Source organism: Trichoplusia ni, chromosome 2 (genome assembly GCF_003590095.1).
Source record: "Trichoplusia ni isolate ovarian cell line Hi5 chromosome 2, tn1, whole genome shotgun sequence".
NCBI lineage: Eukaryota > Metazoa > Arthropoda > Insecta > Lepidoptera > Noctuidae > Trichoplusia > Trichoplusia ni.
Genome location: NC_039479.1, coordinates 4,064,018 through 4,208,196, shown reverse-complemented (window position 1 = coordinate 4,208,196; position 144,179 = coordinate 4,064,018). Strand labels below are relative to the sequence as shown.

Sequence of the window (144,179 nt, the reverse complement as noted above, 5' to 3'; positions counted from 1 at the left end):
ATGCATATTTTAATTAAATCGCTCCAGAACACAAACATTAGCAACATTTTTTGTAGAAGTAATGCTGTTTTACAAATACCGATCAAATGCGAATCGTTTGGGATAAAAAACCTTATTTTTTCTCGAAACCTAAGTAAACTCATTTCATTGGCCATATAACTGGTGTGAATAAAGGAGAGAATCACTTGCCTCCATCAACAAATATGATAGGGTTGCCAGCATTGGGGTTGGATGATATCTTCACGAGGTTCATCTTCCGGCCCTCGTAGCTCTTGCCGAGGTTCTGCAGGGTAACCAGGTCGGGGAATCTTCGGGCTACCGTCTCCATGAACTCAAGCATCTAGGATGTCATATTTCATACTTTAGATTACGCTTGAGAACTGTTAGTTTTCGAAAGTAAGCGGAAAAGAAAAATAACATAAAGTTCCTATTTGGTACTTAATAATTTAGAAATATGTATGTTTGCCAAAATTAAAAAAAAAACAGTTGTATGTTAAAAGCGCATAACTTACTATGCCATGTCAAAGTATTCTTGTCGTTGAAATTGAATAAAACGCTAAATAGCTGTCTCTTCCTTACACAATAAAGTGACTTTTAATAGCCTTTTTCAACTACTTTTTTACCTTGCGTTCGCTACTAATGTATAATATAACTTACATTGGCGTAAGAATTGTATTCGTAGATATTGAAGCTCTTAAGCAGTCGTCTTCTTGGCGTACGTTCAGCCACATCTTCTAAAGTTCTAAAGGAAAAACAGCGATATAATTACATTGTAACGTGCTAAAACATTACGTAGTTGGAATGATTATATTATTCAAAAACTGATAATTCGTGTAATTATGAGTTTAACTAACTTATTGTTGCGTATAATTAAAAATGCTTATAGTTTCCCTGAACGAGGTGACGCCTGATCAGTAATTTTTTTAGGTACTTTCATTTAAACCCATTGAACTATGTATTTCTGCGGTGTTGACAAATATATTAAAATGTGTTTTTTTTTTCGTCGAGAAACGACTCCCGTTGTAAGGAATTAAAACTTCTTGTAGCAGGGTGTTTCACAATCATTCAAGTCACATATAGACACCCAGACTCAGAACAAGCAATCGTTTAATACACAAATGGTTATCCTGCGAGAGGATCGAATTCGCGATACGATGCCCAGAGTGGGTTTAGCATGTTGACCTTTACCACTCGCCTATACGTGCAGACAGTATGACTTTTCAGTTTCAAAAAGATTTAGAATCTTGGTAAAGTAAGGCAAAACTGAAGTGGGGAGCAACATGAATACTTAAATCAATAAGATTACAACTTGAAGAGCCATTTATGAATGTGCAAAAATAAAACCTCTAAAGACTTTCCTTTAAAGAAGAAAAGCACTTTAAGTTTCTGATTTAAAAATCAGTCAGAGCTGTTTACAACAGACTTAAACGTTGACGAACGTTGAAAAACGTTGATCATTTTATATTTATTTTTCACACTTAAATGACATGATCTACATGCGTATTAATCTTGAGTCCTTTATTATGAGCTGACGCGGTGGCGAAGTCACGATTCCGAATACGTTGTATCATTTAAGATCAGCAAGAAAGTAGTGCGAAAATTAATCCGGGTCAGCTAGTACGTACTAAAAAGCAAATAATTCGTAAGTCGTCACTTCTGGACTCCTTTCTCTGTGGCTGTGACTATTACCATGATTGTTAACTAATTGGGGCCTTATTAATCACTACCTGTTTGGTTTATAGGTTTTGAACTATAATAAAATATATCTGATGTGCTTTTGTATTAATTTAAGGCTGATAAGGAATAATTATTAGCAAGTAAAAATAAGATAGCTATCTTGATAAAGTATTAAAAAGGTTGATATCAGTCAATAAATCCTCCCGCAGGACGATATTATTTAAATAATTCTCTACTTCTAATTCAATTATTTTTCTCACCTTCCATAATTCGGTTGTTTCACCTCTAGTTTTAAATTCTTGATTTTCGCATAATCCTCAACAAATTGTAGTTTTTGTGGCGGTACTAAGAGGTCTAGAGTGTCATTAAGACCTCTGCTTTCCTTCAGGACCTCTACTTCACCAGACGGATCCTCAAAATGCGATGCTGCTTGCAAATTGTCATCTGACGTCGGGTACAAACGTATGAGAGTGTGGCTGAAAATAAAACATGTATTAACGCCTAGTAGAAACCTAATAGCAAGAAGTTTATAACAATATTCGATTTTCGAATCTCAATTTTAACCTTTGTATTTAAAATGGAATTCTTTAAATATGCATTTACGATATAATTACACCTAAATAATAATTTCTTTGCTATATTTCTTCCCAGCAAAAACACTTAGGAAGTGGTCAGGGGTGGGCAAAACTGGGTGCTGTCCAATGTAATCTGACCTTCAAAAAGTGCTACTTAGTAGCCTAATTTGAATAAATGTATTTTGATTTTGATTTAGAATCACGAGGCTGGACTGAATACTCGTTATATAGGTTTTTTTTCAGCTGCTATAATTGTTGATTAATTATACTTACTTGTCATACGTGTCGTTACCGCTAGCCCTAGCTTGGCAAATTAGGCAGAACAAACCTGATGAAAAAAAAATATTATTACGTACTTGCACTCAAGCTTTATTCTTACGGTATTTTTTTATTCTTAATTAAACTATCCAATAACACTTTTAAAATAGTAAATAATTTGTCATAGTTAATTGTGTTGACAACGTGTCACAAACGTCACGTGCAGTCACGCTTTGCAACGAAAGTTATAATAGTTCTAAATGCAAATTAAAATTTAACCAATAAGTAATGTTTTTTTTTTTTTCGGTGTAATATAAGGTTATGAACGGATTATGTGATAGATAGGAGTGAACTTGATGATGACCTTTCCCACTCTTCAGGGCCAGATCTAGGGTGAAAAAATTATCGAGCTTTTTTTACGATGCTTAGTTTGGTGATGGGCCCCTGGTCATAGTGGGCCCCTAGGCACTGGCCTAAAGTGCCTTATGGATAATACGGCACTGCCACTCTTATAACAATGCAGTGCATTCTGTATCAAAGTTGATGAATTTGAAAATGACACTAGGTAAAAGGGCAGTTGTCTAGGTGTCTCTTTACGCCATGTATCTGCGAATATATTCCACAACCGAAGTGAACCTGTGATATCACGACTCAAAAAAAATCCGAACTTTCGTTTTGACTTTTAGGGCCGATTTTTCAATCGCCAGATAACTTTTATTCGACGAATATGTTTGACGTTTTGACAGCTTTTGTGTAGAAAATACGGCAAACGGCCATATTAATTGCTCAGATAAAAGTTATCTGACGATTGAAAAATCGGGCCTTAGTCAAGTAATAAACCACTTTCTAGTGAATCTAATATCGATATAAGAGGTTTGTACCAATTCATATTTATTTAAACGATCGATGCTCTATTAAATAAGCATAATATACTTTCTCTTTGCCGGGCAATGGCGCTAGAGTACTTCTTTGAAAAGTATTTTCTTAGGGTGAAAACACATTTATTAATTTATATCTATCGATTTAGTTTGCAAAGACATATGATTTCAAATTCAATTGTTTCAAATATTCTAGAACCTATTTTATTACTAGAAGTTAGATTTTGGTCATAAATCTAATTACCAGAATAATTTAATAAGAACACTGAAATTTAAGAATACAATAAAGCCACTTATTAAACGTTGACTTGTTATAAAAACGTTTCATATATGTGAAATCCATCACTATGCATTAATTATGAAAACATAAAAAAATCTAATCTCATCATATTGCAATATCAGTCTCACAAAAACAGACAAAGGAGTCCAATGTTCAAATTATTATATCTCTATTGTACATAGCTAATGATAGGTAATTACAAACTTCATCATTTAATTATAAGCTAAGTGTGAGTGAGCCCTAAACGCCGCCGTATTTGTGCCACGACTCTGAGGGCAGATTATTTGCGTCAAACGATTCTTTAATTTGTGGCGACATTTTATCGTGTTTCTTTGGCTTCAAGTAATTGAATCTCTTTCCATAGATGTGATCCGGCTTCAGTTCTTAGACCAATTTCGTAGCAATTGACATCATTACGGGCCCTTTGATCGCTCTGAATCCCCGATGATTTTAATTTAATAAAATCGCTATATTTTCCTATTGAAATTAGCTGCATTGGTCGGAACCAAATTAAAGTTGAATTGATAGGGAGCTCTTTGATCTGTTATTAGTGTGGGACGATAATTTGATAGAGACAGCCACAAAAATTCATAGAAATATTTGTGACGTTTTGATAGTTGCATGGCTTCTGTATGTAGGCTGGTTTGTAATTAGATTTCACTTCAAACGAATTTATTCAATTTTTTTCTTATTTATTTTAGTCTACTGACAATCGGATCGTCTTCATATTATAATAAATCACAATCGATTGATTCATGTTCGAATTATCAGCGTATTCTTTTTTCAAAATGTATAATTTAAAAAGAATGTGTAATTTGAATTACACAATACAAAAATTACGACTGAATTTAAAATGGACAACCACTTAAATAGTATCGTAAATTTAATGGAGGCTTTTAATGTTACAGGAATAAAAGCCTTCTGACCACAGCCTTCCTGTACGTATGTATCGTCACGGCCGGATTAAATGGACTGGCCATTACACTGATGCTGTATTCTACCAAGTTATATTTATTGCCAGTGTAAAAAAATATCCAAAATTAATCTAGATAATGGGCAAAATTAATATAAGATAATTGATAGATAGTTTCCCTGAAGTAAAGATGTATAGTTTTTATTCTATTTCTTATATATTGTAAAATTTATGTGGATATCTAAAAACTATTACAAAACAACTAAAAAGTTTTCATAAATATTAAAGTAATCCGTTACATTTTTTTTTCTTATAATTGAATAATTGGAAAATAATGTTTTTTTTTAATAAATTATTTTTAGGTTACGTGACACAGCGAATCCAAATTAGTAATGCGTAAAATTATTCTTTTTTTCCCCCATACCTAATCCTAAATATATGTATACCTAATCGCAAGTATTAATCATACAAAATAAAACAATAAATATTGAATATTAATTGTTAAAATACGAAAATAACTCTCATAATTCGTTAATTCGCATGAAAGAAATGCAATTAATGACTCAGTAGGTATCTTTGACTGAGAGGCCTTTGGCCTCGAAAGAATGCAAATAAATTTTAATAATTATGCAGTCGTCGTTATGACGGGTTTATATCCTAAAGGGTGGACAGATATTTAGGAAGTTTATACCTGTTTTATAACAGGACAAATGCATGGTAATGTGAGGGAGAAAATTTTTGGTTATAAAACCTAGTGGGCTGCAATATAATTTTCTCATTACAAGAAAAAGATTATCATGTATCAAGGAAACAGAGTTTTATATTTACATGATGTTAGGACTCGTAGGATCTGTATTAACTAAAAACTGTGTCATACATCGAATAATACCTAGCATCATAATAGAAATAAATACTATTTAGAAACATAATCGATAAGGGAGGTCGCAGTTTCAAAAAAAACGCAAATGCCTATTATTATTTATATACATATATTTCTGTTTCTAGCTACCCATTATTTTGCATAGCATTTTCGTATCGCTCGCTTCGAACATTCAATTTTGATTTTATTAGATTTGTCACACGTTTTTGACGGTTCCACTTGTGTGCAGCGAAATTAGATTGTCAATAATTTGATTAACGACTACCGACTGTATTTCCTTTATTATTATAGTACAGAGAACCATAATCGGTTATAATGTATATGTAACATAGTTTCACAAATGTGCTTTGGGCCCCGGTAAATCTGCTGTTTACCATGGCCGATGAATGAATAGAATTTAGATTAAATTGGCACTATTCGTATTATTTTAGGCATTTTCCATCACAATAATTGGAAATTCTGAATTAATTTTCAATTATAGTGTAAAAAAAATGCTTAAGTGAACAGGAATATTTTTAAATTTAATCCAATTGCCATTCATTAATTGGCCATTGTAGGTAAATAGCAGAATCGGGGCCTTGGATGTTAAATTTGTGATGATTGGTGTTTCTAAGATTGTAATAATAATAACAGCCGTTTATTAACAAGGCCTCTGCAGTTTCCATTAAGCCTTAAATTTTGGACATGTTTCCACTGTTATGGGTTTTTTTCCCATAAAGTTATCCATGAAAATGTACGCCGATAAATGCTCCACAATTGGGTAAAAACCTTTGTCTGTACAAGAAAAGATGGGCACTGACCACCACACTTATTAGGAACTTGCTGGTTGGTGATTGCATATTCAAATAATTGGAACCCATTTCTCCTTCCGATGTTTTCGCTCACCATTTATCTATGGTTATTGTTCAGAAAATAAAATTACCTACATTCTACTGAATAATAGTCAAACGAAACTGCTTACAAGGCAATACAAAAACAAAATTAAAACTGTGAAATCAAAGAAATGAGCGAATGTGAATGGGTACGATAAGAAAACAACGGAATTCACTATTCAATATATTTTTCCTCAAATTACTTGGAAACGGCAGTTTTCTATGTAAATAATACCTATCACTGCTCGACTAAAAACTGTTATTTTCAATGAAAATAGTCCACTGTCATTACTGAAACTCCTTTAAAAACGTGACGTATCTGTGAATATAACTTAGGCTCACAGGTAGTTTTTTCTAAAACTTATTAACTTACATGTATTGATAAGAATAATTAATCTTGTAACCAGATATCAAGAATAGCTGTCTGCATTTGTTTTTTTAATAATCAAAACTGACAAGTAAAGAAATGAAAAAGAAAATTAATGTCAACAATAATTTTCCGCAATACAAATACTTTACTTTGTACGCAGTTAATACTTCAGATTTTAATATGAATTATGTTATATATGTTATGTAAAATAAATTTATTTTCTCACTATAGGTACCCATTATAAATAACATAAACCTACACGAGAAAACATAAAAAATAACACCGTTTAAATTGAATAGGTATGTTCCATCGTTCTCAATTCAAAACATTTTATTTTTCAAACAGATCGATGTTTCTTTGTCATTTCAATTCGCCTACATTCCTTTTAGAAAGGTGTCATATTAAGAGCAGACTTCAAACGGTTCAAGCTGTATGAATGTTTCCTTAGCCTCCAAATCAAAGCATTGTAAAAACGTGTAGGTTGGTACACTCACGAGCAAAACGTTTTTAAATAATCGTCGTCGATTTATTTAGTGAAGTTATACTTCAATTATAGAAATAGAATCGTCTATTTATTTAAGTATACGTACGTCACCTAGATATTATATGTAAAACTAATTTTAAAGAAAAAAAATCTATAACTTGAGAAATAAATTCCTAATGGAAAAGACTTCAACTATTTTATTGAGTTTACGTATTTTCACATCGATTGTACATTTCAATAATGACGACTTTTCTAGTAAGAAGATTCGCAGTAATGAGGCAAAGCAAAGGCAACGATTTCTGTTATAAGCTCTCAATTTATACGGCAAAATGTATCAAATAGATATTTTTCTCGCAATAAAAATTACAAGCTTCTCTAACAAGCGACTTGTTGTTTGCTCCCGTGCTGGGCTGATTGCATGTAATATACGAATAAATGAATAACAAATATTATTTGAAACTAGTTACTCGAATAATGTACTTAATGAAAATTGCTGTAATTTGATCTGATAGTTTCAGGGACGTCATTTTTTTTAAAGATGATAGATTTGAAATGAAATCATTTATTCTGTAACTAGGATATAATAATATCATCACTTTTACATGTCTTTTTTTTTCGAACGCTGGAGTCGACATTTCCTATCTGACTACCCTGAGAAGAAATGTCGAAACAAACTCAGGGCCCAGGGGTCACAGTCTCTTTTGAAGTCCAGACAATTTATCTTTGAGCTTAATTTGGCTTACAAGGACTCAATTATTTTACTTGGATTACTTTATCCGTATTTGTATTAGTTACCTAATTGAAGGCTTGCATAAAAATTTCAAAACTTTTATAGAACCGATAATAGGTATATTATTTAAGGCTAGGCAGGCTAGTTGAAATTAATAATCAATTAGTATTTTATCTGTCTTCGATATGACATACATTTGGTTAATTACAATCGGGAGAGATGAATACATTGTTTCGTTCATCTTATTTGTAACAATTAAAAAACCATTGCAATCCGATACTCGATATTCAAATGTCGAAAACAGATGAGTAAATGACATGGATGCGGGCTGCCCAGGACCGGGATGGTTGGCGCTCTTTGGGGGAGGCCTACGTTCAGTGGACGGTGATAGGCTGAGATGATGATGAGATGAGTAAAGATTGTCTTTTGATAATGCAATAGTATAATCATATGTTTTTGTTTATTTTCATATTAGATTTCCTTAATCTCTACTGATCTTCATAGGAACAATTGAAAGTGAATTTCAAGAATTGTGTTTCGCTAAGTATTCTTCTCGAAATGAAAAAATCTTGACGAACATGATATCGTATACCTATACTGTTTAAATAAGGTGAAAGAACTATAATTTGCTAAAGTAATTAACAAATATCTGTAATTTTATACGGAAAACAAAGCCTTGATGGGTTTTATTTCACTCGTGTTTATTTCAAAGAAACGATTATTAAAACACAAATCGAATCATGATAAACCGTGAAGATACGTAACAGAATCGAATCTACAACTTAACACTCGAGTAGTCACTCAAAAAGTCATAGCAAATAGTTTGTATATCCACTAAATATCTTAATACATAATCAGTTACAAAAAAAAACTACTTAAGAAAATCAGAAATCAATAGACGAAAAAAAAAGAAATTAAAAAAGTATATTTAAAATAAGATGGTTCTATTTGTATTCAAATTGCACTTAAAACTTTTTTAACAATAACACTCACCCATCACAAAAATAAAGCGAGCCATAACTGTACACTTGATTACCGATGCCACAAAACCTAACAATCAATTAAAAAGAAAAATTATCGTTATAATATACGACGGCAGGTATACGCGCGTGCGCGCGTCGCCGAATGGTCTTACGGACTGCGTCTGCGCACAATCTTGGATCCAGGCCACGGGACTTCGTATGACCGTAACGGTACGTAGCAACCCTAATTACGCATTTACGAAGGACGACTGAACCTGTCGTAAAATTACCATAAAATATGATTGCCATAAAATTTCTTTCATTAGTGAATATTTTCTTTGATTTTTGAAGCACGAGCTGAGTTTTAAGTGCCTATTATGGCATGTTTTCTTGTATTTTCATTATTTTAACTGCTAATCTTTAATGCGCTAGTTGGTAGTTTTCCTAATGTATTCTGAAACCAAAAAGTCTAAATGCGAAGTGTGATGAAAGTAAATTAAGGCGAAGCGTACTAAAAATATTTTCTTTTTACACCGCAATGAGACGAAAAAAAAATCATTTTATGGAATATACTATTTTTTTGTACGCATATTGTTACAATAGGTTTTATAAAAAATGAAGTACAAAAAATACTGTGCTGTTCAACGACCAAATAAGTTACTGAGCTAAAACTGAAGATATTGCAAATATTCTTTAAAAGACATGTCAACAATGCTTGAGCAGAAAAAATAATAATAATTATACTGATGCATTGCAACTAAAGCTCTGTTTGCAATATAAAATATAATAATTTCCTATTTTCGTTCTAGACTATAAAATCTTCGTAAGCAGAATATTATAGAAATTTTTATGTAACACCTATCCTACAGCATACTTTATTAATAATATTTGTTCATATTTCCCAAAAAAAAACGTCCATTAAAGAAAAAAACTCAGTATTTGTTTTGAAGGCCATAACTGCAGAGCGGAGTGTCCGGACTGCAGTTTTTAGTTTGTGTCTAGCCCTATGATGGATTATTCCATTATCTATACAAGCTTTTGTACTGACGCAAACCAATCCGTCACTTTATCTAACCAGTGACATATAAAAGCCTTGTTTAAATAATTTCGCAACGGAGTTATGGATGTATGACTATTAGATATTAGCCCTTAATTAAAGATTGCACAAGCATGTCACGTCTTTCAGAAGGAAGGTCTTGTTTTATTAAGAACAAACATTTGTGATGGTGAAGTGGAGTCAATCTGCCTGTGATTTTCCACTTCAGGACTTATCAATTTTTTGTAAAATATTTCCATGGAATCTTCAGCGTGAATATTAAATATTTTAAACATCCAGATTAAATGAGTCTTTGTCTAATTATAGAACAGCATGGAAGGATAGAATAATAATATACTTAATAATAATATATTGTTTAGTGATAAGTTAAAATATGTAACTGTTTTGTGTCCCAAACAAATAAATATCAAATTGCGACACCATAGTTAACTGCTCAAGAGTGTAAAGAGTAGAATCACTATAGGAAATACTGTATTGCCTCATACCAGGCTTGCTCTGGAATTATACTATACCCTCATACTACCATTTTTTTCTCCCTAAAAAACCTTGGGAGCTTCTTACATCCTGGTAATATGAAGCATTGTACCGGGCTTTAACTCATACCAGCTAAGACCAAGGACCCCAGTATTTCCTCTCCTTTTGCAGAATTCACAAAGTACTACAAAAAATCTTACTCCTCTATAACCCTTCGATACCATGCGATATTAAAATCGCAAACGAGGATCAACAAAGCATGTCGGGTGTATTGAACTGCACATACCGGTTAGGACCCGCCCACACGGTAACGGACACTTTGTCATGAACTACCACGATTACTCGTCATTGCTACTTACTACCGTATAATGTATACACAACAGCTGACTCAGTAATGTCTGGAGTTTTTCTTTTCTTTTTTCTTTTTTAAGAGCCTTTTAATTACAAAATCATGCCAGCCTATGCCAGCGTAGCCTAAGAGAGGAGAAGTTCCATTACCATCAAATTCTTCATAAAGTATCTATAAATTCATGTATTTTAAATGAAGTTATTCTTGATTTCAATCTTCATGGTATCATTCGTTATTAGAAATTACCAATATTTTTTTTATTAACTTTACCTGCCTCTGCCTTATATTATAAGTCCTGAATAGGAGTATAAAATTAACTTTTTTTGTAATATTGATAACTGATCGTTAACGCTATTTCGGTTATTCAGCTTCGAATACGTTTACAAAAAGAAAAAACACACAAAACTATTAATAAGAAACAAAATTTTACAAGTACAAATTAAATTAAGTGTTGGACTCCAAAATGATCCCTTAGCAAGATTCGACTTCTCATTCGAGATTAAAAAAAAACTGTATAACAAAAAAAAAGATGTTTGAAGTAAATTCTAGATGAAGTATAGTTTTAGCAAAAGCTTTCTATCGCTGTATTATTTCAGGTAAGATATACAGACTCAGGTCCTTTTGAAAGTCAAAGGACAGAATTAGTATAATTTATCTTTCTCGCTTGCATTGTTAAGAGTGCATTGAGCTTAAAGCGTGTTAAACTTTGTAAGATATATCATCAGGATATGTAGGTATATAGATCTCGATGGTGTGCAGTTGGGGAGATGTCCAAAAGATGACGGATATAGGCTGATGATGATGAGCCTTCTATCCTTTAATCTACATTTAGTTTTGGATAGACATCGCCATAGTACTTAAAAAATATGTATACTACGCAGAACCACATATTATTATGTTAGATATCTTTTAGCATTTTACACAAAATATAATGAGTGTTGAATTCATTTTCATTAATATCAGAATTTAATTAATCTTTCCTGATAGGTTAATCTTTTTTTACAATTTTGTTAAAGACTCATTCAATCTTATGCGAATAAGCTGAATAAAGAAATCGCTGCCTAAAAAGCGCTGTTTAAAAACAAACAAATACGTTTATCAAACTTGATTTTCGAACGAGTTCAATCACGTGCGTCACGCGGCACGAATAACGGCGGATGGCATTAAACAAAAGCAACAACGCACATTACGCCTATAACACCAACACGATACATTCACTTTCTTTCTTCTCTCTCACATCAAGCTCTTTGTATGCACAACCAGTCGCGCCACAACGTGCCTGACACACTTCCTAAATACCCAAGGAACTCACGACTAAGACCTTATACATTACCGGCTTTGTACGTTCCGAATACTAGAGTTTAGTATAAAACCAGTAATGTAAAGCGAACGTTGATTTCAATCAAGACTTTGAACTGAATATTTGGACACGGTAATCGGTGACGCATAATTATATGCGAGAGAAAGTGTCACTCATCATATTTGTCGAATAGTTATCGTTCTTTTAAGGCTTTAATAGTAATTGCTGCCAAGAAAGTCATTGATTTAATACATTAAAATGCCTTTAGAAATGTTTAGTGTAAATATTGATTTTTAACTGTAAAATCTTGTTTTTTGGTCAATTAAACATGATTAAAAACTCGCGCGCCTGCTATGGTTCCGTACATAGAATATTATATTTTTAAAGGGTTTTAAAAGGGTCTAGACAGACATATAGACGGAATCCAAATGATCAGTCTTCCTTTTTTTTCTTAGGCTTGGACTCTAAAAACAGCGCGCATACCATCACATGTAACACCTTCCAGGAAACGGATTACATGAAGATATATTCCGTCTTTGTGTCAAAATCACACAAAACTTATAAACGAATAATATGAACAATTCGTACATGTTAATGAGTCAGTTCCATCGATCTAATTCATTTTGTTTCAGACTTTCCTCATCGAAGTCGTATTTATTACTCCAGCTTCGTGTCACCCCGCTGTGTTCTGTAATTATTCTCGATTAACCCTAAACTCCAACGACATCTTGTTACATCGATTACGACATTCAATTAACTGAATCGAATAATCGAATAATATCAATTTAATTAGCCACTGTCGATAAGCCCGGCCGATTGTGGATGGTCATCGAATAATCCTAAAAGGCAATCCGCAAATGTTTGTGTTCTATTTGGTCTGATCTGGCGGATCATCGAGTTAATGAGACATTATTTCCAAAAGCGGATGTGTAGCGGATTAATATGGCTGCTGAAACTAGTACATGCTTTATTTTGATGGTTTTGAATTTAGTTATCAATCATTATATTACTAGAAGTCCGGCAAACGTTTTTTTGTCATATTATTGGAATAGGAATGGAATGGGATATGAAAGGTTGCATGAAAAATAAATGTTGCCCGATATCTCAGACCTACAAAACTTCATGAGAATTGGTGAAGCCGTTTTGGATTTCAATTACGTACACCGTGACACGAGAATTTTATATATCAGATTATGAATATTGTGAGGAAAGTTGTGGATAGTCTATGTAGTGATTACTTGCATTTTGTAGAGGTAACAGAAATACTTCGTCTAAAAAGTGATACTTCAGATCATGAGAAATACCGTCATTACTCTTTGGGTAGAGTATCGTAAAAAAACACACTTGAATATGGTATTATTTAATCATTTCTTCTTTTGAACTTCATTAGCTCGTAGGCTCCTGTACATGTTTCTGAAGCATGTGGAAATGATTCTCGACCAGACCTCGTTTAACGCGAGCTGCATGTGCCCCTCAGGTTCCACGTCGCCTAGGTACAGTTGCATCACAAATTCTAGGGCGTATGGGATACCATATACCTGCAACGTATTTTTTTTTTAACTTTTGAGTCAAACTTGCATATACGTTTGATGTGGCTTTCCTTGGTTATTACTGTTGTACTGGTTTACAGGAGATACCATGGCGGGACAGGACCAGAGCAACTGTCCCATTAAAAAAATGTGGAAAAAAACGGTCAATATGCGTATAAATTATAAGGCCCTACTCAGCATCTGTGTTTAAAACTATACTGACACCTGCAGGCAAAAACAAATTACAATATGTACTTTCTAAACTAAAACTTACAGTGGCTGCATAGTCAACGCTGGAGCCCGAGATTTTCCCGTACCAGTTGTTGAGAGTATCTACCGTCACGGACAGGACTTGGAAAGACGCGTTCTTCATGGCCTCATCGATTTCTCCCTTCAAATCGATATATTTGTCGTCATCAGATTGCACTTCGGTGTAGCCTTTAGGGTACAGTACGGCATCCCCCTAAAAAATATTAGAAACCGTAAGCCGTAAACCGTTAGTGGTATTTTTTTTCTTAGAAAAAACAACTCCTGTAGTTAGGAGTTAAATCCCTGTGTCATCCCTGAGCATTTAAGTCACTCGTGTGGAGTCATGTCCACACACAAACCTATTTTTAAAAAATCTCTGAAAACTGTCACAGAAATAGGCTTTTTTACTAACGACCTCTGAAATCATTATTTTCCTAAAATATCTCAAAAAGGCTTCACAATAAATTAATACAAAAAGATGTTACAATAATAGAAGTAAAATCAACGAATCTTGTCAAAAGGCTGATGACCAAGATTTACCTTAAAAACGCTAACATCATAGGTGCCAGCGTGCACGTGGATGTATGCAATGATCTTGTGTCCATGGAAGTGGAAAACGTCCCTGATTGCTCTTGCTTCCGTTTCCGAGAAAGCCGTCTTTCCCGGGAACAATTGACTGCAGGAACTGACTTTTTTAGAGTTGTTCCAGGCGACGTCGAAGTTTCGATCTAACGCAACACCTGGGCAAGCGTCTTGAGGCGACATATTCTTATTCCAAATTTGATTCTGAAAATAAACCTTTTATTCTTGCTTTGCCTTCACTTAGCATACATTCTAATTAGCGTGATTTTGCCTCTGAAAATTTTGAAGATAGTTTTTTTGTTATATCCTACAACTACCAAATCTCGTTCCTGCAATCGACAGTTTAAATAGTTTTGTGGTGCATTTATGCTTTATTTATGTCATATAACATTAATAAAGAATAAAGACTTTTGAACTGAAAAAAATAGTTATAATAATAATAACTTTGGCGGTCACATTCCATGAAAGATGTAATTAAATAGTAATATACACATGATACCGTATAATCGAATAAATTAAATTTAGATCAGATTCTAGCGACTCTGGCTAGAAGATGAGGGCTTACCTTAACGGCCAGTAGTGCCTATTAATTAATTATATATTTGTACAATAACTACATGAAAAGGTATATTTACGGCATGAATAGCAGCGTATCCATCGGGATTAGCCATCGGCATCAAGAATATGTCGAATAACTTCAAATGTTTAACATAGTACGATATAAGTTTCTTTAATGATGCCGTGTGTCCCATGCACGGTAGATTTTTGATCCCCATCACACTTAGTCCATGAACTATAAAAATGATCTTTTTCTCAGGAACTTCATCCATATACTTGCTTTCCGCGGCTCGGAAAAACTTGTTTCCGTCACTCTTACTCTCAGTCATCTTTACGATGACTAAATCATTGTATTCTACAGTACGGTCTAATACGTCAATTGTTGCGTTTGCTTCAGGAAAATCTTCCATTAGTCTTCTCATTTGAGCTGCTACCTGGAAATTTAAGGAATTGAACCTAATAAAACACACTAATGCCACAAGATTTGGGACTGATAAAATATTTGATAATTGAAAAATATATTTACTTCAAGCTAAAACTTAAATAGTTAATTTAAATTACAATATAGCACATAATTTTTAACAAAAGGTTCTAGTTTTCATCTTCTTTTGCAACTTACTGAAAACGGACTGAGAAACTGTGGGGCATCCTCGTCGTCTTCCTTTTTCTTGTCATCTCTGCAAAAATATCAATCAGTGCTCTATGTAAATTAGAAAACTCGGATAAAATGAATTTTGCTTTTTTATATTAGTATATAGGTATTAATTTTGATAAAACGGTCGTATGTGCAATATACAGTTTCTCTATGGCCTCTCTTTACTCTAATGTTAATACTAATGTCTGTATCCTTAAAATAAGTTAAATTAATTATGTTTCTTAAATGATAAGTCCTCTCCACTCACATTTATAATTTTTATCTTTGCTGTGCCCGACAGAGTCAAAAAATGTTTACAACCAAAGCCTACATTGTGGAATGCAATAAAGAATTGAATTGAATATACTCCAAAAGAGGTTCATCGAAACTTCTTGATTAGTGAACCACATGTGGTCGAATGAATTTTTAGTTTTCTTAAAACGATACTTACTCATCTGCTGGCTGCTGCATAAGATACATAGGAGTCATTCTGGTCGATCTAAAATAATTTTACAAATATAGTTAGACTGCATAATGAAATTATTTCGTGTGAAGAAAGACGCGTCAGTACTTGGTATTAAAACTAGATCAAGAAAACTACGAAAAGCCGAGTGGTATGATCACCACACCAAACTCACCGTGTCGCGGGTTCGAACCCCGAGCAGGACATGCATTTGTGTGATCAAGATTCCCATTTTTGCTTGCTATTTGTGTGTTACAATGATTACATTACAAAAAATGTTGTGTGTAATCGTTAATACTAAGTTATTAATGAATCGAAAAAATCTTTCTCCAACCTTAGAATCAACGACAGGCGCAAGTTATAAATTTGTTTAAGGATAAGATAGTCACCAAGAAGGTAATGGGAATAGTAATATAACCAAGTAGACAAAACAAATACGATGCACTGGTTAGATTTTTTTGAGCTTTACTTCATCGTCAATTTAACCGTATCAGCTAAGTACTAATGTTTTACAATGAGCGACGCATATTTGCCCTCCTCAACCAAGACACCTCGTCAACACGTTATAATTATTAAGACTAATTGTTACACTTTCTAGCTTCTGAATAACAGCCGGAGCAGACAATTTAACATGCCTTTGGAAACACGGAGGAACTCGTTATAACTGGCCACCCATCCACGGATCGACCGTGTGAAGTTTAGCTAAATTTGTGATCGACCAAATTATGCAGTTACAGCTTAGCCACGAGCCCCATATTTTTCAGTTCTAAATATGATGTGATTTTATTTTTTTACGATCATTTTCTACTTTCTGAATTCGACAATGACTAATTTACCTCAGTTCATGTTGTTCGTCGTGTGTTCTAAGTTTGGACCGATGATGGTGCATTGGCCATATAGATTCATTTACAACTGGCTTTGCGCTAGTGGTTTTCACCGACAAATCAGGTTTCTTATTCTGCCCTTTCTCTCTAAGGTTAGTGATCTTATCTTTGGAGAATTTGTTTTTGTTTTGTTTATCATTATTATTCTGGTTCTTACTATTGTGAACGTTGACGATACTCAGCCCCTGATCATTATGCAGTTTGTTGCGACTGAAATTTTTATCAACAGTTACATTTTTGTCAATAATTTGTTGTTGCTTATCATTAAGTCTATTTTTATAATTTTTCTGACGTTTCGCATTATTTTGATTTTTAATTTTTCTAAAGCCATTCTGTTCCTCGTCACTTGAAGATTTGTCGTCATTCAAATGATTTTCCTTGCTCATACGTTTATCATTAATTTGATGTTTTTTACTATGACTATAATTGTTGTTGGCATCCTTATCTCTGTTATTACCCCATTGTCTACCTAAATTTGAATTTTTTATCAGTATTTTATTTTTTTCCCGCTTTTTTTCATTATCGGAATATTCATTTCCAGTTCCTCTACGGTCATTATGTCGTTTGCTTTTGCTTGCACTGTGTTTTTTTTTGGCATTGCTTTTGTCAATTGTTTTTTCTTTTTTATCTGTTTCACCATGTTCAGAACCATATTTATTTCGAGAATCCTCGTTCTCTAAGTGTGGTCTACCGTTTCTAGGAAAGTGTTTCACTTCACGGCTAATTTCGGCTTGGAACCCCTTGGTGTACCTGGTTTAAAAAAATCATCATCATCATCTCATCACCGGCCTGTGAACCCTCCACTGTAGTATAGACCTACCCCCACAAGAGCTTTTTTGGTACCACAAATTTTCTCCACCAGGTTCCGAACATTTATCATTACTTTTCCAGCTATGCCAATCTTCAGGATTCTTCTATAATTTTTTTTACCTAAAATGGACTGCTTAGACAAATTTATCTTGATAAATTTGATAGTAATATTTTATCTAAAATGCTAAATGACACAAAAACATTAGATGTAAAAGGTACTCCTCACAAAAGAAAATATTGCTGAAATACTATTTGGCTGAATATAATGACGGTTTCGGCGGTCATTTGACAGCATGAGATATCCAATGTAAGAGTTACCATATTTTTTGACAGTAAGGGCCAATTCACACCAAAACATCAGCGGCCGGCAGAGTCTTCAAAGACTCTTACAAATAATTTTAAAAGTTATTGACGTGAGTCAAAATTCACAGTCACTTGAAAACAAAAGAGCTAGAGAGCACGAGAAAGCGACTCGCAGCTTCTTCTCTTTCAATGGAGATTGACCCTAAGACATTGAAACAGTAATATTTTTTTTATTATCCCGCAAAATTTTGTATTCTGTATAGACAGAGCGTTATACTAAAAATAAGTTATATTTAGCTCATGTTACACTAAAATGACAAATTATAATTGGCCAAGCCTTAGATAAATGAATTTCAAAATCAAAGTATTTTACTTATCCACTTCGTGTCCCTTTATCTTAATTGAGGCTTTTCCGGTTTTCTGAGTTACTTGTTTCGTAGTTTTCGCATTTTTCATATTTTTCGTAGTTGCAGCTCTTCTGAAGTCGAATTCCGGGTTCGATTGCCTGTTAAGTATTTTTAAGGGGTGTTTAGATTGAAGAATTCATCAAGAAGTTCGCCGGGAGAATCATCATGGACACTTACTTCCTCAGGGGAGGAAGCGGATAATTTAAGACTCTTATTGGCTAAACCAAAACCACCATGCTACGCCATCCGCGTTCCCATGCACTCGCAAAGAGGCTCGCAGACGTTTGAATCTGATATCAAGGTGGACCTAAATCAACCATACGAAAAGAAGGAGACTTGTTGTTACATGCCAGAGCTTAGATAATGTTACATTTGGAATAGAAAGCTAGTAGAATACCTCACAACTTCCTATGTAATGACATTTTTGACTCTTGGCTTTGACTTGTCAGTTCATATTGGAATCAAGTAATCAGCCTTAGTACTCGGAGAACTTGTTTGCAAGCAAAGAACTTTAATTTCCTTTATCTAATAGTGTTACTTACCAGACCTCCAATTCAGGAGCCCTTCTCATCTTTGCTCCACCTGAAATATTGCATTAAGGATTATCATCACAAAAAACTGCACATGCAAAATAGGCAAACACTGATCGAATTGTATGGTTTCTACCGTGTATTTGGTAGACATAAGGAGCAGATACTGTCAGGATTGTCACTTCACGACTGTTAAGAAGTAGAAGAAAGCGTGTGTGAAAATAGAAGCGAGATAGAGCAATACAAGGTGTATAGTGGTATCTCGCTTGCACAACTGCATCACGCTTACTTTAAATTGTGTTGGTATGCAGAACTTTGAATTGCCATTTAATATTCAATAGAAATTCAAACCATGTGCTTATTACACATTCTACTTACCGCTAGGAATAAAATTCCTGTTTAAAAAAGTGTTGGACAGAAAAAATAATACTCCGTCAGATAGTTTTCAACGTGACGTCGCTTGTCAGTACGTAAACGACAAGTGACCTTTTAAAGCCCACTTCCATAAGCTAACCATCTTTAATGCTTTATATTCGATTGATTTAATAAAATAAAAGATACTTAGATTAGGGTTTTTTTTTTCCTCAAAAAAGTTGACATTTATGTATTGCGATATACGAAAGCATTTAAATAAATGCCAAGAGGTTAAATCTAAATACTCATAATATTCGATATATAAATCAAATCGAAAAATAAATTAGTGTTTTTTCAATACTAATTTATTTATTTGCGATAAAAGTGTGGTCTGATACAGATGCACGTGTGTAGGGATATTGTCAAAACATTCAAGAAAAAATAGAAAAACGGAACACTCAACTTTTTTGAACATGGCTTAAACAACGCAGCGAAAAAAACTTAATAATAATGTCTGGATACATTAATTACCTGCCTCGGAGTCCAAGTAGTGCAAATACAGTATAGTAATGATAATTTTACAATTGATGCCTAGTAATTTAACCATTTCTGAACAATAGGTGGGTGTTACATTGGCTTCTTATAACGCAGACATGCGTGTAATCAATAATCCATGCACAGCTAGTTATAAATCCAAGCCGAATGCAATATACATTACATTTCACGTGTTTATTCTCGCGATATAAAATAACTATTAAAAATAATGTAAAATACTTGCTTCCTCATTGTTATTGTTTTGGTTTTTTAAGATTTGACTGTCGAAATTGTTTTAAGTTCGTCAGATTGAAACCTTTTTGCAGTATACCCATTTTTGCAGTATAGATAAGTTTAATTTTTTAAATAATGGATCCCTAAAAAGCTAGGAAAATGGGTGTGTGCACTAAGAATTTGACTGCAGGAACGAAATTGTAATCAATGATAACATGAAACTAGTTTTTTGTTTCATTCATACACGCAATGATATCCTTTCTCCCGTCCCTTAATATTAAACATCGGAAGTGTTTCACGAAAAATGATCGTTACTCTATGTGGGGTCTTAAATCTTGACCGCGAGGACATTAAAAATTTCACTACCCTCTAAAAGTGTTGTTTTACTGTTCCTAGATGTTATAGCAAAGGTCTGTGGGGCCGCGGCACAAGAACAATATAGAAAATGTTAACTGTCAACGTACACTGTTGCGTCTTTACGTAGAAACTACATTAAATTAACAGAAATGTATTAATTTTATACTTTAACCCATCGCCATACCATGGCCACTAACGCTTTTAACTGCAGATTTAATGAAACAACGCAGGCCAATGATTATTTTAAACTGGACTCTTTTTGCCCTCAAGAACTCTAAAATGGCTTAAAACAATGAAAAATTGAAAATGTGATAAAACATCCAGAGTGACTGAACAGTTGTGGCTAAACAACAAAATTTACATTGAATCGACAAATCTTCTTAAAATTATAAAATGATGGTCAGACTAATCTAACAAAAGGCAACCAATCTGTCATGTTTGGCCCACCCTACATAAGAAACTATACAAAATGGAATAAATCAATCGCCAGTTTGGCAGTATCAATAATCCGTATGCAGAGACGCTTGCTCCTATAGCCTACACCGGTTCAGAAGCCATCGTAAACGCGCTTTAAGATTTACACCTACACAAAAAAACTGTTAGCAGTACCGACTCAATCTTCATCCGGAGTCGTTGCCGTAAATCGGAAAGCTGACCCTAAATGGATCCTTCCAGTTATAACAGGCTCTTTATATCCCTATAAAGGACAAACATTTGCGTAATTATGAGGTATATTACGTAGTAGGGTTAAGTTCCTGGGTATTTTACTTTTCAGGTCTTTGCTCCAAATAACTTTTCTTCTTCCTATTTTTTCCTAATGATGAATTAGGAAAAAATTCAAAATTCAAAAGTCAAAAATTTTAGCTATTTTGTCCCTTTCTTCGTCTTTTCACCTTTTTACTCTTCTATATCCTCATGACATGCCCATAGCCCTTTTTCCTTTACCTCCTCTTCAATTAGTTTTTTTTTAATTACTGATCTTTAGTATGCTTTATCACCTATTTCCTTCAACAATTTCTTAGCCCCACTTTTTCAATTTCCTCCCAAGCTGCTCTGTCCGGGCTTTCTTATGCAGAGGTAAGATCTAATACTTTACTTTAGCATCCTTTTTAACAAAAAGCCTTTTATAAAACATGGCATCTTCATAAGGTAGTTAATTAACTAGGTCCCATCTCCTTGCTATCATCGCCACAAGGTTGTCTTATTTGAGGCAGTGTATCAGCCTTTATAATAGACTTCTTTGCTTTAGCACAATGTCAAGATCCTTTCAGATCGTTGGGAGTATAAAATTGTATCTGATAGTCTTGTTTACTTGATATCCATGAAAAAAGAATCAAAGTTGTAATAATCAGGTGTATCATTATGTACGACTAAATATTTTTTTAAATTAAATTACTTAGCAATCGGCAAAACGAAACCAAACTAGCATCAAGTTAAATTGTATTTCCCGAATCGCTTTTCATTTCAATCGGCGGTCAAGCCACACAACACAATAAAACAAAAGGGGTAATGAACCTTATTTGTTCGTTCATTTAAATCAAAAGCAAGAATGTAAGGGCTCCAAAACAATAGGCACAAACAACAAAGTATGTTTTACGTCGAGATTTACAAGGTGCTAAACCCTACGGACCGGACACGGTCACGGAAAACAAGCACACGCGCATACTGTAAAAAATAACACCGATTTCAACCATTATAAAAGTTTTTCTAGCGGGAAAACATCACGTACAGAGAATCCAGAGATTAATACGCACTCAAACGCAGTACTTTGTTTTAAAGTGCATGGAATACTGAAATATGGGTTAAACTGTATGCAAACGAACCAATCCCTAATGGAACTACACTGGTTTATAGTTTTGTTCCTCTCGATGAGTGGAACCTACATGTCTTAGATATTTTTATTTTGCAATTCGATGTGCCGTTACGGCGATATTGGTAGAAACCAAAATTTACACAAAAAATAACAAAGAAGGTAGACCTATAATTAAAGAAAAATGAATTGCTCAGCAGCTGGATAGGCAGGTACTATCCTATAAATGTGTCCCAATGTAATAAAAACAAGTAGACGCTCACTTAGGGTTCCGATCAAATGGCTAAAGAAGAACAGAAAGTCTTGACAGCCAATAAATTTCCAAACCCAATAAATTTCACTATAACGATGGTTGCTTAAAATCGTATAAAATTTTTAGACTCCGCCGTTATAAATGTCGCAACAGCATCAGAATCTGAAAGTTTCAACTGTGTATCTAACACGATTTTTGAGATATAGCCTGCTAACTGTCGAACAGACAACGGTGCCTCAGTAATAGAGCTCCATATTTAACCTAAAATAACGAAACCTCTAAAAACATGTGACTCTACGTTATATAGTTAAGCCCTCCCTTCTCCATTCATTCCTTCAAAGTGAATTTGACATATTACAAAACATTTTTACATAATTCTCTTCCTAGTAGTCATCTCACCCCACAATGAACTGCCCCTAATGGCTGTCTATGAAGTACGAAGTACATTAACATCAAATTTCGTCGACAGTAAAACAAACCGTTAATCTCGATGATTTTCCGACTAACAGCCGCCATGAAATACCGAAACAGTCAACTAGGAATGACGCAAACACTGCCCATTTTCTGCTATTCTCGTAATTAATAGGGAATATTTTTAATTGTAAAATTAAAATTTAAAAACATCGCGACAGGTCGACAGTCTCTCAATAGATCGCACCTTCATTTTGAAGAGTTCCATAATCAATGGTTAAAACGGATCCCTATAACTAAGGACCCACTGTCCATGCCTATTTGACCCTGTGATGTAAAATAAAATTCGAGGAAAAGCAAGAGTTGGTACGGTCATAAAGATAGGTGACCATTTTATTTATGTGATGCATATATTTGCTGCAACCTCATAATTGCGATTGAAGTCTGACTGTTTATTTTCGTAGCCTAAACATGCTAAAAGCAAATGATACTCAACCAACACTTAAATTGATCTAACAATAGTCACGAGAATTCTAATTAAATTAAAGCGTAACAAAATAAAAGGACACTAGCAAATAATAACATCAGTCAACGCTTTAAAAAATTTGCGTGTCTCCATGATCACAATAAAACAGCACTAAGGGCTGCAAAGGATCCCTAACTCCAAATATATTACACAATTAAGCCTTAAACACGTTTACTTCGCGACCGGCTGGGTTTAATTCATTTTTTCCCTTTATTTCATCGCGAGGAATTTATTTTCATAACTGATAATAAATGTCAAGTCATTGTAGTAATAAAGTAAGTGAACACAGCTTCACCCTTTGCGAGTCGACGCCACCCCTCGACTATTTCTCAAATTACAGCGTTAATGTGAACAATTAACATTTTTATGCTTTATCGTGTAAACAAAATCAATTTGATAGTTTGACTACTGAATATCTGATCTGTTATTACCATAAAAATATAGTTGTTCTCTTTTTATTTCTAGTCGTTTTTGTGTTTTCCATTAGCACTTGTCAAATTACTCACGAGTACTTATGGAAAACACAAATATAATGGAACAAAACTATTTTTGACAAGTGTCTACTCAGAGTTTATTTTTTCTAAACCATTAATTTCATAGTTTAATTTATATGTAACAGTAAAATAGTGGTACGTAATTGTATAAAATTTGAAATGTCACTTCTCAAAATCGAATGAAATATGGACTTTATATTTATCTATAAGTACTGCAGATAATATCAGTTAAAAAATTAAGCAATTGTATTCAACACATTTTTTTATTGGACTTAATGGCGTATCACTAAAATTTGGCTGGTGATTGAAAATTAGCCTTTTTTCTGAAATTATTCTTAGTCAGTTAACAAAACATAATTTTGAAGAACCTTTCTGATTGCTGAAAAGCATGGATGAAAATCAGAATATCATCTGCTTGTATCGATAATTATAATAAGTTGTTACTTTACCTTTAATTAAACGTCTATATCACCCAAATAATATTAAAACTATAATCTAGACACCTAAAATCATAATTTACCCTTGTGAAGTTTATATCCATAATTGCTGAAACCATTTTCATCTCACTGATCACACTTTGCTCCTCAGACGAATCTGCCAATGTCAGTTAGACAACGTCGAAGTAAACAAGATTTAAATAAAACAAAAAGTATTGTTCAATGATGTGTTGGGTTTCTGGGACGTGGTTTTTATAGAAGGCGATCCAATCTGCTAATACGATGGGATAGAGCTAAATCTCGGCGGACAACCGTCCTTCCACTCGGAGCATCTTCAAATGAAATCGTTGCACGAGTGTTACGAAATATGGACGTCTAGTGCACTCGGGGATCCAATTAGAATCCCTATTGCATGTAGTTTAACACCGATTTATTCGTAACTTTGAGGTTTTTAGAAGATGACATCACTATACCAAAATTTACACTCTAAATAACAGCTGTCGGTTGCTGCCGGTTATTGCGCGGTATTTTTGGAAGATCGCATGCATTTACTTACATTAATATGCTTAAACACATTTATTTTATTAAGTGCTTGAGAATCTTAGTATTATTATGATAATTTCTTTTTTTTTCTCGGGGTACGTCCAAATCATTATCAAAAAACTGTTTCTATTCAGTCAGTTAACGTTTAATTCACGTTTAACCGTGCCTAAAACTACATAACAGTTTTTAAATAAGGGAACTACTTAGGTATTCCTACATGTAAAGTTCATTTTTACAATGCACAGCTTTGTTCATTGTCGATACTTAATGACTAAAAGAAACCAATTATAAATACAATAAAAATCAAGCTACCGACATACTCCAATCAACAGCGAAGCAACCCTACGAGTGCAGCATTTAAATAGAACGAGCCCTTCGTTAAAGTGATCGGGTTGAGTCCGGACTCCAAAACAATCTTTTCTGTCAATTACATTAGAAATCTTACTCCGTTGGGGCGGTATTTACATACGATACGAACGTGTAGGTGCACTCCGCCTGATTGCCACGGGTCAAGCTTATCATCTACACCGAGTCTTGCATGTTTTGATGCCATTTTTGTTTTAGAGAAGTGAGGTAAGAAATTTCAGCATCTGTTTTAGAAAGTATGAATTTCTTGGATAGTATGAGAGTGGGTTTGGTGGGTGTATTCGGCCATATTAGTATTCACTAAAATTATTCGAGATGTGGTGTTAAATAAATACTTAAAATTCTTAATATCTTTTCGATATTATTTTATTGTGATAGGTTTTATGTGGAAATTACTCGGGAAAGAGGTTTTTATTTGAGTATAAGTTATTTTTGTAGTGGTTTACTCACGCTTATTGATATCGGGATAGCCCGACTAGTTTTATACCCAACAATTAACACCTATAGACAAAAAAATAATTTCCTACAAAACCATTGGTTTCGGGGTAGGAGTTAAACTCACATAATTACTTCAATGGGTTCTCTACTATATATTATCAGAGAAATTGAGAACAATTTATGTAAGTACATAATGTCGTATAATTTTAGGATCATAGCAACAGTAACTTTCGTTATATAAACTCTGGTCATACCCCAAAGGCATCGTATAATACAAGTAAGCAAATACTAATATTGTGTTATTATAATCAATGTTTGTTATTTCGTGCGCACATAATATTGGTTACTTAACCGGTATCGAGTCCCGGCCTGTGTGGAGCACGGGAGAACAATATCCTGAACAGTATCATTTGCATCCCTGTGCTCATTGCCAACGGTAGTGATGAGCGTTCCGAAGTCTTACAGACTTACACTACCATACATACAAACAATCACCACTTCTAAGACTCAAACAGTAAGGTGCAAATTCCCAGAGCAAGCAGCCAGCACTTCCCCCATTTTAGACTTCCATTAAAATAATAGCCATGTCAAAAGCACTGCTCGAGTGACGCGAATACTTTCCGACTGCTTGCCTTTATTTTATTGCGCATGTTTTAATATTAATTGTAAGTTTTCTGCCTCGATGAGCGGCCGACGACTTAATGCTAATGTATACGCTTGTCAAAACGTTTAAGGCGGATAGTGAAATTCATGGCAGTTTATTTGCGCGCACAATTTCATTCTCGTTATAAATAAAAGGGAGTCCATATAAAGTAGATTGTTTTACCTCAACTTAACGTGTACTTCAGGAGTTTTGCGTAGACAATAGCGGGAAGTTTTTAAAGGGAAAATTATGACAAAAGCTGGATTTATAAGGGCCCTCCCGGTGGGGTGGCGGGCCCCGGGCCCCGGGCCCCGGGCCGTGTGCGGCCACCGGTCACGTGCGGCGCTCACGCGGCAGGTTTCGACACCCTCAGTGCAGGCTCCTCAGCAACCAACTCGCTCAAGATGACGACATTTTTAGCGAAAGACTTTTACTCGGATTTTGTAAGGCTTTGCTTTGAAAACAACTTTTGGTTGTTGAAAACTGTTGCAATAATCAAAGGGTTGGTTGGAAATGTAAACATTTTTTGTTTTCATTTTCCTTTTTGTAGTTATTTTTAATTTGATTTTGAGAGGTTTCATCGTTATGCTTGACTTTTTTCTAACAGTTTCTTGTTTATTATTTCCAGTAACTAACTAAAAGGCTGTTTAGATCTCAGCAGACACATAACCCTAAGTAAAGGAGACGTAGATATATTCAACAGCAACCCACGCAACTAGAAATAATTTTATGCAAACTTGACATCAGACTACATTTTCTTAGACATTATTTTGTCATCAAACGGACAGCTAAGATTAAAATCTCGAAACAAAAATAACGGGAGGGCGAAGCGACGGGCGGACAGATCCCGTTGAAATAGATAAAGCCCTGAGATATTGTCAACGTCACCAACTGTCACAAATATGTGACAGCTCGTTAGGGCCGCGGGAACGCACCCGGCTTTGGGAATATCAGCATATGGACGCAATACCCACAATGTTGGACTGAACCCGTTAATGGGAATGTAAATGTCTAAATAAAAGTTTATTTGAGTTTAGGTAATTGTATTATTGTCGTACGTATGCGAATCGTAATTTCCTTTGTGATATTGTAGTGTAGGTGCGTATTTTTAAATATCTTTTAAAACACGCGTAGAAATATAAATTTTCGTTGAAGTTAAAGTTTTCGTGACTTATCGGAAAAAAATACAGTCTGTACATATTGATATAAAATACGTTTTTGAAATAATATTTTGCTTTATTAGTAGTTAGCTATTTATATTTACTTAGATATTAATACATTTCAATACTCTACTTACAATAAACATTTTTCTATCAAACGACACTTATGGCGCCATCTAGCAGAAAATTAAAAAAATAATATTGAAAACGACATCTAGTGTCGCTAACCAATAAAATTTTTCTTTAGTTAACCTATTCGTCGGTAGATGCTGCTGAACAAACTTTTTACTATTCGACAATAGATGTCACTAAAAACTTAGTACCAAACTTGTTCCCAGATGGCGCCATCACCTTATCAGTGTTGCCACATTCAGTAAAACTTTTTAAACGCAAAATAAAAGTATTTTTCAATTACAATAACTTTCTTGATAACAAAAATAATGACGTATCATTAATAGCAGAAACCCTTGTTTTGAGTTATTTTGATTAAATTGCAAGGACTTTTAAACATTGATTTAATAGCTGGCAAGTGTGGAGAAATTGTTTTTTGGCAACAACCAGCAAGGATCACAGTTTTCGGGATGGGTCAAGTTTGAGCCGCGGCCGGAGTTGACTGGACTGTGGTTAGGTGTGTGACTGTCGATTTATGTAGTGTTTTGTTTATGAATTAAAATATTGTTTATTTTATTTTTATAACGTCGATGCAACTAAAACGTAAGGTAAGTGAACTCTTATAACGTTCATAAAGTCAATAAACTCAAAGATTTACCTGTGTCTTAACTTAGAAGATGGATGTTTAATTCGGGTTTAGATGTGTTAATCTTTGTCGGTGGTTGTTATTTATTCTTTACACTACGCCCAACTCTTACCCAGAGATGTTTATTGTGAACAAATTTCAAAATACCGCATCTTAAAGATCATTCAAGGTTTCTTAGTAAAGAACAACAGTTACTTAAAGTTATTACAAGTCGAAAGCTTGATGCTCAATTATCTTCACTGACTGTATTTTGGGTAAAGAATATAGAAAGGGTCCACTGAAATAATTATTCACAGAAACACGCGTATTTACAGTTAGATAAACTTATTTATAACCTGTCTTGCAACTTATTGCACCTACACACTGCCCTAAATCTTGATAAATTCATTCAATAGCTATTTATCAATGGAACTCGACTGATTTATCGTTCTGATAAATCTTAGTTTATTATACCACAGCTAGTAGGTCTACAGGTTTTAAATACGTCTGTAAGTGTTGTTACTTGCTAACTCTGTTTAAATTTGTTATCTCTCAAATAAATTAACTTTAAAACATTAAACTTTTGAAATTATAGAAACATTTTATTAAGGAACACCATAAGAAGAACTTCCTCTTCATTTCTTTAATTTTTAATTACCTAATAAGGAATAATATTACTTAGATCATTTTGTACAAGTACCTACAGTAAGTTATTATGATAAGCAGGAATCCTCCATGCAGGCATCCATAGTCATCCATGACATCCATGACATGGTAACCCATGGACAAAAGTTTAATCTTTTATATATTGAAATATTATCCTATGTTATCAAAGTCAAATTAATATTTGAAGATGTTAAGTTGTTTATCATTATCAACACTAAATAATAAAGAAGCTAGAAAGAGCCGTTCTGTATTTCAAATTATCTTTATCAGTTGTTGCCCGTCACTTGACCGGAAGCTTTCAAATTAGGAGTTGTGTTCAAAAGTTATTATTAGCTGAACTTAATGAGCTCAAGAGCGGAAGGATATCCTATAGTTTTATTTTGTTATCTGAGTAATATACGTAATCTATTTCCTGTAATTACAATTACTTGGCCGGAAATAATATGAATAAAAATGGTAACATTTTTCCTTTACCTGATTATAAACTCTTGATAATTTGTTTTTATCCTTTTGATTGTGAACAGGGATAATACACTTTTATTAACAAGTCAAAAAGTTGCTTCATCATGATTATCAGCCCATAGTCCTCCACTGTTGGATATGACCGCCCCAAATGCACAAAATTAAAAAAATCTATGGCTGCTCGCATCCTGCTCCTTTTGACTTAACTTAACACTAAGTTTAAAAGTTTGTTAGTTAATTAAAATTTAAAAAGATAAATTAATAATAATTATTACAAGGAATTGGAAGTAAGAATTAGAAGGGTTAATAGTAAGTCAATTATTGCTATGAATAAACTTCATGAAAACAGCCAAAAAAAATCTTGTTTTATATTTTAGGCAAAAAAAGACCAATGTTTGATGTGTTATAAATTTTATTAAAACCTATATGAACCATGCATTGTAATTCTTTATCAAAAAATACTATAGCATTTTTTTTTGTTTTTTAACATTGTCACCTAGGCAACAAGTAAAGAACTTTACACAAGGTCAAAGCAAAATGTAACTTATTTTTATTGTGACCTTGTGTAAGTCAATCTGTGTTTTTTAACAGAGCTATAAATTAGGTGAACTTTACGACTTTGTACCCTAAAGGTACTTACTTACGAAGCCTTACCCAGATAGTACTTTTTAAATGACATTAATTAATAGTTTTACAAGAAGAAATAAAACAATCAAATTTAAAAAATAGCTTTCTTCAGAATTTGTCTTGAAATCTTTTAAATTCTTTATTACCTATATTTTTCCTGTTTTATGTCATTTGGGCAAGGAGTAATATTTTTAATCATTTCAATCCTAGCTGTATCAGTCAACAACTAGTTTTAGATACTTATAGCTAGATACTATGGAGGATAGCACTAAAGAAGAAACAAAAGTCCCAAAAACATAAATAAGTAACTTTCGAACTTAAGATTAATACAGAAAATCCCTTCGTCCCAAAAAAAATACTTTGCCTCCTTATTTACTCAATTACAACAGCTGTAAATTATATCAATACGCGTGAGTCTATTTCTTATACCGCCGAAGCTATTTTCGGCGATTGCTTCATCGGAGCAATGCTCTTAAATTAATAAAGAATGTTATCTTATCAAGTTCGGTAGTGTTTCCCTATCCTTATAACAAGATGCTGATGGAATAAATAACAAGCATAAAACCATGCACATATTCATAGCTTTCAGCGGAAACGTGTTTCGTAAGAATAAATTCGAAACGCATCTCCAAGTTTTCAGTTCTACGAAATAATCCGTATTCCATTTGGCAGTATATTTAAGTTGTCGGAGCCAAGCACATCACTGCTTCAAGCCCGTGACGTCACTTCGTCACAACTATACCCTGCGGTCGTTAACCTCACCTGAAATATCTGAATACATATTGCGCGCCATGTGTTGTTTAAATGTCAGTTTCGAAATAGGTCGCATGCATGAAAATATTTTAGTTGCCTCCATACATCGGGAATAGGCCGAAGAATCGAAAGAACGCGCAATTTACTTTGTTTATGTCATGTTATGCCTGAAAATAGATCTATCGGAGCAATTTTGTAAATTACTTTTTCGGAGAATTGCTTTTTTACTTTTAGAGCGAAATTAGCATAACTTTAGCAGTCAACGTTTATTTTTACGGTTATTTTTTATTTCGGTTAACTTTACAAGATTTGTACTGTGAAAAATTAACGAAGAGATAAAAATAAGCGCACCGTGACAGCGTGAATTCATACATGTATATTTTTTTATCAATACTCTAGCTACTCCGTAATATTTTACGAAGCTAGCCAGGACCTAGATTTATTAAGCTGACAAAACAATAGATATTTTATCCCATATCGGCGTGTGTGCTTCTATCCACCAATTTGAATGCAAACAAGGCTTGGAGCTAAAATAGGTTTATATTCTACACTGCATGTCAGAATACGAGCCATTACACAAACATGGCGACAGTTTACCGATCCACTTTATCACTGGATATTTAGTCCAGTTTTTGCAAAAATCGAATACTCCAGTAAAGCATAGAAAGTTAGAATTTTTTGAACTATAGATTCAGAAGTGATATTTCATTTTTCTACAAAGGATATCTCTCCAATTAAAGCTTTCTTCGAACTCTCATGAGGACGGTGCTGTAATTAATAAGTTTTTCTTGGCTCGCGAGCCAAAGTACCCGTAGAGTCGTACTGTTGCAAAACATTCGTATCCAAGAAAAATTCAACAGCTACAATATTGCGATAGATCGGTATGTTTGTAAATGTAGTCTTGCGTAAAGAAACTGTTTAAACTCACAAGTTTATGGTAGTGAAAGTTTGATATTACCAACACCTGACAAAAACTCACAATTTGAATTAACTGAAATTCTCTCGAGGCAGTGGAGCGACAGTTTCTCAGCTGTGGCGAGTATTAGGCAAGGGTCTTAGGTGTTCTGACCCACGGCTTTCTAAGCAATCGGAGATTATGTATCTAAATTATAACAATAAATATTAATTATAGATATTAGCTTTTGTACAAACATTGTAGAACTCATTTATCATAATTAACAAGTGCGATATTTTTTTCACGCACCAGTTGTATTTGTTATTTCAATAGTTAATGAATGATTACATTATTTATGTATTCTATAATTGCGTCCCGCACGATATTGACAATTAGAATTTTATATTAATTAAGCGACACTAAACAAGAATAAATTAACTGCTTTGTTCTAAAACCAGGTTTTCAACCTCTAAATAGGCTTTTAGACAAATAAGCGCAATGCATCGGGTCCCAGATGCCAGACCTATAGTAAAATGAAGTATATATAGACTCTACCGGAAATTAACCTTTAAACCATTCCACGGGTACAAAATTTCCGACAAATTACTAAAGTATCACGAACTACCATGAAGGATTTAAGCAACATTGTGATTCGTGAAAGATAGGTTAATATTGAATAATGGAGTTGTTTATGTTCTCAAGTACATTTAGATAGTATAATTTAGCTCTCAACTGGGACTCTGACGAGTTAAATGAAGGTCGCATATCATCATAGCAGTTATGCACAACACTGTTACTGTAGTGTTCTCGCTGTCCATTTTAATCAAACAAAATTACTCATTTTGCGTCTGTCAGACTGTCCATTTCGTCTATGTTGTTCTATGTTATGTTACCTTTTTATCTTTATAACTCCGATTTTTCTGAATGCAGACTAAGTTTTTTTATATTTTCGTATATCAAGTATAATTTTTGTCTGCTTGGCATTAAGTCTAGTATATTATGGACATTTTATTGAGATGAATTACACCGAGAACGTAATTAGGTCTCAGTTTCTCACATGTAATTATTACTTTAAAGATTAGGCAGACCGTGGGAAGTGTATGAGCTTTAGCTCATTACGTTTAATCTAAATCTCTCGTTCCATCTTATATTGGGCTCGCGTCTGAACATAAGTATCCAACACTATTTATTTACATAATAGACCCTCTAGGCCACATAATAGGAGCCTACTTACATCCATTTCCCGAAACTTTTCCCGTTTGGATCGTTAAAACAGTTTCCATTAGTGGACTAACTGCTGATTTACATTTTAATAGTGGTAAAGATTGACTATCGTTTGTCTGCCTCCCGTCTCGAAAGCTGCTTGACCCAGTTCTCCTCATTTGCGTTCTACTACCTATTAAGGACCTTCTTGCCTAACATGAATGATTCGATTCAATCACGACGGATACCGAATCGTTATTTTCAATGGCCTCGTTTTGAAGTGGATGCAGCGGCTGCATATGGGATATTGGGATGTTTATACAAGTGTGTATTAATTGAACGTTCGAATTTTTTACGAATTTTTTGAATTAGTTTAGAAATTTTAGATTAGAAAATTTGGAATTAGTTCACGGCAAGAGTATACTTAATGTTAGTACTATCAAATTAGCCTCACGCGACGCCAGTGACTGTAGACAGTAATAACGGCCTAGGTATCTAGCGATATTAGTTCGTGAAACCTAACATTTTACTTCAATAGCTATCTATATTCAATTGTTTCTGCTAATAATACAATTCGAAGTGTAGAATTATTTTACGTTAAAAACAATTTAAATGTAAGTTCTATGTTTAAAATTGACCTTCACATTTGACATGACATTGATATTGTTGACGTCATCAAGTCAAATAAGTGTAATTAGGTAGTGCTCAAATGTTATAGTTTCTATTAATTTTTTTTTAAGTACCTTATACATGATACTGGCTGATTTATATTTTATTTAAAACAAAAATAAACGTAGTTTTTGTGCAAGACTTGTTTAAATCTGAAAGTGGTCTATCAAATTTATGTTCCATTTTTAATGCACACAAAGACCTTTAAATGCTGAACAATAACGGCTAAAAGTCACGAGCGCATTATTCAGATTCTTTGCAGTATCAAAATGGGTTTCCGTCCCGCGAACATTATTTTGAACAATATTCAGAAAACCAATGTTTGCTATAAACTCGAAACAGTTTTCAATTTTAAAATTTATTTACTTTACATTATAAGGATATTGTATCAGTTGTTTTAACAAGTATCAACGTAGTTATTATCTTACAAATGAGGCATTGAAGTACGCGTGCCAAAGATATATTTTCGCATCATTATTGAACCAGATGTTTTGATATACATTGCCTCAAATCGGCCACGAACACTTACCATAGCATGCAATGACTAATGTTTTACCATCTGTCCATTACTCGTTAATACCAGACAGTTTTTGTTTTACATAACAGTATATTTTTTGTTGGTGTTTTGTTTGAGTCAAGCAACTGATAGCCAGAATTGACAGATGAAAATTATTAGGCTTTGTTGCTCGGCTCCTACAATTTGGGTAATAATATGATAGCGATACTGTGCTATCGATTTTCCTACGTAATATGCACACCCCATATATCGGTTATCGTCTAGGAATTATGTTTGAAACTTCGTAAGCACAGCTAAGTTGAAATCACTTTGCGATAGTCTTACCACAGACTGGCGTGGAACACGCAAATCAATGTAGGTAACTATTCTACACACCTGTGAAAGAAGGTTACGTTGCCCTATTTATCTCTTGGCTATAGTACAATTTAAACTGTTACAACATGCACTAAAGCTGTCACTCGGTAACCACAACGCGTTGCGAGAATAGCGCGATTGAATCATCACAATAATCTGCAGTCTTGTGAGTCATTGCGCGAGATATACCTAGTTGCATTATTCGAGGTCAACACTATAAAATTAAAATCATAGCTCACCGTTCCATGTTCACTATAACATAATCATAAATTACAATTCCCGAACTTTACGTCTATATTCGGCCAGCAAACATCTCAACAACATTAGGCGGGCAACGTTTCCCGAAGCTTTTAAAACGGCAAACAAACAATGCGATGGGTCCGGCAAACCCATCGAAATGGATCGCTTATTGTTTGAATGCGTGACATTCTGGTTCGGTTACGACCGAAAATGACGTCATCGGAGAACATCGACTGGCTCACTTCACAATTAGGATACAAGGTAAACGATCGATTGTTAGTTTAACTCGACTATTTAGTTTGTGTAGCAGACTTTTTAATTAGTCCACAGCTGTGTACATCTAATTCATTCGGAAAATTAGAGGCAAATGGGCACGCTGCCACCGCTACATTATATCGCAGCTTAAAGTGCGCTAATATCTTATATGGCCCATTCCCAATCTAATAACGACCGTGTTTTAAGTCTAGCTCTGTAATTTAGACTAATATAAAGCCGAATTGACATACCGCAAAGTCTCCAAATAGGTCGATGCGCAGCCACTTTTGCGGTTCATTACATTTTAGTGTACCACTATACACATTTTACATATTCTCCGAAATTTTCCGTTATAGTGAATGAAATTAGGCTCCAGTGACACGAAAACATGATATTCCAGGTATGATAAAGCCAGTCATATAACCGAAACTGGCCGGAGGTTATTACCATCCACTAGTAATTAACAAGCGGTGCTGTAATGATAGTATCTTCGTGTAAAACACTGCAAGTCGCCCTGCAGTTAGAAAGAGGCTAGGTTCATAATTACTATGGGTCAATATACGCTCCACTTTTGAAACGATCGAGCCGCGCCAATCCTGGGGCGAACCCACTCGCATTGTCATCAATGCCGGTCATTGTGGCCAATAAAGTGATTAATTCAGCCCATATATGTATTCCGCCGATCTATTTCGAATTAGGGTCAGTGTTACCACCCTGGACGTTGCAACATCTTGCCGTCGGTCAATTGCTGTCTGAATTGACTACTTTATGGATATGATAGTTTCAATATTGAACGCGATGATTGGTAGCCTGCAATAGAGCTGCAGATCTCATTTCTGTTCATGTTTTGAATGTATATCCTTGATTGTGTGTGTTCTTGTTCATTTTTTGTTTGTGTTTGTTCTTTTTTTATTATACGACAACGATGTTCATACATGGAATCGATTTAATCTCTTTACGTCAGTTTAGGGGTTTTATAGTACTTTGGTGCTCATTTAGGGAGTGTTTACCTTATGCAAAGAAATTATAAAACACTTACACAAAAATATTCATCGAACAAAATCAATAAGAACTTACTAACAAACCCTTGACACCTTACCATATTAGTAATTTAAGTATTCCCTATACAAATAACTCGTAGCCTTAAAAAATAAAACTTTCTCTAGCCAATGTAATATTATACACACCAATAAACACTTCACAAGTGCCCTTCATTGTAATTCTCATTAGTAGACCGCCTAAATATTATCATAACTGTCATAAGTTCTATTCGGGGAATGTGTTTTCTCACATTGAACTTATCTGTGCCCGTCCAATGGGTGCAACGAACTCTCTGAGGGCTCCGGATAAACCGTAGGTAGTTGACGCGTGCGACGATCGTAAAGAGGAAGGTACTTCACGGGTACAAGTATTATTTAACTAGCTACGCTTGGGGCTGCACTTGTTCCTGAAGATTTTTAAGAAAAAAATTATTATTTTTCTCCATAAAATATTTTTCCATTCAAGAACAAGTTGAAACTAGTTCTTTCTTATTCAAACTTCTATTCATAAAACAAAGATCCAGACTTTTATTTTTCTTGTTAGTCCACTCTCATGTTGCATTAATAAATAATGCACAAACACACATGCTATCTAATACTATGTGTATCAGTTTCCTCATTGTTTCGAAAGTACTGGGATTAAACATCTGTTGTAAAACATAAAGAATCACGATCACGAAGCCTTGCATGCAAGTGAATACACGAAAAACTTCTATTACGCCATATGGGATCTGTAATCGGATTCAACGAACCGATAATATTATGTAACTATAATATGGACACGCTAATTTTAGCTGATAGTTTTTTTACAATTCCTAAATGGTTTTTCAGAGCTGGTTTAAGTCTTCATAAGTATTTATGCCTGTTTGGCAGTTTGGAGAGTGACTGACGTATTTGCCGTCATGTACAGTTTATAAAGCAAATTGACTGACAGATTCTGTAATCACTGTACTATTCACATAAAGCTTAGACGATGGCATCGTAATTGTTAACTACATTGCATCGCTGCAAGAATCGTGACAAGTGACTGCTCCTTACTTGCGTGATCACAACCAACAAATGAAAAGAAAACAGACGAATAAAGGAAAACGGCTTGTGTTTTCTTGAAACGGATACTTTGCTAATAAGGAACCATTTCTACATATTCCACAAAGGTCGGTTTAGAAAGTTTTGGGGCACACCCTGTTTAGTTTAGTCTTATACCTATTTATCCCATATGCGACCTCATTCTCGAAGTTATCCTAACGCTGGTGAAGCAACCCGCCCACGCGAACCAGATTTCTACGCAACTGGTTATAAGATATAGCTGTTTCATTTAATATCCCACAGCACTTTCTTTGTACCGAGTAATGTTATAAAGATTATTTCATGTTAATTGACTATATGAATGGTAATTAGGTATGAAAAAGAAAATCGTAATTGGTTCCATCATTATAATAATATGATTAAAAGCAAGTGAGCTCATGGAGACACAATTAAAATAAATATGAAACGAAAATAGAACTTTAACAACATAACGGCAAGTGAAATTACCAAAATCAATTAGAGATTCCAAAAATCCAAAATAATAAAGCTAAATCAAATTTAAACTTAACCTTTCCTCTGCCTACATTTGTTTCAAACACAATTAGAATAATATTGATTCAAGTTGATGTACCTGTGGCTGCCTCTGTTTCCTGTTTTCGAAATGACGAAAAGTATATAATTGGTTCGGCATACCAGGAAAGTTTTTAACTTTTTTCTTTCGTCCATAAAGTGCTGCCATTACGATGCCATAGGTATTTGAGTACCACATATCAATATCAAAGCATTAAAGCTTTCACATGAAATTGATAAAGAAATTATGGTTTGTCTGTCCTTTTGTATCACTTACACGACATGTGTTAAAAATTTCAAATTACTCACTTAGAGGAAATTTACAAGAGTGATTTAGAGTAGTGGTAGTCGGTTACTCTAAAATAACAGTGTTTTTTAATTTAAAATGAAAAATCTAGACTTTTAGTATAATAACATTGTTTATTTTCCTACCGGCTGTCCAGCATACCTATTAACCTAAAAGCTCGCATTTTAATATATGAAATAGATCAATGTGAAACAGAATTAGCAACCTGTCACAAGTTTTCGGACCGTGGAATGTATTGTGGGTGTCGCGGTTGCAACTTGCTATTTATGCATGATTGTAATCTTTGATCTGAACGCTTTATTAGTGCACGTGGCTAAAAGCAATGCAAACGTCCGCAATTTCTGTTGTACATAACAGCAGTAGCATTCTGCACCTTTGTTTATTTCCTCACAAGTGTTTGACGTGGCAAATTTGTGGGTCCGTCTGGGATTGATATTAGTCAAGTAATTAATTCCGTTCCACACACATATTTGACCAATTCATCCAGTTTCCACCCATACCATTTCATAAGGATACATCTTTTTCTTGCACGAGCTTCACGAACATTGCGTCGTTCTTTTGTTTCTTTTATCTTTCCTCGCTCAGTACAGACGCTAATTCCTCGTAATAAAAAAGTTAAACAGGATAAGGAATGTCTTTGCTACTTGTCTCCCCCTATATAATCTACGGAACGCGAAGTTATGCGATTGCCTCACGACTGGGTAAACAAACATGCAATCCTCTAGGCTTATTTTTCTCATTTGGGTTGTCAACGAAAAAGGGATCAATCATTATTTTGTTTTAATTTAACACAGCCCCATTTGGAGTAGTGTTCACGTTGGAGCGTAATAAAGCTGTCGAGACCGTACAAACTCGTATATTTTAAGGTGAACCCAATTTGTCAGGGCGTCGACATATGGTACCCGTTGCCACGATATTAAAGACGTACAAATATATAACAGTTTTAATGCTTAGCCATGCGGGATAATCCAATACTCAGATTATACCCACAATGTTTGGTTAGTCAAGTTGCGTAAATGTAAGGTCTTATTACAGAAGTGAATATGATATATGTGAATAATTTTAGACTTTCGATGGATTAATGTTTTCGTTTCTTAAAAATATACTGAATACTAAGCAATCTTCGTAAAATATCATAAGAATTATCTTGTTTAATTGCACGGACATGATAAATAAATAAATCTGAGCAGCTAGAACAACACTAAACATAAAAATAATAGCTACCACTTCGTTACCTATAAGTTAAAGATGATGTCTCATAATTCTTTATGTGAGCATAATTTGGAACGACTATGCATTTTCGAAATGCTATAACAATTTTTTGCAAGATTTTTGTGATAGAATCAAAGCGAAAACAATTTAATGACTGTCTTAGGAATAAGAAAACTGTCTATAGTAAACGTCATAATGATTTGTATGCTAAAGTAAGTTTTGTATACAATGGCCCTGATCTTGAACGGTCAATAGTACGAGAACGTAGATAAGTATGTGTCCTTTATAATGTCTTATATAAATAAAAGTAAAGATTAAACTTGCAAACATTTAATACTTAATCAGAATTGGCCTATTAACCTTCAACGCAAATTAAGGCAGTAATAGCACAGGCGAAAATGTAGATAAGAGGTTAATAAAAATTAGTAGTAATTGGTAATTGATATGTCTCAAACGAAAAGAGTCCAAAAACGTAATCTTCCGATATATTTAGTGTCAGAATCATCTGGAACTCCAGACAATATTTCCCTTTTATTCCGACGTTCTCCGAATGGCATAGAACTTCCACGATATCCAAACTATAACATGATTGACGATACACCATCTGATTCCGTATGTAACACGTAAAATCGTTCACATTCAATGCTAATATAAGGTGCGAATTGGCCGAGATGTAGAAAATTTCCCCGATGCTATGATCGTAACGCGAAACATGCTTCGGAGCGAGGTGTCTGATCATAAAACAGGCGTTCGGGCGGAACGACATACGTGGCGGAAGGAATTGCTAATATACCGGCTTTCGTGATGTCACTGCTCATGCTTGCATTAGCAGCATGTCGAAGCAAATAGACGACTGTTCGAATTGATTACTTGCAAACACTGTTCGTGCAACTGGGTTGAGAAGGTGTGATAGGCAATTGCTCCTTGTAAAACACTGGTACTTGCTGAATCTGGTTAGACTGGAAGCCGACCCCAACATATCTGGGCAAGAGCTAGGCCGATGATGACTGTTCTGGGTATAGTGCTTGTCAAATAATATGACCTACCACTTAAATATACCCCAACACTCATCGGTCCTCTTGCACCCCAAAAAAAGTTTGGGTTATTTTTTCAATAAATTCCTCATGTAACACTACTTAACTGTTGGTCACTTCCTCACTTCATTGTAATGCTTTCCTTCTCACACCGTTGAAATATTTAGTAGGTAATTAGAAGCATCGTTCACACTAACGACATCACACTGGTCATTATTGTGGGAATTATCACTGTTTTAAACATAACTCCGATAGATAGAACAAAAAAAAACTATGAATTAATTACACTTTTCGGTTTTTCGTTATGCATTATGTTTCTTTTTTTAACTGTGGAAGTGGTGGAATCATTTCGAAATTACATCGAAAGTTTTCTCAATCTAAATCCATGAAACTGAAAAAAGGCTTTAGACAACATAAAAAGAAGCCATCTATTTTTTGAATGAAATCGCTCGTTATTGCAAAATGTGTAAATTTTTCTCATCTAACTAAGTGACTTACCATTTTTACACCAGAAAGAGGTTAATTGAAGCTCTTATTTGAATATAAATTAATTTAGTTCATTATACGCCACTTGACTATCACAGCTACAATGTATTCAGAAACTTTCCATTTGCAAGGCAAATATTGCGTGAGTTTCAGATGTAACTTACTCTATCAAGACTGATGTTCTTATAAAATATTGCCGCGACATAAAGAAACGGTAATATGTGATAACTTTGTATCATCAGACACTTCGTTCTTGTCTTCAAGTAACGCGATTTAAAGTTTTCTTTTGTCCAGTAAGCAGTTTCCAATAATATTGAAAATATTGCTTATACACGTAATGAATTAAATGTAATAATCGTGGATATTGCTAAAATATTAACGGTCGACCATTACCTACACTTTGAAACGGGCTGAAAGTTTACTTTTACTCTTAAATTTGAGGATGTGATCATAACTAAGTCATTGCCGTAATTAAGTGACTCTTCTGTGGGATTAGAGATCTAATAGACTTCATACATACCCCTTGTTGAATACAACCCATTTAGACAGTTACAACCACATGATCCATCTAACCGTACAAACCCAGATAATGTCTAAATGTGAATAATAAAACATGGACGGAATCTCGCTACTTTTATGCTAATGTAGTCACTTCATCATTTCGCGATGTTGCAACAATCGTGATAGCTGCTCATCATTCGGAGCATTGATTTAATGACGAGGTTGAAACTACAGGCTTGCTGCCAATGTATTGGTCAATTAAATAAATTGTCGAGAACGACGGTATTATTATCGCCATTATCATGCTGAAGTAGATGATTCCAGAAAATGCGTGTATGTTGGAATATAGTAAGAATCGTGTCGAAACTCGGCTATTTTCATTGTATGATACAAATAACATTGCGCAATGTTCGATTTAGATCAAGCGTAAGAGTCATTCTTATTTGGTGTTAACGTAACCGTCTGAAATAGTTTTGACTGAACAAAGTAAATGATATTGTTGTCTGAAAAATAATGAGTTTTACGTAAATCTGTCGAGCTTGTTCCTTAGCACACGTGTCACGGTGCTTTACTGATGTCGTAATCATCAGATTAATTATTTTGTGTTATTCGTTGCATTGTTTGGTACCATTTGTTAAATAAATCTTTCATAGCACGATACGTCTTGACACATTTCGCCGGAGAGTAACACGTTTGGTCATTATAAATTACATTATTTACTTAATCAAGTTGTAATATATGCTTTCCATTTTTAAATTACACAATTTTGGATGATTCACTAAGCTAATAAATGGACTACCTACTAAAAGTAATAAACGATGCTACCTAATGCAAGATTTAAGCAGTCGGTGGAAATGCCTCCAAATACGTGACGTAGAGACGCGTCAAGTTTGGTATATAGGCATTTAATAAGCGTTTTTCTTCTGTCTGGATACAACGTCTTTTATGATCAATTAATTCCACACTGCGTAGTTGTACGCAAGTATTTGAAACTCTTGCGAAGTCTAGTAATATGTAAATACTTTCTGAAACTATCATATTAAAGGTATTTCAATCTGTTATTCTGAAAGTAGGTTGTACGAACCAAGATAAACAAACCATGATATTTTTTTTTACCCAAACAACCACAAAGTATTTGTAAACGATCCTCCAGATTTTTTATGATATTTTAGTAAGGAGTTTGGTTTTAAAACAAACAGACTGGGCCACACGCGGCGCGTGACTCACTGTCCATCATCAGACACGTGGATAATGCCCGTCAAGCGAGCCTTCGAAGTTGATAAAGTTATTTTTTTATTAAAAATAGTTATCGAAAAGTCACTACTCATTCTTGCCTGTAACAATATTATAAACAAACATAATATTTGTTCAGGTGTATCGATGTACCTTTATATAATAATCCCTATGCCTATATTCATGCCTACGATTGACTTCTAACAGATTTAGCTTAAGCAGGATAATTAAACTCGGAAACAGCAATGAAGATTTTATTAGTCTAAAATGGAGAATCACGAAAAAAGAATTTGTAGGTACATCAGATTGGTAGCAGTCAGACCAAGCTAAGCTTTATCAAAGCTGGTGGCATGTAATTGGCAATCCCTAACGAAATGACCGAGAGTGGGCACAGGAAGCGTAGGCAGTTGTCGATGGCATAGTTTAAGCTTGTTGTAACAGCTTACACGGAACGAAACAAGGAAAATACAGCTGTACCTCATGCATTTGGTTTAAAGAGTTCTATTAATTCGTCTTTTACTGAGGAAATCCTATTCGTCGATTTAGTGATAGACAGTGGAAATTTTTGATGTATTTTGCTGCCGCTATAACAACAAATACTGAAAGATCAAGCGTTCGATTTTTAATGGAACGATTAAATCATTTTTACTCTATTTTGCCTTACAGGTATTGCGAAGCGCGTTACGGAAATGATATAAATTATAACAAACGACATGCTGTCCTGATCAATCGAATTTGTACGGTTTGTACGAATACGGATTTGTACCGTTATTAGAGAGTAATTAATATCTGTCAAGCAACGAATGAGTCTATATTTTATCAATACAATTTTTTCGGTGGTGAAGAGTAACATTGAAAAACTGACAAAATGTTTACAAGAAACATGCCGTGTTGGGCGACAACGTTTTTACGACTCGATTTACGCCGTTGGTGTTGTATTCTAGCCCGATTAAACTATTTTTTGTCATGCAATTCTTTAATTGCTTTCTACTTCATTGTAGCCTACGTGACTGTTTTAAACATTATGAACATAATATAATTTTACATTAACATTTTACTTACCTGCTTAGTACTTGTTCATAGGTTCATGGTAAATTAAAAGAAGGACCATGGAAAACAGGCTATTTAAAAATGTTCTATTTGAATAACCGCTGTTATCGGTTTTGGTTTAACCCAGAACTGCACACATTTATATTGTTAAGATTGTCCTTGTGCCCAAACTGACAAGTTTCCATTATTTTTTAATGTAACTCCGCATCATGCACTTTAGCATTTGTTAATGCATACAAAAGTAGCTAACGCTACTAGTTTTTTAAAAGATGAACTCTGAAAATATCAATGTCCAAAGAAAACTCCATTCTTTTCGTGAATATTTTTATTTTTTTTGCTCATATTCATCATTTGGATATTCTAGGAAAAGCTCGACTCTAGTCCTGAGATTGTTATCACGTATTCAAAAGCATTATAAAGATTACTCGCGAAGTTAATTCCATCGCGTGAGCAAACAATGCCGTGTGGCCCACATAGAGCTAGATAGGCGTGAAGATAGATGGTGGTATCTCGTCAGCACGGCACCACTTCCACGTAAACAAACAAAAAGACTTTTCCTCTTAATTACATCACATCTATCACGAACCTACACGCTACTGCTCGATGAATACGCAAATGAAAAAACTTGGCCCATTTTAACTCAGCAAAAATGTCAGTATGAAAAGTTAAACATAATCACGCCCCGTGTCCTCAAGTTGATTCAGGTCATACCCGCTGGAATGGTATAAATAAAATCTAATTTTGCAAAACGAGACTGCCGCCTAATGAGGGGCGCAATTATGAACCTCGACCTCTTATCCTTAATGGGGATCAGAGTTATCTTATAATTATAACCATAAGATTGTACTTTCAGTTTATAAAGGCGTACACCTGGCTTGTACTGGCTAACATAATTTCAGCTCTTGAAGTCGTTTGGATTCAAATATGGATTAACAATCTGTTTCATTCCAACCACTAGTATTCGATCAAATATTCAGTAGATCAACGTGTAATATGTAAGATTACTTGGCCTTGATGTTCTGCTGCGGCACTTCCATTTTCATCCGCTGGGATGTAGTAAACGAATACGAGCTTTCTTTGCTTCGACCCTCTGCATCATTTATAATCATAACTCCTACAGCGAACACTTTAACTTCGCACCTCGCCTAGCACTCGCCTTGATGCGAGTAAAGTGAAGGAAAACATTTTCGTGAGAGGCTTTTGTACCGCTCGCGTCTTTGAATTCTAACTTTTCAAGAAGCATTTGCAGAAATGTGTGACCAACGTTTTCAGTCAGACTTTTACTATAACAACCTATATGCATTAGCTGTATTCAGGTTTAAACAGTAAAATTTCGAAATACCTTTAGCGTTATGCGCTTCATTCTCATTACTCTATTCTCGAGGGAACCAATATAACTTTTATTAGCGAATCGTTAGGCGTGTGTGGGGTCACTCGTAAATGTACAAGGTCTTCCCCTCCGATCCAGGGTCCATTTAATTACGTACCTATTCGGAGATAACATTCAGTTTCATGTTAATCGTGTTGTGAAACATGATAACAACAAAACTGAAGATTTCTCAAGTGCATTGTTTTTGGACAAATCAAAACTTCGATTGCTTTTCCAAGATAAATGTCAGGTAATATTTCCATCTAAGTTAAAACAAACGCGTACAATAAGTTACGGGACTTGTAATGAAATTCCCGAGCTTCGTTTGATTAAAACAAGTCTGCGATGTCGGTCCCGATCCCGCAGTAACTTCAAGCAATTGCGTTATTGGAACGCAATTCCGCCAATTTAAAAATCTTCGATTTGTTCGGTCAGGAAATATTTTTAGTCTGTTCAAGGGTTGTTGAATCATTATTGTTTATTCTTTGATTTTAGGCTATATTTATCGGTTGTATGTTGAAACTTCGTATTTCTTTTATTTTTATATGCGTCAACTGAAACGAATCACTGTAAATCATAACAAAATTTACATTAAATGAAACTATTTTGACTATTGCACTCGCAAAACCATTGGTAGTATCGTTTTGTATAATTTATGGATATGGGTGTTAGTTATTACGTATATTGGTAATACCACGATAGATAACCGTTTTGGCAACCGTATACCTTTATGGCATCGCCTGTTTCCTGCGCCATCGCCAGAGCCAGACTTACGTGTGATCAGCCTAATACAGGAGCAGGGATAAAGGAAATCTCCTTTAAGAATCATCTCACTAATATTAAATTCGAAAGTTTTTATGTATGGATGTTTGTTCCTCTTCTACGCAAAAAACACTGAACGGATTTAGACGTGGTAACTTGGTACACAGACAGCTTACAAACAGGGCAGGGTTAATTCTGATTTTTATCCCGATTTGATGTTCCCGTGAAATCATATTCGATTTGAAGCGGGCGAAAATACTACTGTACCTACTGAACATCACTTTACTGATTTTTGTTTTAGCAATTTAATCTGAAATTTATTCATGTTCAACAGTATGAAAGATGTTGGTATGTAATTTAAACAGTCTTTGTTAGTCAGGGTACTACAAGTATGTTATTTCCGTATAAAGTACGTACCGCGGAATTTATTCAGGTTCATATGAAACATGATAATATATTATGAGCCCAAATCCTAGCTTTGCAGGATTTTTGTATTCTCATTTTTGCCATTCATAATACAGTGATGTCTCTGTTTACGTCTTCGCATAAAATATGGGTAGATACAAGATCATATTTTTCTTACATACAATATAAGCAGTGACTTGTTACATAGGATATGTATCGAGTGAAGTAGCAATATTAAACAGGCTGGAGAATATTGGAGTTTGTTGGAAAACTTATTATACTGAAACAACACAGGAAATGTTAGGCTAATCTAAATATGAAAATATTTTGTGTACAATGTTCGCGCAAGCCGGGAATATGAATGAGGGGCGTCTGCCGGAGTGATGGCGGCACGCGGCCGGCGCCACATACGCGATTCATGACACATTTAATTATGCTCAAAGGAACTGACATTTTCTCATGAACTATTCCCTTGTAGCTTCCGTATAAAAGTCAATTTATTTTATCTTTCCAGGTCAATTACCCATCAACCCGGTCTGATCATAAAGGCTTCCATTCCATTGATTTAAGGTAAGTTCCTTTCTCGTTATTGCCCCAGTACTTATAAATGATTGTATTATATGACTTATGATTCAGCTTCGACTTTAGTAAGAGATTTATATATGGTGATGATTTAATAAACAAAAGGGTCGTATGAGATGTGACTAACTTCGCTAAAACGAGATAAAAAATGCTCGTTTAATACAGAAAACATGCGTGACCTACTTAAATATTAAAAAAAACATTTCCAATGAGTATGTAAAACCTAAAGTAATATGTTTACATTAGCAACATTTTAAACAAACTTTCCTAAAACTCATTGATCACAAACGTCGAACTGTTTTCTCTGCGTTTTTTTCTCGATCGAATGATCTCATTTATTCCAACAATTTGAGTTATCGAAACCACATGACAGCTGTCTAGTGAGACGTTAAATTAATTACGACGAATACCTACTTTTTGTGCTGGTATTTTTTATTACTTTACGTAAACTGAGTTTTGTAATCATTTGGTTCTGAACAATTTCAACCGAGAACTTGAAGTAAACACCGAATAACTAATTATAAATCACTTACAATTAAATGCCACGACTCACGGACGGACGAACCGATTACCAACGAATTCATGTATCATAGACATTTATCATTACATGTAGTAAGTACTTATTAATTATTAGTCGTACGCTTTGTACCTAAACGTGTTCATAAAACGTTTTTCACGTAGTCACTCGCATACTCGTATTTATCGCATTAAATTAACTAATTAATATACCTTATTGTCCTTATTCATTCATTCATTTTAGGTACGTCTACACTAAAAACAATGATGATAACTTTTTCCTTATTCCAAAATCCAATTTACTACTTATTCACGAATTAAAATTTATCCTCAGATCCCAAAATATTATTTACCACAAGTTCGAAACACATTTAATCACTCCGCTCCGCTGTAATGCCTGTAATCTACAATGTACAGTCATGAACATAACATGTACAGCTTGTAAAGGTGTGTTCACAATGTTTATTGTCCTGTTATTACACGCACGCTGCGGCAATGACGAATTTCGAGGACATTAATTTTGTTAATGCTGTGTTCGACTGTACTTCAGCTGGTGAGTTTAAAGCTACTCGTTTTATAGGATAAATTAATACTTAATATGGCCATAAAGTCAGTAACTGTTTCTTAATAGTGTGGGTTTTAGAGATTAGTTTATTTTGAATGAATATAGGCCTACTTAAGAGGTTATGAAATGAAAATATAATTTTATGAGTATTTCTTTAATACTTCTATTTAATATTATCAATATGATAAACTGCAAAATATTGCCGGTTACATTAGTAAAGTCAGATCTAGCTTAAAAGCTTTACCCTGTAAAAGCTTCAGGTACACATGAAAGTGTCCAGCGCACATTCCTGTCATATTATAACTTAAAGAACTCACATTAAACAGAACATCGCAATGTCGTGTTGGTGTGACAAATAATGTCAGTAATTTAAGGGCCCGACTCCAAATATGCGTTACGAACGGTCCGCTTATAAATATTTCATCAATCTTCATTAGAAGCCTGACGTACAACTCGACGATGTAGAGGCACGTAACTAAATAATAATCGCGACAAAAATCCACTCGCAATCGTAATCACAATCGTTATGTACTTCTGTATATATTAACATAGTTACGCAACTAAAGCAGTTTTTGCTTAATGACCTTTGGCTGTATGTATAGCGCCCCTTGCACGAACAATATCGGAAAAGTATTCGTATCGAAGCGTCATAATTTGCTTGGAGAATAATGTTCTATTTTAAATAAATACTCTTTTGTTCTTTACGTTTCGAATTTGAATTTCGAAATTAGTTGATAGTTAACCTACCAGTAACTGTTGTGTTAAACATAATTTTTCTAGCTTATTTGAAATGGTGGTCCTCAGAATCACATAACTCTTCCATTCTCTGTAGGCTAATGCAACTGCTTGTGGTTTACACACTTCTACTTAACTAAGTGGCAGATTGCTTGCCATGTCTGTCAAAGAACTGATGGCTGTAGGAACATACGAGTCCTTGAGTGGAGACCACGAATATGCAAACGCAGTATACGACCCAGCCTGATGGACCAATGACCTAAAAAGCTAGCTGGCTCGACCTGGATGCAGAAGGCGGAGGACCGGGTTTTGTAGCATAACTTGAAGATGGCCCAGCTGTGGACCTCGACTAGCTGGATTGATTGATTGATTGAATGCAGAGAAAAATTATCATATCATTAGTCAGCATCGAGTGTATAACTAGAATCCGACTATCATTTTCAGTCGCCTGTAAAGTTCCGTCCACAGTTTATATTATTACAATGTCCATGTGTACGAAGTTCCGGAGATAGCCGAGTTATATTTTCCTGATATCTCGTTCATACGTGCGCTATTGTTCCGAACACAGCCTCGGGCAAAAGGATACGGAACAGACTGTCACTGTAACATTAGATGTCTTTTCATTTTACCTTCTGAATTCCTCTGTATCTGTATAGAGTTGTCTTTTTCTTGCGGTATTGTACTATCAGCTATAGAGGTCGGTTAACAATATAATATTTTCTTAAAAATGATACAAAATAAAGAAAACGTGGCATCCTACTTGAATTACTTTTTTTGTTTAAGAAAAAATTAAGTCTTTCCGTGAGCTTGATCAGCTGATGACAATATTCTTAGTGCGTATACATACTGTGGTGTAGCTGACTTCAGCTGTACATTGCCAAATACAAAAGAAGTATTTAAATCTAACTAACTACACATTTCTCTGGTTTTTGTGGTCAATCTCGACGTTCAAGTCTTTGTATTTGCCTTTGATCCTCTTATCATTCGTTTTTGCTCTTGAAGTCATGACTCACGTTCTCAAATACCATATTTTTGTTATTATAACCTTAAAACTATTAAGTTTTAGCCTTTACATTATTATAACCACATCTTTGCGACCTCCACGTGTAAATTATCGATTAGTAACCCAAACTTCAGTATGTTAGCTAAGTATACTGTAATGCTGAAAGTTTTAAAGCAACCGCAATAGTGACCTTCAAAACCCCGCGAGAATACGTGCCCTTATTCTCCGTATGTGTACTGTGAACTATGTTTACCTAATTAGGTAATTTCACTTCACTATCCGGAATGAACGAATGTTTGCTCACCAATGTTTACATTCAAAGTTCGCATCGGTTGATTGAATAATCGTTTATTTATATCGATTTAAGTAAAGAGGACTAAAATAAATATAATATAAGGGAGAGCTATTTGTCCTGAAATTTCGTAATCTTGGTTTAATCTCACGACGTTTAGCTAAAGTTTAATGGAAACGTAAAGATAATCTAAAGTAATTGGATCGTTTTTGGCTTTAATAATTTTGCTCTTTATTTTATCTCGAAGTTAGACCTTTAAGTTAAATATCAAGCAGCTATCGTAGAACTTAAGATGTTTTAATCTCGGTTATTTCTTAAAAATATAAACTTTACTTTTGCGCATTTTAATTATTAGGCTGCCATTAATATCTTATTCTATCGGAGATATTTTTAGTAAGACATTTTTGTATGCAATAAATTGACTTCTTTTCATGAGATATGGTACCTTTGTAAACGTTCTTATATTACGTTCATAATTCACTGGTTCTGCCAAAATGTAAATAAGAACCAGAATGAATATTTTAACACCCACAAAAGTTGTCCGATTAAAAGTCCTCATATTTAATGCACAGATTTTGCAACGAAAGGCATAACTTGCCGCGTAAGAATATAGTTTCTCAAAGAACTTTTAATACAACGTTTTAGGCGAAATTTTTGCTTTTAACAAATTGGGGACAACTCTTAAGTTGATACTTTAAAATTCAGGGTTTAACTAGAAACGTGAAACTTGGAAACTGTTTTACCTAGTTCGGCCCCACTTGCCGCCACATCTGAGTTTATTGGTATCAAAATTTGAAATTACATTGCGAAAAAAAACACTTGAAAATTGTGTAAGCTGTTACTTTTGTGAAGCTTAATGTAATGTTCTTGAATTTGAATACACTTACGTTAATTGCTTAATGAATTAATAGATACGTAAATAAAATTTGACTTTGTAATTGGCAAGAAATGGTTAATGCGTGTTGCATGTAAAATTAAGTATGAAAATGATAAACAATAAAACCAATGAACATAATATGTGTCATTTAATTTAACAGCATTTCTGCAATTTTTCACAATTAAATTCTGCAACTATACCTTCGTCAAAAATTCCCAATGTCTATCTCTGATCTTGGAAACAGGTAATATTAACAGTTCCAAGATTCGAAAAGTGTTTTTTCACCGAAGCTCGCACAGGTAGAACAAAGGGTCGGGCCCATCGATACGGGGAAAATAAGCTCTTCAATCACCTTTGTACTCAGGCTGTAGCGCCCGAACAACCTATTGTTATTACTATAAAGATACTTTCTTTTATAATCTGAAGACACTTCCGTTAGTCTTTATCATATGATTCCTCCATTTCCGTTTATTGTCGAATAAACAAGCCCCGCTTTCCATAATCATCAAAATTTATTGACTCCTTATAATTATAAGTAATTGCTGTAAGGCAATATCTTAATACCTTTCTGAGAAACCCGAAGTTAGGAACCTGCGTCATCCATCATAATGCGAGGAACAAGGAATTAATTAAGAGAAGTAGACGCCAGGCCCAATATAGTAAAAGTATAATTACTCACTTACAAGCAACCCACATTTAGGTATACAATAATGTTTTAACGTTTCCTGTACTTAAAAACAAATATTTATTAAGTATTATTGCGAGGCATCCGGCCTCGCCAAACAAGAAGAGCGCCGCTCTGACGCCGGATGCGAGAGTATCAGCGCACGCGCATGCCCATTCTAAAGTTCGATCCACAAACGTCAATCCATCAATGTCCCTGTTCGCACCGGAAAGCGATACGCGATTTGTAACAAAAAATAATTTGATTCCTTTAATTTTGCCAATCAACATGTTTAGTATGAACAACGATAATCGCATCACAATCAGAAATGTACGGAAGCTCCTGCATTGTATCTTTGTTTAGTCAATTGTGTAATGTTGTTCGTATAACAATGGAGCCAATATTAGGAAGTTGTTGTAATAAAATCGATGTTTATGTCCGCATTGAAAATAAAGCCATCCTACGATTGACTAACAGAGGTTATGTTATTTTTAGACTGTGATTTTGGTGGCGCCTAAACCGTGCATTATTACTGTGAATTTTTGCGTTGATTTGGAGATAAGGGGTTTTTTTCAAAGTCGTTACAGGTATATTTAAAACAGATGGTGTCGGTATAACTCCAGTAGTGCACTACAAGGATAAAGATCTAGAGACAACTCGACATTCATGCAAGTCAAGTCTCGCCTCACACTCGTCCATCCAGATAAGGACTGCAGAGCCACTCCGCTATAAATACATCACATAAAACGCGGCTTCCTCAACTAATTAGCTACTTTAAATATAACAGCCTTGAAGCACCATTAGAAGTGTTAACAATTTACAGAAAAATTACACTGTTAGGATAGTCACACTCCGTTAACTTTAATTACATTCACTCTTTAACTACTGGCACCATACTAGATGTGCGTGAAATATTATTAAATCAAATTAACAGTGAACTTCAGCTATATCGAGCCTACTTTGTTTTATACACGATAGTCATAAACTAGTTGGCGCAGACGGTCTCGTTCCCACATTAACACTTCAGTATGATAGAACGAGACGGGAACAAGTCGCATGTGTATTTATTAGCAAAGGGCTAGCTCCTTAGAGCGACTTGCTCGTTAAAGCCCTTGTACCGTCCATTTTAGGTTACGTCGGCGCCTGTGGACAATCCTCCCAATAAGGAAACGATTGCTACTTCCATATTTATGACTGTCTATAAAAATATATCTGTTATCATTACGCTGCCAGTCTTATCCATAATGCAAGTTACTTACAGTAAGAATTACTTAATGATTTGTGATCAAGTTAGTGACTAAGCGTCTATTCCTAGTCGTCAATGCCATTTCGATCTAGAAACAGAGCGAAACAAAGTTATTTTCACCGCTGATCCTTTAACGAGCTCGGGGGTAATGCCTGACTCATCAGCTATTTTAAGTTGTTACATACATTACGCTTGCAGTATCAACACGCTATTAACATTAATCTTTTTAAATATATGTGACAGTTTAAATAGCTGTTTACACTGTATCAATAGTTTGACACCAGTATCTCAAAGCGCACGCCACTTGTATGGTAAAAACCGATGTTTTGACAGTCGTCGTGCGATAGTAGGTTCAGCTTCTGTGCGTCGGTTAACAATTAGAGCCAATTAAAGAGCATCGACGCGCGTGAAGACTCGTATCATAATATCGTTTAATCAATTTGATCGCGAGCAACTGAGCCGGGGGTCACTGACATTCAACTAGTGTTTCTTGTTACTCTAAGTTGTTAACGTCATACAGTTGCATTAATTATTTGTACAGAATGTGTCGTGTTTGTAATCCTTTTGATTGGTGTCGAGATAATCTACTAGCGTGGCGGGTTAAAACATAAAATGGTCCAGGCGCGGTATTTGGGTCGCGGTGATTGCTCCAACGCCCAGATTCCCAGCAACAATGCGCTGTCCCACTCATCAACGGCCTTTTGTCTTGATACACGTCCCATCCCAATCTATTTCCACGGCGAGGTTAATTTTGATAGACTTACACAAAATTACCTAATTATAGCTAAACAGTTGGAACAGTGTAATCTCGCGTGTTTGCCGTTACATTCACTCAAATAATTAGCACGAGTATATTTTTTTACGAAGTTGTAATTTGACAAGACAATACGGCCACTGACTTCACGAATACCGTTTATCGCCTAATCCAAATACAACGGACTAACGTTACACTACTAACGGACTACGCGAACAAGCGAATACTAATCCTGGAGTCATCGTTTAAAAAATGTCCCGACTTTAATTTGCATACAATAACCGGTTGTGAATGGCGCTGGAGTACGTGTCACGCTCCCTCCATATTCAGAGGAATTACGCATTTTACTTAAATGTCACGTGACAATTTCCCACACATTGTGCTCCTAAACGAAAGCCTGTACCTACCGCCGGGAAGAAAGAATTTAATTTGTTGAGACAGAACGGGCAAATTGATTTCCGCTTTGTTATTTTGGAAAACCTTTTTTAAACGCGCAAAAAATAGCTTCATACAACGGTCTATTTCAGCGCCTTTACTAAAAACTTTTTGTATGTTTTCGCTTAATTAGTGTTAAGTAAGCTTCGAGCATAACAATATACGTTTAAAGGTCACCGAACGAGTTCTGTTAATTTGTATCGTATCTTCTAAAACATTTAGGTGAATTCGTGATATATGGTTTTAGAAAGAATGTTTAGTAGCACAATAATTATTACCTAGGAGCGTGAAAAGCTCTAAACAAATGGCTTTACACACTGTTATAATTGTACGTTCTGAATCACAATACCAGTACTTTGCGGCTGAGATCCATTTCATCGCGAGCCACGTAATATACGAAATAAACGTATACAATATTCACACACCTATTTAACCTGATCCCATTCAATGCTAATTTGAGCGGAATAACAATTTTCCTTTATAATATAATCTTTTGGTGTTTCCCGTCTCAACATAGCCGAGGGTATAAGAATATTCTGTTGAATCAAGATGGTTAGCGTTTATCAGTATCTGTATATTTATTTAAATCATTGTATAATTTTACGAAATTAGATGTTTCATCGCCGTCTTTTGATGGTATCTGTGTGTATGATTACATTCATAATTTGTTTCTTTGACCTCAATACCTTCTCCTTTTCATATATTCTAGTCGATTGTGCGTAATAGCCACCTGACCTTTTTATTGCATATCACGAATAAGGTCAACGCAAATTATAGATTCATCCCTTCTGACATTTTTGTCACTTGCTGTGTATTTTTAGAATATGGATTAACAATCAGCGATTCTGACAATATTTTTTTTTGCTATACACCTCACAGCTAATTACTGCGATGCATGAATGCGTCTTAATGACTAACAAAAGAACCTATTTTTGTACTATCTATGTTCAAAACAAGTGAAATTAGGTCGAAGTAATCATGTCAGGGCGTTTATAACAATCAAAACCTGGTTTTTGTTTTAATCACAGTTTTTTTATACACAGTTTCTTATAAACGACCTCATAAAATCACAGTAAAATAACATCAGGGACAAGATTCTCTTTAAAAACAATCAACTAAATAAAACAGAGCAAATACTCGTGTATTTTCCTAAATATTTTATAACAGCCGCGCAGAGTCCCGCAAGCCATTGAGAAGGAAATATGCGCGTTTGTTGTAACACGGGATTACTAAAGTTTGGTTAGATATGTTTCTTCGACTATTGTTCCCATTGTAGCTGAGTCCCTAATCTCTCTCCTGTTCCCCGAATTTTGTATATTTGCTGTTGTTGTGTCTTCGTCATACGCATTGCGAAAACTTTACAGCGTTCATCGCGAGAGCTCGTTTTATAGTGTACATTTGTCTGTTGACTCAGCGTAGACTAGTTTTAGCGTCTGTAATTTACGACTTATAGTTCTTCGTCCTAGCTTTTCGGCTGCCAGCTTGCTTTTAGTCGTATTTTGTGCTCATTATACCTGCTTAGTTGTTTGCAGGTACACATATTCGTAATTATAGTTCATTACAACCTACAATTTGTAGTTTTGACTTTTTTTATTGTGTTCGGTAAATTGTAAGTTAAAATTAAGTTAGATAATTAAGAAATTGTTTCACTTATAGAAAATTATTATTTTACATTGCCTAAATTAAAAACTGAAGTAATAAGTAAATGCGTAGACATTTTCACAATAAAATCTTGAAAACCGAAAGCGAAACCTTCGCAGATCACTGCGCGTTAATAAACTTTACAGAATTCGCAAAAAAAGCAAAGCAGCTCACTCAAGATAATGCACTAATCTCATGTGGTTGTCGATAACGATACTCTTAATAATGTTTGTCTCGCAGACAATCAATTCACTTTCGCTAATACCGGCTGAAGTCCCCGTGTGGCGAGACAGTGATGAATCGCGGCCATAAAGACAATCTGTCTAGATAAGCCTAATTTATTACATCTTATACACACAACGTTATAATTTACCAGCTCTCAATAATGCAGCACTCTGAAGGCGCTTTACCGATTAACCTCTTTTAAAATTATATGTCATGGTCATTTTACTTCTAAATTCTTTTCTACACGCATCATACTTCACAAACCCCATCTTTATCTTATTTAACTTGCTATTCTAGGCCAATTTATGCGTATGTCCTTGAAAACGAAATTCCTTTACGATAACACGATAAAGGAAATAATAGAAATTCAGTTCCTAATTCTTGAAATTCAATTAACCGCCTTCTCTGAGGTCGGAATTTAAAGCAAAGCGAAAATCTAGTGTAGATTGGATAAAATCAAAACGTCTACGGAAGACCGCATTTGTACTTAAATCCTTCGTTTTTCTATAAGAGAGATCGTAAAAAGGGAACGTTAGAGTTCAATACTTACGAGCTTGGGCGCTCCCCTAAAGGGATTGAGCTTACGGCATTGTATTGTCTCGATTTAAACCAACGCGCCGCGGCGGCGGATCACGATGTCTCGTGTGTCGTGTCTCATCTGTGCTCTCCAGGGAAATTGAACGAGACACGAGCGGTTCAATTCGCTAATTCGTCTGTTTAAACGATGTTGACGGTAATTAATCCAACACTGACTATCTGTAACGAAATTACGATACAAATCGTAAATTTGGTTGTTGGAATATTTCACACAACGTGTCGGCATGAAATAATAAGCCCACTGGCGATTGGATTTTACATACGAAAAAGAAATAAATTATAATTTTGTCCACTCTACTTGAAAGCAAGCAAACATAATTTCGAGCTTGAATTAGAAACTAAAATAAAATTGTGTTCCATCTAAAAAACCTTGCTCATTCATTTAATTTCGAGCTGCTCTGTTTGCCTTTGAACCGACACCACAATGGCCATAACTCACAATAAGTCTTATAAAGCCATAAAAAGAAAACTAACGACACTCAACTCTTCATATTCGCTTGAATTGAAATTAATTTCATCAGTAGGCCACGTCTCATTTCACAAATGGACTTCAGGCGAGTTATGAAAGGAATGTGAAGTGAACGAGATATTGTTAAAGGCAAATGAGTTGACGACTCGATCGTTAGTGGTTATTTGTAAAAAATAGGTCGCCATTGTTCGGTTGTCGACCTACGCCTTCTATTATGCGTCCCTGATTTAATAGTAAACACTTCATGTAAGTATCATGTTTTACGTAAACAGTAGTAGTAGGAGACCATCGATATTGTTTAATGATAACCCTTGTTGACATATTAACGAGATGTCGGAACGAATTGCTGAGTACGGGTGAAGAAAGACATGAGCCAGGGCCTGCCCGAACGTTATGGGCTATTTCTGTTCCAAGACGTTGACCTGCTCCTATCTGTATTTGGTGATGCATTCACCGTTTTTCAAATGTTTTAACAAGATCTGAGCATTGGGAACATGTGTAGATTTATCATTTATAACTTCTACCTCTGTAACTGTTATAATGTGCTGTTTCCATCAGCAGCGTCATTACCTTCAAACGCTGCAGCGGTACAATAAATCAGTTTCATCCCGCCAAGGGTCGCCGGCTGAGTCCACGTTTGTCTATTGTTTGAGTACAATGTGCCCCATCTGCAATTGTTGGGAACAATTTATGGCATACACTTGGTCCAAGAGTTTTTATTTAAATGTGAAAATGTTGTATCCGTTATGTATGTAGAAATAGGATATATTAGGTAGCTGCGAAAGAAACAAAACTAACCCTCTCAATAATTGTTTATTTTCGTATCACACGATACTGATTTTAAACCGATTCCTGGAAATAAAGCGTTGGTATTAAATCCGTTGAGAATGAGTTAACAATATTTCGGAAGGCCACGGATTCTTACTTTGTAACGTAGAGGTCGGCCGCTTTCGGTTACCGCACGAGTATTGATTTACCCTGCGGCAAAAAACTTTCTGTTATTAATACCAACTCCATTCAAAGTTTAATCACAATAACGTAGCCGGTAAGTGCTAATTAAACAAATAGTACGAGTCAACGAAAAGCGGCTGGTTCCGCAAATCCTAGTTATTATGTGAAGACATTTAGCAAAGTTTCTGAACGTTCAATTAAAAAACTTCTCGATAATATCCCCTTACAATACCACCTCTGAAAAATGTCGTTTCAGTAAAAGCGGATTTCAAGTTTTTCTGTGAAATTTTGATAAATGTCCCGTGTGACTGCTAGCATTTCAAATTAATAATAAAATACCGTGAATTCTCCCTCACGGAGAACAATTAACATAAAAAGGTGGCTTTTGATGGAGTGTAGTATGAAGAAACAATCGCTTTGATGTCTTCCTTGATTCCGTTGTTAGCAGGGGTTTGCAGTGTACCCCTTTGCACATTTTAATTTTCTCAATTATCTTTCGCTCTCTATTACCATACTCGTTGATTGCGGACCTCTGTCGGACGTGTCAGCTGGAATATTATTCACTTAATCAAATCTCACCGTCGAAGTGCTCTGTAGGATCCTCGAAATTCTAACAGCCCGGTTCCATCTGTCATACAAACGTCTAAATTGAATTTCAACTGCAAACTCGAGTCCTGGTTCCCGGTGACCTCGTGAAATTATCTATTTACTCAACCTGGACTGAGAATTTTCACTCTAAATTTTGAGCATAATATCAATTGTAACTAAGCATCTTGTCCCAAAATAAACTAAACCCTTACTCAAGAACTCGACTCAAGATATCTGTTTTAAGTTAGTTTTGGTGTGGTATAAACTTAATACTCCAGGACATGTTGGCTCTTATCTGTATAAACAGGTACTGGGTACAGTTTCTGCGGTTTGCATGCGGACAATATGGTCTCGCCGCTGTATCAAAGCCCGCCCATAAAGTTTGTTGGAAGAGACTAATTAATTATTTATTATGACAACTTTATCCAAGTTTTAAAGAACTTTACTGGCTTTGTAAATTTCGGACGTCCAAAAACGTACTTATTATCATTTGGTTTATATATTAGAATGGCAATCATACACGAAAATATAGGCATATAAATTATTTCAGTAGCACGAGATATGAGTGCTATTATTTCAAACCCAAAGCTATCATCGATCACGTTGATAAACTTCGGAAAACTATTTTTTCCAGTCACACACCCGGTAATAAATGGTAACGATAACTGCCCTATTTAAAGCCATATTTAATTGTCTTATTTTTACTCGGTCTTTCCACGAACAGTGAATTGTTTATTCGCTATGGAATGATTCATAGCCAACTGCATAAATGCATTCGAAAGTAGATGAAGCACAATTTTAAAACGAAATCCCAGAAAATGTTTTCATATATTCAGTGCAGCGTACTTGCTTCGTTACTTCGTTACCAGCATTTGTATGAAAGATTTAGCATATCATATCTAGCAGTCAGTCTGGCTCCAGACCAAACACTATAGGATTACGTATTAAGACAACAAAGCGATGTAATTTCAGTTGTGACCGCAACATTTACGACCTGTTGCGCTCCTAATAAAACACTAAATTCGTCTAGGTTCACAGAATTACATCTTATTCTCTCTTATGTAACACGAGAAAGAGTGAATAAGTTATAGCGAGGGGTTTGTTCGTTATTTAGACTTCCAAGGTGATGAAAATCATCAGTTTATTTGGCTTCTATAGTTTACATCGAAATTGTTGCATTATCAGTATTATTACCATCGTGAGGCGCTTTTGCTGGACGGAAAATGGGATGATAAGGTGTTTTAATGAACTGTTATGGTTATTACCATTCTTAGTCAAAATTACGTATTCATTGTTTGAACAATACTTGTGATTGTGCAACAATCCTCCGGGGTCTTATAATGTCTTATCTGGTATCACGGGAGACGCCTGTTAAGCAATACCATCTCCGTCTGTTTGCCTTGTCGTCTCTGGCCTAAATTTTCCAAGTTGTTAATGAAAAAGCTCCGTCGCCCCGGCTCGCCGTGTAATTTCACTTCAAAGCTGCCTGCGAGGCCCGTTTGTTATTTTCTGTAATCACAAACACGGGATATATAATACGTTAGAGCCCCTCTCCTTGATGCGTTACTGCCTTATTACTTTTCCGTGTTTATAGCCTCATCATTATCGTAATCACTCTATCTTGTTCTAGTAATCGTTCCGTTATGTTCGTTTTTTGTTTGCGTTCGTAATGAGACCGATTAAAATGTTTGTTCTAACTAAAGCTGTTAGTCTTACTTTCCATTCTTACCATAACTTAAAAATCTTTCTGTTATGTGTTTCATTTTTTTTTTGATGTTAAAGCGATTATATAACAATGTCTTCATGAATCAAAATTTCATTACATTTTCCCAAACCACAAAATGTTTTGAAGAGGAAAAATGTGATCCCTAATTAATTTTACTTTGTACTCCTTGCTCAAATCTTGTTATTGCTTGTTTTGAATTTAATTTGTACCATAGCGTCTTGTACAGTATAATTAGATATTCAGCAATACTTACCAACAAATTCCTTAAGTATTTCATAGAAAATAAGATAGCTTATACGCATACCAAAAAGACAAATATGAGCGAGTCTTTATTATAATTAGGAAATTCCATTTATACGTTCATATTAAGTTTTATGTCTTCTCAGTCTGCTTTCAGTATATGACTATATTAAAGGCAATCTTCTTACCGTTCGCCCTCGAAATAAAAGCAAATCCACATCAACATCGAATACAGTTTTTTTTTATGCAAAGGTCCGAGTTCTTTCGTTTGTCAGTGATTGATGACATTCCGAGAGACGACGGACCTAAAGTAGTGTGGACAAAATGAAACCGGCCGTCTGGAGAAAAAAAAATACTTTTTAGCAATCTTACATCTTATACATGAATGAAGGAAGCCATAAAAAATGTTATTGTCCTCAAACTTTTTAAATAACCTCATTCATAAAAGCGAAGCATGTGTTCAGTACCATATTTTTTTCTGTGATCACTTTCCGTTGCTTTTGTGACTTGTTCAGTTCACAGTATGTGTATACTTGACGAAAATATCTCAAAGAAACTTTGCTCTAAGGTACTTCGACAGCCTAATTAGGCTTCTGAAAATTTCTCAAGATACAGTGACATGACTCTTACTACAACAAAATAATCTTTTTGATTATAAATTACGTAGAAAAATGCTAAAAAAATTGCTGTCATTGATAAATATAGGTTACGATGTTATGTCAATGACTAATCTTATATTTGTCGAAAAGTATTAGTGATATATTATCGTTGATAAGGCACAGCTGATGTGTGTACGGTGCGAGGGGCGGGACTGTACTGACGGCGGACTCGTCGCTCTCAGCGTGCAGTCACCGCCAGTCAGTTGTCTCGCGTCGTTGGTGCCGGTCGACGCCCCGACTCCCATACAACCACTCCATGATATTCCGTTCAGTTGCAACAGTGTTAAAAAAACAGTGTATTAACAAATAAATAAGTGTTAAAGTTACTGTGAACAGTGAAAGAAATCCGCAATATTTACATCGCATTGAGTTCCTTTTACAACATTCGGAACTTTGTTAAAGCAGTTCAAGGTATACTTCCAGTTTATTTATAATTTAGATAGCAACAGCTATGTATAATCTTATCGTATATTTACAAATAGAGTGTTCCATTATCATGTTCTTTAAGACATTGTGAGTAAAATGCTATCTCTTATGTTCAAGTTTTTAATGTGTTTGATACATTCTGCTTACAATTGTTATTATTAGTGAACACGTTTCAATCACACGCTATATTATTAACGTCACGGTGTTTATTGCTGTCGTAAACATTTAAAAAAGGGGTTGAAATATGTGAAGAGAGCTATTGATTCGCAACCCTAATAAAAGTCGCGTATCGAGAGAGCCCTATTTCATATATCGAGAGGGAAAAGCATTCGCCTCGGGTTCTCTTCGGATTAAGATCAGTCAATTCAGCCTGAGTCATTTAATGCGGGAATGTACGAAATTACATTTACGATTGACACAAGAATGTAGCAATGAGGCATAGTTTCGGAAATGTAACCTTCTTGGTATATGTAGATAAATTTCACACCCTTCTGAATTTATTACATAAAACCTTTCTTGAATAATCTGTCCAGACCTTGTTTTTCTAGGTATCCTTGTCTCACTATATTGACAGAACCGTGCCATATTATAACGCTATTTTACCCTTTTGAGTGCTTATATCATAACCCTTTTAATAGCATCACACATTACTCTTTGCCAGTAACTGAAGAGAATGATTTATGCTCCTCTTTCGTATATTTATCAGTTTACTGCCCTCTTCTATCCGGCTTTGGTCAGTGCAAATTCTTAACAGTAGAAACTGTACGTTGTCATGGCGACAGCAGAAGGCACGCAACGTCGTCACGCACTGTCGACGCAGTCACAATTCCTGATACACACCTTCTAATCTTTATAGACTGAAATTCTGAGATATTGTCGACACGCTTGACACAAACCTGGGTCTGTAGACAAATTACGTTTCTCCGGGCACTAACGCTATTAAATCGCTTCAAAGTACTGGACTGACAAGTTTAAGTCACGATAATTGACGAAAAAGAATGTATTTCGAGACATTTGCAGTCTAAGGCGATGTAACTTATCTAGAAGTATGTTGCCACAGTGTTGAACGCGTGTACACCTCACACGTGTGAAATTCAAAAAGTAATCTATATGTTAATAAGGGTCATGAACTTTCAAATTTTATGAAAATCTGCTGAATGACAAAAGACTAGGTTTACTGATAAACAAGACGGTGGTTACGGGGGCCTCCGGGATCATAAAATATTATGAAAATGTTATGATTGCATTCTATTTAGATTTTCCTGGTAAAATTAGAGGAGAGCTCCTGAGTTTAAATTATATATATAGAATATTTTGTTTCAGTAGGTATTTTTAATTTTATTTATCCGCATTTTATCACTTTTCTCTATTTTTATACTACACTTGTTGTTCCGCGTAATACTATTTACTAAATTTTGAGGGGTCCATGACGTTCTCAACCACGAACCCCTTTTCAATTTTCCAGTTCCGTTACAATTACTTGATAACCATTTCCCCCTTTCGCCTTAACTCCTTGTTCAATATAACACGGAATATTTATGTAATTAAGACTGATTACGAGGCAGCATCGTTGTGCTCATAAATCATGCATCTTAAATCATTTATGTAAACAATGTGAGCAAGAAATATTTTAACATACATTCAGTTGTTTATTACACAATATCCTGAGCTAAAACAACTTCACGAAAGTGAAGATAGAAATCATGTGACAAAAACAATGATTGTTTATTGACATTCTTGTGTATTGGAGCTAGAGCAATTACTTTATTATTTATGGCCATGTTCCTTTTTCACAGAGCCGTCGTTCCGGGCAGTTACACATCATCGTTACACACCTTGTCTATGAATTTAAGATTAGCGGTGACAATTACAAAAAAACATCGATAACTCATTTCGAATAAACCGTTTTCACTTAACGATAGTTAATATCAGCAGGCGATAATGACAGGTTTTCTTATGATCAAACAAACACACGTGCATACTACTACTTTTATTGTCTTTAGGGCCTTTGTAACAAATGTTTTGTCGGTTTAAAATTTGTATTTTTAAACGTTTTTGTATGAAATATGATGTATAAATTGAAAAAAATGTTTTAGTTTGAATACTAAGAGTACTATGAAACTACTTTGGTTTTGTAATTTTTCCCTCACCGGAACACCGTTAAAGCTATTTTGTCAAATGTGATCAACATCCTTGAAGCTGTTAAGCCTCAGAGTGCCAAATAAAACTTGGCATTAATAATATTCTTAAAATGTAAAATACTTTCTATTTTCTTGAACCTCCCCTTGGCTAGGGGCGCAGGGAACATTAAAGGAATTATACAAAGGAACTGATCAAATAACAATAAATGTACAAACAAAGGTATTTGCTTACATGCTGCGTTGTTCTTGTATTATGAGGGATCTCGAATAATAATAAATATTGTTATATGTAGACATTGCGGAACCTTTCGCTTTTGTCAAACAAGTTCCATTTACCTAGATCATTGTCCCATTCTCAATGGTTTGTAATTATTCAAGCTAATATGAGTACCTACGTAACATTATGTTAGGTTGGCATTTGGTTGCGAAGGACTATATCTGCTCCCTCGCATCCCAAGAGAGTAATTCACTGGCGTCAGATCTGTGAGGCTATCATATTCTGCTGTGTATGGAGGTACCAGACAACTGCCAACCCAAAATTAATAAGCTATACATCATTATTAGGAATTTAACGCTGTTGGAGACAAGGCAATGGTTATCGCTTATCCAACATTTTTATCGAATCTTGTAGAAAAAACACGTAAGTAGATAGATGCTTTATAAGTATAATTTTTTGACGAAATTATAACGCAAATAAATGCTCCACAATACCGAAAAATACCAGAAAAAGTCAATATTCTCCCAATTTGGGAACGGCTGTTTCTCGCTAGCCATGCTCCCAGTTTCCAGATTTGAAACAGAACTTTTTCTGCAGTGATCCAATCAGCTGTAGTTCCAGCATGAAATCAATATGGAGTCCTGAGATCACGGCATCACGAACAGAACTTGTACGCATCTATCGATTGTGACCGGCATCTCTTTAACCCGGCCAGGTGGCCTTGTTTGTTTATTCATGAAGCTGTACAAAAGGATTCCACGATTTCTTAGCTTGGAATCTCGTGTCGACAATGATTTAACAGTTATCCGTAGAACTTGATTCTGTCATTGAAGTACGAGACACGTTTTTACATGGAATTGATATGAGATAGCGTTATTAAGATACCTCCTATCACTCAAACGATACACGTCAGACGTTCATCAATAGAGAGTATGTGCCTTGTGTCACCCCTTACATGTAGACTGCCCATGTCTAACCATAGTTTGGTGGTATTTAATTTAATTGAAAGAATTAAGAATTAAACCCGGTTGGCCTGAACAAGACCAACATACAAATAATTATCACCACTATACCAAGCTTTACATAACTGATTAAATGTAAATACACGCCGAAGGGCGATTCACTCATTAATAAGTAAGTAATGAGTTTCATTGATTTACTTTAAACAACGAATTACTTTACCGATTCAACGAACATTTAAAACGATTATTTATTTGTCTTTATTGATTCTCGAGATATAAACCATTCTGTTAGTTTTAACATTTATCACAAGCATTTACGTCTGCGTCAGCGGCCAACGATTTAATAGCGCTGTGTTTATTATTTTAATTGGTTGTTTCGTTATCCGACCACTACAATGTTGACGGTTAACAAAGAAAATTTTAAAGAGCATAAACTGCAAAACTGTCTACGTTTTGGGTTTTTCTTGAAATATTTTGACTTAGCAACTAATTTAATATTAAGTTGTAGTGAAACTGAGTACCGCTGTCTAGCCAGCAGTGTCTCCGCGCTATCTAGGAGACATTGACATTAAGCGCATTACGACTGCGTGTGTGGGGCCAACACTAATAACACGCCGCAAATTCTCGGCTTAATGCCTTAACTAGTTGTAAGTACAAGATTGTCGCGTCTTACTTAAACTCAAGCCGACGCAGCTATTATTTATACTCGTAATTATTAATTTACCCTCCTAAACGTCTTACGTACAACGATTTAAATTGAAGAAGGCATCGGATTATTTATGTAGGCCTCTTACAATGTTTCGTCTCTTGACAATTGTAGACGTCGAATCATTGTAATTTGACGGATACAAACACGAGGATTACTCTTGTAATTGACGCAACTCCTGTATCTACGAGGCGGAGGGTCGTTCCTCACAGGGGCGTGGTGATCAAGTCACTCACCTCATATTACACTGAATCAAGACACTACAAAGTAAACACATCGACACCTTATTAATTATTTATCAAAGTTTCTTTATACTAGTTACTCGTTACATCAGCACGCATGCCTGTTTGTCCAACTTTTTACTGATGCTGATGAACTAAACTAATCAATGCGATGCTAAGAACAGTATGTTGTCTACTCGTTTATTTATGATCGTTATATTTAATTAAATTCCCAACCTCTTCACAAGTACGACGGAAACCACGAAGTATATTAAACAATTCTGAAGTATTTATATTATGCCTACTTAGGAAAATATTTACACAAATTACTTGAAGAGTAAGTATAGACTATAGGGAGTTATGTAATGTTCAAACATGTGTTAGTACAAACACAACGCTTCGTATGTTTGGAATACACAACGAGTATCTGTATAACTGCAATTAATTAATATGTCAACTAATGCATTGAATGTAACAATGGAAAATAGCACGCACTAATCCTATTAACCCGAGTGAACTCGAAGCACCATTATCTGTACCGTATATACTCGTAGCATTCGCTATGCAGTTTAGTAATAGTCTTAGTAATGAGTGTTAATCGGGCGTTGCCGTGCCTCGCTGTGTACCAAACATGCACGACGCACGTATCTGTTCTGTGAACTACATTCCAGTATTATAGCATGTTCTGTATATGAAAGTTTCATTCATTCAGTAAGCAGTGAAAGTAGCTACTATTGTTGCATCGCTTTATTGTATTATAGAATTTGTGGATTTTCCCAATGATCATTATGAATTTGAAAGTCGATCTTTAGCTGTTACGTTTGTATTTCAAGATTTTATGCGTTTGATGTATGAGCAAAAAGCATCCAAAATAACGCCAAAAGCAGTTATTTAAACATAGTCTTTACCTGATATCTTTCAACAAGAAAAAGTAACAGTAGTTATCCCACCTTTGCTTCCAGGAAGTCTTGTCATACTTTTGCAATCTTAATGTCTTCCTTGCTATTATCATAAGACGGGAAAGCTTTGAAAAACCTCGGATGCCGCAAGTCGTTAAACTAAGGGCACAAATAAAATACCGTATAAATGTCACTTGCGATAGTTACAAGCCCGACGATCAAAGAACAAACTAATGGGCAATAATTATCCTTATCGAATTGATTTTACGTTTAAACAAAGCTTGCAACCGAAAGAGGTCAAAGCACTAGTAAAGTACAGGCGGTACGGCTTAGTGCAATGCATATGACGAATCGCGATCCGAGCCGAGTGCATGACAGTTCAGTCACACCGATTAATTTGCCCAGGAACCGCCGGCGCGTGGAGCCGCGCCCACGGGGACCGCCGCCGAGACGGGATTAGCTCCAACTTGGAACCCAACTGACAGGCCTTGTGGAAACTCTCAACATAATTGAATTTCTTTGATTCCAATTCCTTCATTCAAACCAAGTAATGGAAACCGATCCTTTATTACCCGTTCATGTGTTTAGTTCATTTACCTTTACGAATAGCACGTTAAAGCGACGTTTTCAGAGCAGTAAATAGAGCATGACTTTCGAACACTGTTATTCGTTGTGTGTTCCTATTTGAAGATGAAACTCAATATTGCATAAAGGCTCAAATAGCAGCCAGTCAACGTCGGTTTTTGCGGACGAAGCGAAATATACTTCAAACGAGTCTTTGTCTCAATTTCACTTCAGCGCTCCGCTATTTCCCTCGCATTCATTCTCATTCTGTCAATCAAGCCGGCAATCCGCACGCACGTAGTCTAACGCAGCGGTCTTGTTACTCCAGCTAGAGGGCACCGTAAACCGTTGACATTGACGGAAATAATCATAAATCAAACTTCGCTATTCGTAGCACGCGCTTGTATCTAGTGATTCACAATGTTTCCACATAAATTGCACGTTATCTGACAGTTAGATATATTTGGTGTCTATTTACCTTCAACCTAACCGATAAGTGGGATCACAGCGTCCTGTATTCCGACCTGACGAGCCATTTTATATTTTTTGTTGCCCTAACTATAATTCACACTATTCGTGAGGCGAATAGTAATGTGGGCGTTACACACACGGTATCGTACGTAGTAATGTTTACCGGATTTATTCTTAGCTACCGATTTCTGTTTATCACCGCGTCGCTTATCTTTATCTATACAATCGCTGACATATACTACGAAGACAAATATTTGCTATAGAAATGCAGTATGCGGTGTCATTATCACCAACGCTGGGTAATTTACGTTTCCATAAAGCGAGCCCACAAATGTTGCGCAAGCGATCACACGGCGACAATTGCCTGGCGGCCCAGATGACATCACTGGCTTGCCCCTCGGCGCCACGCCATCTCTGTTCAGTATCGATGGTGTCGCAACACCCATCGGCAATATATTAATTTGGGCCATCCATTTCGAATTATCTACGGTCTGTTGGACTTATTCTATGGCGGTGTTGTCAATACTTTTCTCTTATTTTTATATTATATTATAAGTCTCCTTTTATATGTTTTCATTAAACTGGAACGTATTATGCGTATAGTGCAATCAATGACATAAAAGTGTGGTGTTGGAAGAAAAACAGGTAGCGGCGCTCTGTTGACACGTACCGGCCTGCTATTACAGTAATAACACTAAACAACGCCACTAAAATTTCACTAGTGTATGGCCTTCATAGCCGGGTATCATCACAGCTTAATTGAGTCATTTAATTAGTATGAAGGCCCAATAAACTGAATCTAAATGACCGTTTACTCGTACTGGTACGTACCCCTATTATCAATTTCTTTTAAATTGGCCCTTACATTTATTTTAGTAACAGCTGCTATCGATTTACGAGCCAATTAAATTGTAAAGATTTATCGTTTCACTCGTAAACTGTAATTGTAACAAATATTTGGTGACACTCCGTTCGCGTTGTTTCAATGTCGAAGTTTACTTCAACAATTTGTCGAACGGAAAATAATTGTGTAGAACATTTCAATGGGTGTTCAGTGGTTGAAAGAATTTTATCGACGTTATAAATCATTTCAAAATTAATATCGATTAATTAGGTTTTTGACACACCTTACTTTAAATCATAAAGCTATTAAAATAAAATAGAATGAAGTCCAAATACTGGTTTTAAACGAAGCGATAGATCATCTTATCTGCCTCTGTCATTTCTTCAAGAAACCGGTCAAGTACGAGATTGGTTTTTACCTGATTATGGGCATATGTGCAGCTTTCACGGCTAATTATAAACGTTACGACTTATTTCTGATCGTTTTCACGTAATGTTGCAGTTTTAAGGCTTTCACTTCATAAGTTCAAGTACTTAATACAACTATAAATAAAATAACTAACACATTTGCTTGGACTTGCTTTGACATTGACACTTAATTATGTACTTCAGTTGTGTACTATGACGAAAATAATCTTTGCGTGGTATACAAATAATGATTCATACGTTGACATGAGCTCACTGAATCATTAAACCTTGAATCAAACTTCTCTCGAGGTTTTACAAATAAACAGGCTACGGTAAAACAGAATTTAAACAAAAACGAAAGCATTCAAATGAAATATTTCGCAATTAACTCGCTCATGAGACTATGTAAAAGACGTTTACTGTAAACGCAGTACAAAAAGCACTTTACATAAATTTTGAGCGGTGCAAAGCGAATGGAATTGCGAAAGTTTTGGAATGAATATGCAAGGGTTTAAGGTGATGCATTTTTAACTCAGTAATTAATAATTCAAATTGTATCGTGCGACCCCATTATGTAACTTAATACTCGCGAATTGATATCTATTTTCCGACGGTAAACATCAAGCAAAAAATGTTTCCGTACAAGTTCGTAAAACGATACTCAGAACCTAACTAAATATGATCAATATACTATATATTGCTTATGTCATATACTTCGCTAGGGAGAGTAAATCAAAATGGCGGAACAGACAAACTAGCTTACTCAACTCAGATCACGACCCCAGCTTCAATCGCAACGAGGAGGGTTGCTGATTCAATCAATACCGATAAATATACCGAACATAACGTCATAAAAATACGCCAAAATCACCACAGCGTTATAAAGAAAGACATTCATTTATGGTTTTTACAACAATGCTTATAACGGTAATTCCTGTACATAGGTAGTGTTTTCTCAGCTTGCAAGTTGAACAAAATTAATAACATGTAACTTCATTTATTTCTAGCTTCTGCCAAAATCAGTTTAAAATGTCGTGCCATAACTATTTGAGCGGAGTAACATAAAAAACACAGGTATTGCCCTTAAATGGTAGTAGCGATGCGGGCGGCGGCGATAAACGGCCTGCACAGGCGACATGTTTTGCCCAAGCATATGTCGAGTCCGCGCTGTTAATTTGTTATGACCTGAGGTCCTACTATCTCCCTTTAAAGTAATATTCATGTACATGTGGAAGGGAGACGCCGCTCTACGGTATGTAATATGCTGTCTCGCTAATACAACCGACTACACTCTTTACGACATCTCGACGACATTCAATATATAATTAATAAACTACACAGATACACACCCAATACTTCATTGGACGAATGAAGTTCAATTTTTCGCTCCATTTTCGAATTAGGCTCAAGTTTTGTTTTTAGTAATTAGTTATACGAATTTTTACAGACCCGAGGTTGTGTAAATTTGTTTTTGTTGTTCCATTACATTAAGTGTGTTATAAAAACATAAATCTTTCGTTCTATCTAAATTGGTTTTAGTACAGTTATGAAAAAAATGTTACAACGCAATACCGCCACCAAAAAACTAACTGTGTTAAAATTCCATTTGCATATTTGGAAAAGCTTCTGATACTAAATTTTTATTTCGTTTGAGCGATGTTTGCACATGACATAATATTATACTGTTGTGAATTTATATTGCGCCGTTGTACTTCTAAAAGATTGGTTTAAACTATCAACATTGAAATAGACAACAAAAAATAATTGCCTGCCGCGAAATTGAAAGGTTTTCATTTCGCCTACCATTCATGCAAGTTCACAAAAGGAAACGAACAAAGATACTAAATCGTCTTCGCCTCTAATGACATCATTATCGACAATTACAAACTTAAACGGATTTCTAGTGTAAAACTTGTAGGGATAGATTTATTATTCATCGTCAATCGTAGTGAATACAAATGAGCTCATCGCGAATCCCTTTACAACAAGTACCTAGCAATGAGTAATAAAATAACAAGTGTCTCCGTCTTTATTAAATGTCTCTTTGTCCCTTAACGAAAGGAGAACTTCAAACGATTCCCGCACTTTAACTATTATCTATTTACCTTGTGTAACGTAGGTTCTAGGCAGATAGGCTTGTGAGAAAAAAAAATGGTAACAATTGGATTAACAATTTATTCTTAAAAAAAACAAATAGTCGGTTGAGCTGGGGGTGGTTTTAAAATATCGAGCACGCGAGGAATTGAAGGTCGCAAGAGAAACACCACTATCCTGCCTCAGTATCCGGATGTGTAGGGGTCCGCGGTCTCCTTCCCGGGTAGCAGCTGACCGACGGAGACTCAAGGGCAGGCAAGGTCTTCGGCAGGAACGTTTCTAATCCTGACGGTCGATAGATGACGGCGTCAAGGACATTAGGCAGGAACGAAGAGGAAGAAGAAGAGTAGAAAACGCAGCCTCGGTGGCTTACAAGTACTTGAGCTGGAACTTGAGGCTTGAAGCTGGAGACTCAAACTTGGACTTGAACTTGAACCCTGGAATTCGGTAATTGGTAATTTTAGAAATTGACCGAATCCAGTCTGTTACTGCGGCATCCCGTTAGCAACACAACATACTAAAATGGAAAGCGGTGATTCAGCACTAAGTAGCTATCGAGATGGGGCAGTCTAGGCAGCGTGGTACATTAGCTAGCAAAACTACATGACGTTGTTAATTGTAAGATGAATAACAGCTAATATGAGAGTAGTTTCATACTTAATACATCTTATGCAATAAATTAATAGCAGTGTTATTAGATTTCGAATTTAAGAGAACGATGTGCTATAATAAAAATGTCGTTGTAAGTTTAAAATGGTTGACCGTCATGACACGGCCAAGGTTAACCGTTCCAAAGGTCAATGCAAATTGTAAAGTCGGTAAACACAATATTTAAAACTATAGGTCAATTACATTTTAGAACACGACAGATAACAGTTTAAATATCTACTAAAGGTTTGCAACACTATGATGGTGAAAGTATTAAAAGCAATTAATCGTAGCACAATGATAATTTTAGCAAGTCATGCATTACTTAAATCTAGCGATTATTTGTAAACGTTTTGCAACACTCACCCGATATGGGGTTCACTGAATTTAATTAGTAGATATATTTAAAGTTTTATATTTTAAGTGGCCGGTATTAGGGCCTCACTGTGAAAAAATAGAACTCGAGAGTACGCGCTCAGCTGTTCGCGGTAGGTCGGTAATAATCCTTTCCCCGGTCGCACTGGCATCGGTGACTCGCGTGACGCGTCGCTCGCAGTTTGAACGGTGGAAGGGGTTCGGCCAACGGAACCGGTTTCCGAGACGTGAGTTCGGGCGTGCGGCGCGTTCCAATATAAAGACGAATGTTTTATAGAATTTCAACTCGATACACTCGTAAGTATCTATAGATTCGAAGAAATTAGAGCATAAAAACGTACAACGTTACAGTACCCCCCTCTTTAGGGTAGGATTTTTCCTAGGGAAAATCCGCTGCTACTGCTACTGAAAGCATTTGGTTCACGCTACACTATCATTCCTATCCCTTTCACCCATCCTCTTTTATTCATTCATCTTTTAATCAGCAGCTGACACTTTAGATCCTGTGCCTTCCGCACGCTATCATTCAGAGTATTCTGCATATAACGCAAAACACCCACGCGAACCGAACGTAGATCTTATGAGAGTTTATTATGCAGTGCAGTCTACATATAACCAATGGATGATAGATAAATAAAATGGCAGATATTAATATAGATAGGAAGTGTGTGGTTTTGGCTTACTTTTGGAGTCACCAGCCGCTCCTGCATAGGCTTATTTAAACAGTTGCAAACCGCTGTGTAGAGTGTAATGTGTAGGAAGATGTGTATAAGTTATCAATGGTGTAGGGCCATGATACCAATAAAAGAAATCATTGGGGTAGAACCAAGATTGCTTTCTTACTATGGATGTAGGGCCGATAGTAATAATATAGAAGCATGAATGGGGTAGACCATCGTCTTGTAAGACAATTGGGGTAGACCAACAGTGTAAATAAGGAAATAGTAAAAAGAAGGAATGGTTCATATGTAGTGGCAGTGTATAGGTAACTGTATCTGTATTGTATATAGTTAAGGTAGTAATCCATTTTAGCCCAATTTTAGGCACTAGATAGGCGACATTAGATTTAGATTTTTATTTATTTTAGGGATAAGTTATGTAAAAAGTAGTTTTAGTTTAAATTAAATTATTTAAAATATTTTAGTTTTCAGTTGTTCCAAGCAATGTACCATATGTAGCTAAGTTTTGTCATTCTTTGTAGTTAATTTGTTTCAGATCTTTAATATGCCATTCTCCGATAGATTTTCCAGACATATCAGCTAATTCATAAACTAGTGGTGATTTTTTATTGACTACCTTACATTTAATGAATTTAGGGGCTAATTTTTTATTAAAATATTTGTCTTTGTCGCTTTGGTAGAAAGTTCGCTTCCAGACAATATCACCTAAATTGTATTCGGCAGGTTTTCTTCGTAAATTGAATGACTGACAGTTTCTAGTATGGGCTTGCAAAAGAGCTCCTTGTACTTTGTTGAAGATAGTAGCTAAATAACCTAGATTTTCAGCATACGAATCACGTGGTTCAAATATGATATCGCTGTCGAATTTACAGTCCCTGTAATGAGTACCACAACTAACCAGTTCACGACCATATACTAAAAAGGAAGGCGTGAAACCAGTTACTTCATTCACGGAGCTGTTAATAGCAAATTGGATTTTAGGTATAATTAAATCCCAAGTACGTTGATCGTTATTTATGAAAGTTGACAGAGCAGTCATTATAGTTTTGTTATACCTTTCAACGGTATTTATGTGAGGCGAGTATTTCGGTGTAAAATGTAAGTTTGGTATGTTGTACTTAGCTATTAAGTTCTTTAGAGTAGCGCTAACGAATTGTTTGCCGTTATCGAGTATGATAGTAAATGGGATACCGTGCACCAAAAATACGTTATCTTCAAGAATTCTGGAGATTATGTCAGCATTAGCTCGTTTAATAGGGAAAAGCAAACAGTATTTTGAAAAACAACAGGTTACGACAAATATGTAAGAATTTTGTTTCTTGGTAACCGGTAGAGGTCCAACAAGATCAATACTAAGCATCTGAAAAGGTCTGTAACAAGATTTGGGTTTACCCATGTGTCCAAGCGTTGCGTGATTTTGGTGTTTGTGGGCTATGCAAGTGTCGCAAGAAGTTACTGCTTTGACCACATCCGCATACATACCGGGCCAGTAATATTTTAGTGATAGTCGTTTAAAAGTTTTAAAAATACCAAGATGGCCACAGATTGGCTCAGCGTGATTTTTAATTATAATGTTATTTCTATCCTCAAGAGGTACCACTTCTTTCCATTCAAATTCTTTGGTTAGTGGATTAAGACTCTTTTTAAAACGAAAAAGTTTATTTTCTGATACCTGATAATCAAGAAAGGAAGTTGGAGAATTTAAGCAACCATTATAAACACTTAGATACCACGAATCTGAAGTTTTGGGTATAGCATTATTGGTAGAATGGTCACTATCAATGGCTGATACGGGAGTTGAACGCGATAGAAAATCAGGTACGACATTTTCTGAACCACGACGGTGTTTTATTTCTAAATTGTATGCCGACAGTCGAACACCCCAGCGAGCCAAACGACCTGTAGGATTATTTAGTTTTAAAAACCATTTAAGGGCAGAATGATCCGTGAATACCGTTAGCTTTTGGCCATTTTCTACATAGCAACGCCAATGTTCAACTGCTAAAAGAACTGCAAGGGCTTCGCGCTCTGTTGCACTATAGTTGCGTTCTTGTTTGGACAATGACTTGCTCATGTATGCTATGACTCTTTCCTCGCCTTTTATGTCCTGAGTCAGAACTGCACCGATACCGTAGTCACTCGCGTCGGTGTGAATTTGAAAGGGTTGGGAATAATCTGGGCATGAAAGAACAGACGCGGACACTAAGCAGTCCTTTAGTTTAGTAAAGGCAATGTGAGCTTCCGTAGACCATAAAAATGGGGGAGCCTTCTTGCTTTGTGAGGTTAATTTGTTCAATGGTGAGGCCAAGGAACTGAAGTTGGGAATGAACCTGCGGTACCAAGAAGCTGCGCCTAAGAAGCGACGAACTTCTTTCCTATTAGTCGGGGTAGGATAATTTTTAATAGCTTCTACTTTTTCAGGGTCAGCGTGTAAGCCGTTAGCATCCACTATATAACCTAGATATTTCAGTTTATCTCTGAAAAACTGACTTTTCTTTAGATTTATAGTTAGATTCGCAGTTTTTAGTTTATTTAACACAAGTAGTAATAGAGAAATATGTTGCTCAAAGGAAGACGAGACAATAATTATATCATCTATGAAGACGAAGACCCTATGCTCAAATTCCGGTCCATAGAACAAAGCATCTACCAAGCGCTGTTGGGTAGCCGGTGCGTTAGTGAGACCGAACGGCATAGACTTAAATTGATAAGTGCCTCGCGACGGAATGTAAAACGCGGTCTTACACCTGTCTTCCTGCTTAATTAGAATTTGCCAAAAACTTTTTGACAGGTCTAGACTTGATAGGTATTTGGCGTCGCGTAGGTTGTCGAGTATCTCGGATATATAGGGCAAATTGTAGGCATCTTTTTTAGTGACGGCATTTAATTTCCTACTGTCAAGGCAAAACCTAAGCTCACCATTCTTCTTAGGTGTTAGTAGTACAGGGGATGACCATGGGCTTTCAGCAGGCTCAACTACATCATCTTTTAGCATCTCATCAAGTTGCTCCACTAATATGCGTTGCTTTTCCGGGGACATTCTATAGTACCTTTGACGAATGGGAGCAGCATCCCCAGTGTCAATGGAATGTGTTATTAAGGCAGTACGACCTAGACCTCGTTCCTCGTATGAAATTTCCCGGAATTGAGAGATGATATTATCTGCTGTTACTTTCTGGTCTTCGGACAGGTGAACATAAGACTGTAGGTATTCCGATCTCTCTGATGCCAATTCAGCTAATTGAGCCTCTGATGGGTTTAGGAATAAAATTGAGTTTAAGTAACTAGGAAATAAACCAAACTTACGCCAAAAGTCCATGCCTAGAATTAACGAATTTTTAACTTCTGGTATAATGTGTACATCCAAATTATGAGTCTGTTTTTCAAAAGTGAAAGGTAATGTAATAAAACCTATAGACGCAAGTTTTTGTCCACCTGCTGCCGCGAATGTTAAAGGTTGGCTAATGTTCCATGTGGTAGTAGAAGCTAGAAAACTCTTATGGGCGTCGTTTCCCATTATAGTGACGGCGGAACCTGTGTCAAGTAGTCCAGTAATAGTTTTACCTTTAACGCTAACTGAAACGTAAGGGCGTGTAAAGTCTATATTATTGTTATGGATTGTAGAAACGGTATAGCAAGAAAAGAATTTAGAAATAGTACTAAGCCAATTATCCCAATCGGTCTTATCAAAATTCGTGCTATTATTACCTTTACTACAACCCTTGATACTTAGTTTTTTTGATCAGTCTGGCAATTAGGACAATCTGGAAACTTAACGCCTTTCTTCCCACATTTGAAACATATAACAAAGTGTGGCTGTTTACATGAACCTAAAGAGTGTGAATTAGATCTACACCTTGGACAATATCTATGCTTATTCATGTTCTCAGACTCTTGTCCTATTTCGTTAACTTGTATATGATTGTTAAATGATTTATTTGGTTCAAAAGTAGTTTTAGGTTTATTATAATTATAGTTATTAGAGTAGTTAGGTTTATTAAATTTATTATTAAAATTATTATAACTAGAATTTTTAGAACTAGCGTACTTTGTATAGGCAAACTCAGGTGCTAAAGTGTCAGATGTAACCTTGGGAGGTTCGCAAAACTGTTTAAGCCTAGACTGTATGTTTTCATAATTCCTACATAGTTTCTGCAAGCTTCTAATATCAGTGATATCAGATGAAGACGCTAGAGTACTTGCATAACAGGGCCTAATATTGTGCAGTAAGATCTCTAACTGATCCTCTTCAGATAAAGATTTGCTCAGTCTCGAAAACATACCACGCATAATAGAAATATATATAGTTATGTTTTCTAGTTCACCCTGCGTACGAGCACGTATTTCGGCAAGCAACCTATAGTCGTAGTCGTTTTGACTAAAATCCTGCTTTAGTAAAACTACGATCTCATCCCAAGTTTTAGTGTCATTTTTAATACACCTATACCAATGCAGAGCGTCATCGGTAAAAATTTCAAATAAGTACGACACAATATTTTCTTGAGGGATACCCCTACTTACTATAAATTCATCCACCTTTTGAATGAATGCTCTAACGCAGGTTTTTCCGGAGTATTTTAATTTACTTAACTCGGAATGAATCTTGCGCTCACAAGTGACAATCACGTTACTCAGTTCAGGTACCGCCTGTGTCGGACTAGCAATGTGGGTAGTTTGAGATTTTGGTTTTAGTGAAGTTATCTCCTTATATTGTGAGTTAAAATTAGTACAACATACTTTGTATGTCTCTGCTACATCGGAAGTCGAGTGATTAATCCGATTCAAGCGATGGTAGATATGGTGAAGTAAGGTTTCCGTGCGAAAAAATAAGTTTTTATCGAATTTGGATTTTAACGATACCAAATTATTGTGAGATTTTAACAAGGACTCATTAACCGCTTTCAAATCTGAAATTGGATCTAAATGTGACTCTAAGATGTCCTCAGAGGGTAATGTTAAGGATAATTTAACTATTTGTTTCCTAAGTTCGCTAACGGAGTCACCACCAGTACCACCACGAACAGATACCTCGTAGTCCAGTTCAGCTTTTTGTAGCGACAGAAACTTAATAGGATAAGACATCTTATAAAAAAACGCCGCGGAATGTGTGTTGCAAAACGTATAAAACACGATACACAGTTACAACAAAATTAAAAAATAGGACAACAAAAAAATAAATGCAAAATCAGTAGTTAGGCAGTCTACCAATATGTGAAAAATTAAAATATACAATAAAAATATAGTGAGGGTAGGTACTCAAAAAATTCACAATTGGTAGCCTGTGATTAATTTTAACACAACTGTAAGAAAGCCGACACCAAGAAATACTACAAAATGATAAGCTCACAAAAACTCAACACGGCTCGATATTCTACCTTCCTGGGCGCCACTGTAACGTAGGTTCTAGGCAGATAGGCTTGTGAGAAAAAAAAATGGTAACAATTGGATTAACAATTTATTCTTAAAAAAAACAAATAGTCGGTTGAGCTGGGGGTGGTTTTAAAATATCGAGCACGCGAGGAATTGAAGGTCGCAAGAGAAACACCACTATCCTGCCTCAGTATCCGGATGTGTAGGGGTCCGCGGTCTCCTTCCCGGGTAGCAGCTGACCGACGGAGACTCAAGGGCAGGCAAGGTCTTCGGCAGGAACGTTTCTAATCCTGACGGTCGATAGATGACGGCGTCAAGGACATTAGGCAGGAACGAAGAGGAAGAAGAAGAGTAGAAAACGCAGCCTCGGTGGCTTACAAGTACTTGAGCTGGAACTTGAGGCTTGAAGCTGGAGACTCAAACTTGGACTTGAACTTGAACCCTGGAATTCGGTAATTGGTAATTTTAGAAATTGACCGAATCCAGTCTGTTACTGCGGCATCCCGTTAGCAACACAACATACTAAAATGGAAAGCGGTGATTCAGCACTAAGTAGCTATCGAGATGGGGCAGTCTAGGCAGCGTGGTACATTAGCTAGCAAAACTACATGACGTTGTTAATTGTAAGATGAATAACAGCTAATATGAGAGTAGTTTCATACTTAATACATCTTATGCAATAAATTAATAGCAGTGTTATTAGATTTCGAATTTAAGAGAACGATGTGCTATAATAAAAATGTCGTTGTAAGTTTAAAATGGTTGACCGTCATGACACGGCCAAGGTTAACCGTTCCAAAGGTCAATGCAAATTGTAAAGTCGGTAAACACAATATTTAAAACTATAGGTCAATTACATTTTAGAACACGACAGATAACAGTTTAAATATCTACTAAAGGTTTGCAACACTATGATGGTGAAAGTATTAAAAGCAATTAATCGTAGCACAATGATAATTTTAGCAAGTCATGCATTACTTAAATCTAGCGATTATTTGTAAACGTTTTGCAACACTCACCCGATATGGGGTTCACTGAATTTAATTAGTAGATATATTTAAAGTTTTATATTTTAAGTGGCCGGTATTAGGGCCTCACTGTGAAAAAATAGAACTCGAGAGTACGCGCTCAGCTGTTCGCGGTAGGTCGGTAATAATCCTTTCCCCGGTCGCACTGGCATCGGTGACTCGCGTGACGCGTCGCTCGCAGTTTGAACGGTGGAAGGGGTTCGGCCAACGGAACCGGTTTCCGAGACGTGAGTTCGGGCGTGCGGCGCGTTCCAATATAAAGACGAATGTTTTATAGAATTTCAACTCGATACACTCGTAAGTATCTATAGATTCGAAGAAATTAGAGCATAAAAACGTACAACGTTACACTTGAACCCATTACTTAAGTACGTAATCGCAATTTGAACCTTGCCTTTGTACATGTGAATACTTGTTTGTAGGAAACAGTTCACGTTAATAACATGGCACTGTGATACTAAAAGATATAGTATTTTTTTCGTATAAAGCATTGAACAGAATAGACTTAATAAACAATAAGTTATATAAAAAGGTTGACCAATATAAGTATGCTATTTGGCATCCCCACAACAAAAGATGAAACAAGGAGAATGTCACTTTTGTTATTTTACAAAATTTCGGGGTCTGCCTTTAATCCTGCGTAATCTAATAAATTAATAAATGTATTATTTTGAATTATGGGACCCTTCTGTGAAGGTTTTTAAGTAAGTTTGAAAATATTTAAAATGTAGTACCTACACGCCAAAAGCCGAATCAATAGCTAACTGTATCTCTGAGAACATTGCTATTATTTTCAGTTAATTAGGGACTAGCTTAATGATGACTTTATGACTGTCTTTATAACTTTGAATAACATGATCAGTTATACGTGTTAACAAAAACTAGAGTAAACCAGTTGCTCAACGAACGTAATTTGCAAAGGTCAACTTAGGGTAAATATCTGTCGAGTTAACGCTTGCGAAGGAATGGCGACATGACAATATTTGCGCAATACGAGCATCAACACATCATAGGCACGCATGCACACACGTCAATATGTGAACAACGGCTGATACATGGAACCTACCACCTCTTTAAGTAATGTTATTGTAGCTGTAGAAAAGATGGCGCTCGCTGTTACTTAGAACAGTGTATCTCTCTCTCGAAGAGTAAGATTTTGCAAAGGAAAGCTTGTATTAGGTACTAGATCAAGATTATTATAAAATCGAATGTTAGTGAAACAGTTCACGAATGATTTTATGAAAAGAACATGAGCTATTCATTACATAATGTAGTGACGTCAATATCACACCAAACAAAACAAGAATAGTGTTAAAAACCTATGTATGTCAAATATCTACTTAAAAAAAATGCTAAAACCCTATTCAGACTTACGACATACCTATATTCTTTACCCATAGTTTTTCATTGCTCCACAACGTAGGAAATGCAAGCTATTCAATACTCGGAATGAAATGAAATTCCACAAACCATAACAGTAAAAAAACATTCGCAGTAAAAGTTTATACCAGAGTATTTCTGAGGGAATCCTCACTGTAACAATATTCCAATGATTTGATTCATCGTGTGCTGCGAACTGGGTCAGGAATACTCAGGAACTCAGGATGGAGTCAAGCTGAGGGTAAAGTTACAGCGGACGGCGCACCGAGACTACTACCCAACAAAGTTGTAACCGCGGACTGATAAATGCTATTTGTAATGTTGAACAAGGCTTGCTTGTTCTCTAGTGAATACATCATTATGCTAAGCTAAACACTACGCAATGTTTTGCCTAGACTACCTACCTGTGAGATGTTTCTATTGTTGAAAAACTGACAGCGAATAAAAAATGGTGACCCTGGAAACTACTTAGAACGATGATGCTCCTTGCAAATATCTTTAGATTTGCATTTTTGTGTTTGGTTTGTATAGGCAAAATGTTATGCGTGTATGTTTAGATCACGTATTTACCTACGTAAACAAACACAATCCCATTTTATTAAAACTACGGGTACGAAGCACCCTCAAAGAAAGCAAATCCCACTATTTTCTTCTCCCCCGAGGTGTAAACTTTGAAAGTTAAAGAACCGTTCAAACTTTTAGCAATCACAAATCTAGAAAGTACTTGAACAAACCTTTTAAACTTCCAGGTAGGTTTACCCAATAGGTATAGGGTATTCATGTTTTAAGTATTCATGACTAAATGTTGTAAAAATCATTGTAATATAAATTAAAATTAATTCGACCTGAAGATTAATTATATTCAAACGACGGCTATAAATTCTCGTGTTAATTTCTAAAAAGACCTCATTTACATAATGCTATTTTCTTATCTTTTCAGGTTAAAAAAGTTCCTGTAACGCCGTCCATTGCGGCTTTAATTTAACAAGTAAGTTATTAGCACCATTTTTTTTTATTATAATTTTACTATATTCTTGTACCAATCGAAACACGACAGACTAATCAAGTAAATTGTGTCTACAAGGTACAAATTCCCTTACGTTTCACTTTGCCGAACATTACAGCAATCTATACAACGGTTCGTACTGTTTACTTACATTAGTCCAAACATTATTATTCTGCATTCTCTGTATATCGGACACAAATGTTTTCACAGATGCAACTTCATAAATTCATACTTATACAATTGCAATGTTAGCCTCGTGAGTATCAATTGAAACTAACAACGCACATCTGTTTGTTCCATTTGTATATAGGCCACAATAAAACGTAAATAGTCTAATTGACGAGCCTATTGCTTTCAAAGTACGTAGGTCTTGGGTTCGAGAAATACAATTTACTATGAGACAAAGTTTTAATTATACAACAACAATATTTTAAATATGAATATAAGTTCAAAAACATTATCCTTCTTTAACGAAGTCTAATAAAAGCGTCAAAAAAGACATCTTCATCCCTGCCAAAGTCCGGAAACGTGCCCAGAAGGCTGGCTGCATTGCCACGTTGTATGGCAATGCTAATTCTTTGGGCAAAATAAAGACCAGCCTTCTGATCCCGGGGAGAGTCGACCAAACGCTTTGCGAGTTCTTTATAAAGAACTCGTGCACCTGGTCCCCATGTGCCAAAACGCTTGGTAAGCTTGAGTTAAGGAAAGTAAATAATCTAGTTCTGCCACAAGATTAAAATAAATTTGACCATGGGAAAAAGGCGAAAGCAAAAGCTAGCCAATAATAAACAAGTCTTAAATAAACACAAGACTAGTAATTGATCATCATATTTCAAAATACGTAATGAAAGTATGCCTAATACATTTTATACACGCAAAGTAATTTTCATTTGATATTTCCACACGCTAATGTAAAATGGGAAACAACGATTAAACTCAATTTAACATTAGCGGCGTACAAGGGTCCACATTGTTAACATTATGTATTAAAAGCTACTCTATCTCAAAGTAGTAAGGGCTATTATAATCTCTTATAGTTACAACCTCATGCGGACTCCCATTCGTAATTAGCTTTGTAAAATTGCAACAAAGTATTCAAGTTTTATTATTAAAAAGTGCATTACAGCGAGTGCTTATGATATCCCGACGTTAATGGCGAAATCTCTTTAATAAGGACAATCGTAAATCAGTTTTATGATGTCTGGGTATAATGTCCAGTATTCCGAGCCCCGTAAATGCCATGTTTTTCAGTTCACATACATACAGCATGATTTTAAAAACCGGTCCGATCAAATGGTTGTAATATAGCGTAAAATATAAACAAAAGAAGTACCCCTGATCAATCTCTGCAGCAATAAAAACTTATAAATTATAACAACTATTTAAGGGAAATTTCTAATATTCCAAGGGAAGTATTTGTCGTTATGCTGTGCTTAAGAAATGTCTTCATTTTTTTTAGGATTAGCAAATCGCTTGCCTAGAAGGGGTAAGGCTTTTTATACATACTTTATACAAATTGGATTCCTATTAACACCGTTTAAGTAAAACTGTTGCAATTGTTAGAGAGAGACGACTATCTGCGCCGTGTACTGCGCTATCTCGCTTCCGCAATTGTAATAATATTTATCGAAGATGTGGTTAAAGGTCCCCTTGTATGGTATATTACAACTATGTTATAACAATAAGATTGACCAGTAAACAGCCTTAATTTGTTATGTTCATAGTGTCAGTCGGGTTAACTGTCCGATTTAATGTCGCCGTTTAAGTTCCTATCAAGTATATTACTTAATCTTATCACCTTAACTGTACATACAGCAAGAGGTATTCTAAAACGCTGTAAATTGAAATAATTATTCAATTACAAAAGATACCGCTGCAAATAATGCTTGATTCCAAAATATACAATGAAATAGAAACGTCCTAATGTTGTCTACAAGACAAGGTTAAGATCAAAGCAAGGTGGCTATACATATGTGTGGTTGTGTATATCCATGTACCTCGCGGCGAATCGCCCTTTGCATAGATAATGGACCAAGCTGTCATCGTATATCGGAATATAAAAGTTGGCCGCAGAAAAAGTCATGGTTAAGGAACAGCAGGGAGTAGACCAGGAGAACTGGCATTACAGAGCTGCCTCTCTAGCCAAGTGATATTTCTACAATCTTTTAAGTCAATAGAAAACTCTTGAATGCGGATGACAAGTCAATGTCACGTGACTTATCGTAACAAAATGACATCTCCATACATACACACTCGAGCTTTTTCTATTGACGTTAATAATTGTAGCAATGTATCTTGCCTAGAGGGGCTTTTCCGCCAAACTACTAATAAAAAAGACGATAGAATTGATCGGTAAACTTCACAAGTTAGAGAGTTATCATCGCTTATCGTATTAAAATTATGACATGAAACATTTTAACAAATCTAATCCCATAATATTGAGCTCCATGATCTACATCATACACGTGTATGTTCCTAAGCGGCGAAAGTATTTATATGTAAATCAGCGTCCGGGTCTGGGTTCAGTGCCTCGTCTAGACAGGCATTGTACTGTTCTGCATAAATGCCACCCCAATTTACACACTAATAGCTATATGCATTGCATGTAAAGCCTTAAAATATTGTCGTTTGTCGTGAAAAGTTTGTTACATTCGCAGGCATGTAATGAAATTCACGTTGTACCTACCTATATTTCAACCTGTACCCACGTTACACTTTTCGAACAAAACATATGTACCTACGGAGGTAAAACAATTCCTAAAATCGTACCTTTTCTGTCAGCAATATTTTAAGAGATTACCCAATAAACCGCAAAAGATTTTTTGTTCGTACCGAGCTTTTCTGAATATTTTATCTACATTTGAGAAAATATGTATTTTCAAGCTTTTAGTCCATTCAAGCAATGTCTGACCCGTTGCGGATCGCATCAAATATACATGAAACAATTTGTCTTGCAAATAAAATTTTAGTTTGCGTGTTAAATATTGGCTGAACCATCCATATCTTATAGACAAAAATGTATCAACCGAAATAAAGTGACCGTAAAATGAAAATGCACTTTTTTCATGCACTAAGTGCATTGAACCCCAGCCAATTGGCAGCAGCCACTGAAATATATTTTAAAAGTAATTTTTCACGATATCGTGGCTTTTTCATATTCCTATCTGGTGGGCTATATGTCTGCAGCCAGACAAATAAATCGCCGTTCCACGACTGTCTGGCCATAAAGGGAGAGGTGTTTTGGGGCCAGTGTCGTGTAAATCACAGTCTGGTGCAGCCGTGTTGTCCGCCCCTGTGTACACATGGCGACAATATTGCACGCCGCACGCCGAGCTTAAACGATAAGCGCACAGTTCCACACCCAAACGACAATGTGGCTTATTATGAGTTGAGTGCGCGATGTTCTAGTTTTACGCCAGCCGCCGACATCTTAAAAGCTTGTATCTTAGAAAGCTGAATATCTTCCTACTGGGTACAATGATCGCTATAACACTAAACGCTCTTGTAAACACCGAAGTACACTCATAAGTAAAAGCCTGCGGACAAAACTATTGTTGGAGCAATATCGAGAAATGCGGCAATAGACTTGAATAGAAGTGCCTCCTTGACATCTCTGTCAATACAAAACTGTTTTCTATCATAACTTAGTATAAATTTAACATTTCGATAATATTTTATACTCACATAAACAGCTGGACTGGTAAGCAATTAAACTGCCTTTTGCAAAAGCTTCGCTTTATGGCTAATACCTTTTAATGCGAATTTCGTTTTAACTTAACTCCCTACAGTATTATAGACCCCCATTAGCACATTATTTTACGCAATATTTTATGATTCAAAATTAATTGCTTATAAAATAACTTTACTGATATTTATAAACATACAGCAATTAAAATACAATAACAACATTTAATTGAAAGTGATACACTTAAGATATGCAAAAGCTAGTACTTAATTGAAAAGAACTGTAAAGAATTCATCCTTAATTTGATAGCTTTATTGAATCATTTGAATAATAAAAAGTAGTTAAATCAGACATCAAGTCGATGACCTTACCACATGTTATTAAGCGCGCCCAAAAACTTTTATTTGAAAAATAAATCCGGACGCCTTGTCGACATCAAGAGAATATGCTTTAAGATTATTCACCGAATCCCATTGCCGAATCCAAATCATCTTATAATTCAGTTCCCGCCTCTTCCATTTGCTTCGCAGATAATAGCCCCGTACGTATACATATATCTTCTTTTATTCTTCGTGTGAACACCCTTACGTTTTGCCTTATTTAGTTTAATATCTTCGTCTTAATTTGGGCGGACGACTAAAGGCACAAGGGCAAAGAAATTTTGCTAGAAGTAATTAAAGACTCATACCAGCTTTAATTTTCATAAAATATCTCACATTTTAGTACAGAAAATAATATGATTTATTCATGTATTCCTTTTTTATTTTCATCCATATTAGATGGAATTTTTTTCCACAACCACTGGTTTACTATTTAGCGTTACTATTGAATACATAAATGATAATGTACTCGAAATATTTAGGCTGGAGTTTCTGCCAGTTTTCCTTCAAAGAAAATACATTTTGAAACCATACATCTTGAGAAATTGACGTAACGACTAAAAACCTGACTTGAATGAATCTTTATGAAATTCTTAGCTTCAAAGATAATCTGCCTCACATAACATACAAATATACCCTAGAATATATCGGTATTGTTTTTTTATTGCTCAAAAGTGGCCTTTTTAGTTGCCCTGTGCTCTTCACTCGTCACTCGTACATTTTACTCGACTTGCCAATGTCGCGTTTGTTGAAATAATATACCGGCCGGTTACGACGGCAGTGTATTGTATGGAGTTAGCGTTGCGAGTGTTGCGACCCACTTATCCTGATTCCGTTACTACAAAATTTTAAGTAAATTTAAATGGACTTGCATTAAGAATAACGCCTTGATGTTCTTATAAATAAGCTATGAGCTCAAACAATATTTTATTAGACATTCGTATTTTTATCTTCCCTTTGCAGACTGTAAAATGCTTAAAGACATTTTTCATAATTTGCGCTGTATTCTTATTATCTTTTTTTGATCCAGACTTTCTTCTGAAGCTATAAAATTGCAAATAAAGTCTGGGTTATAAAACGGTAGTTCCCCAGACACAGGGAGGAGCGGTACTAAGAAACTTTGGTGGATGTATTTTTAAACATTCAGCTTTGCGCTCTTCGCAGTTTTATATGTCCTTGTCAAATATTAACTTAGACGACTGAATGTCAGACACATTCCGAAGTAATATCTTACCGAATTGTTTTTATTATAATAGTGAGCCATTCGATATGCATTCTGAATGTCGAATACATCTTCCATTGTATTACTATCTTCAACTGAGACACGGACGAGCGGACTTTTTGCTCCAATTTGTTTTTAATTTATTCAAAACCTGAATAGTCCGCTTTAATTAATTCCTCACTCTATATTTCACTTTCAACCAGTACCCTGAATGGAAAGCTACCACGGTTTGGTTATAAAGCCGTAAGGTACCGTTATTTATCTTTAATAAATATAATTTTATAGTTATCTGTACGTTTGCCAAAAGCACATTTGAACAAATGTCATAAAACGAAGGTATAGGCACAACTTCGATAATTTACGAGCGAACTATAAAGCAACACGCTGAAAATAGATGTGCGATTTTAATATTGTCATAAAAGCTGAGGTGACGGTCTAACCTGGCATAACACGCGAAACATGTGTCTCACGTGTTCGTATCTCCTGAAGCTGAACTAAACCTTGTTCTGCAAAACAATCAACAACGAGTGACAGTCTCTTCCAAAAACTCAATTAAGACAGCTCGTAAAATGCCTCTACCCCAAATTCCTGGCATCGTTACCGCAAATTTATTAGACGAACCACTGAACTATGCTTTAGCGAATGACAACTATTGATTTGGGTTAGAATATCGTCCGAAATGTTTGATATCCCAAAAAAATTGGTCTCCGTTGTCCTAAAAAGCTTCGGATCATTTTTTTTACCGACAACAATTTATCACGACGTCACCTGCTCACTTTTTGCACCCCTCACGGGCTGAAAACAATACCCCTTTTTGCCCTTTGCGATTACACACAATAGTCGCTTGGGTGGGCTCCTATCGATGGCTAGAGGCAGACGTGAACGTAAAACATATAAACACAAACGCAAGAGACACATGCATATTTATAGCGGGTGAATACCGAGAACTATGACATTATGATGCACACACGCGCAAGTGCACCACGTGACTTCCGCTGTCGAAATAGATTGACGCTGCGTCCGCCTCGGGTCAGCATCACTCAACATTATGTTCTAAGAATGTTTAACCTAGTTGTACGCATATATCAAATTCCTAAACAACGCAACGACGTCATAGCGATATTTCCTGCTTGATTATACACTGGTAGATATTCTTCCATCCTGTTCCGTTTCGTTGAAGCCAAGAATTACTGCCGCAAATCTCTGCTTTAAGCCGCAGTATTTCGAGCTTCCGACGTTTAACCACGTCCAAAGAAAACTCTTTTAAAGACTTTCCTTAGAATTTCCTTTAAAAATTGGTGTCAGCGCTTTTATTTAGACGCGTGATTTATTAATTACTTGTCATTTTGGTGAAATTTGTAATTTTAAGGAGAGTAGTAGAATAATTATAGTATTGACACTTTATTTCGCAATTTGCCCTTATTAAACTTGTTCTGTTATAAACAAACAAGGTGCGTTTAATCTGGCAATACTATAACTTTAAAAACACATGAACCTTGTAGTTGACTTTTTTTTGCTAAAATTTATTACAGCAACAACCATTAAAAGGAATAGGGTTTGAAGCGACTTGAGTTGTGAATAGATAGCATCGTGCACGCAAAGAACATTTCAGAAGTAAATTCAATCTGATACGGTGAATTATTCACGTTATGACGAGCCTGATTACCGGCTGACCTAAATACGCGATGCGGAATGTAGTGCCGTATTCCTGCCTTTCATACCCCGGCGACACCGCGCGGCATACACAGGGAAAAATGTGCAAACTTTGAAATAACATAAATCTAAAATCTGCTTTACATCGACTGGCTTTCGATAATTCAATTTATCGACAAGCGTTCGGGCACAATGCGATCCGTGTTAGTTACTTTGTTAATGGGCTCCGATTACACGTTCTGCTTAAATCACCCACATATAGTATCCAAATACGAATATCCATAACTAAATCATAAAAGAGGAAAAACATGATACTTATACTACGTAGTACATCATTTCCAAAAGCCCCCAAGATATGTACATGTAATTATCGAAAAACAACAAGTTTTGATAGAATATTATAATATCCTCGAAATATTGGGGTACGTCTGTTCCCAACGATTTTCGTTCGCATGTATTATCCACCCCTCGAATAAGGGTCTCATTCTTTTCAATTTTCCTTATTTGAACATGTAGGAGCTATGAGTAATGGTACCTACGGGTACTTGGTATCATTAGTGGAAAACATAATCTTCGTAAATATTTACTTGAGTAGGCAAATATTAGCATATTCATCTCTTTGTATCATTTTAAATTCCTAAAAATTCTAAGCGCTAAAAAGAAGTTTGCAAAATAATTGAATGGGTTCGTGGAATTTAAGCCTGCACAGTGGTAGTAACACAAACCTCTACCTCTACATACAGGGTGTATAAACGCAGACGAGATTTTGTCGGGGGAAAGATCCATTGTGGTAACCCTCTTAGTCGGTCCCCTCACAACCCAAGGGTAAGCTGTCAGAGTGGCTGGCTGCCTCTAACATGCTTACTAACTTCAAATAGTAAGTGCCTGTATTGTGTCTAACCGAAATTTTGCTAACCAATTTTTTGTAAAATGAATAATTATGGGTCGAAAATATGGGTTGTTCAAAATGTAACATAATCCAAACTATGTGAAATGCCTTCTTAAAGGTTTTCTTAAATTAAATAATTACAAAATGTTAAATATAATACACCTATGCTACCTTAAAGAATAATTTTAAAATTAATCTATAAGTAATTTGGTATTCCTAAAAATATATGCGACAAATTATAACTATTTTACGTAACAAAAATCAACGGTTCTTTTTCCTGTTTGGTGCGTAAGTCTGATTCTATGAGAAAGCCGCATTATGTTGCCTTGTCCTCGAAGATTATTTCTATTCTAAAACAAACAACTCGTAATTGTTTTTATTTTTATAACCGCTTCGCACAATACCATGGCATAAAAGACATCGCCGTTCACCATGAACCAGTCTCTACCGTATACATCGACATTGATTTACACGGTCGAGCGAAGCACTCTGAATGAAAGTCCTCCGGTTTCCTCTCATCTTTATAGCGCGGACTTAATAAAAAACTGGCCGAACGCAACCGATTGACCGACCCCTGCATCCGCACATTTGCCTCAAGATTTTTCCCCTCGGCTGGATTAGCATAAAAAATATTTTTATTCAGTAACTTTCTAGGTTAAATGAGGTCAATTTGTTAGAAGAGATTTAAAAACATGCTGTAACGTTAATGGTGTGAAGTGAGATTCATACTTGACCGTTTATTGTTAAGCGTTTTACTTCGAAACGGTCTCGCGTTCTCCTTAAAAATAATTGGAGTGGACGCCTTGTATTTCTGAACTCGTCATAAATCATTTTTAACTGGTCTGTTTATCCTTAAAAAACACGCGTAGACTTTTATCTACCTCATTACCGTTAAAGACGCTTCGTTACTTTTCGTGTTTCCTTAAGTCACCGGAATTAACATAGTACCTCACCTACGTTACTTTGTTGTCTCGAGGGAGCGCGGCTCGCTACATTAGTATTTGCCTCCCAGATTACTGCGTCTCGTGAAATAACGACCACGCCTGACTTTGTCGTCTCAAGAGTTTTTGGGAGCCGGCTCGTCTACGTCTTTAAATAAGTACAACAATTAACTCGGAACTCATTCAAAGTATATTTGGAATTAAACGTTTGTTCTTACAATATTGGTTCTCGTCTCGAGTGGTTGTAAATACCACGATATTTTAAAAGGGATATAAAAGTATTCCCTGAAGTGGTTTCGCGACAGCATGCTAAGGAAGGCGGGGAGCGTTCAAAAGCTCATTCTATTTGTGTCCAATCATTATGCGCCAACACGCGCCTTTAACTGTGTAACAGTACCCGAGTCGTTTCCGTTGGTCCTCCCTCCTCTTTCTATTTTATTACCCAGTCATTTGTACGCGATATTTTACAAAAATTATCTATATTTAAACCTGACATGAAGAGCTAAACAATGTCAAAGTTATCCCTCGTCACCGTAAACAGCGGTTTCCGCGTCATTGGCGTCGTTACCGATGTAACTAATTTACTTACGAATATAAATGATAAGAATGCATAAGTAAGCAACTTATGCATTCAATTTCAATGTTGTTTTATATATCTATCTCGTTAAATAATAATATTTTAAAGTATGATTAAGCCACATATGAGAATTCTTTTCTACTGAAATAAACTTTAAATATTCACTGAGTCAAAAAAAAACCATAAACAATAAACAATGTATGAGCAATGAAATGTATTTACGAAATATCTTAGCATCGTATATAAATTAAGGTGTGATTTGTTTGTCCCCAGATAATCATGGTGTGTTTATGAGTGAGGTAGTGGTGGGGAGGCGAGATGGGGCAGGCGCGGTACATCGCGTGCGCGCTGCTCATGCTGTGTCCGCTCGCGCTCACAAGGCACGATGACGACTTCGCATTCGACAACAGCGAAGAATTCCAGGTCAGTGCACCCTCGCACTTCCTACTCCAATATACCCAATATGACTTCAACTATTATTTCAGAATATCAATCACATTACGTCATACAACCGACCGTCTCTATTTGTAAAGCGTACTCACGCGTTATAATAGAACAATAGAAGCGTAAAGCTATTTTTCGTTGACTTTTCAGGTTGAATTAACAGCAAACCACTCAGAAATAGCAAAAAATGGCCTAAGGAGGTTATGGGGCGTGCCCGACACATCGGCCTATGTGGGACATCTGTTCCGAATGGAAATCCCTAAGGAAGCTTTTTCGGGAAAAGTAGTAGCTTATAAGGTATGTTCTACACTGCTCTGCACTTTCAAAGATAAGGGTCTTAAAATCTTGTATCAATAACTTGGTACTGCATAACATGGTAATATACTTAAAAGTACGCATCCAGCATACTGCCTTAGAAGCACGCTTTCAACAAGAGGCTTGTACGTAAGGCACTTAGATGCTATTCGCTTGGCTGAACGCTAAGAGTCCACAATCTCGCGCCGCTGACGCTGTAAAGGCAAACTGGGGCTCACACTGTCAAGAGCTCGCGATCGCTCTTTGCGGAAAAAGATAGTTGGTACATATATAGGATCCTCGTAATGTCATTGAAATTTGTGAATATTATATTTATTTAAAATTTGAGCGGTTCCCGTTTCCCAGGTTCGTAATGAAGATGGTCGACGCATGCCGAGTTGGCTGGCCGTGGACTCGAGGCACGGTCTGATCAGCGGCGTCCCGCAGAAGCAGGACCTCGGCACCCACACGTTCACCGTCACCGCGCACGGGAACACCCGCGGACTCACTGCGACTGACTCTTTTACTATTGAGGTAAGAAATCAAGCCATCGACAAACCTTAAATTAAAATTAAAACCATTATCCACAGCACATAATTTCTAATTTTCAATAGCGTACCTTCAGTCACCGATCATGATATTTTCCATATGCCTTTTGACTCGAACTTTGCCATGAAAAGATAACTAGCATTATAAATAAATTCGACGTCAGAAATAGATAGTAACACGGGAACACACTTATCCGCGACAAATTCTTTAACTAAGTCGACGAGTCAGTGACGTCATAAGAACATGCACGTCCTGCGGAGTTCCCTTTATTGGGTAATGAAATGTTCTCAATGTATGCCTTTACGGAAACGTTTCCGTCCCGATGCCTTTTCAGAATACAGCACATGATTAATCGACTTCTGTGAATATTAATTATAATGACATCATATTAAACAGTCGTTAGAATATGCACAAACATTTTATTCACCGAATGCGGCCGACGCTCGTTCACATAAACTTATCTCTAATGTATTTTCAATAAAATATGTACAGCCATGGCCACTTCCCAATTAATGGGCTTCATAAATGCTATGATACGTTATGACTGCTGTTATACATTGCAGGACATAAATCAAACATTTTATTCGCTCGCAACAGATACCAGTGTCGTAAAAATTAAAGTATCCATGTACAATGTTGTTATGTGTTGCTGTATGTACCGAACACCGATATTTTACTGTGTGGGGTGGGCCACAATAAAGTTTGCGACATTTGGGCTGTTCGTTTGGTCATTCAATTATATTATTGACATACATCAGGCGGGAGGGTGCGGTATGAATGAGTTTTATTTTAATGGCCCCGCACTTTTCAATAAATGCGACTAATATTGTAATGCTGTCGAAGTAATTTGAATGCGGAAAATTGTTTGTAAATAAATCTTCGTTAAATAAGTCATTTAAATAATTTATTGGATTTATAATGACTGACGCTGTTTCAAAATAGCTAGAGGCTAATTTCAAAAGGATCCATCACTTTATTTGTCGAATAAATTGCATTCATATTAGTTATAACGACTTAAATTGTCTGTGTTATATCAACATAATATTTGAATTTAGAACTTTTGAATAACGTAATAAAAATATTTATGTGCGAAACGAGGTTATCGTTACAATAAATACATCTAGAAATAATATTAATGATATGAAATTGATGCTAGAGAGTATTTTTTAATTCAATTGTTCTGTGAAACACAATATTTTATTATTGCGAGGCTTTTTGATTGAACTTATCTTCAAAAGTCAGCACACCCATAGCAGTAACACATTTGTTCCATTTTTAGTTGACTAGAGTTCTAAACAACGACAACAAAACTATTCTAATAAGATTAAATATTCGAAAGAGCAAAAAAGACATAAATTTAGCGTCAAACGTAGTCCAATAAAGACAATGTGAGCACTCCCGTGCCTACTAACTGCTTCATAACTTCGGAGTTCGGCGTGGCTCGGCTAGTGAGCCCACGTTCTGATCGTTTAATACGAGTACCATCGTCTACTATCCCATATAGAGGTTAATGGTAGGCGGCTACCATCAATATTATGATTATTAGAACTAAGATCGTCTAATAAAAATAAAGAGATCATCGTACGGAATTTAAAGTAAGAGCAAACTAATTCTACGGACATTAGTTTTTAGTTGGTTGGTTTTTTTTTTGGTAAAAACTATCTAACTAGTAATTCGCTTCGTATGTAGACTTAGTTATTTCTTTTTTCTACTATACATAAAACTTATTAGGGTCACGTATTTTTTTGCTAACAATGTTATACTCCAAGTTATACTTTTTTATGTATTGAATAAAATTAAATATGTATTGGGGGTAGGTTGAGTCTGAGTGTATAAGTATGTTTATCATTGGTACCTAACTAAAGTACAGGATCTCCCTAATTTGGGACCACAGGGCCGTGAGTGTCGAAAATATAGACTACTAACTATTGCCCTCGACTACGTCTGAAAAAGTTTCATATAAACTTCGACCACCCCCATTAACCCAACCCTATTTCCAGTTAAAAATAAGCCTATATCCTTTTTCAGGCTCCAGTCTATCTGTGCACCAATTTCATTACAGTCGGTTCAGTAGTTTTGGCGTGAAAGCGAAACAGGCAGAGATACTTTCGGATTTATAATAAGAGTATGGATTGTATATTAATAAAATTATTTATAGGTGAAGAAGGCCCAAGACAAGCCCCACTCGAAGTACGGGACGTGCGTGGGCGACGAGAGCCGGCTCGTGCTGGTCATCATGATCGACGGCTCCTTCCACAAGGTGTCGCCGCGGCAGAGGATACGCGCGCTGATGCAGCTGGCCAACTTCATGGCACTCGATGGGGTAAGTTACCAAGGAACTATGTAAAGGCAACCAAGATAACCTATGGTAAATTTTTAGGGTAATGGACATTGTTGGTTCCAGCCAGGAGTCTGACACACTCCTGCCAAAGAAAGGACTAGCACTTTAATGTTTTTTGTCGAAAGACAGTACGGGGAATCTACGAGAATATCGCTTGTTCAGAATAAGCCACAAAATAGCTGCAAGCTTCTAACACAATCTTCCAACAACAAAAAGATATTAAGGTGTCCTGATTATTTGAGTCTTGTTCTAGTCTTCCATATTTGGCTACTGGTCATAGAGTTCAATGTGAAATGCCTGAAATTTAATATATCTATATATATAAAAGAAAGTCGTGTTAGTTACACCACTTATAACTCAAGAACGGCAGAACAGATTTGGCTGAAAATTGGTAGGGAGGTAGCTTAGAGCCAGGAGACGGACATAGGATACTTTTTATCCCGTTCGACAGCGTTCCCGTGTGACTTGACATGAAACGTCAGTCACTATAAAACGTGGTATAACAAAACGCAAATGACAGCTATGTAATGACGTATGGATTACTATGGATGACAATTTGATATTTGTAAGAAATCAATATTAAAACTCCTTCTATCTATATATATATATATAAGAAAGTCGTGTTTGTTACAACACTTATAACTCGAGAATGGCTGGACCGATTGCCATGGTTTTTGATTTGTTGGATTTGTTTCCGTCCCGAAAACAGAATACATCTTAAAAACAATGAAAACTCGATATGTGTAATGAATACTTTCATTTCAATAAATGCTGATTTGTTTATTACATGTAAAACTTTTGTCGTCCATAGGGTGATACCAGGAGATCAGATAGTAGTATTTCATGAGGGTTGTAGCTGGGGAGCACGAGGGCGGTACCAGGAGAGCACGTAGCCGTAGTTGATTAGGGTGATACCAGGAGATCAGATAGTAGTATTTCATGACCTTAGAGTAGGTAGCAGTCATGAAGGGATTACCAGTAGAGCAGTGAGGGTTATAGCTGGGTAGCAGGTACTGTACGCGTGAGAGTAGGGTGGGACCTTAGAGTAGGTAGCAGTCATGAGGGGATTACCAGTAGAGCAGGTAGCAGTAATACATGAAGGTGGTACCATTAAATCGGGGAATGGTAGTCAAAATCAAAAAATAAACTAGATATCTATTGGCAGCACCCATGAGTTTGGCTCTAAGTTGCAGTAGATGTATATGAAGGTGGTTGCGATCTTGCTGAAGGGCCGCGATTAGCATAAAAAACTAATTCAATCGGCAATATTAGTAAATCATGTGTTTCTTATTTACAACCTATATACAACTTAAAATGATTACTTAAAAACAATCAGCAATATTATCATCGACTCTAAGGCGGTACGAAGTCTGCCGGGAAAGCTAGTAATATAATAAAAAGGTCTACGAAATTAATATTCTTATTCTTACTCTTTCTTTTGTATTGCCCCATTTAGATAAAACTTTTTTGTTTCCAGGACGAGTTCTGGATGGAGCCCTATAAGACGGAGACCCACTCCGATACGATCATGAGTGGAGTTGGCTCCGCACAGCGCAGGCACGGAGACGCCACTACCGCCATCTATGTCAATGTGAGTCAATTACAACCATGTGTAGTACTGCAGGTCCGGTTCAAAGCCTAATGTTAGACATGTCAATGGAAGTACATTGTTTAGGGACATTTCATGAAAACCGCTATGCTTATATAAAATACTATTACTTAATGATGCAACGGTTTGCCTCGCGCGTATTAATCGGGATTATCCGACTAGTTCTGGACTTGTGGGGTCCCATGCGGGGGTTTCATGAGGAATTATCCTCACGGCAGTTAAAACAAAGGTATACAAGATATATATTTATCTTGGAATTATGGGGTTATGACTAGTAGCTAATTTACTAACACCATTGATTGTATGCAGGCGATATTTCAACCCTAAGATAACCTAATTACCATCAAACTACCACTCCAACGTTGCTTACGAAGTAGTAAGCTAAATGTACAAAATTGGACTAACATTCTACTCGTAATCCGTACTATGACTTAATAGTTCAACGCTCTTGTTACCGTTCATTTAATATTAAATCATAGATTACATGTCACGATTACGTCTTTCGCAGACAATTAAAAAGAAAACACACTTTAATTTCTACGTTCAAATGAAAAACGCATCAGTCATGAACAATTTAATTGATGCTATCAAATGAATCATATTACACAATTAGAAGACGCTACTTGTAATATAATTGGTCGGTTATCAAACGTGTATGAATTGTTATTACAAATAGGTGCAACATAGTACGGTTATTAACACGCATGTTCTGTGTAATGCTAGTTTAATGTATTATAAAATGACATACGGTTGAAATAAATAATAGTGCGTAAAACTGTAGCACATTTATACTTGTATACTGTAATAGTCAGGTACATTTCACAATTTATTCAGGTTTTAGCTCATTACTCTAAACAGAGAGTTTGGTAGTACGTTTTTCTAATACTGCGGATTCTGTCAAATTACAATATAGCTATCGGTTTTAATATTCAGAGTTTTTATTCGCCTGCACAACTACTAGTAGGTACAGTTTTATTTGAATAGTAACGAAAACGTGTGTACTTCTGTGCCTTTTATCATTCTATTCACGTATTGTTAATAGTTTTTTTTATTTTATTTAAGAATCAATAGTCTACTGATCAAACACAAGTTAATATATTTTTCATCCATTTCAGGTGGGTTGCGGCAACAAGCTGTGGAGTCATCACAAAGTGTTGGTAGCAGGTCTACGGGAACAGTCTCGTGACGGTACACTTGCTCACGTGCTTCGCCTGCCCGTCATCGGCTGGCGGCTGCTCGCGCTGCAGCCCGCGCCCAGGATCAAGAGACAGGTACGATGCTCTAATTAATAAGCCTCCACTCTACTAGCACGTTTTTAATAGTAACGGATGGTCAACTTCGTCAATATTTTAAAATATTTCCTAAAGGTGTAATCTGCAGATAAATATTATAGTCAATTGACAATTAAATAGACGAAATAACACTTGATTAAAATTTTCACTTGGATCACACATTAGATGTCCAATTTACTATAGATGGGTCTTTCACGGCCCATTTATCACCAATGTTAAAGCGACAATACTGATCAATTTATGTTCTTTCTACAGATCCATATTTATTTTTATGTCCAACCTCTGAGTTCCTTAAACCGCCTCGTTGTTTGAAATATCTAAGGTGTGCTGGTTTAATCCCGATATTTCCCTTAACGTTTTATGCATTATCATTCTAAAATTCATGTCTATCCTCAGCTGGAAGGCTCAGGTGGCGGCATCTACGACACGGAATACGATGGTGACGATGATGAGGCTGAAGCCGACGCCGACTACAGCGGCTACGACGATAACGACGATGAGGACGGCTACACTAACAACGACGTCGGCATCACTGATCTGGTGAGTGTGGATGTTGTTACTATAGCCTATCTATGTAGATGTTGTTGAAATGGGTGAACAGGGAACTAAATCAAAGAAAATGTGGCTGATAGCAATCGGGGAATTATTCGTCGTAAACAGTGGCAAAGGAAAGGTTGTGCATTAAGTTGTGGGTTAATGTTTCGATGTACTACTATTACTGTAGTGCTTTAGGAAAAATGAAAGAATCATTAGTGTTTCCCTATGAATCTATACAGTTGTCACATTAAAAATATTATCTTTTGTTACTAATGATGTTCAATGATACATAAATCTATCATGTACATCTTAAGTAGACATACCTGAAAAATAATAAATCAGTTCTGGCTACATTCCCGAGTGAGATTTTTCGATACACCTAAATCAAAGAAAAGATTTCTACCATTTCAAAATTAAGTAATTAAAGAGTACCTAGATAAAATAATTACACACTTGATACCATGTCATGGTAGTTTATATGAAAAAAAAGCGTAATATAAGCGTGGGACAATAATAAATTGAGTTATCATATGAGAAGTTTGAAAGGCTACTCATTTCTGCCGGGGGAATCAAGGTTCAATCAACGTCATTTCAAACAAACATTATTCATACCTATCAATGCAAGTCATATTTAATATTAGTATGGAACTTTCATACATTCTACGTATCTTAGTACTTATGCATCATGCAGTATACTCATTTGAAAATACCTCGCGATCAAAGAGGAAAAACAATTGAATATTTTGTATCGTTCCTAGAATGTTCGTAGTTTGAAGACAGTTAAAGCTAATTTAGACTGTGCAGAGATATATCAAGACAGTTACAATGTATTGCCGATAGTGGTACATAACTTGATACCAAAGTTCCGCGGCTTCGTATTACTCACAATACTTCATGCATCGTCTAAATGAGCCTTTATTTTCCAATGAGTACTTTAGTCACCCCTCATATACGGAATGCATATCTTGCACTTAAATGTCACCATATTATAGCAGCATTGGTACTGGGTTCCACAGCATGGAATGTTGAATGAAGTGTCCTTATCACTCGAGACAAACCATTCCTGTCATATACACCTGCTATTTTTGTTTCACACTGTCATTCAATCATTCTACCGAAAATTACTTTGGGGGTGAAACCACTGCCTCTTAAAGTACGGTTGTTGTCGAATTAAGAAAAGAGATGGCGCTCTACGACATGTATTTCACCTTCTTGCTTCCACGACAGCGACAGTCTTGCTTTAAGAGGCAGTGGTAAGACGCCAACTATTATTTTCCATACCGTTTACCCTAACATTTATCAAGCCATCCAATATCACCTAATTTACATTTTATTAAGTTCACTCTTACCACATAATTTCCGTAACCTCAAATGCCTTGACCGCAAATCTCTATCTTAAACTGGGTTCAAGCCCCAGTAACAGCAAGAGAGTTTCCAGTTTCAGCCCTGCCCTATCGGTGAACAGCTCTGACTATCCTCTGGCGAATACAAACGTGTCGTTATATGTGTAATAAACAATAAACACTTGTGAGCTTTGTGTGTGGTTATAACAACGCTTTACAATCGAACGCAGCTTATCACTGTACAGAACTAACTGAAGCATTAATCAAAGCTAAAGCGGAAGTGTTGAGCATGGACTGAGAACATTAAGGATGCACCTCGATGGATCACACGTACAGACATTGCAAAAAATACACATCAACAAGTGCAGTTAATATCGCCCACTCTCCTCAAATTTAACAACTTATCCAGTAGTTACATAAAGAGACTTATTTATTGTATAAACCTTCAATTTTGCACTGGAGTCAATATTCAATTCAAATAACAATAATGTGCAAAAGCAACATAAGCCGACATTAACATAAATGGGCTTTCACTGTGGTTAGAACAGTTCGAGGTCAGTGTATAACTGACTCTCCATCGTACGTGTATCGTGGTGCGCGCTTAGTGTCGGTCCATGCGCTAACCACACACTGGGCCGGGTGGCGCATACTAACCCGCGCTGTGTGTAAGGTGGCCCCGCACCCGCACCGCCACCACCACGGCGAGCCCGGCGCGCCACACACCAGCACCCACACGTTTCAGACCGAGAGCGCCGCGCCCACGCCCACGCCCGCGCCCAGCCCCACTCCCCCGCCCACCAGCCCCGCCCCTCCCCCGCCCCCGCCCTCGCCCCCCACAACCGCCCCGCCTACAACCACGGAGGACGCCCGCGAGGATACCACTCCCGAGTCCGCAACTTATTCGTATACCACGGAGGTTTGTCGTAACCCGCTGTCGAGTTTACGTGTCATATGCATGTGCGTGTTGTGGCCCCGAGCATGTTACGTTTGCGCTAGAGCCTTAGTTGTACTGTTTTTGTGTGATACTTCAAGAATTTGGTTCGTTTCAGCCTAGTAGCCGGTACAACTGTTAGAAAAGCCAACTACTGTGCTAAGTGATTGCTCGTTGAGTACGCGGAACAGTTGTATAAGCTAAAAATGATTTGTAAACAAACCTCAATATGTTACATAAAACAATGGGATGAATGTTTTGTACGTCGTACTTAAGCATTTTTCGAGTGCTAGACATTAAGACGTTTTGTTATTTCAGCTATTCGTATCCATTTTATACCCTTAATAGTTTTTTGGAATGTTTAAATTATTTATTTTATTTTAACAATCTTTTGTCAATCGTGGTATAGTAGTGCATATTTTGTGGTAGAAATTAGAAAGTATCTTGTGATTACCATTAAGCATGACTGTGTTAATACTTTGTATCTTTTAAGATACTACTTTTAAACTAATACATTAATATTAGATTATGAACACCCACAATTATACGACTGCTTACTATGAACAATCTTCACACAAAGAAAATGTACATTTATAAAACAAATTATCCATTCAAGTTAGAACCAGAGTAACCTAATAGTCATTTTCGGCATAACTTTTTGTTCGAAAGAATCCCAAAGATAATTCTTAAAGGCGATAAGTGTCCTAAGACGCTGGTTCCGTTGATGTGCTTATTCTTGATATCTCTGCAGATAAAAAATCTACACCCACGAATTACGTATTAACTGCGCATGCCCAGGTTATTCATAGTACGTGAAGTCACGACTACCAAGTCACACTCCGACAGTGACTAACAGCACATAGTTTCAACTCTACACTTCACAACAGAACACCCTTCAAATACTAATTTCACTTGTCTCCCTACAGCATAACGAAGTTGGCATCACAGCTCTCTCTTCATCACCATCGGAGACCACAAATGTGAACTTCTCAGTGACTCCCACGCGGCCTGTGAGCCCCCGACGTCTTGACACATTCCCTCCAGTCGTACTAGAAGAAACCACCACTTTAGAACCCGAGGTGGTACGTATAATGTCAAAAACTAAAGTAACCCTAACCTACACCTGTAAAAGTTGAACTAATCGTGTGTGGACTTGATTTTCCTTAACAATGGGTACACTGGGTATCACATTCATGCCCCATAGAGTAACTTGTATGTAAATACGTTCTCGACTAATCTGCGACGTAAGGCAACGACGAAATAACATGTATGAATGTAAATAGATAAAGGTCATGTCGCGTTTAATACCGCCTGTGTGACGCATCCGAGTGTACGATACACTAAAACTAATTGGTGTCTATAAACTTTTCCTTTCTGGGCCTATTTCTCTACTACTATTTCTGTAATTATGACTTTGAGTTCTATCCTCGTTGTCTTAACGTCTATATTTCACAACACATCGTGTGAGCGTCCGCATGGCACTTTCAGCAAACCGTAATAATCCGTGAGTCGAACGAACTCCCCCCGCTGTCGTCGACGGAGCCGGCGTCCCCGTCTCCCTCGCCGGAGCCGACGACCGCCAGCTCGGCCACCGCGGCCAGCAGCCCCGAGCCCGCCAGCAGCGCGGCCCCGCCCAGCAGCCCGGCCCCGCCCACCACGCCGCCCACCACCCCGCCCCGCCGCCGACCACGCTGCCCACCACCGTGCCCACCACGTTGCCCACTACCACGCCCATACCTGAGACCACCTTACAGGAGGTCACCAAACAGGTCCGTAATATTTACAGAACCTTAAACGCGTCCAGCGTAAGTACAGTAGGCAACTAAACCTCATCCAGCATTAGCCATCCAGGTAGTTTGTACAGTACTCTACTAACTATTCAAAATTGTGTGTGAATTGATTTAATTTGTGATTGGCCATCTTGTCTATCATCTATCTAACAAAAAAACCATTTCAAAATTAATAATTGGCATACAGGTATTGTAAAATAAATTTCGCTATTTAATGTACAAATAAATCTGGTGTAAAACCTTCTTCTACTGTTACTATAAGAAGATATTTTCCCCTAAAAAGGATATAAATAATCCTAAACTTCACGAAAACAAACTGTAAATAAATAGCACCTTCTTCATTTTATACATACCAACAACAATATATTATATGCCCAAAATAGCAATCACCAGTTATTTTACTAAAAATGGTTTATATAGGAAACGAACCCAACTGAGGGTAGGAGCACAATAATCGGTCAGACTACTGAAACTGTGACGTGGGCAGCTCACATCAACCAACCACCGACGCTCAAACACCACATGAAGAAGCTAGCCATCACTGCTGGCAAAGCATTCAGGTACGGGAATTCTCATATTTTACATGAAAATTCAATCTGGTGGTACTTTTTCAACTTAAGTATGTTCTTGTATATGAATTAATGAACCAACATCCCTTTCTTGGATTCTTCTTGCTCGCTACGACAAATGCAACTATGCATAATGTAATGCATCGTTTTTCGCTTTTAGGTTACAAGAGCTTCAAAACCTCGAATTTTGCCATTGATCCTCTTTGAATAACTTTTACTGTAGGAGATGTTGTCAAGTCACAGGTTTCGAACCTTAATTCTAAATCTCTTTCATTGACATCAGTACTACGTACTATAGATTTTCCTCAATTGTGTTTTAGGTACATTATCCCGGCTGACCTATTCACGGACCCGGAGGAGGGCAGCAACCTCACGTTCACGATGTACGAGGCGGAGAGCGTGCCGCTCAGCAACAACTCTTGGATACAGTTCATACCTGCCGCAAGAGAAGTTTATGGATTGTAAGTAATACATGTTTCTATGGGAAGTTGTTGTAAGACTAAATTTGATTCACTATAAGGGTTTTTCCCGTACTTAAAGCTCTAATCTTAAAGTTCTTCACGCTTTAATCTGCTATTGAATATGAATGTTGTCCTCAAAAAAATGTAATTTTAATTAAGGTCCCACAAAGTTTATTGTGACAAAATCTGCTATCATGCTGCATATTCTGAATTTAAACCAGTATCAACACATCTGATCTCTCAGTGCAACTTTTTATGCGTCAAATTTACGCGAAAACATTCCTAAATTCCGCCGTCTTATCCCCAGACCGCTGGAAGCCCACGTGTCTCGCTGGAACTTCATAGTAGAAGCTCAGGACAGCGAAGGACTGGTTGCCCGTGGGCCCCTCGACATCACCGTACAACAACACAAGAGCGGTCGCACCATCAACCATCAGTTCGTCATGGAGTTCAAACTCCAGAAAGAATACAACAACGCCATAGACTGGCAGATTCGAGCATTAGAAGGGATTGTCAACCTTTTCAGGGATACAGACATGGATCATTTGACTGTGTTGAATACGACACAGAATGGTGATATGTGCGAGTTTGTGTGGACTAATGATACGTTACCAAAGGATCCTGCTTGTCCCATGGATGATATCAATAGGTTGATGAAGGTTTGTATTTACTTACTACGTCTAAATGTCGTATCTTATTTAAGTGATTTTCAAAAAATTATAATTTCTTTCACGTGGCCTTGAATGGAACTAGAGGCACGCACGCAAAAATGCGGCGTTACCTCGCTCTGATGCATTTCATTGTCAATTTGTTTCCAATTCAAATAAACATCATTCCGTCAGTATTTTCTTATGACTTGGTCACGTTCAACTATCGTCACTAAATCGAATTTACAGACATCCAATTTTTTCACATTTATCCCTAAACCCACCTTATTGACCTTCTCTCCCAGATAATGGAATCCAGCAGCTCCCCCGGGTCCGCGTCGGCGGGTCTGTCCCGCGCCATGCAGCCGGAGCTGGCGGCGCGGGGCGTGCGCTGGCGCGGCGCGGGGCGCTGCGCGGCGCCGCCCGCCACGCGCGCGCCCGACACCTACCCGCCCGTCACCAGGAACCAGGTCGACCATCTCACCGCCACAGTGTCGCATCTCTTCGTCTACAAGGTGCCCGAGGTGAGGAACACATGATCCAACTATTATGATGTTCTTAGTGAGAATTGATAAGAATAATTAAGTCCACCAACTTGGCTTTTGTTTGACTTTGAATTTTATTCGTCTAGTTAAAAAAAAACTTAAATATTTTTTTCCGAATTTATGTAAACTGTCTAAAATATAACCGCACTCTCTAACATGCGTATGCGTAACTAAATTATTTATTAATGATTATAATTTTTGCCACTTGAACTACTCAATTTATAACCCAAACGGAAATAAACTTATTCCCCTCACCACACCAAAAGAAGAGCACTTCGAAGTTACTTTACTCATCTCGTCCATGTGCGCATCACACGTCTCAATAAACCAAAAATATACTTATAACCCTTGCCAACAAAACCCCAAAAATACTTAATTAAACAAACTATCTTTCCCCCTACCCAGGACACCTTCTTCGACCCGGAGGACGGCGACACCCGCAACCTAGCTCTCTCTCTCCGCTACAGCGACCGCACCGAGCTGCCGGCGGGCCACTGGCTGCAGTTCGACGCCAAGAACCAGGAGTTCTACGGCCTGCCCGCGCCCAGCGACGAGGGCAGCGTGTCCTACCAGCTGGTAAGAACCTAATATTTCATTATATTCAATGGTATAATCAAGCGTATTTATCAGGATTGCCCGAATAATATCCCATGCAACCTCTTTCGAAAGTCCCACATTTCAGATTCAAAAATCCATTTCAATGATAAATGCTGACCCTCCAAACTCGTTTTTCAAATGGTAACAGTAATGTATGGTATACTAATTATTTAAGAACTGCCAATTCTCAAAAAAAAAGTTGTGAATTTTCATGTAAATAAATAGGACTGATCTACCTATTACGACAGAACCCTACCATTTTGACACTCATTATAAATACTAATTAATACTTACCAATATCAGATTGCGGAGGACTCAAGCAAAAAGAGCGCCTACGACAGTCTCATAGTAGAAGTAGCGAAGGCACCCACAATCCGCCCGACAGTCGAGTTCCAAATGACTATGGAGTACCCGTTCCCGATGCTTGCGTACGACGCCAACAATAAGAGGAAGGTGGTGGAGAAACTTGCGGCACTGTTTGGCCAGAAAGAGACGGATAATATCAGGATACAGAGCATCACTAATAATCCTACTACTATTATATGGTGAGTAAGAGTTTGTACTTCCGTTTAATAAAAGATTTTTACCAGTCATTTGATTTTTTGCAACTGAAATAAATTTTAAGGCATTGATCTTGTAAGTGTATTTTAAAAATTGTATCTAGGCCCCCCTATTCCTGCAAAATGGCATGTGCTTTCAGAAAAAGATTTTATTAGTTTTTCCGCTATTTGGGTATGAAAGAGATCATTTGAATAGTTCCACTAGTTTGTGAGTTAGAAATATTCTAGTTTTTTCATTGCGTTTTATGCCATGACTGTGGTCAAAGATATTATAGTTTCACCATAAACCACAATACCTTAACCGTTTTCCTTACAGGTACAACACAAGTCTGCCAATGGATCGCTGTCCCAAGAAAGAGATCGAAGAGCTCCGCAAAATGATAATAGTTGACGAGCGAGGGTCGACAGGCGCCGCGCTCAAAGAGAACGTCGACCACGTGTTCGATAAAGACTTGAAAGTCATGTCCATAAGACTAATACCGCTTGGCCTCTGCGCCGAGCAGAACACCAAAGTACCGAAGACGACCATCCAGGTTCACTCAGGGTCGTCGAACCTGCAGAACAACAAGGCCAGTAACGCCGCAGACCAGAGCTATCTGGTAACCTTCATCATACCCGCTGTCGTCATCGTCTGCATGATATTACTCGCCGGCATCATTGCCTGCGTGCTCTACAGGAGACGGCGAACAGGTACTGTAACACAACGCTACGTAACATGTTACAATATGTAACATTTATTTTTATATACGGGTAAACTAACATCTAGTTTTAATTCTGTAGGAGGTGACAATGCTTGAATAATAAGGTGATTTTAAAGAACAGAAATATTTTAGTGTTTCACAATATCTTGATCAAACATCAATGCTTCTCACATATTGGAAGAAATAAAACCAATGCGCTAAATTATATGGAATTTAATACACGGTACTGCTTACTTATGCTAAAATACACCAAGATCTAGTACTAAGCGCTTGGAAATTTGCTGCGAGAGGATGTAAATACACTTCGGTGTCATTGGAAATAGTAAATTATGCACTTACGTGGCAAAGTTGTGATGGTTTTCGCTAGGCGTTGATAATATGGACTTGTTGCACATTTATGATGTTTGAATAAATAAAATATGCACCATCTGCAGTAAAGCTCTCGCTTTTTGAGTAGTGGGAATATAATGGCGATTGTAACGTTGCAGGCAAAATGAGCGTGGGCGATGAAGAGGAGCGGCAGGCGTTCCGCTCGAAGGGCATCCCGGTGATCTTCCAGGACGAGCTGGAGGAGCGCGGCGAGGAGCCGGCCGCGCACAAGTCGCCCGTCATCATGCGCGAGGAGAAGCCGCCGCTGCTGCCGCCCGCGCCCGACTACCGCGCCGCCGACGCCGCGCCCTACCGCCCGCCGCCGCCCTTCGCCGCCTCGCGCACGCCGCCGCGCCCCAAGGCCACGCCCACCTACCGCAAGCCGCCGCCCTACGTGCCGCCCTAACTCCCCCCCCCACCCCGCAGCCCGCCCACAACACCTGCTCCGGCCACCGACGCTGCGGACTCCACTAGTCGACGAACACCGACAGTTCATTTCTTAATTAATTTATTTAACTATTAAATCTTTCGGCAGCATTCGTGCACCTACAATGAAATGCATTTATAAATTAGTTAGAAGAGTAAATTTGTCGACGAAACGAGGAATTGTGCACAGTTTAATGTGACTACGAATTTCTTATAATGTAAGTACGTCACGAAATTATACCTTGAGACTAAGGTAGATGACGATTTTTCAATTATGTAAAAACTGGAGACTTCACAATAAAATAATGTACCTAGTGTTATTGTTGAAGTAGATGATGTTACATTAGCTCTTAGGTTAAGCGAAGTTCAATCGAATGAATGGTGTCGAATGCAGTCTTTAAACAATTTATGCATGCTGTAGAGTGAGAAGGAAATATATAAATTATACATTATTAAAAATTGAGAATTTAATGATTCGTGAATCTTATGCAACTTAACGCATTTTTTGAATAAAAGTAACTTCATGTTGGCATGCCAATGTCAATTATCTACAACTTATTTATTTGCTAATGTACCAAAATGACAGTAATAAAGTGTTTGGCAAAAAGCGTGCCATTGTTTCGCAGTTGTTATTTAATGTAATTTAAAATATAACATATCGAAAGTGTAACATTTTAGCCTTTAGCGTAGATCTTCCATACACGTTATATTTATAAGTAGTGCGTGTGTGTGTGAAGTACATTTGAGGTTACTTGTGTGCGGCGGTGTGACGCCACAGTCCCCCGCCAACAATTTAACGAATCGCTGTTAATAATGCATGAATTGGTCATGATTAGCTGGTGTGTAAACTATAAATTACAATTAACATACTATTGTAATGAAATATACAACTGACTCTAGTTATAGGCTACGAATAGATATTTTTAAGAATGGAATATCATTTTGTACTTGTCTAATATTACCATAGTTTGTAAGGTTAACAAATTATGTAAACTTAGGGACTTGAACGAAATGAGCTATAATAATAACTTTTCCTTTGGATGTATTTTTTTCTACTGTATACTCATTTAGAGTTTTGCATTTATAGATCTTTTTAGTGTTATATACAATTTTATAGGCCAGCTACATTCAAGTGTTCAGTTGATTTTAAGTTTTGTGATAGGCGTACTTAAATGTCCACATATAAAACCGTACCATTTTCATTCCTTCTGTCTTATTCATAGCTATTGTTTTCCCCTTTAAACCCGTTCTAATTATATACGCACATAATTTATGTAATTAATGAGCTTTTTATTTTAAATAAATAAAAATTGGTCTAGAAACGAATTGTTTATTTTTATTCTAACTGTACCCTGAGTGCTTTGAACTCTTTGGAGTGTTAGATACTGAACTTTAACAAAAAATTTAAAGTTTTTAATCTGTAACAACACTTTAACGGAACCTTATACCCCTTCTCGCCTCCACAACAAATATTCAACCTGTATTCAACATGTTCAACATGCACGCTGTTCCGTGTATTCAACATAAAGTCAAGTAAGCAATGTTGTTACCGTCATGAATTTGTTGGTAAGGGAAAGATCAAATTTGTTTGAGTACTCAAATTATTGATTGGCCCAGTGTCGCTAGACCGACTTGTATTTGACTAGATTTTTTTATGCTCGTTAACGAATTATTGCTCATTTAACTGAAACCGAGCACGACGAGCTCTGCGGGTTTCCAAAGATTTCAATTCTCATGTTATTGTTAAATAAATTAGAACTGTACATCGTATCCCACTACAGGGCAAACGCATCCCGGCTTAAAAGGGGCTAACAATTTAACAAAAAAAAGGAAAAACTTTATTTGATAAGTGTTGGTCACAGCACAGCACTGCTGGTGTAAACCAGCTTTATAGTTCGTAAAAGAAAAAAAAAGCCTAACCATAAAGATATAATTTTGTCGACCGACTTAGGTAACACTTGTTTTAGAGTTCAAGGAAGCAGTGTGGGGAATAGTATGCTTAATTTCAGGATGAACAGGCCGTGTTTAGATTTTTGCAACAAAGATCTTGTGTTTTTACCATCCATAGTGCAAAGATTATTGATTTTAGGATTTTACCGAGTCTGTTACCAGCGCAGGTATTTGTCAAATAGAAATGTCAACTTGACAGTGACGTTATTGGAACTGTTGCATTGCATTGCAGAACGCTTCTTGTGAAGAGTTTTTCAGTTTGTTTTGGGAAGTCAAACTGTAAAAGGATAAAGAATTAATCTTCTAATAAAAGTGCAGTGCAACATTGTATTTATGCTCTACCTGTTTTTGTCCTATTAACCATTTGATATGCCAGAATTACGTAGAAAAACGCGTACAATAAACATAAACATGAGAAGTCTTCGTCTCTCACTGAAATACCAGCCGAAAGTGTATCAGCTAATATTAAAATTACGAGAGAACATCCGAAGAAAGAACAATTTGTTAAAAGAACTGAAAGGCCGCTTGAAAAATCTGGTAAAGTTACATATTTTATGTTTGCTCATACTTTGTAAACTGTTTAAGTTTGAAAATTAAACTCCTAATTGTTTGAAACGAGGACTAAAAGTATTTTTTTTCTTATAGGAAAATAAAACAACATTTAAGCCTGAAACAGAGTCCAATAATACAACTTCTGCAGTAGAAGATGGCAAACATCTGATTAAAAGTGAACAAATAGACACAGTGAATAGTAACAATGAGTTACAAACAAAAGCTGATGACCCAGCACAAAATAATTCAGACCCAACACCTGCAGAATCAAATACCGGATGGGATTTTAGCAATAAAAGTAAGGAGAGTATCTTAGACCAAGTGAAGGAAGCGGCCGACTCAGCTCTAAATCAGTGCGGTATGGTCTATGTAGAGTCTGCTGGCATGTACTATGATTCCAAGACTGGATATTATTATAACCCAGTAAGTGTACCGAAAATCAGTGGAACATAGATGATTAGTTTGCCATTAATTATAATGAACGTGGAGTGCAATCAACATTTTAATTGTGAAGAAAATCTCTTTATTACGCATTTAACTGTGTCCAACACGCTGCAGGCTCAATCTCCCAATAGGACAAGAATTCATGTAATCCATAAATGCTTGTTCTGAATCTGGGTGTCTGTGTGACATGAATATTTGTGAAACACCTGAGTCACAGGATGAAATTCCTAAAGGGAGACATAAAAAAAACCTTTATTTCTTCTTTCAGTTTTTTTTTAAACAGATCATGTTCACATCAATAATGAATATGGAAAATTTGAAATGTTGTTGATTTCATTTCAGGACCTAGGTCTCTACTACCACGGGAACACACAATGCTACTATTACTATTCTGAGGAAACAAAATCATTCGCATTCCATTCATACCCAGAAGCTACTCCCACAAATGCTGCACTGGAAGCCCATGAGAAGAAAAAAGCTAAGAAACATAAAATGGTAAGTTTAAAATGATTTTGTAGGGCTAAATCCTGTTTTTAAGTTGTTTTTTAATTTCATTTTTAAAATTAATAAAATAAATAATAATTAAATCTAAGTGATGTGCATTTTGCACCTAAATACCACTTTAAACTAAACACAATAAATCTGTCTTATTACACCTTCATTTAATTTCTTATTTCTTGTTTTATAATACTTTCTTAGTAGATTTTTGTTTTCAGTTCAGTTGTTGTATTTGTTTCAGGAAAATAAATCAGAAGAAGATATTGATAACCTGACGAAAAATCTATCTCAGGTTTCACTCCGAGGCCAATCAGCCTTAGGTAAATAACTTGCTGAATGGTTACACCAATACCAACATAACTGTTATATTACAGGGCAAAGAAGACCGAAGCCAAGTACCAAAGAAAAAGACGAAAAAGAATAAGAAGAAATTTTTGAAAAAGCGTCCTTTCGCCAATGGGAATAAGGATGGAAATGCGAGTGAAGAAAAAGTTTTAAGCCCCGAAAAAGTACTGGATGAGAAAGCTGACGATAAACCGGATGATAAAGCAGAATCTGAGTCGAAGAATGTGGAAGAAGTTACGGCAGACAAGGAGTTGGAGGATGGTGAATGCAGTGACTCAAGTGTTGAAGGGTCTGATGATGACAAAAAGTCTAATGCTAGCACCTCTACAGCTATCGATGATGGTAAATTGCTAGCTAATATTTATTGACTTATAACAGGTTTAAATATGTCTGCGCGAATGTACGTATATACTGTTTAGTAGCTGTTGCCCGCGACTTCGTCCCCGTGGGTTGAAGATATAAGTTATGATTTATACCTGCCCTGTTTTTTCACATTTTCCATTGTACCTATCTTCGCTCCTATTAGTCGCAGCGTGATGGTTTTTAAAGCCTTCCTCGATTAATGGTCTATTCAACGCAAAAATATTTTTTCAATTTGGACCAGTAGTTCCTGAGATTAGCGCGTTCAAACAAACAAACAAACAAACTCTTCAGCTTTATATATTAGTATATAGAAGTATAGATAAATGTGAAGTTATTATAAGTCTTGTTTTGGTTCCAGTATACGAAATTAAGATATAAGTGTTTATGTATTATAATGAAAAGGAATGTTTTTTTTCGTTTAAACTTACATTAAGCTGACATTCATTCTCTGGAGTCATCCATCAATAGAGAATATATGTTTTTTAGAAGCGATAGCCAAGCACCACCCACCGTGTATGCGTGTCATAATCCGCGAGACTTCGATCCCGAAGCTGCGCGTGGGCAGCCTCTACATCGTGACCAAAGATGGCGGCACTGTCGGCAGGGAGGGGGAACATCACGCCATATTGCTGAAAGATCATAATGTCTCGAAGGTGAATGTGCAAAAATTTTATATACGTTCCTGATAAGATAAATTGATAACATTTAACTGTTAATCTAAATCTGTAATGGTCTACATAATTTAATAACAATGACGAGGAAGAAGTGTCATGAATATAGATTTTGTTTTGTAAATGGAAAGACTGCTTGCTGCTGGGGAGTTTGTTGCGCTGTTTCTTCTATCTCAGCAATAAGGATATTCACAGCATCCTAAGTGCTTTTGCTGTGGGGATGGGCGAAATTGGGTGCTGGCGAATATAATTTTACCTCCAAAAAGTGCTATTATGAGTTTGTATTTTGATTTTAGAAGAAACAAAAAAAAACATTACTGCAATGCGAATTCACTTCTATGAACTCCTGTAAAAGGAAATACATAATTACCACAACTAACTTATGTACTATCTTTTTCTAGAAACACTTGGAGATAAAGTTCGATGCCTTCCGCAAATTGTACGTGGCAACGGACCTCGGCTCTAAGAACGGCACTATTCTCAACGGTACCCGCATGTCGGAGAGCCAAACTATAAGCCTGCCCATGGAGGTAAGGACTTAATACTTTTAACGAATAACTTTAATTATTGCTAGAGAGTTTCTAGCAGGCTTAGGTAGTTCTTTTTTGTTTCTAGGCCATGCCACATTCTGTTAAAATTTTAGATCCTTTATAATTGAGTTTTTTTTTATATATAGCCTGTTTTAAATCCCTATGCTGAGCTACCTTATCTTTTGCGATTTCTGACTACGTGCATTTGACTAGATCGTACCGTCGCGCGTTATCATAGCTGAGTATAGTTAGCAAAAATAGACATTAAAACGTAGGCTTTTGTCGGTCAACGGAACAATAAACTGTTTAGGCGTCTAAATAAAAATAATGTTTTCAGATTATTTCGATTACTATTTAGAGTTCTAATGCTGTATAAATACCGCATTAGAACTTTAAATAATTGTAGCGCTGTCTATACACATCTAAAAATCTTATGGAAACTTTTATTGGTGAGCCTAGCGCACAACAATGGCGCTGCTGCAGCACTTCCTCCCAACACTAACTTTATTGCCCTCTTACTCTATACGTCTATTCAAACCGAGCTTTTCGATTTAACTCTTTTGGATGTGTATCATATAATATTAAATAATGTTGTTATTCTCTCTTTTCTTTCAGATCGTCCACGGGAGTATCCTACAGGTCGGAGAAACTAAGTTGCTGTGTCACATACACGCCGGTAACGATACATGCGGCCATTGTGAACCTGGGCTTATTATGGAAGGTAAATATTTGACTATTAAGCCTAATTTTTGTTTAGAATATTGAATTTATGCATTTTTTAAGTCATCTGCTTGTTCGCGAATTATAAAAGATAATACTTATTTTTGTTCCATTCGTCTGTACTCGTCATTATTTTCTTTCTTTCGCTTATTGTTATATTATATTTGCCATAGAAATGAATTTTATATGACATTAAGTTCCTGTTCAAACTACTGACTATAACCTGATCCAACAGTCATGCTAATCGAAATAAAACCTTACAGCAACAGAAAAAGAGAAGAAAGTCGCCTACACACGTACATGCAACGTTCAGAAGCAGTATCAGCTGGAACTGGCTCGTCTCAAGAACAAGTACGCGCCGAAACAGCTGGCGATAGAAGAGACCGCGTACAATGACAGGGCGCAGGCGCGGCGCGACACTGTGGGGTCCACACACGACGCGGAGAAAACACAGGCCGCTGACGTTAATGAGTATGTTTTGTAATTATTAATAAACTACGTGTAACCCGCGGGCCCGCTTGCTAGTAATCGAAGATGATTCGAAAACATAAAATCGTTATAAAAAAACTTGCCTATGTGTTGACCCTAGTTATAAACTATCTGTGTAATAAGTTTCGTCTAAATCCGTTCAGGTTTTTGCGTGAAAGAGGAACAAAAATCCATACATCCTTACACATAAACTTTCGTGTTTCTTTATAATATTAGAAGAATAAATAATTCCAGCCTATAAACGTACGTCCGTAGTCCTACGGCGACCGTAACGTATTATACGCCTACATTACTCTGTGAAGCGAGAGAGTATCGTCGAGTATGTGCGCCAGAAGTTGAAATACACGCTGAGGGTGCAGGAGCTGGAGTCGAACCGCAACGTCAACTTCAAGGCGTTTGTGGTGCGAGTACCGAATTGCTTCCTGCATCTCGTCTTAAATGAAGACTTCTGGCCTCAGAACGTGGTGTTCCGTCGCTTCCGCGGACAAGTTCCACCAGAACGCACTAAGACGTAGTATAAGAAAGCTTACTAACTTAATTTTAAGCTATATATACTAACAACTATTGTATAAATATCTATGTTAGTCTGTAAGGTATATGTCTATGGGCCTTAGTAGCCTGATAATAAAATGATTTATTTATTATTTATTATAATAGTGTTTGCCGCTATATCGAAAAACAAGGACATAAAAATCGAGGTTAAGCAACGTTTGAAACTGTTATGAATTTGTTGGGTAACAAATTACAAACCCAACCGATTTTTTCTTTTGAAGGGAAGATTCGGTTTTGCGAGTCCGATTCGCTCTTGAATTTTATTTGTACTAATTAAATTTGTGTTATTTAATAGGTCCATAACACCCGACAACAAAGGATTCAAGATATTGCAGAAAATGGGCTGGAACAAAGGCGAGGGGCTCGGCAAAGACAGCAAGGGAGAAACTGAACCGGTGAGTATTTCATAACTCTGCTTATTTATTTTAAGAATAATGCGGCAATTACATTTTAATGCATAGTAAAAGAAATCTGGAAAACATTTAGCATCGATAGCCAAAATCTATTATTTAAATTTAATTTAATTTAATTTGAATACCAAATATTGTTAAATATTTAAAATAAAAATAAGGGCAGCACAAATTACTGTACATTAAAAAGGTAGTAAACGATTTGTAAAAAATAAAACGCTCCATTATCTTACGTCAAGTCAAAATTCAAAATGAATTATAACTCCATTTAGCTTTTGACGTTACTAATTAGTTCAGAGCAAATATTTTAACCTTGCTACAAAATCGTTAAACATCGGTCAAGAGCGAGTCGTATTTAAGTATACCACTCTGTACCATTGACGAAAATTTAAATATTTTGCCAGAAAGACCTTACTACAGACTAAAGCTTCAACTCTTTCCTCACATTATTATTCAATAAATACATCATTATCATCAACCTAGCTTTTTCCGTATTATGTTGGGTCGGCTTCCATTCTAAAGGAATACAGCTAAGTACCACTGTCTTCCAAGGAGTGACATAGCATATGTATGCTGGTGAGCATAGGTATCTGACCTCTGCAACCCAGTTGCCTGAACAATACGATACCCCTTATTAAGACTGGTTGACAGACTTTCTAGCTTCTAATTACCCGTAAAAACTGTCAAAAATTTATAAGTAATTGCCGGGGCCCACAATATTACGTGCCTATCAAAACACGTAAAAACTCGATATGACATAAACTGTCTATTGAATGTAAGCTTAGCTTAATCTGTCATCGATCAACTGTAGCTGTTTTGGCTTAGCGTATCCCCTATTCGAGTTATATTTTGTTAAAGCTCAGGTATGTATTACACAATATACGATAAATACATGAGGTTTAAAAGTAAACTCTAATTCTAAATATTACTAAAGCTACGGTAATTGAAACTTTTGAGAAACAAATAGGCACTCAAAATATCTCAATGATATTTGTTTTTAGTATAATTCTTCGTAGTAGTGTTATAGTATTAGGTATATTTACCAAGTGTTTGTCAGTTTTATTTCTTTACGCCAAACATTGTTGCCGAAAAAGGTTATAATGATTTCGGATCTTATTTCTGTTTTATAACATCCAAAGCACATGCTGGTCATAAAAGTTTAGTATCTTGTTTTTGTATCTTCATATATTATTTGAAATGCACTTTTGGATCACGTTTAGCATTTTATTCGCGTATATTTGAGTATATGAATACCTAATATAGACTGGTTTAAAGCTGAATGGAAATCAGAGGAGGGAATAGACTTATTCGAGTAATTGTGAATTACAATGGTAGATTTTAATTTACTACAACCGTATCTAAATCTATCTTATGAAAGTATATGTGCTGGCTTTGACAATTGGATACCTCTTGCCCCTGTAGAAATATCTGGCTGTTGTTTTGTTTTATAATAACAAAATTTAAACACATAATATTACATAATTTAAATATTCAACATTAAGCGAATTTTATTCTCATTGTACTGTACAAAAGCGAATTGCGAACGTATAAATTTAAGTCTGCAATCAGCCTAAAATTGCCAATATACATAAAAAAAGTGCTGCCATATTGAATTCTCGTGCAAAATATTTACCGCCGTACTTATTTATGTTCCTAAGTTTTACACAGGATACGTACGGACTCCAAAACGTGTGTTTTTTCGTTTTTGGCAATAAGCTTCGTCTGTAGGTCAGGCGGGCGTGAGCCTACCTGCCCATTTAAAACAATTTCAGCACTTGTTTTATTTTGCGTCGCAACGCATTAGAGTCGGAGTGATGGCCGCTATTAACTCGTGCACACTGTGACGTTTACTGCCTGTGTAAGTGTATGCAGACCATGTCTGAAAATTTAATTGTTTTCGTATATTATTATTGTATAGCTTGTATGCAGAAACGGCTATAATCGTTGTAGATTTTTTGTTGATCGTTCTGGTGAATATGAGTTTATATTTTAAAACCGATAACATTGTCTACTATGGGCCTGAAATAATAATGCCTATTTTTTCAGTGTTACAATAATAGGCTCAAATAGTTCTGGATAGACTCTATAAGGCAGTTATCATTAGTTGATTTGCGTGAAAGCTTGTTTATACTTTCAAAAATATTCATAAAATCTCTGCAAATTATTAAGGTACGCACACACTAACCCTTCATCGCGATGCAATTATCAGTGCATTTAGACGTCACAACGCCGGGCTATTAAAAGTAAATAAACGATCTGCGTAAGTATAGCGTGTCACGGATCACTCCGGGTCGTCCACGACTTGTCCAGGACGGGCAGCGACATGTGAGTAACCACAACGTTTACGCATTTGTTGTACTTTGGTAAGCACAGATAATGAGTCATAACGGTCTATGTAACCTACTCCTAGATGAAGATTTAGCCTTAAAGGTACTGTATGGTGAATGTCGATGTCGTTACTTAATATCGTTTTGGAAATAGATAATTTCATTTTTCTGTACCCAAAGTATTTATTCAAATCAATCGATTCCCTTACGCTATTGTGGCCTACTGCCGCTTCTTACAAACAGTAAGGGTTATTTAATATATCAACAAATTAAATTAATAGCGACACCAAAATCGCGTATAATCAACTCGTACACCAGAATGGTTTATTTCCCTTAATCTTCCTCATCTAAATTATTTGATCTTAGCTCCGTCAAAACAATGCTCAGATAAGACATTAGTCGCGTATTACCCCATCTTATTGAAGCCAGACGTCTGACTCATTGCTTTGTTTTCATCAAACACGGGCTCACGTGTACGTACGAGACGAATGCCATCAATCATGTACAGGGCTTCGGTAATCAGGCCCTTTGCATTCGTCGAGAAACACACTAACAATGAACTTAATAAACTGTTTTTTTTTCGTCTTTTAACGTTTTGTAGCAGAAATACTTTGTTAATAGTAATTTAAAAACCGGTTAAATGCAAGTCCGACTCGCGTCACTGAGGGTTCTGTATAAATAGCAATATAAATACATAATCTGTGAAAATGTGTTCTATCTATCACGGTTCATGAGACAGCCTGGTTACCGACGGAGAGACCAACAGACGGGCGGACAGCGGAGCCTCAGTAATAGGGTTCCATTTTCACCCTTTGCCCTAGTGACCTGAACTGTACATTAGCGTTATCACGAATAGAAAACTTAATGTATGCAAATGACATTCCTTTTCGTAAAGTGTCGAGACATTCAATCAATTGAAACGTGATAATTATTTATTTGAAAACCCAAATCCTTGCAAAACTACGACATTTCATATACTTTTCGAAACTAAACTGTTGACGAGTTGACGACCTCCGTGGTCGAGTGGCGTACGCACCGGTTTCAAGGTGTCGCTAGCTCTGAGGTCCCGGGTTCGATCCCCGGTCGAGTCAATGTATTCACATTTCTTAACTTACTTTGGGTTCAGAACAATGTATGTGATGTTGTCCGCATTTATTTATAAACTTTAGCCACAATATAAACATTTACACACATTTTCTAACATACAATATTACCGCTATGGCCAGTCCAAGCTCATATATTTCCTAGCTACGTTTCTCTCAGCATACGCTAAAGCCAGCTATACCCAGGTATCATTAATAATCGCCCTAACTCCTGACCTATACAGTAACATGATATAGCATTAACATGTGCTTGCTTATTGCTTATTAGTATTAAATTTCCTTTGTTCCGCAATCATTTTGTATCAGTAATTGATCTTCTTTACTTGATACCTCTTTATTGTTTAAATAATATGGAAAAATGTAGATGAAAATAAGCTACTTGTTCATAGGTTTTTAGTAGGTTGACAAGGTTTTTTTCTGAATTATATAGGTATAATCCTAGCTATTCCTTGCCGCTTCGTCCGCCTGTGTGTCAGAAAAATATTACTCTCCAACCAAGTCGGATAAAAGTAGCCTATGTGTAATAACATAGAAATCGGTCCTACCGTTTGGGCGTGAAGAGGACAAACTTACACACTTCATCGCATTTGTAACATTCGTGTGATATTTTTCATTCGATCAATAGCATTCATGGATTACACAAATGTTTCTACGTTGATCGAACCCGTGACACGTCGCGCTGTGTAACTACGGCGTGGTAATCTTGACCATTCTTCTCTCCGTGTATGTTTTCTTATGTATGTATAGGTTTTTCTTTCGTGTGTAACAACATCAACAAGGCTACAAATACTTTAGATATGTTAGAAACCTACTCGTAATTATGAAATGAAGGTACTAGGGTTATAACCTATAAGGCATTCACTATTTGATTTGACTGCAATAATACACCACCTACCTTATGTAAATGCTACTGAATTGTTGCTTAATAATCAGTTAAGTATGAATAACAATATGACTCATAGTGACTGAAATTAATCCAAACATAAAGTGGTCAGGTAGTATATGGTGTGTACTTTACATTATAAAAGATTAGGTAACTTATATATTCTCACCCTTCTGAAACCCTGTCGAGACATTTAGGACTCATGGTCACCCGACGCGTAACTCTATCTTATATAAAATCTTACCGTTATTGGTTTGGAGGCAATTTAGTCATTTGTCGGGTGTCTGCCGTGGGCCGTCTGTCTCGCCGGCGGCCCCCACTACCTGCGCTACAATGTTGCCACAACCTTTACACCTCGTATGTTACACACCCAATAAGACTGATGTTTAAGTGGCTTAACTATTACGTATATTGTGCTATGTTTTACATAGTTAGTAGTAAAAAATAACCTTATTTCATGATATGAAGTCGGCTAAGCCTAGCTTAGCTTAGAGTCCTTCTAAGATCGCTTGATGCAGACATCCCACTTCAGTAGTAAAGGCCTCTTTTCCATTTTTCCACTATGTGCTATGTATGATTTTTGCATATCTTACGTGTAACTGGCTCATCCCAGGATCTTTAAAAATAAGCTCAATGCTAACTGGCCAATTTAGTTAGAGCCTTAGCTTACCTATATTTGCTATCTCCAATTTAAAATATATTTCCTTTTTCGCTGGTCGCGTAAACACGGTGTCACTCAAGCATTTATTCTGTCCTTGTTAAGTTTGCTCACCTGTCCAGGATGAGCGGTCCGTCGCCTCGCGATGCATACGATGCACCGAGTGCTGTGTCAACACCGCACTGACTTTATATTCACACTAATATGTTTTAAAACTACAACAACATACACATTAACTAAAAAAGCAACTTTATTACAATACAGTACGGTTGATTTTCGTATTTAAGATGTGCGGACTACGCGATACCTCGGAAATTGCTAAGAGTCGCTTTCTCGATGACGTTGTGTTGTATGCTCTCAGCCAATTGTGAGTTTGTGAAGCTCGTCAAAAGCATTTCCTTATATCACAAGAGGTCCTTAAACTACTTATTGACGTTTAGAACCAGTAGCTGTGTTTATCTGGGCTCAATAGACGAGTATTTAGTTGTGATTTTTCTATAATATTCTATTTGGAACACCGAAGACAAATTTATTTTACCAACTTGTACTGAAATGGATTGAACTAGCCTGCTGTGTCCCTACGTGTCCCAGCAGCTAGACACAAAGGGCTAGTAAAAAAAGGCAAAGTGCTTAATATTAAAAAAATCCTATTAACTGTGTTTCTTAAAATTGAAACTCTATAATCATCCCACACCTTTGCAATTTCCGTCAATGTATCGCAAACCGTTTATTCCTAGTTGTTGCTACCGGCCGTCGGCAACCCAAAGCTTTAAACATAACGTCGAGAAGTTACGACATTATTCAAAGAGAAATCTTTGGTGACAATGTTATAGCAAAATTGAAAACAGTAAAACGATGCAAAATATTACTCGTAACCGCACACGTTCCTACTGAAGAGGGAAATAAGTTTTGTTTTTAAATGTCGCGAAATGTAATCTCTGAATGCAGACTCTTTATTGACAACAGTTATCTATAGAGCTGAAACAGGTAAAATTATATTTCAAGGTGTTTCTAAATTCTCATAAACTTAAAAAAGTAACTTAAATTAATAATACATTATGCCATCTAGTCTCAATCTAAGCACTAACTTGTAGTATAAAAACTAGACAACTTTAGTGATCATGCTTGTTCACGAAAACTTTCGGTGGCTGGGAATCGAACTTACGACCTCCGGTACTTACGGATTACTTCGAATATTGTAAAAGTGATATTGTTATAGAAATAATTATATAGTGTTGTATAAAAGGTGCTCTCATTCACGTAATGATGTCGTCGTATCAAACAAACAGTTTCTCTTAGACTGACAAGATAACTCAAATAAGAGTAAAAAAGATCACGAGAATCCTTTTTTGTGGGTGCATTTGCAATCATCTGAATTCAATAAATATTAATGTCCTCCTCTCAAAGTACATGTGTACGTCAATAAGCAGCAACCCGAATACATATTAAGACTAACTAACGAAGCTTGAATGAAAAATTATTCAAATTAGTTGAATCATTAATATAGTTCAAAACTTGTAACGTGCATACAATGTTGCGACCCGCCGCTGTCGAATATTCTTCGCATATTATGAAAAGTGGACGTGCAAAACGGAAAGGGAACTTTTATTTTTTTATAAAATAAAGACCGAAGCGACCCACGCATGCTGACAATAAACTTTATTTTGGGACTCCACAAAATGCGATGTCTTAAAAATCTACCCTTTTTTACTTTTACTGAAACCGCCTTTTAACCGGTCGAAAAGGCACAAAAATGAAAAGATAAAGTTTGAGTAAATGTTAACATCAATCTGGCACGGCGCGGCGGCGGATGTGGGCTCCGAGTTATTATTTTGGCGCTCACGTGCCGAACAAAAGCAAATTCAAATGTTTTACTTTGGTTTCAGTATAGCTTACGACGGCGACTTTTTATAAGTAATATGTTTTTTGTACTGTCTTAATATTTATTGCTCACCGAGTATGTTACGTACCATTAAAAAACGAGGTACATAGTGAAGGTTGTGGTACACTCTGAAAGTTTTTCCGGGAGGATTACTATTCTAAACTTGGCAATTTTTACAATCAACCTGTTTGTAACCTTAAGCTTGTTTTTTTTTCGCCTTTCATGAAACTACGTGTAAGAACAGCTGACATATTTAATAATTAATCACATGGCTCGCGCCGGTATGTTAATTCGCGTCGTTTTACCGCCTTTCAAAGCACCGGTTACTAGCTGTTTACCAAGTTTCCTCTAAATACATTTGGCGATTTTTTCGCGAAAGAGGAACATACATCCAGATATCCGTACACACAAACTTTCACGTATATAAAGTGGAGTTAATACTAAAGTTCTTTTCTTCAGAAGTGGTAAGAAAAATATAAAGTTTTTGCAACTATCTTTCACGTTATGGCCTAATACAGCAACTAAATAATATGTAGGTTTTACGGAAATAAGCAAATACTAGGTACACTCCCATATACTCCTATTAAGTATTTACAAACAGAATCCCACGAACATTTTCTTTAAAATAAACAAAGGTTTCCCCTTCGTGTCTCAATTTTAGAAGTAAGAAATTACTTTGTTTAAAATAATAATAGTACACTGTAAGTGTTCAGGTAATACCTGTAATTGTGTAGAGTATCGTGCCAGGTCATTACCGGAACATAGACAGGAAACTCGTTCTATTTGTTGATGTCTCGGCAACATTGTTGCATTGATATATTTTGCTTTAGGGACCTTATTCTTGACGTGGAAGGCGTTTATGCTTATTCGATGTGTAGTGTTTTTTTATGAAAATATTGTGTCATGTGTGTGTCTGAGAAAGTTAAGATTTTTGAGCATGATCAGGGCAACTGTGAAAAATATTTTTTTTTTTAAAGTGTTGACATTTTTTGACGTTGGACAATTTTCAATGACTTTTTTCGCCCGAGGGGTGACGAAAATGCGTGGATGTCGGTTTTAGCTACAGAAATATTACCCTCCTCTAGTTGGATAGTTGAATAATAGTATCTAGAGTCAGCTACCTCCACACTAAATATCAACGAAATCAGTCCAGCCCTTTGGGCAGAAAACCATGAAAAAAAACGAAGTAAAACAACTATCTTGAAAGACTTATTTCGTCTATCTCCTCTCCTCTCGTTTTCCTTGGATTTTATAGATTTGTACAATATCCAAATATTTTCATGTATTGTAAAGTCCCTATAAATAATAGCATCGTTTCTATAATAATATTTCAGAAACTCTCAGAATACTCCTCCAGTCCACATTGAATGTCCCCCGACATTCAAACTACAATACCGTGTAATCTGTACAGTTGTCGCGCCACTCGCACCTAAGGCCGAATAAAAGCATTGCTCGTATCACTGTCACGTCCTGCCCTCAGCCCGAGCATAATGTAATTAGTGATTCAATTCCACGCCTGCCAACACTAACACGAATAGATTTATGTGAACTTCATGTCATTGTAACTGCAACTATGTTAACCGGGTTTCTAATAAATCTGCAGTACAATAGGTCTAATTAGTTCCCGTTTTTACTTTTAGGAAAATAATGTACCAACCCATATACGTCCCGCTGCTGGACATAGACCTTTTCCCGAATAGATAAGGGTTAAGCATTGATCACCACGCCAGAGCAATGCGCGTTGATGAATTCAGATTCCAATATTTGGGATCCAGATTTCCTCACGATCTTTTCCTTAAATTTTAGCTGAAGTGTCTTAGAATAATGGGGAATATGCATGATTTTTATTTTTATTTTTTATATGTTTCTACTAGTTATTACATTACCAAACATACAAATATCACGTCCAAAATATAAACTATTATGCAAAAAATTAAATATTAAAATCGCGATCAATTTAAACGCGGCCATTTTGGCGCGCTTGCTCGTGACGTCACCATTACACGAGTTCGATGTCAACAGCAAAGTGATTGGTTTACAAAATTACCAAAAAATAAATAAAGTGAGTGAATATCGACTTAATTACCATGGAAAAGCACAAAAAACCATATTATAAATATTGTGTCGTTCCTATGTGTCCAAATAACATCAACACTGCACCTGACAAAGTGTATTTCCTTATGCCGAAAGGTGAAAATCTAAGGAAAAAGTGGTGCAAGGCGATGAGAAGAGACAATGTATCGTGTTTGAGCTGTTTATACTGTTGTGAAGATCATTTCAATGTAAGTAAGGATATCAAAAAATTAAATACATATACAAATCATTCTTACTTTTACCTACCTACTTGTTTTGTTTACAAACCTCTACAAAACATAACCTAGTTTTCGTTCATCATTTATCAAATAAATATATACATACTATAACTAATTTACCTCGCAGCTTTTACTCCTCTGAGTTCAGCAGACGTATAATCTGGATTTGAAGCGAAATACGTGGCCATCATAAACACGTCGATTTTCGGAAGATTATCCGACTGCGCTTTTACGAAACCGGTTTCAGTCATTCTCTAAGTCCTTCTTCACAATTAATTAATATTTTGAACACATAAAACTATTAACTTAAGATAAAAAAACAGCGACACAATACAATAACAATTATTCCTCCAAAAAGAAACCATACAAATAGCTTGTTGACAGCAGACGTCTCGTGTAAAACTGACGTCACGTTTTGTTCCACCAATAGTGTTGCGTTTTGAAAATTTGCGCGGTAATTTCAAAACAGCCACTTTTTGATGATTAAATTTCATTATTAAATTAAAATAAATTCTAAAAATAATTGTATAGTGTGTTTTCAGTAGCAATAAATATTACAAAAAAAAAATATTTTGTCCATATTTAAGTCACGTGCATATTCCCCATTAAGGTAAAACACATAATTTTGATTAAGTCATAATGGTACTTTTCATACCCTGGAATCGAACCTGCATCCAGGCATAGAACTGCAAGGCTACGATGCCATTTTTGGAATATTTACAAAAACTAACCGTAAGTGTATCTATCATTTACCCAATAAAAAAAGAGAAATAAGCATTCTTGGGTTTCATTAAAATTACCAAACGAAAATAGCATCTGACGATCATCACTTTACCGCTAATGCTCTCCGACCGTCCCGTATTGATAGTAATGCACATTCGTATTACAATTTACTATTAATAAAAGGCAATATTGTAAGTAAAGTATTGATACACGAGCCACCTGCCGCGATCCCTCCTCGCCGTACATCGCAGGACGCTGCTATTTGAGGCGCAACAATCTCATTTGTTAGCTGAAATATCCGCTGTAACTGATTTCATAGTTATCTCCAATAGCCCTGTCAGCGCTCCACAATGTATGCTGGCTCTAACTGCCTACGATTAATATTTCTGCTCGAAAGCTATATTATTATGGCCCTTAGAACAGTTACGTGCGTGATGTAAGAGCTCGTCGACTTTATTAGTGTGCTGCTAACAACAAGTCTTAACCGTTACAGAATTTAGTGCAGACACTAAATTTTATTGTAACTATTCCTGTTCGAACATGTTAACTGCTATTTTCGAATTACCTCTCTGTAGACTATACTAATTAGAGCAAAAACTTACCTAATAATAGAAAACACTTGTATAACAATCTTTTTTAAAATTCCGCCTTCAATGTCAATGTAGCACGCGATGTGTTGCTATAAACACCAATAAAACTATGCACACAAACCGTGCAAAGTGTGGAATTAGCAGTCGGCCAGGGATTTAGCTCTGATAATGCGGTACACTAATAGCTTGCACTCGCAAACCTGCAACAATGTAGCTTGCACCGCCGCCGCGCCGCGCCGCACCGCGCCGCGCGCCGCGCTCCCTGGCGTATTACAAATCGCCCGGCCCCGCTCAACGCGCGCAATCTTTTACACGCTCACTACTATCTACTCGTACTGCACATTGTTTGTACACTTTAATAGGATACCATAATTCACCTGTCAAACATACTTTAATAACGAACAGTTTAAATTGACCACGCTTCGAGGCTCGATATCATTCACCTAGTCATACAGTCACCGATTTGTATAGTTCTCGAAAACTTTCAATTTGTTAACCCTAATCACTACTCCACTGGCCGCCTGCATTTATATATCACTAGCTGTTGCCCGCGACTTCGTCCCCGTGGTTAGAAGATATAAGTTATGATTTATATCTACCCTGTTTTTTCCACATTTTCCATTGTATCTTCGTTCCTATTAGTCGCAGCGTGATAGTTTATAGCCTAAAACTTTCCTCGATGAATGATCTATTGAACACAAAAAGATTTTTTCTATTTGAACCAGTAGTTCCTGAGATAAGCGCGTTCAAACAAACAAACAAACCCTTCAGCTTTATATATTAGTATAGATTTAAACTGCTGAACGGCCACAAAAGCTTCAAAGGTATATTTTTCGTAAACACGCGCATCATACGGGTTTAACTTTAAGTTAATTGAAGATTAATGGAGCTCTCGCGTTCATCAAAACTTAAAATAAAAATTAATTAAAATACAAGGAGCATTAGGTTGCGGCAGCGCGGGGGGAGGCCCGGCCAGCTCGCCACACTCCAGACACAATGCAAATTGGCCGCGTTCGCCCGCGCCGGCCACACCCGCTGCCCGCGCCTGCACACAACACAACCACTGCACTGTTTAATTATTTCGTACGGTTTACAAACGAATTTTATTTCATTACCAGAGGTCATTGCACTCCATGTCCAGAACGTCTAAAGCTGAGTCCTTCAACTGACTTTATATCATCTTGAAATTGGACGATTTTGATGCAAACAAGATAAGTACGGCGACTCAATAAGTCGGTCGTAAACAAGCATGAGCTGATATCCTATTCTAACTGCGCTAGGAAAGTACTGGCGATCGCCGTGGGCTCGTTTAAGTTAGAATTAACAATGACAGCGCCGCATACATTACTGAAGAAAATAAGGAGCGTGTCTCGCAGGTCCTCATGTGCGTGCAGTCTATTAAGTCGCCTTCGCATTTCTTATGCGCCGTGTAAATTCGAAACATTATCAGGCGAGACTCCATTATAGTTTTAGTATGAATGTATTTTACATTTTTATATGTGTGACTACTCGGTAGAAGCCTATTTAGTGAGGCTTTTAGCACGTTCGCCAGTCGCGAGCGGGCGAAGGCCGTCTGAAACGAGCTGACTGTAAGGACACTTAAATCTAGACTTTACGGTTGTCTTTATTGATACGATTGTATGCTTAAATGTGGAAACATGACGATACCGCTCGAATGGACAGACAGGAATCATTTGGGCTTATCTAGTTTTTTACTTTTTGAACCTACTTTATCGGCGAAACAACAATTGTACTGCTTACATTTTACCGTATATGAAAAATCTGTGATCAGTGTCACGAGAGATCTGTAAAGTCCCATAAAGTTTACTACCGTATTATTGTCTGGTTTATTGGACGTCATCAAATCTGGCTGCTCATGTAGGTGCGGTGCATTTGCATGTCCGTCACCACTCATTACAGTCGCCTGCAAGCCGGTCGTAAAGCGACTTAACCAGAGGTTCAGCAATTCGTATGCAGATGTGGAAACTTCACGCAAACTTATGCCAATCGAAACAGACTTATTTACTTGACATTGAGACTAGTAATCTCTATATACAAACAGTGTTATAAACGTCAGATGCTAGTAACATTTGGTGTAAAGCATGTTGGACTTTTTCATAAATAACATAAAAGTGGTAATATGTTTGTCCATGTTAATGCTTTGGAAATCAAGTGATTCGCTACGCGTCCTTTGTCTTAAGGATATTCATATCTGTATGTGTATTAATGAAGTTTAAAATAATATAATGTATAATTTTCATACGTTATGTAATTAAATTTGTTTAACCGGCTAACATTGAATTTGTCTTCATAAAAATCGCGCATCTAACAGAGGACATTAAAATGAACTATTGAATATTAATCACTCAGTCAGATGTCTGTTAGTATGATACATCCGTGAATATTACGTGTTTATTGCGTCTCCACTGACCTTACACACACAAATCCACGTTAAGATCCTCTTCGTTTGTTGCTTGAAGATAACAAGGAAAAATTGTCTTCGTAAACAACTAAGCGGTTGTCGATGGCATACAATTGGAGAGGCGTATGTCCAGCAGTGGACGAATATGGGCGGGAAATCGGTGGGTGAAAAATATATTTTGGGTTTTTTATCTATTTATCTCTAGCCTTGTACGGAACCCTCTGGGTCGCTAGTCCGATTCGCAATCGACCAGTTTTTTTAAGTTTCCGAATGTACACAGATAAGTTTTCACATCAGACACAAAGTTTAGAAACTATTTCGAAAACCTTAGAAATGTTTGTTTACCGTTACATTTCAACAGGTAATATTATATCTAGATGATATCAACAAACTGCTACAAATAGAGATATAAGATTTTATCTTTATTCATGCTAGTTAATTTGATATGATGACCCATTAAATATCTATGCAAATAACATTAATAAACAATATACCACTGTGGAATATAGCTGAAGTGTTAAATTTATTGTTATATTTATTGTGTTATAGACTAAGACTCAAAGTTGTTATAGAGTTCAAGTTAAAACTATTTTCTGCCTTTATGTATATTTTCAATTAGGTCTTTATTTTCAACCGAATAAAAAAGAAATAGGTTTTCGATTCGTCTCGTTTTCTTCGGATAATATAAATCGATTTTGTTGAATTAAACTATTATTTTTTACTTACGTGATCCCATAAGAAATTCATCAAGTTTGGCTAAGTAGTTTTTTATTTGAAGTCGTTTGTATTATTCATTGGCATACTGAATCGGAAATTATTTTAAAATCCTTATCCGTCATCGCTTAAGGATCGGCGGTAATATCTATCAAACTCGAATCATTGGCATCCGTGTCTGGATCCGGATCCGGCTCGTTTTTACTTCAACTGTAGTTTTTATATACCATGGGAAATAAACCTGAACATTATCTTTACTCCGAAACCTACTTCATAAACTTAAGTATTGTAATTGTATCGGAAAATATCGAACTTTATGATAGTAAGCTTACAAATACATATTTTTATCAGTTACCATTAGCAATGCTTACTTCAATAAGATAATTTGTATTCAAAATGTGATCTTAAAATATCAAACGTGGATTTTACGACTTTTTAATACTTATTTAACGAAGACCAATATTCTTACTAGATTTAATCCCATGGAAACCGAAGTTAAAGAATCGAAGAATCAAAATAAATATTTAGTGTTGTCCAACGACTGCAACATTTTAAGGATGTTGTGCTCTTTTAAATTCAGCAATACGTATGCTAAATAATATGCTTAAGCGAAAAATATACTTTTATTTCAAGGAATTTCCTTTTAATTTGAAGTTAAATACAATATAAAGTTTATTGCGGATATTTCTTCAATATAATTTTGTATCATTGTTGTCTATACAGTTTTACGAAAACTTTTTTTGATACAAAGCTTCACAAAGACACGCAGGAACTGATTCATCGCTCACACATCGCAAATGACACTACGTTGTCTTTATAAAGGTAATGACATACTGTTGGCACGGGCCCCAGCCTTGACACACCGAGTATGCAAAATAGGCGAATCGAGACACTCGAGACAAACGTCTGAGACACGATAACTCACAGATATGATCGTCCAAAGTAAGCTTACAGAAAACTAATTTAAATTGCGCTGTATCTTAAGCGTGTTTCAGGCTTGTTTGTAAATAGGTCATGTTGCAAAAAAATCTACAGCCAAAAAAGTACACTCTATTGCCTACTTGGTTAAATTTTCTGCTGCCAAAACGTTTTTAGATACTTAATCGCATGTGATGTTTCTATTTGAGTGGTAGACCTGCAACTTCTGTAAATCTGTGTTTCCTTAATTCCGTAAAATTCCACGCTCGTTTACTTTCTGTAGAGACTTTTAATGTCACTCTTACATTATTAAATTCGCAGCAAATAATGCCACATCTACATAAAATTAAATTTTACCCTTGTTTTACTGTACCATATTACTCGTTGTTAGTGTCCTGTTTTCCACTTTACCTACGTCAATAAAATATGATTTGCTTCCTCAGCTGCATATTCCAGAGCAACATAAATTCGTTCTTTTAAAACCTTGTTCTGCAAAACAATCAACAACGAGTGACAGTCTCTTCCAAAAACTCAATTAAGACAGCTCGTAAAATGCCTCTACCCCAAATTCCTGGCATCGTTACCGCAAATTTATTAGACGAACCACTGAACTATGCTTTAGCGAATGACAACTATTGATTTGGGTTAGAATATCGTCCGAAATGTTTGATATCCCAAAAAAATTGGTCTCCGTTGTCCTAAAAAGCTTCGGATCATTTTTTTTACCGACAACAATTTATCACGACGTCACCTGCTCACTTTTTGCACCCCTCACGGGCTGAAAACAATACCCCTTTTTGCCCTTTGCGATTACACACAATAGTCGCTTGGGTGGGCTCCTATCGATGGCTAGAGGCAGACGTGAACGTAAAACATATAAACACAAACGCAAGAGACACATGCATATTTATAGCGGGTGAATACCGAGAACTATGACATTATGATGCACACACGCGCAAGTGCACCACGTGACTTCCGCTGTCGAAATAGATTGACGCTGCGTCCGCCTCGGGTCAGCATCACTCAACATTATGTTCTAAGAATGTTTAACCTAGTTGTACGCATATATCAAATTCCTAAACAACGCAACGACGTCATAGCGATATTTCCTGCTTGATTATACACTGGTAGATATTCTTCCATCCTGTTCCGTTTCGTTGAAGCCAAGAATTACTGCCGCAAATCTCTGCTTTAAGCCGCAGTATTTCGAGCTTCCGACGTTTAACCACGTCCAAAGAAAACTCTTTTAAAGACTTTCCTTAGAATTTCCTTTAAAAATTGGTGTCAGCGCTTTTATTTAGACGCGTGATTTATTAATTACTTGTCATTTTGGTGAAATTTGTAATTTTAAGGAGAGTAGTAGAATAATTATAGTATTGACACTTTATTTCGCAATTTGCCCTTATTAAACTTGTTCTGTTATAAACAAACAAGGTGCGTTTAATCTGGCAATACTATAACTTTAAAAACACATGAACCTTGTAGTTGACTTTTTTTTGCTAAAATTTATTACAGCAACAACCATTAAAAGGAATAGGGTTTGAAGCGACTTGAGTTGTGAATAGATAGCATCGTGCACGCAAAGAACATTTCAGAAGTAAATTCAATCTGATACGGTGAATTATTCACGTTATGACGAGCCTGATTACCGGCTGACCTAAATACGCGATGCGGAATGTAGTGCCGTATTCCTGCCTTTCATACCCCGGCGACACCGCGCGGCATACACAGGGAAAAATGTGCAAACTTTGAAATAACATAAATCTAAAATCTGCTTTACATCGACTGGCTTTCGATAATTCAATTTATCGACAAGCGTTCGGGCACAATGCGATCCGTGTTAGTTACTTTGTTAATGGGCTCCGATTACACGTTCTGCTTAAATCACCCACATATAGTATCCAAATACGAATATCCATAACTAAATCATAAAAGAGGAAAAACATGATACTTATACTACGTAGTACATCATTTCCAAAAGCCCCCAAGATATGTACATGTAATTATCGAAAAACAACAAGTTTTGATAGAATATTATAATATCCTCGAAATATTGGGGTACGTCTGTTCCCAACGATTTTCGTTCGCATGTATTATCCACCCCTCGAATAAGGGTCTCATTCTTTTCAATTTTCCTTATTTGAACATGTAGGAGCTATGAGTAATGGTACCTACGGGTACTTGGTATCATTAGTGGAAAACATAATCTTCGTAAATATTTACTTGAGTAGGCAAATATTAGCATATTCATCTCTTTGTATCATTTTAAATTCCTAAAAATTCTAAGCGCTAAAAAGAAGTTTGCAAAATAATTGAATGGGTTCGTGGAATTTAAGCCTGCACAGTGGTAGTAACACAAACCTCTACCTCTACATACAGGGTGTATAAACGCAGACGAGATTTTGTCGGGGGAAAGATCCATTGTGGTAACCCTCTTAGTCGGTCCCCTCACAACCCAAGGGTAAGCTGTCAGAGTGGCTGGCTGCCTCTAACATGCTTACTAACTTCAAATAGTAAGTGCCTGTATTGTGTCTAACCGAAATTTTGCTAACCAATTTTTTGTAAAATGAATAATTATGGGTCGAAAATATGGGTTGTTCAAAATGTAACATAATCCAAACTATGTGAAATGCCTTCTTAAAGGTTTTCTTAAATTAAATAATTACAAAATGTTAAATATAATACACCTATGCTACCTTAAAGAATAATTTTAAAATTAATCTATAAGTAATTTGGTATTCCTAAAAATATATGCGACAAATTATAACTATTTTACGTAACAAAAATCAACGGTTCTTTTTCCTGTTTGGTGCGTAAGTCTGATTCTATGAGAAAGCCGCATTATGTTGCCTTGTCCTCGAAGATTATTTCTATTCTAAAACAAACAACTCGTAATTGTTTTTATTTTTATAACCGCTTCGCACAATACCATGGCATAAAAGACATCGCCGTTCACCATGAACCAGTCTCTACCGTATACATCGACATTGATTTACACGGTCGAGCGAAGCACTCTGAATGAAAGTCCTCCGGTTTCCTCTCATCTTTATAGCGCGGACTTAATAAAAAACTGGCCGAACGCAACCGATTGACCGACCCCTGCATCCGCACATTTGCCTCAAGATTTTTCCCCTCGGCTGGATTAGCATAAAAAATATTTTTATTCAGTAACTTTCTAGGTTAAATGAGGTCAATTTGTTAGAAGAGATTTAAAAACATGCTGTAACGTTAATGGTGTGAAGTGAGATTCATACTTGACCGTTTATTGTTAAGCGTTTTACTTCGAAACGGTCTCGCGTTCTCCTTAAAAATAATTGGAGTGGACGCCTTGTATTTCTGAACTCGTCATAAATCATTTTTAACTGGTCTGTTTATCCTTAAAAAACACGCGTAGACTTTTATCTACCTCATTACCGTTAAAGACGCTTCGTTACTTTTCGTGTTTCCTTAAGTCACCGGAATTAACATAGTACCTCACCTACGTTACTTTGTTGTCTCGAGGGAGCGCGGCTCGCTACATTAGTATTTGCCTCCCAGATTACTGCGTCTCGTGAAATAACGACCACGCCTGACTTTGTCGTCTCAAGAGTTTTTGGGAGCCGGCTCGTCTACGTCTTTAAATAAGTACAACAATTAACTCGGAACTCATTCAAAGTATATTTGGAATTAAACGTTTGTTCTTACAATATTGGTTCTCGTCTCGAGTGGTTGTAAATACCACGATATTTTAAAAGGGATATAAAAGTATTCCCTGAAGTGGTTTCGCGACAGCATGCTAAGGAAGGCGGGGAGCGTTCAAAAGCTCATTCTATTTGTGTCCAATCATTATGCGCCAACACGCGCCTTTAACTGTGTAACAGTACCCGAGTCGTTTCCGTTGGTCCTCCCTCCTCTTTCTATTTTATTACCCAGTCATTTGTACGCGATATTTTACAAAAATTATCTATATTTAAACCTGACATGAAGAGCTAAACAATGTCAAAGTTATCCCTCGTCACCGTAAACAGCGGTTTCCGCGTCATTGGCGTCGTTACCGATGTAACTAATTTACTTACGAATATAAATGATAAGAATGCATAAGTAAGCAACTTATGCATTCAATTTCAATGTTGTTTTATATATCTATCTCGTTAAATAATAATATTTTAAAGTATGATTAAGCCACATATGAGAATTCTTTTCTACTGAAATAAACTTTAAATATTCACTGAGTCAAAAAAAAACCATAAACAATAAACAATGTATGAGCAATGAAATGTATTTACGAAATATCTTAGCATCGTATATAAATTAAGGTGTGATTTGTTTGTCCCCAGATAATCATGGTGTGTTTATGAGTGAGGTAGTGGTGGGGAGGCGAGATGGGGCAGGCGCGGTACATCGCGTGCGCGCTGCTCATGCTGTGTCCGCTCGCGCTCACAAGGCACGATGACGACTTCGCATTCGACAACAGCGAAGAATTCCAGGTCAGTGCACCCTCGCACTTCCTACTCCAATATACCCAATATGACTTCAACTATTATTTCAGAATATCAATCACATTACGTCATACAACCGACCGTCTCTATTTGTAAAGCGTACTCACGCGTTATAATAGAACAATAGAAGCGTAAAGCTATTTTTCGTTGACTTTTCAGGTTGAATTAACAGCAAACCACTCAGAAATAGCAAAAAATGGCCTAAGGAGGTTATGGGGCGTGCCCGACACATCGGCCTATGTGGGACATCTGTTCCGAATGGAAATCCCTAAGGAAGCTTTTTCGGGAAAAGTAGTAGCTTATAAGGTATGTTCTACACTGCTCTGCACTTTCAAAGATAAGGGTCTTAAAATCTTGTATCAATAACTTGGTACTGCATAACATGGTAATATACTTAAAAGTACGCATCCAGCATACTGCCTTAGAAGCACGCTTTCAACAAGAGGCTTGTACGTAAGGCACTTAGATGCTATTCGCTTGGCTGAACGCTAAGAGTCCACAATCTCGCGCCGCTGACGCTGTAAAGGCAAACTGGGGCTCACACTGTCAAGAGCTCGCGATCGCTCTTTGCGGAAAAAGATAGTTGGTACATATATAGGATCCTCGTAATGTCATTGAAATTTGTGAATATTATATTTATTTAAAATTTGAGCGGTTCCCGTTTCCCAGGTTCGTAATGAAGATGGTCGACGCATGCCGAGTTGGCTGGCCGTGGACTCGAGGCACGGTCTGATCAGCGGCGTCCCGCAGAAGCAGGACCTCGGCACCCACACGTTCACCGTCACCGCGCACGGGAACACCCGCGGACTCACTGCGACTGACTCTTTTACTATTGAGGTAAGAAATCAAGCCATCGACAAACCTTAAATTAAAATTAAAACCATTATCCACAGCACATAATTTCTAATTTTCAATAGCGTACCTTCAGTCACCGATCATGATATTTTCCATATGCCTTTTGACTCGAACTTTGCCATGAAAAGATAACTAGCATTATAAATAAATTCGACGTCAGAAATAGATAGTAACACGGGAACACACTTATCCGCGACAAATTCTTTAACTAAGTCGACGAGTCAGTGACGTCATAAGAACATGCACGTCCTGCGGAGTTCCCTTTATTGGGTAATGAAATGTTCTCAATGTATGCCTTTACGGAAACGTTTCCGTCCCGATGCCTTTTCAGAATACAGCACATGATTAATCGACTTCTGTGAATATTAATTATAATGACATCATATTAAACAGTCGTTAGAATATGCACAAACATTTTATTCACCGAATGCGGCCGACGCTCGTTCACATAAACTTATCTCTAATGTATTTTCAATAAAATATGTACAGCCATGGCCACTTCCCAATTAATGGGCTTCATAAATGCTATGATACGTTATGACTGCTGTTATACATTGCAGGACATAAATCAAACATTTTATTCGCTCGCAACAGATACCAGTGTCGTAAAAATTAAAGTATCCATGTACAATGTTGTTATGTGTTGCTGTATGTACCGAACACCGATATTTTACTGTGTGGGGTGGGCCACAATAAAGTTTGCGACATTTGGGCTGTTCGTTTGGTCATTCAATTATATTATTGACATACATCAGGCGGGAGGGTGCGGTATGAATGAGTTTTATTTTAATGGCCCCGCACTTTTCAATAAATGCGACTAATATTGTAATGCTGTCGAAGTAATTTGAATGCGGAAAATTGTTTGTAAATAAATCTTCGTTAAATAAGTCATTTAAATAATTTATTGGATTTATAATGACTGACGCTGTTTCAAAATAGCTAGAGGCTAATTTCAAAAGGATCCATCACTTTATTTGTCGAATAAATTGCATTCATATTAGTTATAACGACTTAAATTGTCTGTGTTATATCAACATAATATTTGAATTTAGAACTTTTGAATAACGTAATAAAAATATTTATGTGCGAAACGAGGTTATCGTTACAATAAATACATCTAGAAATAATATTAATGATATGAAATTGATGCTAGAGAGTATTTTTTAATTCAATTGTTCTGTGAAACACAATATTTTATTATTGCGAGGCTTTTTGATTGAACTTATCTTCAAAAGTCAGCACACCCATAGCAGTAACACATTTGTTCCATTTTTAGTTGACTAGAGTTCTAAACAACGACAACAAAACTATTCTAATAAGATTAAATATTCGAAAGAGCAAAAAAGACATAAATTTAGCGTCAAACGTAGTCCAATAAAGACAATGTGAGCACTCCCGTGCCTACTAACTGCTTCATAACTTCGGAGTTCGGCGTGGCTCGGCTAGTGAGCCCACGTTCTGATCGTTTAATACGAGTACCATCGTCTACTATCCCATATAGAGGTTAATGGTAGGCGGCTACCATCAATATTATGATTATTAGAACTAAGATCGTCTAATAAAAATAAAGAGATCATCGTACGGAATTTAAAGTAAGAGCAAACTAATTCTACGGACATTAGTTTTTAGTTGGTTGGTTTTTTTTTTGGTAAAAAACTATCTAACTAGTAATTCGCTTCGTATGTAGACTTAGTTATTTCTTTTTTCTACTATACATAAAACTTATTAGGGTCACGTATTTTTTTGCTAACAATGTTATACTCCAAGTTATACTTTTTTATGTATTGAATAAAATTAAATATGTATTGGGGGTAGGTTGAGTCTGAGTGTATAAGTATGTTTATCATTGGTACCTAACTAAAGTACAGGATCTCCCTAATTTGGGACCACAGGGCCGTGAGTGTCGAAAATATAGACTACTAACTATTGCCCTCGACTACGTCTGAAAAAGTTTCATATAAACTTCGACCACCCCATTAACCCAACCCTATTTCCAGTTAAAAATAAGCCTATATCCTTTTTCAGGCTCCAGTCTATCTGTGCACCAATTTCATTACAGTCGGTTCAGTAGTTTTGGCGTGAAAGCGAAACAGGCAGAGATACTTTCGGATTTATAATAAGAGTATGGATTGTATATTAATAAAATTATTTATAGGTGAAGAAGGCCCAAGACAAGCCCCACTCGAAGTACGGGACGTGCGTGGGCGACGAGAGCCGGCTCGTGCTGGTCATCATGATCGACGGCTCCTTCCACAAGGTGTCGCCGCGGCAGAGGATACGCGCGCTGATGCAGCTGGCCAACTTCATGGCACTCGATGGGGTAAGTTACCAAGGAACTATGTAAAGGCAACCAAGATAACCTATGGTAAATTTTTAGGGTAATGGACATTGTTGGTTCCAGCCAGGAGTCTGACACACTCCTGCCAAAGAAAGGACTAGCACTTTAATGTTTTTTGTCGAAAGACAGTACGGGAATCTACGAGAATATCGCTTGTTCAGAATAAGCCACAAAATAGCTGCAAGCTTCTAACACAATCTTCCAACAACAAAAAGATATTAAGGTGTCCTGATTATTTGAGTCTTGTTCTAGTCTTCCATATTTGGCTACTGGTCATAGAGTTCAATGTGAAATGCCTGAAATTTAATATATCTATATATATAAAAGAAAGTCGTGTTAGTTACACCACTTATAACTCAAGAACGGCAGAACAGATTTGGCTGAAAATTGGTAGGGAGGTAGCTTAGAGCCAGGAGACGGACATAGGATACTTTTTATCCCGTTCGACAGCGTTCCCGTGTGACTTGACATGAAACGTCAGTCACTATAAAACGTGGTATAACAAAACGCAAATGACAGCTATGTAATGACGTATGGATTACTATGGATGACAATTTGATATTTGTAAGAAATCAATATTAAAACTCCTTCTATCTATATATATATATATAAGAAAGTCGTGTTTGTTACAACACTTATAACTCGAGAATGGCTGGACCGATTGCCATGGTTTTTGATTTGTTGGATTTGTTTCCGTCCCGAAAACAGAATACATCTTAAAAACAATGAAAACTCGATATGTGTAATGAATACTTTCATTTCAATAAATGCTGATTTGTTTATTACATGTAAAACTTTTGTCGTCCATAGGGTGATACCAGGAGATCAGATAGTAGTATTTCATGAGGGTTGTAGCTGGGGAGCACGAGGGCGGTACCAGGAGAGCACGTAGCCGTAGTTGATTAGGGTGATACCAGGAGATCAGATAGTAGTATTTCATGACCTTAGAGTAGGTAGCAGTCATGAAGGGATTACCAGTAGAGCAGTGAGGGTTATAGCTGGGTAGCAGGTACTGTACGCGTGAGAGTAGGGTGGGACCTTAGAGTAGGTAGCAGTCATGAGGGGATTACCAGTAGAGCAGGTAGCAGTAATACATGAAGGTGGTACCATTAAATCGGGGAATGGTAGTCAAAATCAAAAATAAACTAGATATCTATTGGCAGCACCCATGAGTTTGGCTCTAAGTTGCAGTAGATGTATATGAAGGTGGTTGCGATCTTGCTGAAGGGCCGCGATTAGCATAAAAAACTAATTCAATCGGCAATATTAGTAAATCATGTGTTTCTTATTTACAACCTATATACAACTTAAAATGATTACTTAAAAACAATCAGCAATATTATCATCGACTCTAAGGCGGTACGAAGTCTGCCGGGAAAGCTAGTAATATAATAAAAAGGTCTACGAAATTAATATTCTTATTCTTACTCTTTCTTTTGTATTGCCCCATTTAGATAAAACTTTTTGTTTCCAGGACGAGTTCTGGATGGAGCCCTATAAGACGGAGACCCACTCCGATACGATCATGAGTGGAGTTGGCTCCGCACAGCGCAGGCACGGAGACGCCACTACCGCCATCTATGTCAATGTGAGTCAATTACAACCATGTGTAGTACTGCAGGTCCGGTTCAAAGCCTAATGTTAGACATGTCAATGGAAGTACATTGTTTAGGGACATTTCATGAAAACCGCTATGCTTATATAAAATACTATTACTTAATGATGCAACGGTTTGCCTCGCGCGTATTAATCGGGATTATCCGACTAGTTCTGGACTTGTGGGGTCCCATGCGGGGGTTTCATGAGGAATTATCCTCACGGCAGTTAAAACAAAGGTATACAAGATATATATTTATCTTGGAATTATGGGGTTATGACTAGTAGCTAATTTACTAACACCATTGATTGTATGCAGGCGATATTTCAACCCTAAGATAACCTAATTACCATCAAACTACCACTCCAACGTTGCTTACGAAGTAGTAAGCTAAATGTACAAAATTGGACTAACATTCTACTCGTAATCCGTACTATGACTTAATAGTTCAACGCTCTTGTTACCGTTCATTTAATATTAAATCATAGATTACATGTCACGATTACGTCTTTCGCAGACAATTAAAAAGAAAACACACTTTAATTTCTACGTTCAAATGAAAAACGCATCAGTCATGAACAATTTAATTGATGCTATCAAATGAATCATATTACACAATTAGAAGACGCTACTTGTAATATAATTGGTCGGTTATCAAACGTGTATGAATTGTTATTACAAATAGGTGCAACATAGTACGGTTATTAACACGCATGTTCTGTGTAATGCTAGTTTAATGTATTATAAAATGACATACGGTTGAAATAAATAATAGTGCGTAAAACTGTAGCACATTTATACTTGTATACTGTAATAGTCAGGTACATTTCACAATTTATTCAGGTTTTAGCTCATTACTCTAAACAGAGAGTTTGGTAGTACGTTTTTCTAATACTGCGGATTCTGTCAAATTACAATATAGCTATCGGTTTTTAATATTCAGAGTTTTTATTCGCCTGCACAACTACTAGTAGGTACAGTTTTATTTGAATAGTAACGAAAACGTGTGTACTTCTGTGCCTTTTATCATTCTATTCACGTATTGTTAATAGTTTTTTTTATTTTATTTAAGAATCAATAGTCTACTGATCAAACACAAGTTAATATATTTTTCATCCATTTCAGGTGGGTTGCGGCAACAAGCTGTGGAGTCATCACAAAGTGTTGGTAGCAGGTCTACGGGAACAGTCTCGTGACGGTACACTTGCTCACGTGCTTCGCCTGCCCGTCATCGGCTGGCGGCTGCTCGCGCTGCAGCCCGCGCCCAGGATCAAGAGACAGGTACGATGCTCTAATTAATAAGCCTCCACTCTACTAGCACGTTTTTAATAGTAACGGATGGTCAACTTCGTCAATATTTTAAAATATTTCCTAAAGGTGTAATCTGCAGATAAATATTATAGTCAATTGACAATTAAATAGACGAAATAACACTTGATTAAAATTTTCACTTGGATCACACATTAGATGTCCAATTTACTATAGATGGGTCTTTCACGGCCCATTTATCACCAATGTTAAAGCGACAATACTGATCAATTTATGTTCTTTCTACAGATCCATATTTATTTTTATGTCCAACCTCTGAGTTCCTTAAACCGCCTCGTTGTTTGAAATATCTAAGGTGTGCTGGTTTAATCCCGATATTTCCCTTAACGTTTTATGCATTATCATTCTAAAATTCATGTCTATCCTCAGCTGGAAGGCTCAGGTGGCGGCATCTACGACACGGAATACGATGGTGACGATGATGAGGCTGAAGCCGACGCCGACTACAGCGGCTACGACGATAACGACGATGAGGACGGCTACACTAACAACGACGTCGGCATCACTGATCTGGTGAGTGTGGATGTTGTTACTATAGCCTATCTATGTAGATGTTGTTGAAATGGGTGAACAGGGAACTAAATCAAAGAAAATGTGGCTGATAGCAATCGGGGAATTATTCGTCGTAAACAGTGGCAAAGGAAAGGTTGTGCATTAAGTTGTGGGTTAATGTTTCGATGTACTACTATTACTGTAGTGCTTTAGGAAAAATGAAAGAATCATTAGTGTTTCCCTATGAATCTATACAGTTGTCACATTAAAAATATTATCTTTTGTTACTAATGATGTTCAATGATACATAAATCTATCATGTACATCTTAAGTAGACATACCTGAAAAATAATAAATCAGTTCTGGCTACATTCCGAGTGAGATTTTTCGATACACCTAAATCAAAGAAAAGATTTCTACCATTTCAAAATTAAGTAATTAAAGAGTACCTAGATAAAATAATTACACACTTGATACCATGTCATGGTAGTTTATATGAAAAAAAAGCGTAATATAAGCGTGGGACAATAATAAATTGAGTTATCATATGAGAAGTTTGAAAGGCTACTCATTTCTGCCGGGGGAATCAAGGTTCAATCAACGTCATTTCAAACAAACATTATTCATACCTATCAATGCAAGTCATATTTAATATTAGTATGGAACTTTCATACATTCTACGTATCTTAGTACTTATGCATCATGCAGTATACTCATTTGAAAATACCTCGCGATCAAAGAGGAAAAACAATTGAATATTTTGTATCGTTCCTAGAATGTTCGTAGTTTGAAGACAGTTAAAGCTAATTTAGACTGTGCAGAGATATATCAAGACAGTTACAATGTATTGCCGATAGTGGTACATAACTTGATACCAAAGTTCCGCGGCTTCGTATTACTCACAATACTTCATGCATCGTCTAAATGAGCCTTTATTTTCCAATGAGTACTTTAGTCACCCCTCATATACGGAATGCATATCTTGCACTTAAATGTCACCATATTATAGCAGCATTGGTACTGGGTTCCACAGCATGGAATGTTGAATGAAGTGTCCTTATCACTCGAGACAAACCATTCCTGTCATATACACCTGCTATTTTTGTTTCACACTGTCATTCAATCATTCTACCGAAAATTACTTTGGGGGTGAAACCACTGCCTCTTAAAGTACGGTTGTTGTCGAATTAAGAAAAGAGATGGCGCTCTACGACATGTATTTCACCTTCTTGCTTCCACGACAGCGACAGTCTTGCTTTAAGAGGCAGTGGTAAGACGCCAACTATTATTTTCCATACCGTTTACCCTAACATTTATCAAGCCATCCAATATCACCTAATTTACATTTTATTAAGTTCACTCTTACCACATAATTTCCGTAACCTCAAATGCCTTGACCGCAAATCTCTATCTTAAACTGGGTTCAAGCCCCAGTAACAGCAAGAGAGTTTCCAGTTTCAGCCCTGCCCTATCGGTGAACAGCTCTGACTATCCTCTGGCGAATACAAACGTGTCGTTATATGTGTAATAAACAATAAACACTTGTGAGCTTTGTGTGTGGTTATAACAACGCTTTACAATCGAACGCAGCTTATCACTGTACAGAACTAACTGAAGCATTAATCAAAGCTAAAGCGGAAGTGTTGAGCATGGACTGAGAACATTAAGGATGCACCTCGATGGATCACACGTACAGACATTGCAAAAAAATACACATCAACAAGTGCAGTTAATATCGCCCACTCTCCTCAAATTTAACAACTTATCCAGTAGTTACATAAAGAGACTTATTTATTGTATAAACCTTCAATTTTGCACTGGAGTCAATATTCAATTCAAATAACAATAATGTGCAAAAGCAACATAAGCCGACATTAACATAAATGGGCTTTCACTGTGGTTAGAACAGTTCGAGGTCAGTGTATAACTGACTCTCCATCGTACGTGTATCGTGGTGCGCGCTTAGTGTCGGTCCATGCGCTAACCACACACTGGGCCGGGTGGCGCATACTAACCCGCGCTGTGTGTAAGGTGGCCCCGCACCCGCACCGCCACCACCACGGCGAGCCCGGCGCGCCACACACCAGCACCCACACGTTTCAGACCGAGAGCGCCGCGCCCACGCCCACGCCCGCGCCCAGCCCCACTCCCCCGCCCACCAGCCCCGCCCCTCCCCCGCCCCGCCCTCGCCCCCACAACCGCCCCGCCTACAACCACGGAGGACGCCCGCCGAGGATACCACTCCCGAGTCCGCAACTTATTCGTATACCACGGAGGTTTGTCGTAACCCGCTGTCGAGTTTACGTGTCATATGCATGTGCGTGTTGTGGCCCCGAGCATGTTACGTTTGCGCTAGAGCCTTAGTTGTACTGTTTTTGTGTGATACTTCAAGAATTTGGTTCGTTTCAGCCTAGTAGCCGGTACAACTGTTAGAAAAGCCAACTACTGTGCTAAGTGATTGCTCGTTGAGTACGCGGAACAGTTGTATAAGCTAAAAATGATTTGTAAACAAACCTCAATATGTTACATAAAACAATGGGATGAATGTTTTGTACGTCGTACTTAAGCATTTTTCGAGTGCTAGACATTAAGACGTTTTGTTATTTCAGCTATTCGTATCCATTTTATACCCTTAATAGTTTTTTGGAATGTTTAAATTATTTATTTTATTTTTAACAATCTTTTGTCAATCGTGGTATAGTAGTGCATATTTTGTGGTAGAAATTAGAAAGTATCTTGTGATTACCATTAAGCATGACTGTGTTAATACTTTGTATCTTTTAAGATACTACTTTTAAACTAATACATTAATATTAGATTATGAACACCCACAATTATACGACTGCTTACTATGAACAATCTTCACACAAAGAAAATGTACATTTATAAAACAAATTATCCATTCAAGTTAGAACCAGAGTAACCTAATAGTCATTTTCGGCATAACTTTTGTTCGAAAGAATCCAAGATAATTCTTAAAGGCGATAAGTGTCCTAAGACGCTGGTTCCGTTGATGTGCTTATTCTTGATATCTCTGCAGATAAAAAATCTACACCCACGAATTACGTATTAACTGCGCATGCCCAGGTTATTCATAGTACGTGAAGTCACGACTACCAAGTCACACTCCGACAGTGACTAACAGCACATAGTTTCAACTCTACACTTCACAACAGAACACCCTTCAAATACTAATTTCACTTGTCTCCCTACAGCATAACGAAGTTGGCATCACAGCTCTCTCTTCATCACCATCGGAGACCACAAATGTGAACTTCTCAGTGACTCCCACGCGGCCTGTGAGCCCCCGACGTCTTGACACATTCCCTCCAGTCGTACTAGAAGAAACCACCACTTTAGAACCCGAGGTGGTACGTATAATGTCAAAAACTAAAGTAACCCTAACCTACACCTGTAAAAGTTGAACTAATCGTGTGTGGACTTGATTTTCCTTAACAATGGGTACACTGGGGTATCACATTCATGCCCCATAGAGTAACTTGTATGTAAATACGTTCTCGACTAATCTGCGACGTAAGGCAACGACGAAATAACATGTATGAATGTAAATAGATAAAGGTCATGTCGCGTTTAATACCGCCTGTGTGACGCATCCGAGTGTACGATACACTAAAACTAATTGGTGTCTATAAACTTTTCCTTTCTGGGCCTATTTCTCTACTACTATTTCTGTAATTATGACTTTGAGTTCTATCCTCGTTGTCTTAACGTCTATATTTCACAACACATCGTGTGAGCGTCCGCATGGCACTTTCAGCAAACCGTAATAATCCGTGAGTCGAACGAACTCCCCCCGCTGTCGTCGACGGAGCCGGCGTCCCCGTCTCCCTCGCCGGAGCCGACGACCGCCAGCTCGGCCACCGCGGCCAGCAGCCCCGAGCCCGCCAGCAGCGCGGCCCCGCCCAGCAGCCCGGCCCCGCCCACCACGCCGCCCACCACCCCGCCCCCGCCGCCGACCACGCTGCCCACCACCGTGCCCACCACGTTGCCCACTACCACGCCCATACCTGAGACCACCTTACAGGAGGTCACCAAACAGGTCCGTAATATTTACAGAACCTTAAACGCGTCCAGCGTAAGTACAGTAGGCAACTAAACCTCATCCAGCATTAGCCATCCAGGTAGTTGTACAGTACTCTACTAACTATTCAAAATTGTGTGTGAATTGATTTAATTTGTGATTGGCCATCTTGTCTATCATCTATCTAACAAAAAAACCATTTCAAAATTAATAATTGGCATACAGGTATTGTAAAATAAATTTCGCTATTTAATGTACAAATAAATCTGGTGTAAAACCTTCTTCTACTGTTACTATAAGAAGATATTTTCCCCTAAAAAGGATATAAATAATCCTAAACTTCACGAAAACAAACTGTAAATAAATAGCACCTTCTTCATTTTATACATACCAACAACAATATATTATATGCCCAAAATAGCAATCACCAGTTATTTTACTAAAAATGGTTTATATAGGAAACGAACCCAAACTGAGGGTAGGAGCACAATAATCG

General features: G+C 36.5%; 5 protein-coding genes and 1 long non-coding RNA gene across 7 annotated transcripts in view; 4 read left to right on the top strand and 2 right to left on the bottom strand.

Moving 5' to 3' along the window:
• The window catches only part of LOC113504253 (carboxypeptidase B-like), a 10,501-nt gene extending 1,421 nt beyond the window's left edge, over positions 1-9,080 (bottom strand). The window contains exons 1-5 of the mRNA XM_026886471.1: positions 8,911-9,080; positions 2,526-2,580; positions 1,938-2,153; positions 658-742; positions 190-340 (exon numbers count right to left, since the gene is read on the bottom strand). Coding sequence (XP_026742272.1) covers positions 190-340; positions 658-742; positions 1,938-2,153; positions 2,526-2,580; positions 8,911-8,935 — 532 coding nt within the window. The 5' untranslated portion in view covers positions 8,936-9,080. The remainder of the gene's footprint in view (positions 1-189; positions 341-657; positions 743-1,937; positions 2,154-2,525; positions 2,581-8,910) is intronic.
• A 4,316-nt stretch (positions 9,081-13,396) lies between these two features.
• Positions 13,397-21,093, bottom strand: LOC113504248. Of its 2 annotated transcripts, none has more exons than XM_026886449.1 (10): positions 19,894-21,093; positions 19,021-19,060; positions 18,445-18,576; positions 16,911-17,708; positions 16,063-16,110; positions 15,597-15,654; positions 15,055-15,411; positions 14,378-14,623; positions 13,863-14,051; positions 13,397-13,597 (listed from the first exon to the last, which is right to left on the bottom strand). In XM_026886449.1, exons 1-10 carry the CDS (start codon positions 19,967-19,969, stop codon positions 13,424-13,426), a joined length of 2,118 nt encoding a protein of 705 aa, XP_026742250.1. In that variant the 5' UTR covers positions 19,970-21,093; the 3' UTR covers positions 13,397-13,423. The 2 variants fall into 2 exon arrangements, with proteins under 2 accessions (XP_026742250.1, XP_026742259.1); XM_026886458.1 differs by having other exon boundaries at positions 16,911-17,168; positions 19,894-21,084.
• Positions 21,094-28,007: 6,914 nt separating this feature from the next.
• Positions 28,008-46,512, top strand: LOC113504243. Its single transcript, XR_003401540.1, has 2 exons — positions 28,008-28,287; positions 46,455-46,512. It is a non-coding gene; the product is annotated as an uncharacterized LOC113504243 (long non-coding RNA).
• A 14,344-nt stretch (positions 46,513-60,856) lies between these two features.
• LOC113504222 (dystroglycan-like) lies at positions 60,857-107,822 on the top strand. Its single transcript, XM_026886401.1, is given in 20 exon segments — positions 60,857-61,116; positions 81,079-81,126; positions 90,765-90,914; positions 91,086-91,232; positions 91,596-91,763; positions 93,937-94,101; positions 95,597-95,710; positions 96,844-96,999; positions 97,417-97,560; positions 100,758-100,913; positions 101,320-101,503; positions 101,506-101,600; positions 102,042-102,181; positions 102,511-102,651; positions 102,959-103,310; positions 103,604-103,822; positions 104,249-104,419; positions 104,744-104,985; positions 105,317-105,690; positions 106,190-107,822. Coding segments are annotated over 18 exon segments (3,360 nt in total). The 5' UTR covers positions 60,857-61,116; positions 81,079-81,126; positions 90,765-90,809; the 3' UTR covers positions 106,477-107,822.
• Positions 107,823-108,469: 647 nt separating this feature from the next.
• LOC113504240 (angiogenic factor with G patch and FHA domains 1) lies at positions 108,470-110,353 on the top strand. The gene is made up of 4 exons (XM_026886425.1): positions 108,470-108,983; positions 109,092-109,421; positions 109,785-109,937; positions 110,182-110,353. The coding sequence occupies exons 1-4, from the start codon at positions 108,816-108,818 to the stop codon at positions 110,266-110,268; spliced, it is 738 nt and encodes a 245-aa protein (XP_026742226.1). The 5' UTR covers positions 108,470-108,815; the 3' UTR covers positions 110,269-110,353.
• A 22,515-nt stretch (positions 110,354-132,868) lies between these two features.
• The window catches only part of LOC113501391 (dystroglycan-like), a 17,052-nt gene continuing 5,741 nt past the window's right edge, over positions 132,869-144,179 (top strand). The window contains 10 exon segments of the mRNA XM_026882525.1: positions 132,869-133,018; positions 133,190-133,336; positions 133,700-133,867; positions 136,041-136,205; positions 137,698-137,811; positions 138,946-139,101; positions 139,519-139,662; positions 142,857-143,012; positions 143,420-143,705; positions 144,105-144,179. The exon segment at positions 144,105-144,179 is cut by the window's right edge and continues 103 nt beyond it. Of these exon segments, the coding sequence (XP_026738326.1) occupies positions 132,914-133,018; positions 133,190-133,336; positions 133,700-133,867; positions 136,041-136,205; positions 137,698-137,811; positions 138,946-139,101; positions 139,519-139,662; positions 142,857-143,012; positions 143,420-143,705; positions 144,105-144,179 (1,516 nt within the window). The 5' untranslated portion in view covers positions 132,869-132,913.

Excerpts from the sequence above, each read along its gene's own strand:
- LOC113504248 (XM_026886449.1), bottom strand. The coding sequence starts at position 19,969 with ATGGTTAAATTACTAGGCATCAATTGTAAAATTATCATTACTATACTG. Across the intron at positions 16,111-16,910 it reads GACGAACAACATGAACTGAG|ATCGACCAGAATGACTCCTA; the intron begins GTAAATTAGTCA and ends AAATTATTTTAG. Across the intron at positions 14,052-14,377 it reads ATGATGTTAGCGTTTTTAAG|GGGGATGCCGTACTGTACCC; the intron begins GTAAATCTTGGT and ends AATATTTTTTAG.
- LOC113504240 (XM_026886425.1), top strand. The coding sequence starts at position 108,816 with ATGCCAGAATTACGTAGAAAAACGCGTACAATAAACATAAACATGAGA. Across the intron at positions 108,984-109,091 it reads AAGGCCGCTTGAAAAATCTG|GAAAATAAAACAACATTTAA; the intron begins GTAAAGTTACAT and ends TTTTTCTTATAG. Across the intron at positions 109,422-109,784 it reads CTGGATATTATTATAACCCA|GACCTAGGTCTCTACTACCA; the intron begins GTAAGTGTACCG and ends ATTTCATTTCAG.